The sequence below is a fragment of the Triturus cristatus genome, chromosome 9 (genome assembly GCF_964204655.1).
Source record: "Triturus cristatus chromosome 9, aTriCri1.1, whole genome shotgun sequence".
In the NCBI taxonomy this organism is placed as follows: domain Eukaryota; kingdom Metazoa; phylum Chordata; class Amphibia; order Caudata; family Salamandridae; genus Triturus; species Triturus cristatus.
Genome location: NC_140592.1, coordinates 398,817,295 through 398,961,473, shown reverse-complemented (window position 1 = coordinate 398,961,473; position 144,179 = coordinate 398,817,295). Strand labels below are relative to the sequence as shown.

At 45.0% G+C, this 144,179-nt stretch overlaps 1 protein-coding gene across 2 annotated transcripts; it reads left to right on the top strand.

Annotated features, from left to right (window-relative positions):
- Nucleotides 1-45,078: 45,078 nt before the first annotated feature.
- PSMD8 (proteasome 26S subunit, non-ATPase 8) lies at nt 45,079-118,082 on the top strand. 2 transcript variants are annotated; one of them, XM_085625265.1, is made up of 7 exons: nt 45,079-45,274; nt 77,499-77,571; nt 85,147-85,249; nt 86,093-86,258; nt 95,036-95,136; nt 96,212-96,323; nt 117,868-118,082. In XM_085625265.1, the coding sequence occupies exons 1-7, from the start codon at nt 45,143-45,145 to the stop codon at nt 118,003-118,005; spliced, it is 825 nt and encodes a 274-aa protein (XP_085481391.1). In that variant the 5' UTR covers nt 45,079-45,142; the 3' UTR covers nt 118,006-118,082. The 2 variants fall into 2 exon arrangements, with proteins under 2 accessions (XP_085481391.1, XP_085481392.1); XM_085625266.1 differs by lacking the exon at nt 77,499-77,571 and having other exon boundaries at nt 45,112-45,274.
- The last annotated feature ends 26,097 nt before the right edge of the window (nt 118,083-144,179 follow it).

The window sequence follows — 144,179 nt, the reverse complement described above, 5'->3', positions numbered from 1 at the left end:
TCCTCCATGATGGATACACACTCCAGCCTATGCTACAGTAAGGAAAGTGTTAGATTTCAAATGGATTCAATTTACTATACCCCCTCCAATCCATGCAACAGTAGGGAATGCGTTGGACTTCAGAAGGGTAAGATTTACTATTTCCCCTCCCGTCTGTGCAAGAGAAGGGAAAGCATTTGACTTTGCAGGGTTTCAATTTAGTATTCCCACTCTAGTTTGTGCAACAGTAGGAAAGGCGTTGAACTTCAGAGTGGTAAGATTTACTATTCCCACTCCAGTGGGGAAAGTACTTCATTTAAAACACACTACATATTTGAATAACCCTATTAATTTGTTTAAAAAATATAAAACTGTTAATATAAACTGTATTAAATAACTTAAACATATTTTGAAAAATAACACATATTAAACAATTTACATAATTAATATACAATGTAATAATTAATTATCAATTAAAAAACAAATCACTTAATTAATTTCCCCACTCTATACCCCTACAAATCTCGCAGCTCACACCTAACATATAACTAAAATAAATACGTATAACACAATTTACATAATTAATAATCATTTAAATGATTAATTAATAATTATTTGTTAATTAATTATTTCTCAATACGCTTTCCACACTATACCCATACAAACACAGCAGCCCATGCCTGACTTATGACTAAAATATATAATTATTAATCAATTAAAATATGAATACAAAATAATATCTAATTATAATTCATTATTACTTAATTAACTTACCACTTTATAGCCCTGCAAACCTAGCAACCTGCATCTAAAATAAAACTAAAATAAATCAGTATTACATAATGTACATAATAAACTTCAATCACAAACGTACTTAAAAATTATTTATTAATAAATAATGAATAATTGCTTAATTAACTTCCCAACCCAAACCCCCTACAAACCCAACAACCTGCCAGAACACTCTAAATTACTATTAGCAATTAAATAAAAAGGCATAAATCACTTAAAATTCCAAACTATATATCAAACAATTAAAGAAACAGCGACACATTAAATTTGATATATACACTAAAACTAAAACATATTAAAATAATTAAAAAACAATAATTATTACAACTATATTATTGAAAATGATTTACCAACAATGAGATTCTAAACAACAATATTACTAATCTAAAAACACAATATTCTTGACAACGACATTCTTTCATTACAATATTTTATATCGAAATATTTGTTTCCGATATTCTGTCTCCCGATATAAAAAACTCTATATTTTGCCCAAACACCAATTTATTCCAATGAATTTGAGGGTCTGAATATTTACCAACATTTGGTAATATGTCTAGCAAGTTATTAATTGTGTTGTCAAGATCTACTACATTTAGCAGGGTATCATATACAAATAAGGATATGCGATAATCGCTGTTTGCACTCTAGTTTATTCCCTTCTACAAGAGCATCCAACCTTAGGTTCTAGGCCAAACCCTCATGGAAAGTGCAAATAAGAGTCTTTGTGTGTAAACTCTGCCTCTTCTAGTGTGAGTGTCGGCAATGCAAACTCCTCTAGGAATGCATTAACGGTTTCTTCTTATCTTCAAGTAGGATTTCAGGAAGGAATCTATTAATATTTGGCGATCACCTGTATAACTCAGTGCAAGTTGCTGCCAGCTCACTCCCCAAACATCTTATCTTATGCAGCAGCGGCCTTCGAATAATGTCGTGCTCAGTCTTGCAATAGACTTTGCGACCTTGTAACCTACTTCTGATAGTTGTCTTCAAATGGCAGTGTACTGGGTTTTTGCTTCATTATTAACCAAGGGCCATATGTGTATAGCTTTTTTTATGTCACAAAGGGACGATTTGTGATTTACTATATGTAAAGGCCCATTTTGCGATTTGGTAACCTAATACTGAATCGCAAACTGGGTTAGCGATTCGGTATTAGGAAAGGGGCATGTTAAAAAGGCATCCCTTCCTAATAGTGACTTGCAGTGGTATGTAAGAATGTTTGGAGACCGAAATGTGGTTGCAAAACATTTGCATTTTACTACCAACTTGAAGTTGGTGGTAACCCTTTTGCAAATGGGAAGGGATCCCCAAACATCATTAGTTGCTTATCCTGTGACCAACTAGGACACCTACGGAACAATTGTCCAAATGTGTTGTATAATCCCAATGCTTTACTAGATCAGTCATTACAAGAACACCTGTCCAGATGTGGGACAGAAAGGAGTGCAATGGGACAGGCAATGAGGAGGAACAACTGAGATGGCCACACCCCAGCACAAGTGAGATACCCATATTCCTCACTCATAGAACAGATTGTGTTTAAACAACATGCACGAGGGAAAGAAGGGGGACGCGAATATTACGGTATTCAGACAAAATATCGAGAAATTAAATATCGTCATACAGAAATATCGTGTACAAGTTTATCGTTGTCAAGAAGATCGATTTTAAGTGAAGTAATATGTAACATTATTGAAATCATTAATATAGTTTACAAAAATATCGTTGTTAATAATATCATTATTTAACCCTTTCACCGCGGCGGGAATTCCGCCGCGGTGCTGGGGGGTGCGGGGGGGCAGCGCGGTGGCGCTGTGCTCATGACGGAGCCGCTCCGTCATGAGCCACGGTTGAGCTGTGCTCATGACGGAACGGTTCCGTCATGACTCCGCCCATTTGCGTTGTCCCCCCGCACAGGCGGGGAAACAGCGCCGCGTAGGCGGAGCGGCCGCCAACGGCCGTAACATGACGGAACCGTTCCGTCATGAGCACACGGCAACCGTGGCTCATGACGGAGCGGCTCCGTCATGAGCAGGGAAGGGGTTAATAATTTTTATGTATTTTAGTACGCATTTTAATTGTTTATGTTATAAATTGTTTGTATAATTATTGATAATATTTTTTAATATAGTTTTTTAATTTTTTGTATTTTGAAAGTTTGGCCCTCATTATGATGTCGGGCAGACCACCACCGTCAGGCCGTTGGTGGCGGTGCGCCCAACATAGGGCGCATCGGTCCGACCACTGCCTTACGATGCAGGCGGTCGGAGCGATAATGTCGGCGGGAAAGACAGCCACCTCCAACAGGATCCAAGATCCTGTCGGGCAAGGTTTAGACTCCTATCCCAATAAATTGAGCAGGCACAACCAAAGGGATTAGGATGTCCTTTTCTGACTGCCTTTTCATGGCAGTCCAACCTCAATGAAAAGGCTGACGGAAACTGACTTTGGGGGCCCCAAGCAGGCCCCTGTTGCCCGTGGTCCACTGCAAACCCGCACTTTTACAGGTAGAGGTTATGAGTTGTTTATCGACTTTATCTTTGTCGCCTCACTTTTTTCCCTTATAATTCTGAATTTGCAATCACTTTGAGCCCCTTTAGTGATCACAACCCCAGTGTGTGTCACAACCTTATCTTCAGAAAACTACCCAGGAATTGGCTCTTCACCACCATACACAAACAGATAGAAATATATAGCATATCTCTCTGTAGATGAGCATTTATTTGTACTATAGATATGTACATATATATGTGTATTGCTTTGTATAAACGTGTAGAATACTTGTTTAAAAAAATTATTACATATAGATATTCATTAGCTTTGTTTAACAAATTTACTGATAGTTAAATAATTAAGTTTTTAACATGTATATAAGTGACTGCATAAATAAGTAAATCTTTGTATCATAACTATTTATCTACAATTGCTTCACTATTGATGTAAAAACATTTATAAATATATATATATTTTAAACTAATTTAAAGTACAACACTTGAAAGCCAAAGTTTAATTAGTACGTCTTTAATCTGCATATACTACCTTCCTTTATGCATCTATATACCTTCCAGGTACTTTTGGATCTATATCTTTATTACTTTTCGATCTATATATTTATTACTTTTACTTACTGTTTAGTTTTCTTCAAATTCAGCACATCCAATGCACTACTCGATTTTTCACCCAATACCGCTCTCAATTTATCCTCTATAAATTACCCTCATTGCACCAGGGTCGAAACGTCGACACTTTCCTCCAGTGGACTTGTACCTGACGTTATCCCAGCCTGCCTTTTCACAGATGAATGTTCTCTGTGCATCATCAGAAAATCATGAAATTAATATTTGTAAATCCATAAGGGACTGGCCTATCTGTAAAACTGGTGCCACTATGAATCACGACCAGTTTTACTAAGGATACCAGAATGTGTAATTGATTGGTTATTGAATTTGCCTTTGGGATTCCCCTCCTTTATATCTGTCCTACTTCATGAGCACTTTCCTTTTTCACACTCCCCTTGAAGCAACCTCTTTCTCTATTTGGAGCAATGAATGTGGTGATTGTTGGACTCGGCCCTTTTTGCAGGGTCATCCCTGAACTTTTTGCCTCCCTCCTATATTTTCTCTGACCTGTTTTTGTTGGTTTTATGACTCTGGGCACTTTACCACTGCTGATCTGTGCTAAAGTGCATATGATCTCCCTATTGTAAATTGATGTATGGATTAGTAACTCCATGATTGGGCTGTTTGACTTACTTGTCAGACCCTAGTACAGTGCACCATGTGTGCCCAGGGCTTGTAAATCAAATGCTGCTGGTGGACTTGCAGCACTGGTTGTGCCACCCACAGAAGCAGCTTGTAAAGTGTGTCTCAGGCCTGCCATTGCAGAACCTGTATGCAGTCTCTGACTGCCATGTTGACTGGCCAAGTGCACCCACTTGCCAGTCCCTAAACCTTCCATTTCTTCATATCAGACACCCCTAAGGTAGGCCCAAGGGCAGGGTGCATTGTAAGTATAAGGTAGGACATGCCCTGTTGTGTGTGGCATGTCCGAATAGTGAATTACAGCCATTTTCATTTTTTCACTATTGCAAGGCTTCATGTTCCCCATAGGCCAGAATGGGCAGATTGATTATTACATTTTATAATCCTAACTGACTCAGGGAACATGGTAGAAATTCGAGTTTAGTATGCCTGAACTCAGAATGATAAAATACATCTTTTAGTAAAGTTGGTTTTAACATTCTGTGTTTGAAAATACCACTTTTAGAAAGTAGGTATTTTCTTGCTTAACTGTCCAAGCCTGCCTCTGCTAGGTTGTGTATTGTGTGTCTGGTTCTGTGAGTGACAGGGGCTGGGGGATTCCAGGAGAGAGGGTGAGTCAGCACAGGGCTGAATAGGAAGATCTGCATGTAGATGGGTGGGAGGAGTTGCACCTGGGACCTGAATAGGGATGTGCCTTCCCTCCACAATGCTGGCTCCACCTCCTGTGGTGCGTCTGATGTCTCTGCTCTGCACTCTGAAAGGAAAGAAGCAGCCTGGTAAACAAAGTGCTCCAGGACTGAGCAGAACTGGTTCTGGCTGGGTTCAGTGACTTGTGACTCTCTAGAACAAAGACTTTTGGGGTTTAAATATCTGTGCTGAAACCCCTACAATTTGTATTGCTCCTGGACAACAAGGAGAACCTCTGTCCGTGTAACTGAAGGAATCTACAGGAGAAGGACTGTCCTTGTGCTTGTGTGCTGTTTCTTGGACTGGCCTGCAGTGGTTACTACTGGACTTGGAAGAAGAGGAAAAGGACTTTGAAGGTACTTTTTTTTTGCTACAGCAATCACCCAAGGGCTAGAAGAGAGCTAGCCTCCTGCAGGGGTCTCAGGCACACCAGACTCCACCACCAACCTCCTGGAAAGAAGGAGTCTTGTCAACAAAGTGCTCCAGGACTGACCAGAACTGGTTTGGACTAGGCAAAGGCCTCTCTGCCTTCAGAGAACAAAGAGAAGAGTAGTATAAATATGGGGACCCAGACCCCAAGACTTTAGATCACTTCTGGAACAACAAGAAGAAACCTCTGCCAAGGAAAAGAACCAAAGGAAGCTGTTGGAGTGGACTGCCCCCCCTGCCAGTGTGCTGTGTTGCTGGGTTGGCCTACAGTGGTGTCTTCAGTGCCAAGGAGAGGAGAAGGAACTTTAGTGTGTACTTCATCATCTTGCAGAATATTTCTCCAAGAGCTTGAAGTTGTGCTTGCCTCCTGCTGAAGTCTCAGGGACAACAGACTTCACCACCAGCTCCCCCCTGAATTTCCTTGATGGGAATTCTATCTGCAGAAGCCTGCTTGTCGCTGGGAGCTTGAAGCGCGACGCAACAAGAAGAAGCGTGTCGCCGCCGCAGCTGCAGTAATCGCATCGCCGGAGAAGCGCGCCACCGCCGCATCTCCTAGAAGCGTGCCTTTGTCGCAGCTATCTGTTGTCGCATCACCGGAGAAGCACGTCGCAACCGTGAGGGTCACCATCGCATCACTGGAGAAGCGTGTCGCAGGGCTTGGCGCGGCTCCAAAGTACAGAGTCACTGCAAGGCTGCCAGGGCGTGCCCGCATCGTCTCAACATCGTCGCATCAAGGGCGCCATCTTATCGCATCGCACCGGATTGTCATAGTGCATCGAGGCGCCATCTTGCCGCATCGCAACCGGGCTGCAGCACGAGAATCTACGCATCACCTCCTCTCCGGTAAGGATCAAGACGCATCCCCTACTCTGCGCAAGCATTGAGGCGCAACGCATCGTCTCCCCCGAAGCAAGGAACCGACACATCTCCAACGCTGCGAGCCTTTTGTTTATTTTGCGTTACGCATCCAGGTACTTTTGTGAGAACTTTGTGGCATTTACCATCAACTTGAACTAAGTTAATTATACCATCTTTAAGTCAATTTTGAGTACAGTATTGTAGTTTTTTGCAGTTTGTGGTCTTGTGTTAAGTCTATATAAAGAATACTTATTTTTTAAAAACCTGTGTGGTGTCCATCTGTAGTGTTTTCTCTGTATTACTGAATGTGTTCACAAATGCTTAACACACTGCCTCTGAGATGAGCCTGTCTGCTCGTGCCAAGCTACCAAAGGGGGTGAGCAGGGGTTATCCAGTAGTGTAATCCCCTTTCTCTGACTTAGAAGCAAGGGTCCCAATTTGGACAAAGGTACATCCCTCTGCCAACTAGAGACCCCCAGTTCTAACAGTGATCTGTTATAAAAGTAACTAAATAATAAACAGATACAGAAAATGGACAACCCAATATACCCTTGAGGGCTTGGGTAAAATTAGATGGACTGGTAAAAAGATGCCTTCAAGGGATTAGTTTAGATACTCAATTGTATAGTTCTCAATTGTTAGATCTAGGATAGTTATATACCTATAGAACTGAATTCATTCAGCATTCATGTATTATAGATTATATCTTATGCATTAGTCATATAAATGCGAATCAAATCAGCATAAATAAAGAAAACAAAATACACAGAGAATCAATCCAGAAGAAGCAACGGGTGTGTAAAAAACAGCAAGTTTATATCAGTCAATAATGTCAAGGGTACTAAAAATAGGCAGTTATACAAATATTGGAAGGAAGTGGTATAGTCAATTGTTCCTTCACGTAAACTAAATCAAACACTTTTTCATAATAATAGTCAATAGTTATGTAGAAAACAGTGTGACAGTCGACGTTTCGGTCTTTTAGATATCCATTCATAAGACCATCTTCAGGACAAGTCGATTAAAAATTGACCCCTTATACTAAGGAACTTTGGTGAGTAGAGAAGTCACCAATTGTGTAGTTCAGGAAACGAAGCGGTGTATAAATCACGCTTACAGATGTATATATCCTATTTTTAGTACCCTTGACATTATTGACTGATATAAACTTGCTGTTTTTTACACACCCGTTGCTTCTTCTGGATTGATTCTCTGTGTATTTTGTTTTCTTTATTTATGCTGATTTGATTCGCATTTATATGACTAATGCATAAGATATAATCTATAATACATGAATGCTGAATGAATTCAGTTCTATAGGTATATAACTATCCTAGATCTAACAATTGAGAACTATACAATTGAGTATCTAAACTAATCCCTTAAATAATAAACAGTCACTCTTGGAGCGATATTTTGTGCCTTTGTGTCTTTTGGGGATATACTTGTTTGCATTGTAAAGAAAATGGTGGTACATTAATGATACAATGCTAATTTTATATGTACCGGATGCCCTTTGACTAATGAATGCTTTTCATAACTGAATTGAAGCTTTAAAGAAGTCTCAGACCGTTGTTTCCTATACCAATCGTTACCCAGGTCCGTGGACAATGGTGGGTTACCCCATTATATCATAATGGATGCTCACCATTGCACCACGGATGCCTGGATTATGCCAGTAATGCCTACCATTATAATAGGGCCACAGTTGTGCCAAGGATGGAAACCAGAAGGATCAGGGATAAGACCACATATCAGTCATTACCATTAATATGCCAGGAATAGGTACATATAGGCCAGTCATGCTCAGAGTAGGTCTATGATGGCTGCCAGCATACCACAACTAGACCAAAAATACTACAATTGTCAAGGATGACCATAATTATGCCATTGGCACTATTATGCCAGGAATGGACACAATTATACCAAATATAACACTCTTATGATGAGGCTAGCTGATAGCATATATATTTGGCGGTTCTTGGCACCAGGCATAATTTCAGGAAGCAATAGTGTTTATTATGGGCACACACATAAATGTTGATGAATCTCTTAATTTTCTCTGGTCTGGATCATTCCCTGTTCTCCTCAGGTCTTGAGCTGATCATGCATCTAACTGACACACTTCACTCTGACTCCTGCAGTCCCGCACTTTGGTGGGTCAGCACTGATTTGGCTCAGGCTACTGCTGCCATACTTTTTTGATGGTGCACTGTTGACACACATGTTGTGACTGATAAAGGAGGGACTGCAACATGGTCAATCTCCTTGTGGCTTAATTATATTGAGATTGGATACAGACTGTCATGTAGCATGTCCTATAAGCTGGCACAGTGTGTGTTTGAGTGTTAGTATGAGTTACTGTGATAAGTTTGGCTAGATGTCACTCTTAGGTTCTTGAGATGATCAGTGCTGCCTTCTTTAATAGGCACCTACTCTGAAATTGATACTGGACTTGACTTCACCTCCGAGAGCTACTTTGAAGGTATGGGCGAGCTACCAGTAGCTCCCGAGCTACTCGTTGGAGGCCCTTGCTCTAGGCACAGGGTCAAGACTGATTTGCATATGGCCAGGTCTAAACTGGGATGGCATGGTGAGCAAAAGAATGATGGATTTAACCCAGATCTCTTGACTGGGGGTGAATGTTTTGATTTGTTCTGCATTCCGTCCATCAATTGTGTGTCTTTTGCTTTCTAGCTCAACTCTCGGACTCATTTCAAACCTCTTGCTAATTATCTCTTTCCAATGCACTAACCTATTTCTCACCCTATACCTCTATCATTATATCCTCTACCCCACTCTCTCATTGATCCCAAACCCCAAAGCCCTACTATGATCCCCAAAATAATCCTTTTAAGACTCCTCCCTACTCCACTCCTCCTTGCATCATCTCATACCTCTTTTTACTATTTCGATCCTCCAAAACAAGCCTCCCTCTGACTCCTCCCCTTCCACCTCCCTTTTACTCATCCCCCTCCAAACAAACAAAACCGAAATTCAAAATCCTTCCATTCTCAACCCTCCACTATCTAATTCCATCCAAATAACAGACTAACATGTCCACCACTCAAACAAATGTAATATTTCACTATACTAATTCACCACTAATCCTTTATGGGTTCCGGAGTAGCGTGCTATTCGCTGAAAAAGCACTTTTAAATGCAAACCTTTTTACCTCTTCTACCCTTTCGCTATCCTTCTCAATACAAATAACTGACTAACATATCCACCACTCAAATTACTTTCATATTTCACTATACTAATTCACCACTAACACTGTATCGGTTCCAGAGTAGCGTGCTACTCGCCAAAAAAGCACTTCAACACCCCATCAAGGGTCGCAAGCACTATATAAATGCAACCCCTTTTCCATTCTCTATCCCTTCACTATCCTTCTCAATCCAAAAACAGACTAACCTATCCACCACTCAAATTACTTTCATACTTTCACTATACTAATGCTCTATTAATCCTTTCTGGGTTCCGATGTAGCGTGCTACTCGCCAAAAAAGCGCTTCAACACCCCATCAAGGGTAGCAAGCACTATATAACTGTAAAGCTTTTTCCAACTTCTATCCCTGTACTAACCTGCTCAATCCAACTAGCTGACTAACATCCACCACTCACATCGCCAAAAAAACACTTCAACCCCCCCCCATCGAGTGTAGCAAGCGCTCTATAAATGCAAAGCTCTTTTTCCTGACTCTATCCTCCACTATCCTTCTCAATCCAAATAATCTGACTAACATATCCACCACTCAAATTACTTTCATATTTTCACTATACTAATTCACTACTAAACCTTTATGGTTTCCGAGGTAGCGTGCTACACACCGAAAATGCACTTCAACACCCCATCAAGGGTAGCAAGCGCTATATGAATGCAAACCTTTTCCCTTCTCTATCCCTCCACTATCCTCCGCAATCCAAATAACTGACTAACCTATCCACCAATCAAATTAATTTCATACTTTCACAATACTAATTCTCCCCTAATCCCTTCTGGGTTCCGATGTAGTGTGCTACTCGTCGAAAAAGCGTTTCAACACCCCATCCAGGGTAGCAAGCGCTATATAAATGCAAACCTTTTTCCCACTTCTATCCCTCTACTATCCTGCTCAATTCAAATAACTGACTACATCCACCGCTGAAATTACTTTCATGTTTTCACTATACTAATTCACCACTAATCCTTTATTGGTTCCAGAGACCAGGAAGACCGTCACCAAGGCCCTCGTCACCAGCCGGCTGGACTACGGTAACGCCCTCTACGCCGGTATCACCGCCAAGCTCCAGAAGAGACTCCAGAGGATCCAGAACGCCTCAGCCAGACTCATCCTCGACATCCCACGATCCAGCCACATCTCCGGACATCTGAGAGACCTTCACTGGCTCCCCGTCAACAAGAGAATCACCTTCTGCCTCCTCACCCACGCACACAAAGCCCTACACGACCAAGGCCCGAGCTACCTCAACAGCCGAGTCAACTTCTACGCTCCCAAACGCCACCTCCGATCAGCCAACCACGCCCTCGCCGCCGTCCCCCGCATCCGAAGAGCGACTACAGGAGGAAGGTCCTTCTCCTACCTGGCCGCCAAGACCTGGAACTCCCTCCCGACCGACCTGCGCCTGACCCAAGACCACCTCTCCTTCAGGAAGAAGCTGAAGACCTGGCTGTTCGAGCAGTAGCGGCACCCCCCCCCCCCCCCCAGCGCCTTGAGACCCTACGGGTATGTAGCGCGCTTTATAAGTGATTGATTGATTGATTGAGAGTAGCGTGCTACTCGACGAAAAAGCACTTTGACACCTCGTCAGGGGTAGTAAGGGCTATATAAATCCAATTATAATACAATACAATGTAGTGCCTCTCCAAACATCCATGAACAGTGTGCCAGGCACCACTTAGTGTCTGGCACACGGTGCATGGATGTTTTCAAAGTGCCTTTTTCTACTGCGGTTTGTGCTGCGGCCCTTTTCCTGGGTTGCAGCACAAGCCGCAGTTGAAAAAGGCACTTTCCGCCTGACAGCACGGCGGACCCATCCTAATTTGGTGGATGGGACTGCCAAACCATTGTCGGGCTGACTCCTGCCTGAAGCGATGGTGGTGGTGGTCCGGCCATCATAATAAGGGTCTAAATGTTACAATTTTTTGCTATTTTTAATTAATGTTTAATTAATATTAATTATTTAATTAATAATTATTTATGGTAATTGTATAATTATTTTATTTTTAAATTAAGTTTCAGATGTAAGTTGTGTGTTTTGCAGGGTATATGGTGAGAAGTAAATTAATTATAATTAATTAATAATGTATTTTAATTAATATTAATAATTCATTTTATAATTAATTATGTAAACTGTGTTATACATTTCTTTTTGGGTTGTGCGCTGTTTTTATGGGTAAAGGTGTATAAGAAATACAATATAATAATGTATAAATAATATTAATTTATAAAACTTATTGAAATGATAATTAATTATGTAAAAGATGTCCTTAAGATATTGTTTAAATTATATTTTAGGTGTGAGTTGTTGCATTTGTGGGAGTAAAGGGTGGGAAGTTAATTAAATATAATTAATTTATTATTAGTCAACTATTAATAATAATAATTGTTTAATTGACAGTTAACAATGAAAATGATGCTAATAATTTTTTCTAAGTTATATATTAGGTGTGGATGTTTGTTTTGTATGGATAAAGGGTGGGAATGTAATTAAATATAACTATTTTACTACTAGTTAATTATTAATAATATTTTAATAATTATTTAATTATGTAAAATGTGTAAATAATATAATTTTAACAGTTAAGTTTTTATATGTGTTGTGTAGTTTGTCAAAGTACAGGGTAGAAAGCTATTTAAGTAATAACACATTTAAAAATAGTAAATTATCTTTTTTAGAATAATGTTATTTATTATTGTATGTGTTAATCCCTTCTATGCTCATGACGGAATGGTTCCGTCATGAGCATAAGTGCCAGTTTGCTCATGACTGAACCATTCTGTGATGAGCACACTTTTAAAAAATCCCTCTGCTGTAAACAGCAAAGGGATTTCCCTTTTTTTTGCTTTGGGAGGTGGGGAGCTTCCCCAACCTCCCAAAGTATGGTTTGTGTTTTCATTGTAATGATGATTGTGCGCGTGGAAGAGGTATAATTGGAAAGGAAAGAATCTACCCTTCCCTAGTGGATCCCTGCTTGGGGATCGCCCCAGGAGGGCGATCCCCAAGCAGGGATCCACCAACTAGCCATCAGGGACGGGGGAACGTCATCCTTGGGCAAGGGCCTTTTCTCCCCCCTATAAAATGATGCCATAGAACCTTTCTGCCCTCCTGAGGGGCAGAAGGGGGCAGAAAGCACCCTCGGTGCCAGGAATTTGTTTTTATATGCCAGGGGTGGGGGCTGCCCAGAATGGGCATGCCAATGCCCCCACCCTACCCCGCCAAAGAAGGCATAAGACTTTCTGCCCCTGACAGGAGGCAGATGGGGCAATAGCCCCTTATCTGCCCCCTGGGAGGAGCAGAAAGCCCACACGGCCTCAGGGTTGTTTTTATTTTACATATACTTAGGGGTGGGGCCTGCCCAGAATGTGCATGCCAATGCCCCCACCCAAAAAAACATGCTACCCAAAACAAATGCTACAGTCTTTTTGCCCCCCCGGGAGGCAGATGGGGCACTAGACCCTTATCTGCCCCCCATGGAGGCAGAAAGCCTCCTAAGCACCAGGAATTTAATTCCGTCAAAGTTCGGGCTGGGGGCTGCCCCCGTTTTTGAAAACTATAAACCATGGGAAATACAGGGTGGGGTGACTTGTCTTGCTCCCACCAGGTGACCCCCTTGCAAAACCAGGTTGTTTTGTGATAGGTCATTTTGATGTCTCCTCAATACGTTTTGGGCCCTTGCCTGCCGCGGGTACTTGATCTACCCACAGGAGTGAGGTATCATTTTTATCGGGAGACCTGGGGGAATGCGGAGTGAGTGGAATTCTGTGGATTCACGCAGATTCCAGAACTTTCCACCATAGAAATTTGAGAAAAAGGGGATTTTTTCAGCTAAATTTGAGGTTTTCAGGGAATTCTGGGTAGGAAAACATTGGGGGAGCCACGTAAATCATACCTCATTGGACTCCCCCGGGTGTCTAGTTTTCTGAAATGTGTGGGTTTGGTAGGTTTCCCAAGATGGCCACCGACCTTGTGGCCAAAAACCCAGGTGACCCCCCCTTGCACAACCAGGTTGTTTTGTGACAGGTAATTTTGATGTCTCCTCAATATGTTTTGGGCACTTGCCTGTCACGGGTACTTGACCCACCCACGCGAGTGAGGTACCATTTCTCTTGGAAGACTTTGGGGAATGCGGAGTGAGTGGAATTCTGTGGATTCACGCAGATTCCAGAACTTTCCACCATAGAAATGTGAGGAAAATTTGGGGTTTTTGACAAACTTTGAGGTTTGCAAGGGATTTTGGTTAACAGAACCTGGTGAGAACCAGACAAGTCACCCCATCAAAATCTACAGCTAGGCACTTTGCAAAAAAAGGGTCCGTTTTCACGGTTAAAACGTGGTGTGTCCAACATGTGTTTTGGGCCGTTTCCTGTCACAGGAACTAGGTCTACTCACACAAGTGACGTACCATTTTTCTCGGAAGACTTTGAGGAATGCTGGGTGTGTGGAATTATGTGGATCCACGCAGATTCCGGAACTTTCCACCACAGAAATTTGAGGAAAATGTGTTTTGTTTGACAAAGTTTGAGGTTGCAAGGGATTCTAGGTAACAGAACCCGATGAGAGCAGGACAAGTCACCCCATACTGGATTTCCCAGGGTGTCTAGTTTTCAAGAATGTATAGGTTTGCTAGGTTTCCCTAGGTGCCGGCAGAGCTAGGGTTCAAAATCTACAGCTAGGCACTTTGCAAAACAAGGGTCAGTTTTCACTGTGAAAACGTGGTGTGTCCATGTTGCGTTTTGGGCCGGTTCTTGTTGCGGGGACTAGTCCTACCCTTACAATTGAGGTACCATTTTTCCCAGAATACTTTGAGGAATGCAGGGTGAATTTTGTGGATCCACCCAGAATCCAGAACTTTCCACCACAGAAATGTGAGGAAAATGTGTTGGTTTTTAACAAAGTTTGAGGTTTGCAAGGGATTCTGGGTAACAGAACCTGGTGGGAGCCAGACAAGCCACCCTATCCTGGATTCATCTGGGTGTCCAGTTTTAAAAAATGTATAGGTTTGCTAGGTTTTCCTAGGTGCCAGCAGAGCTAGGGTTCAAACTCTACATCTAGGCACTTTGCAAAAAAAGGGGTCAGTTTTCATTGTGAAAATGTGGTTTGTCCATGTTGCATTTTGAGCCGTTTCCGGTCACAGGCACTAGGCCTACCCACACAAGTGATATACTATTTTTCTTGGAAGACTTAGGGGAATGTGGGGTGGGTGGAATTTTGTGGATCCACGCAGATTTGAGAACTTTCCACCACAGAAATGTGAAAAAAATGTGTTTGTTTTGGCAAAGTTTGAGGTTTGCAAGAGATTCTAGGTGACAGAACCTGGTGGGAGCCAGACAAGTCACCCATCGTGGATTCCTCTGGGTGTCTAGTTTTCAAAAATGTATAGGTTTGCTGGGTTTCCCTAGGTGCAGGCAGAGCTAGGGTTCAAAATCTACAGCTAAGCACTTTGCAAAAAAAGGGTCAGTGTTCACTGTAAAAATGAAGTGTGTCCACATTGCGTTTTGAGACGTTTTCTGCCACGGGCACTAGGCCTACCCACACAAGTGAGGTACCATTTTTATCGGGAGACTTAGGGTAACATAGAATTGTAGGGCAACTGTTATTACCTATTGACTTTCGATGCATTTCTGCCTTCCAAATAAAAGACAATAGTGTACGAAAGAAGTCACTTTGAAAAATGTCCTATAATCCTCAAGCTATTATGGGTACTCACAATTTTGGAAATGTGCAAATAGCTACTGTTTCTGAACTCTATATTTTGTTCCAATTCCAGAAATGCATAGGTGTCCTTCATTCTGATGTTTCACTATATATATTTTCCCAAATTAATTGCTATATACCCGGTACATAATAAACAAGCATTTGCAATGCAATAGGTCTCGCATTATTAAAGTTTGAGCTATTGGTGTTGCATTATTTAGCAATGCCAATAGCTCAAACTTTAATAATGCGAGACCTATTGCATTGCAAATACTTGTTCCTCGTAGTTGTGGCAGCAATCCGGCCCTATTGGTATCTTCTTCATTCTAACCGTCCAAGAGTCCTTCTATTTTTCTGCAGGTTTTAACGTGAAGTTATTGTCCTGCAATTCAAGATACATTCAATTATTCATTAATTTAGCTGAAACATATGTTAAGAGAGAGACGTCTGCATAGAAATTCACATGCCATTAGTCCATTAGTCAGGAAAAGGAAGGCATTGCGAAATCGGGAATAAATAAGTAAGTTGCTGGACTGATGTAAAGATTTTTGCCACTCTAGAAGAAAAGACTTTATGCAGGTCTCTCACCTGGAATCAACACGGTAACATTTCCTGCATTAGTTTGGTACCCTCAACTAGTGAAGAACAAGGGAGTTGCCTAGGGTTACCTTGTGGTATATCCAGGGCCATTGAAATGTTGTGGTTCTCTGGCTGCAGCAATTGCCCCATAATTATGGATTTCTCGCATTTCCCAGCCTGCTGCATAATATGCAGAGTTCAATTATAAAAAACATTTCTAGTGCGTGATGATGCAGAGAGGCAGATCCTTTGCAAAGGTTAACTGCTCACCACTTATTGCTATAGTCACATGATAATTGATAGGAAACTTTTTCCCAGACAGTATTAATGCTAATTAAAATGATGACACAGTGAAATAATAATGCCACAGGTTATTCTGCATTATAATACATAAATTGCCTGTTCTTTCCACATGATTTAGTCAGCTCAGCCGCATAATTTGGTGCTCCTTTGAGCATAGTTCCAGTGGCCGTCTGTGTTACTGTCCAGGATGTTATGCAGGTTTGGTTAGGCAAAAGCAGTAGCAGAATCCTGAACGCCTTAGGCCAGATGAGGAAGTAATTCTAGTGTGAATGAGGCCCTATACATTGTGACCTATTGGTTAAAGCAGGCAGGGTAAGTAGGCATGCAAGAATGGCCCAAGTTTTTCCACTGTCGCTATCCACCTACCAACATGTTTAATGCACAGCTGAGGCGGTCTACAAAAGTAATAGTAGGCAAATAAAATGTATTTCTGCAAAACTTCCATAAATACGAAGTTCGATGACCAAAGTCCTGCAACCATATCGACTTGTCCTCCTTCAAGCTCGTATAACAACATGCCCTAAGTGGTCTTTACAAGGGGTGGCAAAAACATAATTACATTGGAGACGTGTGTGCCATGTTCTGCCTCCTAGCAGCCTTTCCAGGTGGAGGTCTTCTCAGTAGACCCCACACACATGCTGCGGCCCCATGTATAGCAATCTAAGGCTGTTTCTATGCTTTGAAGGCTCATTTGTGTCTCTGTGATGGTCTCAAATTAAATTATCTCCATGACCCTAATCCTCTTAAACTTCAATTAGAACTTAAAACTGTTAAGGATTTGTGTCTGATTTACTCTTCTTTACCGCCACTACCACTCAGCTTGTTTTCTTACATCGGCAAGCGCATGGTTAAAAAAAAAAAAAAGGAGTAATTATTTCATCATGCGTGGTGTTCTGTGCTCGGATTTTGTCGACTCATTGTTAAGCCGAAATGTAATTCTCCGGGGATAATGGACAGATTGCCAGAATGTTTACGATACTACAGAGTGTCTTCCATTCGAAATATAGAACGTACCTGCAGGTACGTCATACGCAGTGTGCTACTTCTTGCCAATAATATATTTAAAAAAAATAAACTTACTGTACACAAATCACTCTGCCACAGCAGTACGTCTGTATTCGCGATATCACCCTACAATAGTTAACCAGTTGTATGCTACAGTCTGTCACAGGGCTTTCTCTGCGCCAGTGCTCCAACCCTGCTGGCTGAATCTGGAGTGAAGGTATCACCGCCGCCGGCCCGATTCGGCGCGAAAACCGGAAGTCAGGCAGCGTCATGCCTGTCGTGGGGCGGGACTTCCGCCTTCCGCGGGAAGCCCGCGCGCACGGAGTGGCTGTCCGAGAGGAGAAGTGGTGACGCGGGGCTCCCATGCCTGAGGGAGAGCCCCGCGGTGGCGGCAGAAGTAATGAGAAGCCCTGGGTCAGAAGTGGCAGCAGAGGCCGCCGATGCAAGTGCGGGGCTCCCATGAGTGAGGGAAGCCCCGCGTGTTCCAGGTCATGTGAGGCGGAGATTAGACAAGGGGAGTCCTGAGACGGAGCCTGTAGCAGCCACAAAAGAGCCCGGTGAGTGGGGCTCAGTTGTAACGTGGGGGCTGGTGTGTGTGTTTGTTGTTCAGTGATCGAGTACGCGTGCACTGGCTGGGGGTGGCTGTTTGGTGGCGCAGTTACTGCATGCAGCTGGCTTGCGTGGACGGAAGGGGGACTGGAGATGTGCACACGTGCGAGTTGGTGTACGTGCGCGTACACCAACTCAAATCCGCCAAAGCCTGCGCGTGCCCATCTCCTGTCCCACTTCCGAGGCAAGTCAGCAACAATAGATCTCGCTGGCGATTGCAGCGCTTCGCGCTGCGTTCGCCAGGCGAGACCTAAAAAGCATTGCAAAGCATTGTAAAGAAACCTTGAAGGATCCACATAAATGCTCCCTTATTGAATTTAGAATTTTGTCTACTTTTCTAAAATGTATAGCTTTCCAGGATCCATTATTGCTTTCATACCCATTTCTACCATTAACTGGAAGAATGTTGAAAGCACACAAAAATAGCAAAATAGGCTATGTCCCAGTAAAATGCCAAAACTGTGCAAAAATGTTGGTTTTCTGACAAGAGTCTGTCAGTCCCTGAAAGCTGGGAAAATTGTGATTTCAGTCCCACAAACCGTTTGTTGCTACCATTCGCGGGGAAAAAACAGATGCTTTCATTTGCAGCAATTTATTCCCATTTTCCCCCCAAGAAACAATTTTTGCTTTATTGTGGCTAATTTCTGGGTCCCCTCCAGGGAAATCCACAAACCCTGGGTACCTTTAGAATCCCCATGATGTTGGAAGAAAAGGACGCAAATTTGGAGTGGATACCTTATGTGGTCAAGAAGTTACAGGGGCCGAAGCGCGAACTACCCCCAAAAAGCCAAAAAAGTTTAGCACGGGGGAGGCCTAGCAGCGAAGGGGTTAATGCGTTGTGCTTTTCAAATGTTAATAAGACTGTATTTATTGGGTGTTAATATTTCGAGAAAATGGTTTGGTATTTTATTTATAATAATATTTGTAGTAATTTATGATATGTATTAAACATTGTAATAAATATTTAATTTGTTTGTTTTTAACAAAAAATTATATTTAGAATTGTTATATTTAAATATTTATATATTTTGTTTTTTAGCATGTTTCTGAAATTATATTATTTTGTTGAAGTGAACTATACTGTTTCTAATGTTGCAGAGAGTGCAGTGGGAGTAGTAAATTTAACCCCTATGCAATCCAACATTTTCCCTACTCTTGCTCTGACTGGAGTCGGAATAGTAAAAGTTACCAATCTGCAATCCAACACTTTCCCTACTGTTACACTGACTGGCATGAAAATAGTCAATTTTACCCCTTCGCAATCCAACACTTTCCCTTCCATTGCACTGACTGGAGAAGGGAATAGTTCACTTTACTCCTGCGCAATCCAACACGTTCCCTACTGTTGTACTGACTGGAGTGGGAATAGTAAATTTTACCCCTCTGCAATCCAACACGCTCCCTAATGTTGCAGTGACTGGAAAAGGAATAGTAAATGTTATCCCTCCGCAAGCCACGCTTTCCCCACTGGTACACTGACTGGAGTTGGAATAGTAAATTTCATCCCTCCACAATCCAACACCTTCCCTACTATTGCACTAACTGGAGTGGGAATAGTAAATTTAACCCCTCCTGTGTCCAACACTTTGCCTACTGTTGCATAAATTGGAGTTGGAATAGTATATGTATGATTTGTAAAATTGTATAGTTTATTTTATATTGTTTACATTTATGGTTATTATGTTTTTGTGTATTTAAAAAATATATTTATATTATATTCTCTTAATATATATCATATATTTTGTGTAAATTGTAATTCTTTTATGTTGTTTACTTTTTTATTTGTGATTAAATTGGTTTGTTTTAAAATATATATATATGCAATTGGGTATATGTATATTTGTTATATTATTACGTAACAAGATTATCAAATTAATATATATATTTAAATTATTAATTTAATATTTGTAATTAGATATATGTTATTAAATATATAATAATATATGCATGTTTTTCAAAAATAAGTATAATTGTCATATTTATTTTAAAATCAATTAAACATTTAAATTTTTTATTATATTACTGATATTTTTAATATATTTAATGTTTGGTAATTAAATGTATATATATTTGAAAAAATGATATATTACACAACAATAGTGACAGAGATATTTATGTCACAATGTTTTTGTATGATGATATTTTCTGGGTCGCTATTTTGTTATTACTTCATGCCCCAGGAAAGTGGAGGAACAACCTGCATCTTTATTATAGATAGATCAAAAGGGTTCATTCAGTAAAGGGACCATAGAAGGGAAGGAAATAAAATTTCTCGTAGACACTGGTGTGATGCACTCCTACATTTTGAACAAACACTTATTTTATTTGCTTCTTCCGGGGAAAACTGTGACCACTGTGGGGATTACAAATGTACCTATTGTGTATTTACTAAATAAACCAATGTCCTATAATTTGGGGCTTGTTACTGACCAACATTTATTTTTGCTAACTGATAAGTGTGAAGTAAACTTGTTAGGATGTGATTTATTATACAAACCCAATTCTATAGTGAAGTGCACCCCAGAAAGATATTTTTAGAATGTGATGAAATATAAAATATTTTGAATAAGGTGGTAATGATATCAAATAATTCTGGAAAGTTGGATTATCTACCTCAAACAATATTGGATGATGTTAATTTTGAGGTTGGGGTGAGGGGTAAGAATGAAGTGGCACAAATATTGAACATATAATCTGTGCCAATAACCTTGAAACAAAATGTGCCCAATTCCATGTTATCGAAGTCCAAGATTTCAAACAAAAAGAGGATGGATTGAAAGAAGTGATAACAGATTTACTGAAGGGTGGAGAACTGAGTGAAACAAAGGGAAGTCTATATAAAACTCAGATACTTCCGGTCAAAAAAGGAGACAGGAGCCCAAACATATTGATCAATGTAGAATGGTACAGGATCTATGAGAAAAACTGCAACCACGTTTCCATGTTCTCTAATCCTGTTACTCTACCAATGTCCATCGTACCAAGAGCCAAATATTTCCCTGTGAGTGACCTATCAAATGCATGTTTCTCTATTCCCATCCATGAGGGCAGTCAATACCTATTTTCGTTTGTAGTCCAGAGAAAATGTTATTTCTAGGCACGACTTCCACAAGGGAAGACAGAATCTTCCTGCATACAAAAGGACCTAGATGGCCACCAAATGGAATCCGGGAGTGTATTGATACATTATGTGGATGAATTATTGAAATTGATCTAAAGGTAATATGGGAGGTACCCTTCTTTGGAAAAGGGATGGGTATATGGACTCAAAAAAACAAAAGTTCCCTTCTCCTGTTGATGTGATTAGGAAGAGATGATCTCCTCCTGGGCCTCTCTTTTCTCAATGTGAGAAAAAGGGACTAAGTGTGCGATAGAGTCTTATGCAGGTTACCAAATTTACAATAAAGTAATTCAATGCTTTGTGATTACATAGTCAAATAAAACAACTACACAGATGCAAAGGAATAAGATGTTTACCTATTTTATTAACCAGTACGTTCTTCATTATTCATCTATATCAGTTGAAAACACTTTTCCATGTTATTTATTTAAAAAAACATACAATACATAATAATAAAACAAAGATATTTTGAAAAAAGACTGTCGACACGGCGTTTCGGTGTTCTAAAATATTGTCACCTTCTTCAGGACAACAATTTCCAATTATAAAAACATCTAGACAAAAATATGAACATTGAATTATTGTAAAGAAAGAACTGGTATTCTTATGTTTATATTCCTTTGCTCGTTTTCAGAAAATATATGCAATAATCTAACAAACTTTTCTTTTGACATTGTATATTCATACAACAATCTATTTATCCCCACTTTATATTAAGAACGGCTCCTTAATTCATTTAGGGTCTCACCCCTTTCATTAGACCAAAGTTGTTCTACCACAGTTGTATAATTTACTTTATATTAAAACATCTCTATACCATGGTGAAGAACATCATCAACACTGTGGATATATATTTACAAATAATCATTATAATATTTGGTAACCTGTAGACAGTATCATGTCGATCACTCTCCTTGGGAGAGGATTTTTCTTTTAACTATTATTTCTATCCCTGAAAGACTATGGTGCCGATTCGGATCCTGGAAAAACCGGGTACGAACCGTCGGTCGGAGCGTTTTCTCCGTCCGACGCGTACCCGGTCAAAAAACTTTACAATATTGCAATTACGATTCGTATGGAAAAACTATTTCCGTACGAATCGTACAAAACACCGACCGACGAAAAAAACCATACAAATGTGATCCGGGAAAGCGCCGACGTGACGTCGGGACGCATTCAGGCAGCGTTTCACAAACCAGGAAGTACGATCCGCACCGACGTCACCCCGCATGGATTATAATTTCCGACAGCCAAAAACTGCCGGGAAATCAGGACGACGCGCACAAGGAGCACCTGTACGCGACGGACAGCCATGGACCCGAACCTACGTGTCATCCCAGCCCTCATAGCAGTCCACCTGCTCTACAGGAACCGACGCAGACGCCGCAGAAGGTCAGAACAACACCCAGGGGCAAAGGGGGGGGCAGGGGCAGGACACACGACCCCCACCCAAGTCACAAATCATACATGCCCTGGACATACCTGACCTTCAGGGCCTGGTCACTTCGAGGGGGTGGGGGCGTGTCCAGCAACGCATCCGTCCGCCACAACGGAAGTGGGTGATGACGCGAACCAGCAACACAACAAGTCCGGTACGTACCGTACCCACGCCTTAAGAGCGTGGGTACGGGTCGTAACACGCACACCCCTACGTCACCCCAACAATGGCGGTACGGCCCGTACCCACGTTCCAAAGGCCTGGGTACGGGCCGTACCAGCATTGTTGGGGTGACGTAGGGGTACGCGTGGTACGACTCGTACCCACGCTCTGAAGGCCTGGGTACGGCGCGTACCAACACCCCACCCGTGTATGTACGGCGCTTACCAACACCCCACCCGTGTATGGATGGCGCGTACCCCCACCCGCGTATGTACGGCGCATACCAACACCCCACCCGTGTATGTACGGCGTGTACCAACACCCCACCCGTGTATGTACGGCGCGTACCCCCACCCGCGTATGTACGGCACGTACCCCCACCCGCGTAAGTACGGTGCGTACCCTCACCCCCGTATGTACGGCGCATACCAACACCCCCGTATGTACGGCGCGTACCCCCACCCCCGTATGTACGGCGCGTACCCCACCCGCGTATGTGCGGCGCGTACCCCCACCCCCATATGTACGGCGCGTACCAACAACCCCGTATGTACGGCGCGTACCCCCACCCCCGCATGTACGGCGCGTACCCCCACCCCCGTATGTACGGCGCGTACCAACACCCCCGTATGTACGGCGCGTACCCCCACCCGTGCATGAATGGAGCGTACCCACACCCCACCAGTGTATGTACGGCGCGTACCCCCACCCGTGTATGAATGGAGCGTACCCACACCCCACCAGTGTATGTACGGCGCGTACCCCCACCCGTGTATGAATGGAGCATACCCACACCCCACCAGTGTATGTACGGCACATACCCCCACCAGTGCATGTACGGAGCGTACCCCCACCGGTGTGTGTCCCGAGCGTACATGGCCAGACACAGGAGGGGTGGGTGCCTATCACTCCCAGCAGTGCCCAGACACAGGAGGGGTGGGTGCAGAGTCCTCCCAGCAGTGCCCAGACACAGGAGGGGTGGGTGCAGAGTCCTCCCAGCAGTGCCCAGACATAGGAGGGGTGGGTGCCTATCACTCCCAGCAGTGCCCAGACACAGGAGGGGTGGGTGCAGAGTCCTCCCAGCAGTGCCCAGACACAGGAGGGGTGGGTGCCTATCACTCCCAGCAGTTCTCAGACATAGGAGGGGTGGGTGCAGAGTCCTCCCAGCAGTGCCCAGACACAGGAGGGGTGGGTGCCTATCACTCCCAGCAGTGCCCAGACACAGGAGGGGTGGGTGCAGAGTCCTCCCAGCAGTGCCCCGACACAGGAGGGGTGGGTGCAGAGTCCTCCCAGCAGTGCCCAGACATAGGAGGGGTGGGTGCCTATCACTCCCAGCAGTGCCCAGACACAGGAGGGGTGGGTGCAGAGTCCTCCCAGCAGTGCCCAGACATAGGAGGGGTGGGTGCCTATCACTCCCAGCAGTGCCCAGACATAGGAGGGGTGGGTGCAGAGTCCTCCCAGCAGTGCCCAGACATAGGAGGGGTGGGTGCAGAGTCCTCCCAGCAGTGCCCAGACACAGGAGGGGTGGGTGCAGAGTCCTCCCAGCAGTGCCCAGACACAGATGGGGTGGGTGCCTATCACTCCCAGCAGTGCCCAGACATAGGAGGGGTGGGTGCAGAGTCCTCCCAGCAGTGCCCAGACACACTTTAACTTTAACATGGAAGAGATACTATTTGTTTTATCTTGGTTTGTAAATAATTTGAACCGGGAGATGTATGGTAGGATTGTTTTGAATTCTTTTTGTAGACAAGTTGTGTGTGTGAACCTTTAGCAATTGGATCAAAATTTTAAAGCGCCGGCGTTTTCTGATTTCCTGAACCTCTTGTTTAAAAAACAAATGGTTTGAACTAAGCTGTTGACAAATTGAAGATGCTAGACACTACATTCATGGCACTCTTAACATTTTATTTTCTGTATAATAATGATAAGGAGCTGCAAGTGTGCATTTGTTTTGTGAGCAAACATTTGTTTGAGTTTGGTTTTAAAGGTACTGAAGGCTATAAATGATATCATATATGGAACAACTGTATTAACTTGCGGATTAACTTTGTTTAATTTGAGGTTAGTTTTCAAAGGATTGCAAGCCATAAATTCATGGTATTTGAAAAGAAACTGAATGAACTGAAAATCTTCTGAGGTTTATTTAGAGATGTTAATTGCTGGCTCTTAGCAGGTTCAGCATGAGGAGAGACTTATTTAACAGAGTTTGGGTTATGAACCTTTCTTTTCTCTTAAGAATTCTTTGCATAGAAGTGGTTGTAAATATATTATATTTTATCCCCACACAAGGGTATGGTTATTTTGCAGATTGCCACATTACATGAATTCAATAGAGAAAAGATAACTGAGAAAATAGATGTAAATCAGGAGCTGTAGCAATTTTTCCCAAATCCCCTTCCCCCGTGGAACTTATTTGTGCCAACAGTGAATTCCTTTTGGGAAATGGATTCATGAATGGCATGTTGGAAAGTACGGAAAAGAAAGGTATATCTGAAATTGTGACACCAGGAGGCTCCACCAGGGGTTAGAGACATGTAAGTCTACACATAGAGGTAAATCTGCACTCGGATATTGTGATAGTTCATCGGAGTATAGAATTATGCCTAGGCACATGCGAGTACATCTATAACTGTAAATTTATGTTTGGGAATTAATCCCTATGTGTTTATATCTTTTATAGTAATTAGCGATTCCTTAAAGGCTGTCAGGGTTCCGCTGGCAAACTGTTTGATAGCGCTGTGCAGAATCGAGTGTCTAATCACTATGCAATGGAATCATACTTGTATTCCTTTTTTTTTTTTTTTTAATTTTTTTTTTTTGAAAAACCTTTATTGACATTTCAATCAATAACAAGTATGGGCCTACAACCCCCCGGGGCCGGCCGCTAAGCAATCAGAGCAACAAAGATCAAATGTAAACACAGGCAGCACCTCGGGGAGCAGAATCTTCATGCTAATACAGTCCGGCCAGTGAACAGCGCAGGTAGGACACCAGGAGAAAAAAGGTTTTCATTTTATAATGGAACAAGACAGAAGGATCAGGTGCCAAACAATTTCCCAACAGCGATGAAAGGCAGGCAGAATAATAGACGTAAGCAATAAACAGCAATCTATTGGATCAATGGCGCAGACACAGGAAATTCAGGATGGGGAAGAATATCATAAACAGTTGCGCCTGCAGTCCCCCGCCCGAACGCCCAGAGAACACCCCGGAAATTGTGGCACACGTGAAAAGGCAACGAGTCACAACAAAGGAGGTGTATCACGCTGATCCCAGAAAAGAAAAAACAAGAAGAATCAGAGAAGAAAAAGGAGGCCATGGAAAAAGAAGTGAAAGACTAAAGAATCCCCTCCCCCAACCCCCCACCCTGCACCTCTGCAGATGAGTACGGCCCCCCCCCCAGCAGTGTGCCTGTCGCCCTGGAACCAGACCCGAAATATAGAAGAACAGGGAAAAAGAAGTAGGAAAAGGACCCCACCAGACGGGGGGGTAGAGAAAGTGTTAATAAACTGGAGGAGGGCCTCCAAAACATACCCCCGGCTTCTCCCTCCCGCACGGTAAGTTTTCCCCAAAGCAAACAATAAGCAGCACAAAATCGATCATATCAAAGAAAGATGGGGAGCATTATGCACCTATTATGCTAATAGCTATGCCATGAGAGCACGCAACCCCTGAGCCCGCCCGTCTACTAGATGACCACCCCTGAAGGATCAGCCTTATCCCTGACCACTCTTTGCAATTCTGCCCATGCCTACCCCTCGACCCAGCGCCATGTCCGATGTTCCAAGGTAGAGGAGTGTCCAAAAACGACCGGGAAGCGACGCACACAGGTGGAGTGGAAGGCTCTGAGTACCAACACAGTCCGCATCATGGAGGGACGGGCTTCCCAGTGCTGCCCCAGGATCTGCACTGCACTCGAGGTCCAGGAAGGCGGAAGCAGCCAAAGTAGACAATTGTTGCTTGAATTGTCCCTGGGTCGCCGGAGGCCGTGCACGGGACGAGGCCACCACCTCCCACTCAGGTCCAATACCTCCGGAACAGATCAGACCCTCAGCCAGCCGATCACAAGGTAGCATACTGTCCGGAGTGTCCAGCTGTGCACTAGTCTCAGGGGTGGCCGCGACATTGTCCTCCTGTGCGCAGTGTGGGAAGTCCCTGTGTACCTGAGGACAGGCGGGCCGCCACTGTCCCAACGCTGATGCCACACCGTCGAGCTTACTCCCCAAGACCCCGACGCCATGAACCAAGGAGGAATGAAGGGCACCAAGGGCCTCGAGGAGGTCGCCGTACCCCAGCACAGCTCTCTGCGATCGCTCCGCCACACTCCCAAAAGTCACACACTCCCAATTCTGCTGCGACCCAGCGGACAGGATGGTAGGCTTCATCGCAACAAGATGGCCGCCAAGTATGCCCGACCCGTATTGGGGGCCGGGACCCAGGGACAAGCGCCTCGAGGTCCACGTCGCTGGAGACAGGGTTCCGGGGGCAGGCAAAAAGTTATCCGTTGCGTGGTCACGGGCAACAGTCGTCCCCACCACGGACCAGCTCCCGCGAAAATCCGGGAGCGGCCCGCGAGGATCAGGGCGAGATACGGGCGGCGTCCGGGCAGCTCACCATCAAAGGCAGGGGCAATCACCGGAGGATCTGAGAATTGCACCCCCGGGCACGCACTCGGTCCGCTACGCTTAACAGTAGGAACGACCACGACGAAATGTAGGCCGAGTTTGGCCCCGCTCCGGTGGACCGACTCCACCCAGTCACCACAGGCCGCTGTCGTTGAACTGCCACCCGGCCAAGGCGTCCACTCGAGGTCCTGGCTCCAGGGCTGCACGGGCCGCAAAGTTCAAATGCACATTTCTCCGGCGATACCGCAGCCAGAAACCTCAGAGTCACACGATCAGGTGCCACTCTCATTCAGAAACACGATCGCATAGCACAGGCTGAGGATCTCGTGCAGGATATCCGTGCGGGATGCGGAGGTTCACGGAGCCGGGAGTCTACGCTGCCGTCCCGGTCGCCATCTTGGCTCCTCCTCCCTTGTATTCCTTTTTAATGTGTTGGAATAGTTTGATCCTTGTCTCAAAGAGGTTTGTCACCCTCGTTCATTAATTAGCCTTCCAGATTTGTAATGCTCCCTCATCAGCAGTTGTAGACAAGTCAGAGATACCAATAATTGGTTACGCTGGAATTGGAATGAGGAGAGGCAAGGCCTTGCTTCCACTTCATCCAAACTGTCAGTTTCACCTGGGTTATAAGGGATGAACAGAGTGCCCATGCTCTGTATTTCATTACTACCCATGGGACCATTCATATAAGTATCTAGGCCACTGTTTAGTCTAAAAAAACCAATTGTTTCTTGATCTCATTCCTCTTCATCAAAGACCATAAATGTGCTGCTGGTACTAATTTATAATGGCCGTGATGATCAGACCCATCCCTGGGAGGGAGTTGGATCATCCTCTAGCTTCTCCCAGCCCATGTGAGGTTGTCTATCAACTTCTTCAGTTTCTAGAGAAATGCACTTGGAAAACAAAAGAAATTTTGGCCAAGACAGACATTTTGACAGTCGCTTTTCTGCTCAATCATGACAGCCTGACAGGTGCCAGGACTGTAAATCTTGTTCTATCCCTCACAAAAGAAGGTTGTAATTTATTTGCAGTTTGGACCAGAGCGCAGACGACCTGAATGCCTAAGTATGATTTTGGGTCAGTGGACCATTCAAAAGGGAATAGAGATTACAGTTTCTTGGCCTGATGTTCATTATCTGCAATTTCCATACATTAATCTTGAATCCTCAAATTCTGCAGTACTCATCCATCTCTCACAGAAATCCCGGCATGCAATGAGTGGGATAGGGTCCGCAAACAGAGTGTATATATCCTTCTTACTTGAATTCAATGTACCGGTCTTCTCAGCCAGGTGGTCATATTAATGCAAATAGGCCTGGGGAAAACTGGGACTCCATGTTTTGTACCCCTTTGGATGGCCAGGAAAGCTTAGGCTCCCCCTTTAACAGATGCAAATCAGGCACTGTATCTACTTGGGATTCCCTTTTGGAGTCTAGACCCAGTCCCAAACTTCACAAGCGTTGTGCCCTGAAATTGAAAATGAACATGGTCTAATGCTTTCTCTCCGTCTAGGGACAGTGCATTCTTCTATGTGCTTTTGATGCTGTAATTAGATGTAGTATTTTCTTTATGTTGATTCAGCATTTCTTTCTGGAGAGAAAACCTGGTTGGTTTGAACTTCTGTTTGGCCATCCAGTTAGGGGACCACTTTGTCTTGTGAAGGAAGGTTGAGAGAAGCCTCTCCAAAATCCTAAACAGGATATTGTGGACTATGAACTAGGTCTACATTACAGGATGGTAGAGTACTTGGAAAGAGAATCCAAAAACCTTGAGGCCAGCCAAGAGCTCCAGGTGCTCTGGTATGACCAAAAGGCTGCACTGGTGGAGTTCCAACCAGGGCAGAATGTGTGGGTTTTGGAGCCTATGGCACCAAGGGCTCTCCAAGACAAATAGAGTGCTCCTTACCCTATCCTACAAGAGAAAAGTGAGGTCACCTACCTGGTAGACCTGGGCACTTGCAGGACACCCAAAAGGGTAATACATGTGAACCGCCTCAAACTTTTCAATGACACGGCTGATGTGACCATGCTGATGGTTATTAATGAAGATCAGGAGACAGCGAGTGAACCTCTCCCAGACCTCCTCTCCTACAGTCCAAAAGATGGGTCAGTTGATAGAGCTGTCTACTCAGACATCCTCTCTGCCCAACAACAGGCTGACTGCAGGCAAGTCCTGCAACAGTATGCCAAGCTCTTCTCCTTAACCCCTGGACAGACACACTGGTGTACCCATGATGTGGACACTGGGGATCGATTGCCTATGATCTATCGGATGTCTGACCAAGTTATGGACAGAATCAAAGCTGAAGTAAGCAAGAGCATTAAACCGTTTGAGAGTCCCTGGGCCAGCCCAGTGGTCTTAGTCCCAAAACCTCACCCACAATGTGGAAAGAGAGGAATGAGATTATGTGTGAAAAGGGAAAGAATACCTCTAATCTGACCTTTTTAATTTTAAACGACCCAATAGGGTTCTGAATTACCAAACAACAAGCTAGGTCACTCCCGTCAGAACGTTATGCCCTGACACAGGTAAGCTACTCGGTTTCGTAACTTGTATTCACACGTAAGGTCTTTTTGAATTTCAAAGCTGCATGTTGTTGGTTTCCTACGCATACACAACGCAGCCCAAATGCCGCTTAACTTACATGCGTATGCCTGCCGTTGTTTGCTGACTGTTGGAGGTCTGCACTGGGGCACTCTTAGCTAATAGTAATAGCGCCGCAACACTAAATGCAAGGCCTTTTAAATATTTAGCATTGCATCATGTCGCTTCTTCCTTACGTACATTAGGCAAACCAGATGCTGATTAGCCCAAACGCGTATATCTCCATTGCTTGTAGTTTGTTGGAGGGCTGAATTGGGGGGCGTATTTCGCTAATAGTAAAAGCGACGGGCCTCCCTTTAATAGTTGGCCCCTTATAGAACTCGCTCCATTACAATCTATATATTTTGACAAAGAACCTTATATTGCCTTACTGAAGAGACGCCACATAGTTTTAACTCGCACATTATTTGTAGTCTCAATATGTCATTTGTTTCAGTATCAGTAGATGTCTGGACCCCTAAAGAATGTAACAGAAAATCATCTTCCACTTGAAACAGAGGTTTGTCGCTGATAGACTCATCATCTTGGACCTATTCCCTGAATTGAGGCCTGGTCCTTATTAGAGGTAAACCAAGTGCTATATCTTAAATGCCTCAACCTTATTGATATAAGACACCTATGGTACCTTAGTAGGGTAATACTAGCTATCTATATTTGCAGCTCCATGCCAGAGATCTACAGTACTACAGCCTGCCAACTTCCCTAATTATATCGTTTTCGATTTAACACAGGAGGTACTACCCACAATATATATATAAAAGATCTCTTTTACTAAAAATACTTTAACGTGCTCGTTCTGGACTAGGCTATGCCTTACTTTGGATATTATCCCTTTTTTTCAGAAATTGACATCCCCTGGATGTAATATAGAACTTTTCTTTCAAGACAAGTGTGTACTTATATTTCTTGTAGTTTAGCGACATTATCGGTCTTAGAGGAACCCATTTGTATCAGCTATATCCTCTCACGGGTGGCCTTTCCATTTCCAGCGTTCAGCTTTCATATCACTGGGCCATCTTTATTCCTTCCATCCTGACTAGCCCTCTTAAGTACACGTGGCCATCTTTTCTGGTTCTTTCCAGTATACACTGCATGCATGAAACACCTAATCAGTTGGATCACTCACAGATATCTGAGCACCTATTGTAGCAAAGAGTAAAATATTAAGTAGTATCTATATATGAAACATTATTGATATACCATACCCTTCTGCTAGCTAATGTTCCTTCCCTTTTTTCACAGACATCCCGTGCATGTTTTTAATTGTATCATCAACAAATGTTGGTCCTGAAGAAGGTGGTTCCCCACTGAAACGCGCGTAGACCGCGAATTGTTTCCTGAAAAGTGGTTTTGGAGATCTGTATCTCCTATTTCAGACGGTGCTGTGAACTGAATGTATTAACCCGCCTGCTAACACCTTTGAGATCCATCTCAGGGTCCTATTTTTCATTTTAGACAGTATGTTTTGTTAAGGTGCTGTATGAATATAAGCATGTGTGAGTATGATAGCAGTTTTTGAATGATTGGTAATAGTTAGTATTTCTATTTATACTTATTTTTGATGTTTATGGGATGTCCTCAATTCAATGTCTTCAGCTCATTCTGGCAGGATCGCCTGGTCCACCTGGGGACGGTTTTACAGGCCCTGCAATCTGCAGGCCTAAATATCAAGGCATCCAAGTGCCAGATAAGGCAGGGTACTGTTGTATACTTGGGCTACCTTGCAGGTGGAGGCCAAGTGCAACCCTTACAACCCAAAATCCAAACAATTCTGAACTGGGAAGCTCCACCCGCCTAGGCCCAAGTCAGGGCATTCCTTGGCTTGACTGGGTACTACAGGAGGTTTGTGAAGGGGTATGGGCCCATAGTGACACCCCAAACAGAACTCTCCTCCAAGAAGATGCCCAAGAAAGTTAACTGGGCAGTTCGTTTTCAAAAAGCTTTTGATTCCATGAAAGAGGCAAAGTGCTCAGCACAAATTCTCAAAACTCCAGACTACTCTAAGTAGTTCATTGTGCAGACTGATGCCTCTGAGCTGGTGATCGGAGCAGCCCTATCCCATACCAATGATAATGGCCAAGACTAGCCTGTTGCTTTTATTAGCAGAAAGTTACTCCCCAGGGAACAGCATTGGAATGCCATTGAGAGGGAGGCCTTTGCTGTGGCTTGGTCCCTGAAGAAGGTGAGACTCTACCTGTTTGGTACTCACTTCCTTATTCAAACTGGCCACAGACCTCTCAGTTGGCTAATACAGATGAAAGGTGAGAACCCACAACTTTTGAGGTGGTCCGTCTCCCTACAAGGAATGGGCTTTACAGTGTAACACAGACCTGGGACTGCCCATGACAATGCAGAAGGACTTTCCAGGTTCTTCCACTTAGACAATGAAAACTCTCTTGGGAATGGTTAGTCTCATCCTCTTTTGTTTTGTGGGGCGAGTGGCTGTATAGGAAAGTGCCGCTTTTTGCATGGTTACCCCCACTTTTTGCCTGATATCTGATGCACTCTGACTGAGTGTGCACTGGGTCCCTGCCAATCAGGTTACCAGTGCCTGTGTTTTTTCCCCAAACTCTACCTTTGTTTTTACACTTGGCACAGCTCTGGCCCACATGTAAGTTCCTTGCAAAAGGTACCACCAGTACCAAGGTCCCTTTGACATGAGAGGGTCTCTAAGGGCTGCAGAATGTAGTGTGCCACTCTTAGAGACCCCTCACGAAAGACATGCCCACTGCTATTGCAGACTGTGTGTTTTGGTGCAGACAACACTTAAGAGTTGACATGGCACACAAATGGCACACATCCCTGTGTACAATGCCCACAAACCACTGATTGTGGCATAGGTAAGTCATTCCTCTAGCAGACCTCACAGCCCTAAGGCAGGGTGCACTGTACCACCGGTGAGGTCATAGCTGCATGAGCAATATGCCCCTACAGTGTCTGTGCCTATTCTCAGACATAAGTGCATTTGAGCCATATTGAGTAGATGAGCTGGGAGTTCTCATTATTTTGTATCAACCTCCTCAGCATAATAAACCCACACTGATGCTGGTGTAGGATTTATTACAAAGTGCACTCAGAGGGCATCTTAGAGATGCCCCCTGAAAAACGACCAACACTCTAGTGTGCACCTGACTGGTCTGCTCCAGCCTGCTGCACACAGACATGTTTCTGAACCCCTGAGGTGGGAGCCCTTGTGTTCTTGTGGGATAGGAACAAAGACTGCTTGGAGTGGAGGTGCTTCTCACCTACCCCCAAGCAGGAACAGCCTTCAGGGCGGTGAGCATCAAAGGCTTCCTGCCTTTTGTTATGCTGACCAGGCCCTCTTCAGCTAGTGAAGATGCCTGCCCCTCTGACCAAGCCCCACTTTTGGTGGCAAGGTTGGAGGGAAAATTAGTAGTCAGGAGAGGTGTGTCCCTCTCTACCAGGACCACCCCTAAGGTGCCCTGGATCGATGGAAACCCCTCCTTATGAAATCCTCCATCTTGAATGGAAGGATACTACCCAATCAGGTTAGGGGGTGCCCCGTCCCCAAAGGGAGGGGAACATACAAAGGGCGTAGTCACCCTAAAGGCAAGTAGCCCATTGGCTACCAGCTGCCACTACTTGTAACAACCCTAAATTCAGTATTTAGGGGCAGACCTAAACCTTGATCCTCAGATTCCCGTCACCTAAGAAAAGGACGAAAGAAGATGCTGTGCAGCCGAGCCTGGAAGACGACTACTGATTTGGCCCCACCCCCACAGGTCTATCTCCTGCTCAAAGACCCTGCAAAGAAGACAACGCCTGTCCTGTGGCCAGTGACTTCCAAGAACCCCAGGAAGACTGCCACCCTTCAACAAAGACCAGCTCTCCTGAGGACAGTGGCCCTGTCCAGAAAACCCCAACTTCAAGGACTCCGTATCCAAGTGGATCCGCGACCCCTGCCCACTCTGCACCCGACTCCCACGGCCCAAGTCTGAGTGGCTTACCTGTCCAGTGCCGTCTACTCAGTAATCCAGACCTCAATTCCATCGGTGGCTGACCTCTCCTGGACCCCACGAAGTCGCCTGCAGCCTCTACAAGAAGGGTCCCCCTGATCGTGACCGGCTCTGGCAAAGAAAATCTGACACCAAAAGATATCCCTGCCTTCTTAGCCCCCCGGCCTTGGGGAGCCCAACCAACGGTGTCCAGACCTCCCTCAACATTCCAACTTACCTGACCAGCCAGTGGTCACTTTCATCCCGCCTCCTGGTCCGAGCCTGTAGCCTCTTTGTGCGACCGAGATTCCCCATTGAAGAGCATTGGGGGCCCAAAGCTGATTTGCACCCTGCCGCCCCTGTGCCACTGGTTGTATAGCTTTGGTGCTGCATTGTGGCCCCCCCTGTGCTCACCTTAACCCCAGGTGCCTCTGCCCTGAAACCGCGAGTACCTATCTGCAAACAACACCTATTGTGGGTGCCCCCGGTCTCCATTGACTAACATTGGGCCCAGTGAACTCTGAACCCAGCTGCCTTAGTGCCGCTGGTGATGCAGTACCCACCTTAAACTGAACCTTGACAAGGGTTGGTCTAGACCCTCAAGACTGGAAGAGTAAGTTGTATACTTACCTGTTAATGCATATGATTATTTTCCTCCCATAGGATTGCATTGAATTTCTCCTATTACATTCAAAAGTCTAACATTTACAATTGCTAAGTTCTAATGTTTCTAATTGACAATACTAAAGTGTTCCTACTACTGTAAAGGATTCTTACTGCCTTGCAAAACAGTTCCTACTGCATCTTAAAAGGTATTATTGTTATTCTTAAAAATGTTACTTACCTGCAACTGTGTTCCTCTTGGTTCTAAAATAAAATAACAAAGTAATAACTGTTTATACAAAAACAATTGGTCTTGGATTCAGTCTTTGAGAGTGTATAACCATTTCTTGACTGAGTGTGTACACCAAATGCTTAACACAGGCCTCTGATAAGCCTAACTGCTTGACCACACTACCACAAATAGAGATTTTAGTATTATCTACTTGAGCCTCTGTAAACCTCTGGGGATCCACTGTACTCTGTGCACACTATACCTTACTTTGGTATAGTATATACAAAGCCAGCTTCCTACACAGGATCACTCTGATTCCTGATCCAAACCTGGAAATAAAATAAGACCTGTAATATCAAAATAACACAAACTACATACAGGTGGGCAAATCATCAAAAGAAGAACAATGAAATCAGGACAATCAATTAATGACTGATAATACTGGGCGGAGTAATCCTCGCCTCTGTGTCCTTAATAGAATTTAAAACTCTTGGTGTGAATGATTCTTGGTGTGAATGCTAGCAAATGTTTATTCTATTTCAGGACTGGAGGCTCTGATTATGCTAGTTTAGCGCTCAACGAAAACCACAGAATTAATATCGCCCACTGGTTTATAATAAAACTGTTTAAAAGTTGTTTCAGATGACCAGTCAGCTGATCTCATGATATCCTGAATGGTGTAACACAACATAAAAGATTTAGAGGCTATAGCCCCCTGAACAGAAAGAGCCCCAAAGACTTTAGTGTCAATACCAATTTCTGCCATGATTGATTTCTGCCATCCAATAATCGTGACAGATGATACCGGTTTAAACGGCTTCTGCAAAGCCATCAGCAATTGCATAAAACCATCAAGTCGTAAAGCACAAGTACATTCTTCATAAGCTTTCAAGAAGCGAACCACACACGTCATTATTAGGAAATGCATTATACTCAATACAGTGTGAAAAAGTTTTTGTTCTGCCAGTAATGGTAAAGGAAACCCCTTCCAGAGTAAATACTCTACCTGTCAAATCCAGAACCCGCACATCTGAAGTTCTTCTACAGGTGGACAAGCATAAGAGCATAGCCAATTTAGCTGGCAACTGCTTTCTAGAAAGATAAGCATTATGTGGCCATCCATCAAGAAGAGCCAGAACCAAAGATACATCCCAAAGGAAACAATTCTTTATTTTTTATGGGGGTTAGCCACCCTGATACCTTTAAGAAGTTTACAAATGACAGGGAGCATTGCTACCGGCTTACCATCAACCTGTGTATGCCCTGCTGAAATAGCAGAGTGAAAATTATTCACAGATCTGTAAGACAAACCACCTGAAGCTTTCTAAGACAGAACGTTTACAAGCTGGGGTAATTCTTCTGCAAAGGGATTCATGTGCCCTTCCAGGCACCAACCCAACCAGCATCGCCATGCTGAAGAGTACCTCTTCCTAGTGGAGGGGGCCCAGGCTTGTTTGATGAACTCTGAAGCCGCCTCCGAAATGCCTGGCAGATTCTACTGTGGCTGGAAAGCTTCCAAACCATCAGGGGAAACTATCTTGACGTTACCAACGGTGCAGTTCACTGAGAGGGCACTGGAGCAACGTCTGAGACCAAGGCGGAAGGAGAGGGCAATTGAAAAGAATCAGAAACCAAGGCTGTGCCTTCCAAAGAGGGGAGACAAGTACCACTTCTGCGATTTGGCTGGTCATCTGAGTCGCCACCATGGGTATCAGTGCAAACGGGGAAAAGGCATAATTCAGCAGCACTGAACAATCCTGAGAAAAGGCATCCGTCGCCTTCGCGAACGGGTCCGGCCTCCAGCTGAAGAAGGTCTGTAATTCAAAAAATCAAGTTCTGGGAGAATGGATCACTTGTCCTGTGCTATCAGGGTCTAAGATCTTAGGAGTCTGTGTAAGAAAACCCTCATATGAGTACACAGGTCGGTGGCGGTGTATCTTGGTTCTCCGCCTTAGTGTACTTTCACAGCATCTTCATTGGGTTTCTTTTTGTTAGTATGCTGTCCTCCACCTGGAGGTAGACCAACTGATATTACAGTAGCGTCCAGGTATCAAAAAAGGAGAGGGATGTGCAAAGTGCTCAAAAGTGGTGAGGTTAAAATTCCCTACTCAACTCTAAAAGCTGCAAAAGAATTTTAATGAGAACAAGAGTGGAGTGGGAAATTAAAATGAAGGTGACGTTGTTATAGACTGAGTTAATAGTCTATTACATCAGTGGCTAAGGTCTGTGAATAAGGTCGACATGTTTCAGCCTTCTCGTGTATTCTTGAGGCTTTCGTCAGGACCAAAAAGTAAAAAGGGGGGGCCCGTTCTGCCGCCTTTTGGTGTGTGATCAAGTAATCACACTTATGTTAATTCTTTCGTAGAGTTGTTGGCTCTTGCTCAATGTCTTGTATGAGCTTCCTCGGGACTTTAGAGATCAAGAAACCTGTTCCGGTTCTTCATCACGCACTGCTTCATCACGCACAAGCAGTGCGTGATGAAGAACCGGAACAGGTTTCTTGATCTCTAAAGTCCCGAGGAAGCTCATACAAGACATTGAGCAAGAGCCAACAACTCTACGAAAGAATTAACATAAGTGTGATTACTTGATCACACACCAAAAGGCGGCAGAACGGGCCCCCCCTTTTTACTTTTTGGTCCTGACGAAAGCCTCAAGAATACACGAGAAGGCTGAAACATGTCGACCTTATTCACAGACCTTAGCCACTGATGTAATAGACTATTAACTCAGTCTATAACAACGTCACCTTCATTTTAATTTCCCACTCCACTCTTGTTCTCATTAAAATTCTTTTGCAGCTTTTAGAGTTGAGTAGGGAATTTTAACCTCACCACTTTTGAGCACTTTGCACATCCCTCTCCTTTTTTGATACCTGGACGCTACTGTAATATCAGTTGGTCTACCTCCAGGTGGAGGACAGCATACTAACAAAAAGAAACCCAATGAAGATGCTGTGAAAGTACACTAAGGCGGAGAACCAAGATACACCGCCACCGACCTGTGTACTCATATGAGGGTTTTCTTACACAGACTCCTAAGATCTTAGACCCTGATAGCACAGGACAAGTGATCCATTCTCCCAGAACTTGATTTTGTGCATTACCATTGGAAGCCGGATGGATCACTGCTTCTCATTCCCTCCCCATTGATATTTACATACTTACAGAAGGTCTGTAATTACCAGTTCAGCCTGAAGACGAAATTATCTATCATGCAAGGACTCCAAATCGATTGTATCCACTGAAACAGACGTGAACGGAGCTGCCAATTGTTGTAATCTGTCAGATACCTGGAATTCCAATCAGCCACAGCGTTGGACTGTCCCAGAATGTGCTCCACTATTACCGATATTTGGTGACTCAGGCAATAAAGCCAAAAGTCCTTGGCTATCCCCACTAATAGGGACAACCTCGTACCTCCAATTCATTGATGCACCTCACTGCAGATACATTGTCCATCCTGAGAAGGATGCAACAAGATATTTTCTTGGGAGAGGGGGTTCTGATTGCAAAGGACCCTGGCAACAGTTACAAGCAGTTGATAAGAAGGGATAGTTCTTGGAGTGACCACCTGCCACCAGTGGGGATGTCTCCACAACATGCTCCTCAGCCCCAACGGGTGGCATCCGACTCTTATCATTACCTCTGTTGGGACACAAATATGGTTCTGCCATCCCAACCACCAACAGAGGTCTTCTCTCACTTCCTCTGTCAGGGAAATCTGGTCCGTGTAAGACAACCACTTGTGGAGGTGTTGAATTTCCAATCTCTGAAGTGCCCTGTAATGAAGGGGACCCGGGAAAATGGCCTGGATTGAGGATGCAAGCAGACCGACCAGGCGAGCAATCGCTCGCAGAGAAACTACCTGGCGGGAAAGGGCCGATTTCAGTTCCTTTTTCATGTCTGGCAATTTATTTTGGGGAGCTTCAGCTGCGCCAACTGAGAATCAATCACAAATCCCAGAAAGTCTATCGTCTAAGAGGGGCAGAGAACTGACTTGGTTCCGTTTATGACAAAGCCAAAATCCTGCAAAAGAGAAGTTGTCATCTGCAAGTGAAGTGTGGACAATGTTTGGGACTGAGCCATGATGAGACTGTCGTCCAGGTAAACTTTCATGCAGATTCCTTGTTCTCTGAGATGGGCCATCACTGACTTCATCACCTTGGTGAAACACAACGGCGCAGAAGAAAGCCCGAAAGGAAGGACCAAATATTCCAGCCACCTGTCCCTCCACCGGAATTTAAGAAATTGCCGGTGAGGAGGGAAGATGGGAATGGCCCGATATGTATCTTTGAGGTCAAGACAGACCATCCAATCTCCCTTTCGCAACAGATCTGCTAAAAGATGGATGACCTCCATATTGAAGTGTCTGTAAGTGATGCAATAGTTGAAATCTCGCAAATTCACAACCAACCTGTGTTCACCTCCTCATTGCTGTACCAATAAGACATTGTTGCAGAAGCCTGAGGCACTGTTGTTGCAATAAACCACGACTTTCTTCTGCAGCAGGTCTCCTATTTCAGCGTCTATAAATCAGACTCTTGTAGAGAAAAATGTAACTGTTGAGGGAGGAACATTTGTCAACGAGCTTTATAAAACTCTAGGTGAAAACTCTGAACGGTTTCCAACACCCATGCATCCCTTCAGTTGTGAAGAGAGAATTGAAAATGATCCCCCAATTTTATTAAGGTGGCATCAAGAATCCTTACCAGTAGAATTTTGAGATTAGAATCCCGCTCTGGGGCCGCCTATGTTGAAGCGTTAAACAACAATGGGGCGACCCTGTGTCCCTCAGAACCTGGGTGTGGATATATAAACAAAAACAATGGTTCTGTCGGATGTCTGAAAAATTTCTTATAGGAGGAACTATTACTTTAAATATTGTTATGCATACTTCATAATTACTATTTGCAAAGAAACAATGGAACACATAATAAGCAACACAGACACTGACTATGAAGTATTATGGCGTTTTATATAAATAAATGCATTTATATATATTCACTGGACTTTGAACAAGGCTGTCAACACAAGGTGAATTATAAGGTGAAGTGTACTAAAAGTGAGATTTGTGCTCAGTGGTTAGATATAGTGCATGTAATATGTACAAGGTGATTACAAATACAGTATATACAAGGAAAGGCGATGTTAGCGGCCAGACCAATATCACAGATACAATGACTCTGGAGCTTGTATAAATTAAATTGATCACTCATTTGCACCCAGAGACTTGATATATCTGGTCCAGAAGAGAGCGTCGACGTTTCAACCCAAACAATGCTTAGTTAAGAAGTCAAGGCGGGTCTTCATCAGGACAAAAGAGGGGTGGATGGGGGATGACAGCCTACGGATAAGGAAAGTATAAATCAGTGTGTGTTCCGTGTGCAAGTCAGTCAAGGCACAAAGGTCAATGCTGAGGCATAGGTGAAATCACTCACCCTAAGCAAATCAATCGTTGTAGGAAGGAAGTCAAGGAGCAACCAACCGGTAGGAACAATCTGTGGAGTGAACACAGAGGTTTAAATTAATTGTACCCCCTAGTCCTGCTTCTAGTGACTGGACCACATTTCTAATATCTGGGAAACCAGGTGAAGGTGTAGAGACTCACCCAGAGAAATTATCAAGTCAGACGGGCAAAAAGTCGGTCATCGGAATCCATTCAATTCACTGCATTCTGTGGGATGAACATAGGGATATTAGTGGAGTGCCCTCCCTAATCCCACCTATAGTTATTCATGTACATGTCAGGACAACTCGAATGAATGAGCAAGAAAGGCCAACTCACCAGCCGATATCTTGTTGCATGTGAAAAAGGGCGGATGATGAGATCATGCTATATTTGGGCAACAATCATTAATTGTCCCGTACAGGCTCATCAGCCGATATCCTGTTGTTGGTGTGTGCAATCTAAAAGAAGCGGAAAAAGAAGTCACGCCTTGTGTGGGCAAAAATAGCGAATTGTCGTATAGAGTCTCCCGCCGAGAACCACTTAGGGCTCCCGCCGATACCCACTTAAGGGCTTACCTCAAGAGATGCAGTGATTTCTTCAAAAAGCTCTGTCGTGACGGTGCGGACTGCAGAGCCAGGCAAGCGTCCTGGAGCCGCGCGCTAACTAATAACAAGCGCCGGCACGAGAGGCAGTCTACGGATAAAGGCAATGTTGCGCATGTGTGTCAAGCGTGTATGCCGTGAGTCAGCAGCATAGCTAGGTAACGTGGACACTCTCTTATGGACCACATATATCAAGTCTCTGAGTGCAAATGAGTGATCAATTAAATTTATACAAGCTCCAGAGTCATTGTATCTGTGATATTAGTCTGGCCGCTAACATCGCCTTTCCTTGTATATACTGTATTTTTAATCACCTTGTACATATTACATGCACTATCTCTAACCACTGAGCACAAATGTCACTTTTAGTACACATCACCTTATAATTCACCTTGTCTTGACAGCCTTGTTCTAAGTCCAGCGAGTATATATAAATGCATTAATTTATATAAAACGCCACAATACTCCATAATCAGTGTCTGTGTTGCTTATTATGTGTTCCATTGTTTCTTTGCAAATAGTAATTATGAAGTATGCATAACAATATTTAAAGTAATAGTTCCTCCTGTAGGAAATTTTTCAGACACCTGACAGAACCATAGTTTTTGTTAATATATGTTGAAGCGTTGTCAGGAGAACCGTAGTCTGGTTGGATAGAATGTGCCCCCCCTAGTGGAGTCTTACCAGTCTCCTGTACCATGATCATATGCACCTCTGGGAGGGCCTTGCTAATAGTAACAGCCTGGCGAGTTGCCCCTGCCTCACCCAGCTCTATTAAAAAGGCCAGCTTGATATACCCTCCTGATATTTGATTGTGCTTTATCCAGTGATGTTCAGGTATCGATGTAGTTAGAAACTTCTTTTACAAATTTATCACCAAAGAGGTGACCCTGAGCCAAGGAACCTGCTTCAGCCGAAGCGAGCTCAGTCAGATTTGAATCCGTGCGCATGAGGAGGGACTTGCGTCTTTTAGTTGACACAACACAGTTTGCGTTCCCCAACAAGCATTTAGCTTGCTGGGTCCAGCCAGCCAATATATTGGGATCACCAGAAGAGCCAGTTTCTTTGGCCACGAAGGCTATTTCTAGAATCTTCGCAAGGCGTCCTGCAAGGTCCAGCATCTTGTCTTGACATCGCACCAGGCGTCTTTGGCAAATTTCTTCAGAAAAGTCAACATGCTAGGATCGATCAGGCCTGGGGCCTAAACTTCCTTGTCAAAACCCTTGCGCAAATTTGTATGGAGCTAATAAGATACTGCGGGAGCCCAATCAGACGATCATGGGTGAACAATATCTTGGGGTTAAAAGTAAATGAATTTGAGGGAGTTACAGCAGAGGTACGTGGTTTGGCTGAGGCAGACTTTTTTGCCTTTTCGCGTTTGGGAGATTATTGTGATCTGAATGAGTGGAATCTGTATGCATAGAGTCTGGATCTTTATCATTGTTGCGCTTAGAATGTGCACTTTTGGAGGGTGAGGGGGCCAACTAGCCATGATCACTCAGGGGACCCTGTGGAAGATTGGCCAAAGCATCAGCATGAGGCCACTCAGATGACTTGACTTTTGCTTTAAAGGGGCACGTCTGAAGATCCGACCTTAGGATCTGGAGCCACAGAATAATGAAAACTATGTCGTTTAGCAAAGCTCTCTAGTTGAGGGGTAATGGACTTAAAAACAGCTGCTAGAGCCGGGTTAACTGTGATAGGAACAGCAGTCTCAATTGAACTATTGACTGACTGCTGAACAGAGGCATCCAGAGCGTCAAACAAATTGCCTTGCCAATAGGACCCCTGTGGATGATCCTCATAGTAGGACTCATATTCTTCCTACGCAAAGGGGACCCATTTTTCCATTATCAAATACAATAATACTGAGAACTTCACACTGTGTCAAGTCTATCCCAAGGGACCAATCAAGGGGAACCAACCCCGTTTGCACCAACACGAAAAAATCAGTATTATCACAGCCCCAGGGTATGCTGGACATCCAGATCCTAATGATTCTTTTGAGCGTGCACAACGTTCCTGAGGGCAGCTCGAGTTGTTTCAGCTGGAGCCGGCATCACCTCCATGCTGCGAGAATTCATTTGCAGAGTGGCAGTGAAGCTGAACGTTAAAAGAATGCTACAGCGAGGGGGGCTAAAAATAGAAACGGGACGACACATACCCCAAACAAGCCTGAACATGCAGCCCAATAGGGCTACGCGGATCGCCAGACTCAGCGAGACGTAGTTGGACACGATTAGGGCAGGCGCTGATACAGTAATAATGAAACACGGGTGATAGTCTGTGGGACGGCCCGCTCGAAGAGCATGACCAGGGATAATTATTACGCAGTCCCAGAATTCAGGAAGGGGCAATTAATAGTAGCTTGTTTTCTTGCAATGTGATGCGGACGGTGCAGCGATGGAGCGTAACACTATGCCTCTAAGAAGTAACAATCACTAACCATACATTATATCCTAAATAATGCATACACAATAAGCAATAAAAACAACTTATCTCTGCTGCAAGAAGCAAAGAAAGAGGCTCTTAAGCTGGTGGCAGCTACTCTTACATGGACTGCTGGAGCATGATTGGTGTAAAAAAAACAATGGGGTAACCCGGTGTCCCTCAGAACCTGGGTATGTATATAACAAGCGACAAGTGGTTCTGTCAGGTAAGATAATTGCTTTAAAGATCATAAAATCTTACTCATAGGAAATTAACTTAAATAAGTGCACTGAGTTTCTTTACACGTAGAATTTGGAACACAAAAGACAAACGATTTTTGCAGGGACGTCAGTTTTTTACTTTTTTTCTATAGATCATAAATTCATATATGGCTGTCAAAAAATTCAAAAGACATAAGTGGCATGAAGTCAAGTGAACAGAGTGACATAAGTGAATATTACACAGAAGTGACGTGACAATACATAAATTATGTACAAAATATACAAGGGGTAATGATGAGGTTCGACCAATTCCGTTATAGATCAAGTGTCTCAAGTCCAAGCAAGGAATGCTTAGTAAGTCTTAGGACCAGGAGACCTAATGGCCATGGTCCAATGTGTGCGTCGACGTTTCGACCCTGACGTATGTGCAGTTAGGTTAGCGTAATGGCAGGTCTTCTTCAGGACAATGGAACAGCGGGGGAGACAGCCACTTTTAATTGGAACAGCCAAATTGGGGCACTAGTCAGTTTCAAGGATATGGTGCTATCCAATGAGCCTCCAGTGGCGTAATTAATCAGCCCTGGGCTCGGAAATGATAGCGCAAGAACTTGCCATGCTAGTTTTTAAGGACAGGGCCACCTTGAGTCGTGTTCAAAGACCGGAGGCTATGGGCATCGGGTCGGAGGAGGTAGCTTTTCATTAATAACAGCCCTCCACGGATGCCCTGCAATCCGTGTGCTTCGTTAGGTTTCTTTCAATTACTTCAAGCGGCGAGCTTCTTACTTGCCTGGAGCATGATTGGTGGCTGTGAGCAGGGTATCACGTGAAATGTCGTTTATGTTAACGTTAAAATGTTTTTCATTGGGTGCTGTGTTTTACAGTAAAAGAAAGAGAAGCATAAGCGGAGCCTCCGGTCCTGAAATAGAATCAGGAAGTGAACAAATTTGCTTTCACCAGCGAAACAATGCGAGCAAATGCGAACTTGAGCATGCTAGTTCAACAATTATCGAAGAATGTGTTAAATGACCGAGTATTGGTTTTAAATACTGGCATTGCCCATTTGGCATTCCATTCTTCTGAATATTGCAAATTGTGTACCATAAATTGGGAAACAATAAAATGCATTACTTACAACATGGTAAGTGCTGTACAAAAGCATACATGTCAACATTTTAGAGCAGGATAGTGGGAGATGTTGCGGTTTTATATAGCACGAACTCGACCCGAAGGTATTGGAGCGCTTTACATGGGCTCAGGTTATGTTACACAAGGACGCATTCATTTTGAGGTGGGGGGGGGGGGGGTAGGCACGGGGAGATTAAGTAATTTGGCCAGAATCACGGGCTGTGGAGCCAACGTCAGGCTCGAACATGGTTCCCCAACGTCAAAGTAGGCAGCACTGGCCGTTATGCCACATCCTCTCCCATCTTCTATGTAAGCACAGGCAATTTCAGTAAGGGAACAGCTAAAATAAATCCTTCGCCATTCTGAGAGAAATAAGGAAAGATCTGCACAATCCTCGGCTACGGCCCTGACAAGGAATTGTTGACGACACGTAGAAACAGATCCACTTCGCGACTCGTATATTTCACAGGCACAGACTAGTTGATTTCCGTGCGCTTCGCATGCCACCCGGGTTACTGTGACGTCACGGCGTTGGCTGCTTGCTCTTGTCTTCCGTGTAGCCGTAAAACGACCACAGACAGTCGCAAAGTGTCGCACGTCAGTCGCCGTCAGTGCTTTGCCGATTCATTGTATGCCGGCTCCATGGCTGTTAACGGCGGGGAAGGCAATGTTGGTCTGCAGCAGGCTGGGCTCATGTATGAGCGGTTGCGGGCTGAGTGGAGCCGCCAGAGCCCAGACCTGCGGGAATGCGGGGAGAGTTTGGGGAAGCTGAAGGTATGTAATGAGACCGCGAGGGTGGCTTGAGGGGTCACTAAGAAGAAGCTTTTGGATGGAAGGTTGGGAGATTTGTTAGATCGGATGGTAGAAGTTCCTCGTCCATGCATTGTCTGTGGTTTATGAGCATAAAGGCTTAAGGGACAAGGGAAGGGGACTGGTGGAATAGTCATGATGATGGCATAATCCATACATTTAAACTTTTCAGCACATTAAGGTGAGCGGTGCTGGAGACACTTTCGGTAGCCCAGCGGGTAAGTGGTACAAAGGAGTTGTCTCCTGTGGGGAAACTACGGATTTCGGTTCATTTAAGAGTATGATCAACTAAAAACGTTAGTCAGAAATGTATACATTAGTGTTCACTACATAAGTGTGCTTGAGACATCTTCGCCAGTGGGGGCTCCTTAAAATGTAAGATGTATCTGCCCATAGAGTGACTGATTAATTCCTTATTACCACCACGTCTTTTGTTGTCTATTTTACAGGGAAAGGAAAGTGGAGTGAAAAGTGGCCTTGTAGGGATGTCATGGGCCCTATTTCAAGCAAGGACAAGCACCCTAGCCCTCTGCTTGGGTAGTAAAATATAGAGATACTTGGGTACTATGGGGCACTGACATTTGGGCACCGGTGGCAATGCATCCGGTGCACTAATGATAGCTAGGTCCTTGGAAGAACATGAGAAGCCAAGTAGCTGTATTACAGATCTCTGTCAGGACACCTGGTTTAAATTCCTGATGACTATTCAACCAAATTGTGTGTTCCTTGACGAATTGCCCTCACCTTGTGCGCCAGGTAACAACCCAGTTCGTTTGTAACTTAAGAGAACTCAATTTTAAAGCGGGTGTTTAATATCGGCCTATTTTCCGTCTAAAGCTGCCAGACAAGTACTTTTTACAGGAGCCCCCTCTTCAGCCTAGTGGATTGTAAACCGGCACTGCTGCTCTCCTGCGCAGTAGATAGAAGCCTGAAGGAGTGGGCACCGAGGCCATTCTGTCTCCGTAGCTTACAGTGATAGCCGACACTAGAAGTGGCCAAGCCAACAAATTAGCAGGAAGAGCCAAGCCAAAGGTCTATCTCAGTACTTGCAGCCTGTAAGTGAGTTGATCCCTGAAAGTTTTTGGTATGTAAATCTTACAACAAACAAAACGTACAAGAGCTCCAGTTACTTTATACAAAATCACGGTCATTGTAGTTACGGGAAATTAGTATATTTAGTCAGAATCGCAGGATGTTTAGCCAGTGCTGAGACTCGAACCTGGTTCTCTAGTTCCAAAGTCGGCAGCTCTGGCTGTAAGGCAGTCCTAGGTAAAGATATCATGGCAGGCAAAAGCTACTTGAAAGCTTAGCTTGTTCTGGTTTTGAGTTTACATGAGGATCTTGCGCTGAGCCAGTCTTCAGGCTCGAACCATCAGTGTCTTGCCCACCTTCAGCAGACGCAACATGATCATGTCACAGGTGCTTCTTGCTACCACTGATGATGTGAGCACAGCCCACGCGGTTAACCTGAAAGAGTACGAAGAAGACTGCAAACTGGATAGTAACCGATGAGGCATTAATGACCCTTGTTCCACCATAATTCATGCAGTCTACTACCACGTGATTCAAATAAGGGGGATATTACAGTTTCACCAAGCTGCCATTTTATTCCTTATCACATATGAGAGCACCTTCAAATATTCGAGCTCAGCATGTCTTCTGTCACAAAAACGTTTTTGTTAGATTTAATAGACCAAACTTGTTTCAAATATATACATTTATTTATTTTATTTTTCTTTAAGCAATTTGTAGAGTGCGCAAATACCCATGGGTGTCTCAGTGCTGCGGACTGTGTAGAAGATGGAGCCAGAGGTGGGGTGCCTATTGATTAAAAAGCCAAGTTTTTATCAGCTTCCTAAAGGCAAATAAAGTTAGGCAAGATTTGATATGCAGAGGAAGGGTGTTCCATAGTTTGGCAGTGGCGACAGTGAATCTTCTGTCACCCCAGGAGACTTTTTTTGTTCGAGGGATCGTCAGAAGGTTGGCCGTTGATGAGCGCAAGGTTCAATGAGGAGTATACCCACACAAGGCCTTCTTCAGGAAGTCTGGTCCAGTTTTGTGGATGGCCTAGAAGGCAATGCAAAGAGCTTTGAATTTAATTCAGCTTATTATAGGTAGCCAGTGAAGTTTTCGAACTACTGATGAGATTGGTCGATACTTGGGGGTGCCTGTTATCATTCTAGCGGCTGAGTTCTGCACCATCTTCAGTCGGTTGGTGACGTTTTTCTGAACGTTAATAAAAAGGCCATTGCAGTAATCGATTTTAGACATTACTAGAGTGCTGATAAGGGGTTTTCCAGCATTGGGTGGCAGAAAGGGTAGGAGTTCTTTTATCATCCTTAGGGTGTAGAAGGATGACGAGACGACTGCATTGGCATGTGATGTGAAAGCCAGTTTGTTGTCGAACATGACACCTAGATTTCTAACTTTCGATACCGAGAGAGGCGGTGGTCCCAGCATGTTGGGCCACCAGATGGAAGACCAGACAGGATAGAGCTTACCAAAATTTAACTTTAGGCAATTGTTGACCATCCAGGTACTGATGGCGAGCATTCCACTTTGGAATCTGGCCGCAATTGCTCCTCTGTCATTGTGGATTGCTAGCACCAATTGTGTGTCGTCGGCGTAGGAGGTAAGACCCATCCCGTGGGTTTTGATGACCCTGGCCAGGTCCGACACATGGATATTAAAAAGTGTCGGACTCCAGGATGAACCCTGTGGCACACCACACGGGAGGGGAGGACTTGTAATCGCCGAGACTCACTAGTTGTGTGCGGTTAGAAAGAAAGGAGGCCAGTAGTTCTTTGGCCTTCAGTTTGATGCCACTGTTTGAGACACGATCGATCAGGGTAGAGTGATCGACAGTGTCAAAGAGTGCTGACAAATCTAGCAGCACAAGCACAGCCGTACCACCTTGGTCTAAGATTGTTCTAATTTCATCTGCTGCTTTGATGAGTGCAGTTTCTGTGCCGTGACCTTTCCTAAAGCCGAATTGCGTCTCGTCCAGGAGGTTATTGTTTTCGATGTAGTGGGCCAATTGTGAGTTCATTAATTTCTCAAATATTTTGGCTGGGAAAGGAAGGCCTGCAATAGGTCTGTAATTGTTTGTTTCTGAAGGATCGAGGTGCCGCTTCTTCAGTAGCGTCTTGATGATAGCTTTTTTCCATGCTGCGGGGTAGGTACCTGTGTTAAACATGGCATTGCATATGTCTGTTAGGTTTGGGGCTAGTGTGTCAGGAATCTGTTTTAAAACAGCAGAAGGGCAAGGGTCAGTGGGGGATCCTGACTTGATGGATAAAATGAGGTCCTTGATCAGTTTTGGTGAGACTTGGCTAAAAGTTGAAAAAGAGGGGGTGTTTTCTTCGTTATCAGGAGTGACCGTCGAATAGTCAGATTTAGTTTGGGCCGCAAAGATGACGTATATATTACTGACTTTTTCTAGGAAGGAGTTAGCCAGGGCATTGCAAAGGTCTTGGGTGGGTGCTATTGGAGGATATATTGCAGACCCTGATAGTTTAGTGACTACTTGAAAAAGCTGCTTAGTGGTGTTTTGGGCCGACTCTATCTGATTGAGGTAGTATTTGCTTTTCTCCAAGATAATGAGATGCTTATATTTGGAGATTGCTTCCTTATAACGGGTTTTGTCGGTGATATTGTAGTCTCTGCGCAAATGTCTCTCGAGGTTCCTGCAGCATTGTTTTTCAAACTTGAAAGCCTCGGAGAACAAGGGGGCTGATGGGAGTGGTTCTATTTTTTTTAACGTTTTTCAATGGTACTCGGAGGTTGAAGGCATTATTAAGCCATTCTGAATAATTAGATGAGGCAAGTAAAGGGTTTGGTGTGGGATCGTAGTTGATGGATGACAGATGTGTTTTGAGGAGTTGCTGATCCAGGCAGATCCAAGCTTTAAATTGAGTAGGTGGGGTGGAGATAATGTGTGGAGGGCGTTTTTTTTTTTGCCTGAATATTGAACAGGACTGCCCAGTGGTCAGTCCATGTCGGGGGTATGGTTTTTATTAGCGATATTTGAATGTTGCTGGTGAAGAGCCCATCAAGCGTATGACCGGCTGAGTGAGTGGGGCTGGTCACCAACTGGAGTAGATCCACTGCCTCCAGTTCTGTAATGAGGGTTGAAGTGTCATTCTCCTCAAGGGTTTCTAGGTGGAAATTGAAATCACCCACGAAGGTAAAGTCAGGTTCTCCTGCTAAAGGTTCCAGTAAGCTCACTAAAGCAGAGAGGAACTCAGCTCGAGGGCCTGGGGGACGGTAAAGAAAGGTTCCTTTGAAGGTTTGTGAATAATTGAGAGTTATGGTAAATGTCACGGCTTCAGAGGTCTTGGTGGGGATTGTCTCTGTCCTGACTAGGTATTTATCTCGGTATATAATTGCTAGTCCTCCTCCTCTTTTTGTGGTTCTGTCCTGTCTAAATATGCAGTACCCTTCCGGGGTTGCGGTGCAAAAATCAGGACCAGATGATGGGTCTATAATATAAATCTAGCCACATATAGGATACACGTGACCCCTGACTTGCCTCTTAGTTCTTTAACACCATTGTCATCAGGGCAAGGTCTCGAATGTTCCTCAAATCATGTTTTAAAACTATCACTTTTAATAAATTCATAACTAAAGCATAAAGTAGTAGCACACTTATTTGCAATCAGCAGATTTTACATTGAAGTGGCCACAAAATGTCCTACTGACGTGGTTTTACTGCTAAAGTTATATAATGTGCAAACACATTTCTGAAAATCTGTTTCGTTTGCAGTTCACCAAGTAAAATGTTCTGAATTGTTTTGCTCCTATTTCAATCTTTGTTTGCATCACACTTCGTATTTACAAAAAAAAGTGCTATCATAATTCCATAAATATTTTAAAATAAGTGTACTATCAACTTAAAGGCTTATTTTAAATGTTATTTGTTAGATAAGAAAACTGACATCTACAGACAGCTCACTTGACAAAAACTCCTAACTAGTGTAAGGGAGAAAAATAAACACCATTTTCAAGCAGCAATTAGTAAAAAGACAAACTGACATTTGTACTCTCTTCTTGAACAGACTGCAAATGTGTCAAGATAAAAACAAGATTTAATGGCATCTTTATTGCTCCTTCACTTTCTGAATCAACAGAACACCTGTTCCTTTCAAGCTTAATTTCACTTGCCAGAGTGGACTAGTACCTTCTAAAAATAGCTTGACCTGATAAAATCTGACTCGACGTTGTGAGTGGGTGAGTAGATTTTTTAAGGCCTGATAGCATCATAGACACATAGAGGCGGGCAGAGCCTGTAGTCACACACTGGATATGGGGTATATGGATTAAAATCGGTGTTAAAATCGCGTGTCTCACACGTAGACCATAATCTATTTGAAAAAAATCCCACCCCCAGAGGCTTCTTTTTGTCAAGCCTTCACACCCGATACAGACCTGCTTGGTGTCATCTAATGTCTGCATGTTAACTGTTACATGCAGTTGAGGGATTAATAAGTGTCCTTCGGATGCGACGTGGGGCAGTCAGACGTGCAATACATGCATCATTGCGTCACAATGCCAATTCCATTTGGACGTCCTAGTGCTGTGGGCGTGGCTGCCGAACTTGAAACTGGAATGGGGGCTGAAGGGCCCAGGATTTAAAGTGTTCTGGGATGCTTCCAGAGTATCTGTATACATTTTATCAAAACATAAAGATGGGGAACGCACTACTGCTTTTGTAAGGAAAATCATACTTCTCATCCACACTCCATGATGTGTGGATCAAAAACGTACAGACAGAACGAGCATCAAAAAAGAACGTTAAAATTCCTCATTAATGGACGGAGAAAACATCAGGGTTGTAGATATTTGGCAAAGGATGTGCAGACTAACAGTGTTTAAATTGTTGTGTCTATTCTCTGGTGTAACACCTCCATTCTTTAACCATATAATTCATTGGATCTTTAATTCATGGGAAAAATCAGTTAACATTGGTGGTTTTCAAATCAGAGACCCCACTCTGCCATTGTATATTCATTTTAAATTGGAACCATATTCCAAGGGATATTATAATTAAGGCTCCCTGTTTTCCGTTTTTACGGATTTTTACAGATAAATACAGACAGAAAACAATGTGTTTTTGTCTGCATTTATTTTTAAAGGCGGATAAATACAGAAAATTGTGCTTCTTCAAGTGAACCTCCGTGCTGTCTTTCATGAATTATAGCCCAGCAGGTGAGCAGATGGACAGCATGGAAAATGAAAAAACAGGATGAAATTTCTTTAACCGTTGGCTTATGTCTACATGCATTTGTAATATAATGCTAATATTTACTAGTGGATGTATTGGTTTGTAATATTTTGTACCTTAAATAGCGATTACATGACAGACATCAAAGTATGAGTGCACGTCGAACATTTAAGTAAATATGGAAACATACAGTTTTACAACATACTCTTTACACAAACCAAAAAATAAATATGGATAAATACAGCCAAAATGGCCCAAAAATAAATATTGATAAATAAAGACGGAAATGGTAAAAAAATAAATACCATAAAACCGGGAGCCCTAATTATAATTTAGTCTAGTTTTGTGAGTGGACAGGCGATAAATCCATCACTGCACTTTTTCTAACTACCTTATCTGGATTCCGTGCACTACTCTCAAGTCATTCAGTGATCACCCACGTCATCTTATTTGTGGTGTGAACTGTGGACAGGAAATTTCTGTCCTATTGGTGCGGCTTCTCTTGCAATGGGTGTTGCTTCTGTGATCACAGATTTGAGTTTTTATTTTACTATGTAAATGTAAATGTCAAGGTACTTTTAGAGCGCACTGTCACCATACGGCCACCTTGCGGTGTCGCCTTTTGCGGTTTCCTGGCGCTGATACTCATACCGCTGTGGAACCCCTCCTGGCTTTCCCTGTGAAGTGTCCACTCCTGGGCACCCCCAGGGTGAAGCCAGGCATCCTTAGCGCTGTTGGGGCCGGTGTGGAGGCTAAGCAAGCTATTGCCCAGAGTTGCAGCGTGGGGCCCGTGATTAGAATAGGCACCGAGGCGAGAATAGACAGGTCCGAGGAAATTGAGCCCGAGCCCCGCCGAGGCGGGAATCGAACCCTGGTCCCTGGCCAGAACTCTGCTTCAGGGTCTGCCGCTCTAACCATTGAGCCACACTCCTCCACTATTGGTCATGACAATGTACCTTAACCCACAGTGACAAGTTATCATATAAATTACTTGTGTAGAATTGCATTTTGTGTGTTTTCAAATAGTCCACACAATTTCCAGTCCTATAGCCAGAGTATTTTTCTTGTGATTATGTGTCAGATACAATTCCCACAGGGATAGTGCCTTACCATGCCTGGGAGCCCCAGCAGTTTAGGACAGTGGTTCTAGTATCCCTGCATTTTCTTTAGAGCTAGTGGATACCAACATATCCTTCTGACTTCTTGCACACTTATAAGAAAACAGTCTTTTCCCATTTACGTGAACCTGTGTAAAGGGTTTGCCAATATTTGTTTATGTTTTTTTTGACCTGGTTGGAAACTATGTTAAAAGTGGTAGCACAGGTTAAAGGAATCTCTGCTGTATTGTATTGTGTGTGTGTGTGTGTGCTATGTTCTGAGAGGGCTTCTCTGTTCTCTGATTCTTTATATATATATATTTTTAATTATGGTCTGTGGATAATCACAAGTACGTAATTTGTCTGAAAGGACCTTGGCTTCTTGGTTAAAATCTACTACCTTGCTGCACTTCCGCCTGAGAGGAATTGGTCATAGGGCAGATTTTCTTTGACAGTGTGAAAAGTGTCAAACTTAAGGAGTATATACCTATCTGTAGGTTTTCAATACGTTTGTGTGTAGTTTGCTCTCATTTGTGAGTATAGTTACGTCAAGGAACGTCAATGATTTGTTGTCCACCGTGTGTATAAACTTTAAATTCATATCGCAATCAGACAACCAAGGAGAAACAAGCATTTGCAATGCAATAGGTCTCGCATTTGCAAGAGTTTGAGCTATTGGCATTGTAAATGATCATGCCTTTTATTTATGTTTTGAAAAGTTGCAAGCGGTGCGTGCAATGGCAATAGTTCAAACTCTTGCAAACGCGAGACCTATTGCATTGCAAATTCATGTTAAATACTAGGCACCCTGCCCTATGTGCCCATAGGGCATACCTTAGGGCACAGCATTCCAAACTTTTCATGTTGGTGACACTTTTTGGAGATGCATCATTTTGGGACACAGTAAGGCAGTGTAGCGAGCAAGCAAGCCCAAACCACTTCTCCCCCCCGGAAGAAAATTTTGAAATAAAAGTGGGCAAATGGTGCATTTTCAAGCAAATTTGAGACCATGAGGTTGACACAGGCCCCTGCAGCGGATGCCTTCGTCAACTGAGCCACCAGACCCGGCATAGTCTCTCTCTGTCTCCCCCCCTCCCTCTGTCTCCCCCCCCTCCCTCTGTCTCCCCCCCCTCCCTCTGTCTCCCCCCCCCTCCCTCTGTCTCCCCCCCCCTCCCTCTGTCTCCCCCCCCCTCCCTCTGTCTCCCCCCCCCCCTCCCTCTGTCTCCCCCCCCTCTGTCTCCCCCCCCTCTGTCTCCCCCCCCCTCTGTCTCCCCCCCCTCTGTCTCCCCCCCCCTCTGTCTCCCCCCCCCTCTGTCTCCCCCCCCCCCTCTGTCTCCCCCCCCCCTCTGTCTCCCCCCCCTCTGTCTCCCCCCCCCTCTGTCTCCCCCCCCCCTCTGTCTCCCCCCCCCTCTGTCTCCCCCCCCCTCTGTCTCCCCCCCCCCTGTCTCCCCCCTCCCTGTCTCCCCCCCCTCCCTCTGTCTCCCCCCTCCCTCTGTCTCCCCCCCCTCCCTCTGTCTCCCCCCCCTCCCTCTGTCTCCCCCCCTCCCTCTGTCTCCCCCCCTCCCTCTGTCTCCCCCCCTCCCTCTGTCTCCCCCCCTCCCTCTGTCTCCCCCCCTCCCTCTGTCTCCCCCCCTCCCTCTGTCTCCCCCCCCCCCTCTGTCTCCCCCCCCCCCCTCTGTCTCCCCCCCTCCCTCTGTCTCCCCCCCTCCCTCTGTCTCCCCCCCTCCCTCTGTCTCCCCCCTCCCTCTGTCTCCCCCCTCCCTCTGTCTCCCCCCTCCCTCTGTCTCCCCCCTCCCTCTGTCTCCCCCCTCCCTCTGTCTCCCCCCTCCCTCTGTCTCCCCCCTCCCTCTGTCTCCCCCCTCCCTCTGTCTCCCCCCTCCCTCTGTCTCCCCCCTCCCTCTGTCTCCCCCCTCCCTCTGTCTCCCCCCTCCCTCTGTCTCCCCCTCCCTCTGTCTCCCCCTCCCTCTGTCTCCCCCTCCCTCTGTCTCCCCCTCCCTCTGTCTCCCCCTCCCTCTGTCTCCCCCTCCCTCTGTCTCCCCCCCTCCCTCTGTCTCCCCCCCTCCCTCTGTCTTCCCCCCCTCCCTCTGTCTTCCCCCCCTCCCTCTGTCTTCCCCCCCTCCCTCTGTCTTCCCCCCCCTCCCTCTGTCTTCCCCCCCCTCCCTCTGTCTTCCCCCCCCTCCCTCTGTCTTCCCCCCCTCCCTCTGTCTTCCCCCCCTCCCTCTGTCTCCCCCCCCTCCCTCTGTCTCCCCCCCTCCCTCTGTCTCCCCCCTCCCTCTGTCTCCCCCCTCCCTCTGTCTCCCCCCTCCCTCTGTCTCCCCCCTCCCTCTGTCTCCCCCCTCCCTCTGTCTCCCCCCTCCCTCTGTCTCCCCCCTCCCTCTGTCTCCCCCCTCCCTCTGTCTCCCCCCTCCCTCTGTCTCCCCCCTCCCTCTGTCTCCCCCCCCTCCCTCTGTCTCCCCCCCCTCCCTCTGTCTCCCCCCCTCCCTCTGTCTCCCCCCCCTCCCTCTGTCTCCCCCCCCTCCCTCTGTCTCCCCCCCCTTCCTCTGTCTCCCCCCCTCCCTCTGTCTCCCCCCCTCCCTCTGTCTCCCCCCCTCCCTCTGTCTTCCCCCCCTCTGTCTTCCCCCCCCCCTCTGTCTCCCCCCCCCCCCGTCCCCCCCTCCCTCTGTCTCTCCCCCCCTCCCTCTGTCTCTCCCCCCCTCCCTCTGTCTCTCCCCCCTCCCTCTGTCTCCCCCCCTCCCTCTGTCTCCCCCCCTCCCTCTGTCTCCCCCCCTCCCTCTGTCTCCCCCCCTCCCTCTGTCTCCCCCCCTCCCTCTGTCTCCCCCCTCCCTCTGTCTCCCCCCTCCCTCTGTCTCCCCCCTCCCTCTGTCTCCCCCCCTCCCTCTGTCTCCCCCCCTCCCTCTGTCTCCCCCCCTCCCTCTGTCTCCCCCCCTCCCTCTGTCTCCCCCCCTCCCTCTGTCTCCCCCCCTCCCTCTGTCTCCCCCCCTCCCTCTGTCTCCCCCCTCCCTCTGTCTCCCCCCCTCCCTCTGTCTCCCCCCCTCCCTCTGTCTCCCCCCCCTCCCTCTGTCTCCCCCCCTCCCTCTGTCTCCCCCCCCTCCCTCTGTCTCCCCCCCTCCCTCTGTCTCCCCCCCCTCCCTCTGTCTCCCCCCCTCCCTCTGTCTCCCCCCCCTCCCTCTGTCTCCCCCCCCTCTGTCTCCCCCCCCCTCTGTCTCCCCCCCCCTCTGTCTCCCCCCCCCTCTGTCTCCCCCCCCCTCTGTCTCCCCCCCCTCCCTCTGTCTCCCCCCCTTCCCTCTGTCTCCCCCCCTTCCCTCTGTCTCCCCCCCTTCCCTCTGTCTCCCCCCCCTTCCCTCTGTCTCCCCCCCTTCCCTCTGTCTCCCCCCCCTTCCCTCTGTCTCCCCCCCTTCCCTCTGTCTCCCCCCCCTTCCCTCTGTCTCCCCCCCTTCCCTCTGTCTCCCCCCCCTTCCCTCTGTCTCCCCCCCCTTCCCTCTGTCTCCCCCCCCTTCCCTCTGTCTCCCCCCCCTTCCCTCTGTCTCCCCCCCCTTCCCTCTGTCTCCCCCCCCTTCCCTCTGTCTCCCCCCCCTTCCCTCTGTCTCCCCCCCCTTCCCTCTGTCTCCCCCCCTTCCCTCTGTCTCCCCCCCTTCCCTCTGTCTCCCCCCCTTCCCTCTGTCTCCCCCCCTTCCCTCTGTCTCCCCCCCTTCCCTCTGTCTCCCCCCCCCTTCCCTCTGTCTCCCCCCCTTCCCTCTGTCTCCCCCCCTTCCCTCTGTCTCCCCCCCTTCCCTCTGTCTCCCCCCCTTCCCTCTGTCTCCCCCCCCTTCCCTCTGTCTCCCCCCCCTTCCCTCTGTCTCCCCCCCCTTCCCTCTGTCTCCCCCCCCTTCCCTCTGTCTCCCCCCCTTCCCTCTGTCTCCCCCCCTTCCCTCTGTCTCCCCCCCTTCCCTCTGTCTCCCCCCCTTCCCTCTGTCTCCCCCCCCCTTCCCTCTGTCTCCCCCCCCCCCCTTCCCTCTGTCTCCCCCCCCTTCCCTCTGTCTCCCCCCCCTTCCCTCTGTCTCCCCCCCCCCTTCCCTCTGTCTCCCCCCCCCTTCCCTCTGTCTCCCCCCCTTCCCTCTGTCTCCCCCCCTTCCCTCTGTCTCCCCCCCCTCCCTCTGTCTCCCCCCCCTCCCTCTGTCTCCCCCCCTTCCCTCTGTCTCCCCCCCTTCCCTCTGTCTCCCCCCCCTTCCCTCTGTCTCCCCCCCCTTCCCTCTGTCTCCCCCCCTTCCCTCTGTCTCCCCCCCTTCCCTCTGTCTCCCCCCCTTCCCTCTGTCTCCCCCCCTTCCCTCTGTCTCCCCCCCTTCCCTCTGTCTCCCCCCCTTCCCTCTGTCTCCCCCCCTTCCCTCTGTCTCCCCCCCTTCCCTCTGTCTCCCCCCCTTCCCTCTGTCTCCCCCCCTTCCCTCTGTCTCCCCCCCTCGTCTCCCCCCTTCCCTCTGTCTCCCCCTCTGTCTCCCCCCCTTCCTCCCTCTGTCTCCCCCCCTTCCTCCCTCTGTCTCCCCCCCTTCCTCCCTCTGTCTCCCCCCCTCTGTCTCCCCCCCTTCCTCCCTCTCTCCCCCCCTTCCCTCCTCTCCCTCTCTCCCCCCCCCTTCCCTCCTCTCCCTCTCTCCCCCCCTTCCCTCCTCTCCCTCTCTCCCCCCCCCCTTCCCTCCTCTCCCTCTCTCCCCCCCCCCTTCCCTCCTCTCCCCCCCTTCCCTCCTCTCCCTCTCTCCCCCCCTTCCCTCCTCTCCCTCTCTCCCCCCCCCTTCCTCCCTCTCCCTCTCTCCCCCCCTTCCCCCTCCCTCTGTCTCATCCCCCCCCTCCCTCTGTCTCCCTCTCACCCTCTTGTCTGTCACCCTTTGTGACCTCGCCCCAGCTTCCCAGGCACACACACAGCCGCACCCGAGTACTTCGCAGGTCTTTAAAAGACCATTTACTGGGAGACGTTATGCAATAGATGAGGCATATTGAGAACAAGGCTTTCAAAGGAATGCCTCTTAATTAGCAGCAGTTATGTGTTACGTGCCTCTTAATACCAGTGTCATCCCGCGACACACCCACCATTTGCAGGCGACACAGTGCTGTGTCGGGACACAGTTTGGAAAGCTCTGCCTTAGGGTGACCAATAGGCATTAAAAAGTAATCGGTTTAGGGCTGGCAAAGGGTTTATTTTGCCAGGTTTAAAACTGCAGTAAAGGCTGCAGTACCAGGCATGAGTGATAGCTACTTTAGTGGGTTGCACAATGAGTACTGCAGGGCATGGGTAAAGGTGGTACCACTTTTCTAGGGACTTTAAAGTAATTAAATCTGCTAATCCGATGTAAGGCAATGTTACCATGTTTGAAGGAGCGAGCATAAGCACTTTGGTAGTGGTTACCACTGGTAAAGTGTGTGCAGTCCTAAAGCCAACAAAAAACGAATTCACCAAAACAGGCGGTATGAAGACAAAATATCTGTGGAAATTCCAGCCCACGGATGTTGCATCTAATTGCCTGTGCCGTTTAATGTCCCACTGTGCACCATGTGATCCATTGCAGGAATACGGACAGTTTCAGCACACTGCTTTTAAAGCTTTCCAGACAATAAAACGGAAATGTTTGATAGAATGCTAACATACGGAGTGTTGGTGTAAGGTTCAAGATGGCAAAATGTGTTCATACCTTCTGTCAGGAAATTTTAAACAGATTGTCTTGCCTCCACACCTAACCAACTTCAACATATGAAGGTAGAGGGACATAAAGATGCAATGCTTTTAGAATTATAATGTGAGTTGCAGAGCTGATGCAAACTGAAATGTATGTACGCACTGGTGACACTGTCACCCAACATCACCAGCCTGGATCAGAAAACCAGTTGATTCCAAATTGGGATCATGTAAAATGCTAAACAAGCAAGTGCTGTATTGCTTGCTAGCAAAACATGGTCGCATGCGAAATGTGTGTATGGTGTAAAACTAAAACAACTATTTGTGTCTCTTGATTTCTCCGTATAATATATATCCACATTTGCCCAGTTTCCTGCCACTTGTCTTCTCCAAGATCGATGGCAGGTAATTTACACGGCTACACTAAAAGGGAGTTTGTTAGTTTCTTCCTCGAATGTTTGAACTAACACCTACCCTGCAGTAACTCATTAGGAGCTGAAGACGAACGCAAGCACTGGTTTATTTTAAATAATTGCACAGCTTTATTATGACTCATCACTAACATTGACAGAATCTTGCGTTTGCAGCCATGAACATGAGAAAACGGAAAACCATAAGATGGATTGTTCTGCTTTATGTATCCTTAGCATGACCTTTTCAATCTGTGCCATTTGCATTTGTGGAGTTAAATTATGAGATCTAAACAACAAATTACAAGAAGCAAATAAAATGTCAGGCTTACTTTTGAATTTAAGCTCTGACATATCGAGACTGTTTTATTACAATCGAGGAGCGCAAAAATCTCTTAAGCGCAGGCAAGGGGCCACAGACCGCAAGTTTAAATTAACGGGAAAAGACATTTTACACTAAAGTGGGAGACTAAACCGAGGTATGCGGCTGATGTTTTTAAAGAAGTGTGCACCATTCAAAATATTTTAAGCAGTGGTGAGCTTCGTTTATCTCTAGCCAGCATACACGGAGGGAAACTCAATCCTTTAAACGCCGATGCCAGTCTCTGGCGATGCTGATGAGAACCTACAAATCGTTGGCATGTTGCAAATCACACATTTCTATTTACACGTTATGTATGCTACAAGACAGCTGTCAATGCTACCATATTTGTAAAGCCAGAATTCCCTGAGCACGAGTGGCAGCTGTTACTCAAAATAGAGCAGGATACCAAAGTGATGCAGCATGTATCGGGCCCACTCTGCAAACACGGAAATGCTGCGTTTGTGTGGAAGGGCGCATTGATGGTCTACAATAAATAAAATCAAAAATGAGTGCTGCAGGGGCTGTGTATGCTCGGAGGGTGGGGGGAGGGCTTATAATGAAGATATGAGGAATCAAAAGGGCCAGTGACAACCAAAAGCATAAACATACCGTCATCCAGGTGCGAGGCACTCGCACGAGAGAAACAAAGGCAAACTATCCGACCGTGTTTCTAAAGCCATAATTCCCAGAGCACGTAGTGGAAGCTGTTATTCAAAATAGAGCAGGATACCAAAGCAACATAGCATGTGTCGGGGTCTCTCTGCAAACAGGGAAATGCTGCGTTTGTGTGAAAGGGCACATCGACGGGCTAAAATAAAAAACAACTGCTGCAGAGGCTGTGTGCGCTCGTAGGGTGTGGGGAGTGCTTTAATGAAGCAGAAGGGGCATCGGCACTCACAGGGAAAGACCCGTTCAGAGGAGGAAACTCAGGCACACTATCAGGAGGAAACAAAGGACACCTAAGCGCATGCATGTGAGTGTATGAGTGAGCAGTAGCGAGGGAAAGTAAACATTTTGAACAAGCATTGGCCGCGCGTGCGCCTCGCGTTCAGTATAGAAAGGCGGGGGGGCTGAGAACAGCAAAGCGGCCGTGAAAGTGATCGTGCGCGGCAAGCGATGCGCTTAATGAGCATGACGAGGAAAGCCATATGGCGCCTCTGCTCGTAAGCGCGCGCACATGCACACAAGCTGTAGGCCGGCCATGGCAGCATTTTTTGAAGCCCTTACTTAAAGTCTCGCCAGACCAGCATATGCGCTGGGTCAGGCGAGACCTAAAAAAAGGCATGGTGGACAAAAGATTTCCTGTCCAGATGACCAGTACATCATCTACGTACCTTTTCCATAACACTATGTTCTTATGAAAAGGATTGTTGGAATGCAAATTGAATCTGCTTTTAAAGTTATGGATATATAACCCAGCCACACTTGGTGCAAAAGTACTCCCAATTGAAGTTCCATTTGTTTGCAAAAAGAGGGTACCGTCATACGCAAAAACATTTTTTGTTAGTGCTAGACAAACTCATTCTAGCGCGAAAAATATACACAACGCCAATACTCGTTCACTCTGTTCTAGGGTTTCATGTGTGACCTTAAGGGGTTGTTCTGTGGTAGACTTGTATAAAGGCTCTCAGTCTCTAAACTCATTAGTACATTCTGGTCAGGATCAAATGGTATCTCCTTCAATATGATGAGAAGATCTTTGGTATCTATCAAATGCATGGATGTCTTTTGTACACCAGGTTTAAGGGAAAAAGTTGCAGAAGCGGGATAAAGGTTCAAGCAGTAAACCAATCCAGAGACTATCGTGGAGAGTGGTCCTGTTCTTATGTATTTTTGGAAGAGTGTATTAATATGGTGTAACAGGATTACTTGTATACAGAAATTCTTGTCACCTTTTCAATATGATCTTATCACTTTCAGCTCTCTTTCATTTCTTTTATCTCCAACTTCATTTGTGGTGTAGGGTCCGTTTCAAGGTTCCCACAGGTATTCCAATCTTGGAAACATCGTCTACACATTATCGTAGTCGATGGTGCACTGTACAAATATACCTCCCCTTTATCCGCTTGTTTAATTACCATATCCGTATTGGATTTCAGTTCATTTAAGGATTTTGTCTCCTCTTTAGTCATGTTGTGAAACACCTACGTGTTTTTTACTTCTAAGGGCTTTACCTCATTAAAAACAACCTGTTCAAATGTCTAGACCTCGACTGGAACAGCCGTACCTGGGGGACAAAGATGGATTTGTTCTTAAGTTCTGTATCTCCTGTTCTTTTTCCTGTCACCTATTGTTTGTTTTCTCTAAAAAGGCACTTAGTTTCAGTTTCCTGAAAAACTAATCCAATTCACAATGAAGATGGAATTTATCAAGTCGGCCATTGGAAAAAATCCCAGTTCCTTGTTCAATACCTGTAGTTGTGTGTCTGTCAAATCCATAGTGGTCTAATTAGTCATTAAGTTGCATTCCTGCTGATCCCTGTTTGTGCTTCCCTGGAAATGCTCCTTGTGTGTACCCCTATCTCACTGTCTTCACGTTGGATTTGGGTATCTATTTTTTTCTTTCCACTGGCTCTCCCTCCCCTGTCTAAAAAAGGAAATCTCTGAATTGGGTGGAGGGTAGCGTGCTGTTAGGCCATGGTGGAATGGATTGCCCCATCCACAAAACTGTGGTGGTGAGAAAAAAGTGGTGGACTTGATTTTGATAGGGATTTAAACTCTGCCATTGAGGTGCCCAGGGCTTGTTTCTGCCTCTCTGTCTACCCTTATTTTCCTCTCCACTACTCCACCATCTGAATCTGATGATCCGCCACCATTTGAATTGGTAATTGTCCATTAGCTGGGGGTACATGATCTGGTGGTGAGTAGAGATATGTTTTCACAAAGAAGAAATGTTTTGGGTCTTTTTGAAATTTTTGTTTAAAAAAAATCTTTGTATTGCGTCATCTCCTTATTTTCATCAATCCTCTTCTTATGTTGTGATTGTAGCATTTAGTTGTTTTTCTGAAATCTGGATCTCCATCAGCATTGCTTCTGATAGGCGTTATGTTGTTTTTAATTATGACTATGACCATTTCTCTGGTACAATGCCATGCTATTAGTGTCCAATCTTTCCTAAGGAAGCATCTTCCAGAAAGATTTTAGGAGCAATCGTAACAAGTAGTCCTCTGTGGGCGGAGTTAGATCTAAAGTACTCTGTCATTTTGACCCCATGGAGTATTGTGCTGATTCCGTTATGTTTTTGTTCAGTAAGCGTTTCCCAATTCTTTGTTTGAGCATTTAATGTAGGTCAATTGGCCTGCTTTTTGTAAGTTTGGTTGCAAAAAATGCATGTACTACAACGCTAATGATAAATACTACGGTCACTGGGATGCTGTAATTTCCCCCTTCTTTGAATCACATGGTAGTAGATTGCATGAACTGTGTGCGGTTATTACTGTACACTAGGGTTTGATAAGAAGAATATAAAAGGGATCTTTTGGTCTCAAAGAAAGCCATTTGACCTTTTTTAGGCATATATCAACATGGCTGAAACATGTAGACAGATGTGAGACCATAACGGTTTTCCATTTACATCTACAGTTTTTTTTATCCTTACCCAAGGTTTCCATAGTTAAATATTCCTTTTTGGTAGGGTATCCTTGAAGAAATTTTAGTAACCTTGATCCCTGGAAAAACAACCTGCTCCGCTGTAGCACAGGTTCCGTAGCACACCCAGATGCACTAGGCCCCTTGGGTGGGAACCCTATGATGAGGCATGAGGGCTTTTATGAAAACTAATTAGAAGTCATCGGTATACTGATTAAGGGTTATTTAGGACACAGCGGGCTCTCGCTTGTTGTTTAGTTAATAAAGATAGGGAAGTGGAGGAAGCCCCTACACTTCTCACTTTCCTTGTGATAGTAATGGTGGCTTAGAATACTCGAGAGTGGAGTCTTGAAATGTCCAGATTGGGGCAAAGAAAGTTGTGATAGAGGAGCAAGCCACATGGGTATTTGAAATGTACTTGTAGCCTAAATTCTGTTGAGCATGAGTAAAGTGACTAATGTAAGCAGTATGCCCACTCAGCATCAGTGCAGGTATTGCTATGTTTGCAGTCTTATTGGACAAAGGATCCAGATGACGCTCTTGTTGAATAATCCTATTGGATCCCAAGGTCCGAGCAAGCTACCAATCTGTATCCTCCAAAATATTGGATTGTTTGATTTCCTTTCTATTTCAATGTTATCTTTCCAGTCACTCTACGCTGCATCCCACTCAGTATTTTTAACAACTTCATTTCATGATTATAGGCTGTGGCCTGACTCTCCACATTGGCCATTAAATTGGTCCTGACTCCCCGATCAGTCCTTAAACTGATAGACTTAAAATTGACGGTACGGTTGATAGTTTCAAAGTCTGTTTTCTGCTTTTATTGTGGCGGCTATCTGGAGTCCCTTAATGTGCCAATCTCCGTAGTATTTTTAATTCACCTACAGCCTATGAGACCTCATTTCTTGTGGGCTGGTTTTCACACCTCCGTAGACAGTGCCCAGCTGAATGCTGGTCGTCTGAATAATGCCTTTTTGCACCTAAAACACATTTCTCCAACACAACGTTACCCAGCCTTTTTTGAATGACAACTTGCTTTTAGTTAACATTGCACAAACAAAGTTTTGCACACTTGGCTGCCCTACCTCTTGTATCTCAATCATACAAGCTTCCTGCTTCATTCCTGTGTTTTTGACAATAGCCTTTGCCACAAAATAGGCCAACTGTCTAGAAATTGCACTGCCCCCACCACCCCTCTTTCTCCTGCTCTGGTCTGCCTTGAAGCGCACAATAGCATTATTGCCTTTGGCAACTTTACCCCATGTCTGATTTAGAGATTGACATCTTCTATAAACCTAGCCATGAGAAACATTTACTCTGGCCTTGATTTTGCCAATCTGTTATTTTCCATCTCGCTCCTTGAACCTATTAGTGTCTGTTCTCTTAAGATGTTGTAGGTCCTGTAAACGTAGCTACTAGGCTTATCGGCTTTTTTGGCTATCAGAATTAGATCCAACAAAGCCTCAAAGCTCTCCATTGGTGACCAGTTGAAGAAATATGCAGATTTTAATATTCTACTCCTTGGCCACAAAGCACTACATACCTCCAAATAAGTTTCAGATCTCATCCGGCCGACCTCACTGCATGACCACTCTATTCTTCCAACAGGAAGTCTTTAGATCCTCCATCCTTCAGGTCTGTAGTCGTGGAAGATAAAAGATTCTCAATTGAATGGGCTTATATTTGGTACTCTCGTCCTCAAAGTTTGATTCACTAAAGTTCTCCTTACATTTCATAGAAATCTGAAGACCTTGCTCTTCTTGAAACTTTCAGTTAACTATGTTTTCATCCGTGTTTACACTGTTACTTGTCTTATTCATCCATCTTGATCAGAACGGTTTCAGTGATATGTTGTGCCTTTCATGAACCCCTAAAAATAGAACTATACTCTGCTGTGAGAGAGAATAATTGTCAGCAAAACGTCAGTATCCTAGTGTGGGGCTATCTGTATGGCACTGGCTACACAATATTTAGACCTATAAACGTGTCGTTGTCTGTTTTCACATTAACGGCAAAATGAGCCAGATGTTTCTTGATATTTATTTTTTTAAGTGGAACAACAAAAGAGATTAGATTTCTGTTTTCACAGTGTGTTCTGTTTTCACAGTGTGTTAATGTAAGTAGTGTCGGCAAAATGTGAAATAACCTTGGTGAGTCATTGGGTTCAAGTACATTTTTACCTATTATTATTTAATCTCACAGGTACAAATCCGAGTAATTCGGTTTTTATATGTGCCTCAATATAGGGACAGGCTCTTCAAAGATACAGCAAGACTTCTTTAAGGCACGCTCTGGTTATAAAAACAACCATGTGTTAGCGTGTGCATGATGGTTTATCATCTGGTTTGGGTCCTAATTGGAATAACCATGCGTCCCAAACCATGGTTATTGTCTTTTTGCCAGCTTTTTTGGCGACATGATCTGTTTACCTTATCCTCCGCGCTTGCCTACTTGAGAAGGTAAGACATACGTACACTGCGCTGAGTTAATGTAGCTATCTGCAATTCATTGCTAATGGTCTTTTAGCAAGCAACATTGCCATATATATGAATTTAAACACGATTTTGGGTTTACTTAAATTCTGTGTGTTGATCTATTTGGCTACTTGATTTAGATAATTTTATTCCCCAAAAACATTGGATTGAAGGACATGCCCATATCTGTGGTAGTTATGAGAAGCCCTAAGATACATTTTACACAGCCCTCCTGATGTTAGGTAGGTGAAATATATAGATTTAAAATGCTTTGAGTTTTGCTTTTCTTGATACATTGACAACACCTATTTAGGCTACTAAAAGTTACCTGATCAGTTAGTTCCTCACCTAGATCGTTGTCCCACTTCTCCTTGAATTCCTCTGCGTCACAGATGGTGGTTGTGTGTTTGAGGAATCTATCCAAAAGTACCAGCTTTTCGGAATCCCCGGGTTCAGTGGTGCTTGCAATAATTACTTTTCCTTTGGTTCTGTTTATCCACGTTCCCACCTCAATATAGCCACTTTGATCAAAGATGCTTGTTTCAAGCCGGTACACTGAAATCCTGTCTGTATCCGGTATCCAGCCCATCAGTATTTAGCTGTACGTAGTAAGAGAGGGTAAGAGGAGTCCAGCTTTTGGCCTCCAAACAAAATGTCTGGAATTAGCCTAATGCATTGTGAACATACTTTTTAGGTTGAGCCTAGCGTAAGACTGCGCACATGCGCATTTGAGCCGTCCCACTTGGACTGGCTCACTTGACTTACTGTTGTTGCAATACTTTATCTTTATGGGGCCATGTGTTTCAAACACATTGCCCCATAAAGACAAGAAAGCTTTCACGAGGGACGTAAGTGACAGCGGACCGTGCTTGGGTTTGCCGTTGGGATTCACAGTTCGAGTCCCCTTAAAACAAACCGTATTCTCACTCCGCAGCCGGGGGTCTCATGGGGGGGGGGTCACGCTCGGTGTATTTGCCTCCTTGCCTCAACCGACTTTAAGCAGGTGGACGGAGGGAGGGTCCCCTTAATTTCGATCAGCCCGCTCTCTGCAGGAAACCCCCCCCTTTTCTCCCATTGTCCGGGTCCTGAATGGGGTTATCAGCAGGGTCCGGCCGCTTTTAGGAAGACACGTCTTCTGTACGGCCCTCTGGTTCCGCAGCCATGGACATGGCATCCTGGCTGGTGATGGCGTCCCGCATCTTCTGCTGCGGGATGTCATAGCACGAGATGTCTGGTGAGACCGATGTGCATCTACGTTTGGGGCTGGAGTTGCGGGAAGGTGAGGAAAGGTGGGCATGGGGACAGGAAGTGATTCGGAGAAAATGTAGTGGTGGGGATGTGGCCTAGTGGCTGGGGCAGTCGCTCTCGGGACTGTGAGGTCGGTTTCGGGTCACGGAAACGACGTGGGGCATCCAGTGTTTCTGGGCAAATCACTTTATCTCTATGCCTGGCGGAAGTGAGTGTCTCCTGCAGTAACGCAGGTGGTTCTCATTCGGAGCGCTCTGATGCCCCGATGCCTTTCGGAGCAATTTCACCCACTCCCCTCCCATGAGCCATTAGTGTGATGCTTAACAGTGGGAAAATAACGTCGGGTTTCTCATGCATGTGACCCAGCGCGAGACCGGGGAACGGGGAGCAACTTCTACCGATATCCTCCCTGCGTCACAGACACATCGTCACGCACCCTCATTCATACATGCATTCATTGGTGGGGCCCATAACACCAACTCACACACGTCAACATTGACGAGTCTTACGCACACGGGAGGGATGAGTAATTCAAGCGCTGGACATGTGGGGGAACACCTTATAACCTATAGGGAGAAAAGAATCAATTTATGAAATATACATCAATTTTTGTCACCTACAGATCCCTATTCTCAAACCTCAAGGCACTCCACCCACTTGGTCGACGGACCAATTAGTTGGATTGGTTGATGGTGATTTAGAACCAGCTAAAACACATTTTAAGAATTAGAATCCTTGCTTTCTAAATAAAATCACAAAACTCATATTTCTTGTTAATCAATTTTGTTTATATTTTCATAATGATTTAAATATGCATTTGTCTCGTCAGAAGTTTTAGAGTTTAGATCAATTTGAATACGTCGCAGAACATCCTATTTACCTAATTTAGCTATCTCTACATAACCGAATTTTGTCGTAAATTGTCCGAATAAGCAGGCCAAGACTCGAAATCCAAAGTTCTCTGTTCAGCACACTACAGTCCCAGATTACAAAGGACCAGAAGTCGTGCAAGCATCTATCATAGCCCGTAGATTTGGAAAGAGTTCGCAGTCATCAAACGCTCTGGCAGCATCCGGACCATTAAGGAAAGTGTCACGAACTTCACCCACACCTCTCCTTCGCACTTCCGTAGCTTCCGTGCGTAGCTCAACATTTCTTCTAACCCACTCCCTCCTTTTTATAATAAAAGCCAGGTTAACATGATACAAATTTTAGGCAAAGAACGGTGGTGATTGGCTGGTTGCGATCGTCCGATTCTTATTCCCAGATTTTCAGTACAGTTCGAGGGGTGATGTCACTGGTTAGCCAAAGTGTCGGCTTGTTCCGGTTTACTGTAAGGTTGATTGTTCCCCAATCTTGGCGAAACTCCAATTTGACATCCTTGACCAGGGACACGATGAGCAATGGTCGCCAAGAGGTCCAGGATACATGTTTGCGCGTGCGCAGTTGATTCCGCGCCTCACGAGACAGTGGCCACTTCTGCACGCGGTGTCAGCCGCCATCTTGGATTAGGCCAAGATGTTAACTTAAGCGAAACAAATGCAAAAGAATAATTAATACATAGAAATGGTGATTCTAATGTTAACCCCTTGCTAATCCCTTTGTGCTTGTATTTATCTAGCGTATAGCGACATTTAAAGCAATTATATTCACCTTTTTCGATCCTCCTTGAGGGTGCAACATCACAAAGCAACATATATCATGCAGTATTATATTACTACATATACTATGGTTAATATACGTACAGATTTTATTTATAAAAGTTATTTAGCCATGCAAATAGCAAACCCCATGTGTAGTTTAAATTTTTAATAATGTTGATTTAGTATACATGCAATACTCGTTTAATAATATTATAATTAATAGATTATATAATTAGTATTTTCATGCAGGAATAGAGGAGGTATACAAAATTTTGCACTACCTGTTCCATCACATGCACGCATCTGATCTCTGGTTGCAGATCCGCGGTAATCTCGCGGCACATCTGGGTCAAGAAGTACAACACATCCGGGTCAAGAAAAACACATAGGAATCGTTTATAATACGGCAGGACTGAATCGGGTTGTAACACGACCTGACCTGATGCACTGTGCCTCGCGCACAAGTCTTTAATCCGTTTTCAGATGTGTTCACTTTAGAGCTTTAACCTCATGTGCTATCGCGGGCAGCTACCATTCTTATGCAAATTTTGAGTTTATCTGTGTCGTATCTGTTACATAATCCATGTCCTCTGAAGTCCTTATGTAATGAAACTGGTTATAATGTAAAGCGCTCTGACACCTTAGGGTAAAGTTTGCGCTGTATAAAAACGGATAAAAGTATATAACAAAGGAGGGAGAGAGATTCAGTCGAAAAAGATTCAATCGAAAAGAAGGGGGAGAGCTAGAGAAAGGAATAATTCAGGGCAAAAGAATTTCCTATTTGGAAAAAGACCCATCACTCACCAACCTGGTTGGTGACATGCTTCAACATCTGGGTCCCACCCTGACCGCCGAATGCCGTCAGGGTGTGCTTCGACGCCTGGAATTCCAGCGGAGCGGGTTTTCGTGTGTGTAGGTGAGTGAAAACGTGAATGATGAAAAATAAAAGTGATATTTAAAAGTGTCAGCGGTGTGCTTCCTAATAATTTAATATGAAGCCACTTATTTTGTGAGGGTGATAAGGGTTCTGCAATAAAGAGGTGTTTATGTGCAGATGTTTGCTGAGTCATAGGGCTCAGCATAAAATTCAGTGTTCCGTGTAAATAATAAGGGCTCTGCAGTAAAGAGGTATATTGCAGAGAGTAGGTAACATTGGATTCTGTTTGAAACCTTGGTGAGTGTTATAACAATAATCTGAGAAGAAGAGATAACAGGGACCAAATTCATCTACTAAGTACCGAGTTCCATGGTATATTGTCGTTCAGCCCTGTTATGTGGGTTGACAGACGGTACACCCATCTTTGTTCCTTTTCAAAGAGTGTATTCTGACTTTCGACAGATTCAATAACAGTCCAAGTCATGTCATTTGGAGTGTGGTTATTGCTGATAAAATGTTCAGTCAATTTAGTAGTCGCTTTTGCATCGGATAGTACTACGATGCTCTGTTATGCGTTGTTTAACTTTACAAGTGGTCATGCCTACATAACGTAGATTACAGGGGCATGTTATGAGGTAGACTACATTGCAACTGTTGCAATTGGTATGGTTTTTTTGTGTCCAGATCTTGTTGTTTTCCAGTGTCAGTGTTTTGGTGTGTAGTGAGGTGACATACTAAGCAGGTCCCACAGGGATGGTGACCTGTAACTTTCGGTAGTCCCCAAAAGCTCAGGACTGTGGCTGTATCAACTGCAGTGATTTTCTTCGGTCGAGTGTTAACCAGTGAGTCCTTTAGACTTCTGGCTCGTTTGTGTGAGAATAAAGGCTTCTCCCATTGCAGATTGCCAGTGTTTAGGATTGACCATCTTTTTCTGATGGTGTTCGTCACCTGATTCGACATAGTATTATAGGTTGTCACACAGGTGAGGGGTGGTTTCTGTATCGGTCTACTGGTTTCAACCCATACATTCTTTATTAATCGCAGGAAGTAGTAGAAACAGCCCGTAGCTCGAGAAACATCAAAGCTGTCCCAGGTCTTCTTGCTTTCTTCCTAGAGGGAAGCCCGGCACCCGCTCACTAGCGCCTACCTGTGGATTCCCGCCTGCGCAGAACGCTGCTTCCATTTACTCACACTGACCGAAAGTTCATGCAAGTAGCATGGAAATATATCGATTTTAGCGCTGCATTACTCCAGCTGACGGGGGAAGCTCGGGCCGGTTTGGCAATTTGCCGTTACCTATTTCGATGCATGCAAGCTATTTTTGCATTAAATGTATTAGACTTCTAGGCGCTATACAGGGTGCCTCTTTTCTTTTTTTAAAAAAAACAGTCCCCATACTGCCTACCCCCCATTGCTTTCACCAGACGTCAACGCTGGACCCTCGGGGCGATCACTGGCGCTGGAGGCCACTCTACGCTAACCTTATTCTGGGGTCTCACTTCCGGCTCGTGGGGTAGACTGTCTGTGCAGCCCCCTCATTAACCCCCGTGACACTACCGGTTCTCGGGGGGGGGAGGGGGCGAGCTGTGGAGGCCTCTCATTACCCCTCGTGACACTTCCAGCTCTTGGGGTGTGAGGGAACGATTTGTGCGGCCCCCTCATTAACTTTCGTAACATGGCTCTTGGGTAGGGGGAGGGGTACGAGCTGTGCAGCCCCCTTCATTACGCCTCACTAGGTGGGGAGGGGACTTCAGTGTATTTAAGATCACGTGTAAGAAGTTTTGTTTCTAGGTTCTCACTCGTAGGGCATATTTCAAGACTAGCGCCTAGAATCGTTTTAAGCATTTGTGCGCTGTACACATACTCTTATCACACGTAATAAGACACGTAGAGGTTGCACGTGTCTGGCTGCAATGGTAACACTACAAGTCAGTGCACAGGTCAGACTCTGCAGATTCCACACAGGGCTGAGGTGATCCCGGGACCGCCCTCTTCTCTTCGTCCACGACCGGGTCACACTGTAGCAAGGCTTGTTATCTTAGTGCTAAAACCACTCAATAAATAAAGATAGATTTTTAAATTTCTCCAGTCCTGTTTAAAATGAGTGCTCCGTCCCTGTTTGTTACACACAAACAACATTCTCTTCACGTCGTACCTTTTCTGTATCAAAATGTAAGGTTTTTGTTTTTGGTAACATTTTAACGTGAATAATGTATTTTTAGGAGATCCTCGCCCTGCGTCGATACTACATCTAATCTGTGAGACCAGTGTTCGGTACAGCGCAGCAAAGGGTTGCCCAAGATCAGTGTGGAGTCCAAAACGGATTTAGTAGAGCATTGTGTATTCTGACTTGAGATTATAATTGTGCTGCTGCCAGTGTCCTCGTGTTTTAAAGGTGACGATGCTGAACTGTCAATTTCACTGTCCTACATCTGAATGTACAGCCAACTCGTAAACACATTGTCGCAGGAACAATGTACCGTGATTTCAAACAGCTTTATGGTGGCTTAAGACATGAGGGAAATATAACATAAATACAGACCCAAATGCGTGATATGTCCAAGCAAAGGACGCGTTCCTTTTACCTTTTGGGCCCGTGATTGTGCTTCACGTATGTTCAAAGCGCCTTGATACACTAACTTTCAGCCAATAAAAGATATACCCGATTCCATTTCATGTTTGGGTGGGACTGCCTGTCTCTGACACACTGTTCATTCTGTACACCGCATGCCCTGGTGAACACGAGACACACTTCATGCTAGCCTTACCGTCCCTCTGTGACGGACTTCTCGTGACACTGAGACCTCTCGATTTCCACTCTCAGAAAATGTTATCAAAGAAAGGTTTTAGGGAGGCAGAAACCACAATAAAATGTGCCCGAGAGAAGAGGCCAAAAGGAACTGATCTGGGAGCTAAATAACTGCATCCTCCGGAATGAAAGGCACAGGGAAGACGGTAAAAGTGGATTAGGGTGGCAGTTAAGGAAGCTGTTAAGTTTTATATGGGCACTGGGCGTTGTGCATGGCTGAGGAGAGGAAGGGGCACCCTGTGGTGCAAGAATCCCCTTGTCGCTATCTGACTGCCTATCTATTTATGCATATCTGTGTCTCTAGTTATCCATGTATTTATCAAGCTCTCTACCTCCTACGCTCCACCTTTCACACCCCTTACTGGCTACACTCATTTCTGAACCTCCACTCTCTTCCTAGCTCTGTTTGTGACTGTACCTCAAATTCCATCTGTTTCTGTGTGCCACCCACTCATAATATAAGTATACAAGTCTGGATGTTATTGGTGCCTTTCAGTCTTATAAATGTGGGTTTATGTATCCCCACCTTTACCACTCAACTTCTGTGGTACCCATATCTGTCTGTGTGTCTATCTATCGCCATGCCTGCCTCTATTGATCTGTCTATCTAGCCCTCTTCCTTGTTTTACCTCTATCACTTTAACTATCGATCTGCCACAATCTGGCCCTGAGTAGTGCTTACGCCTGCACGCCCTGCTCTTCATGCCTCCTCTGCCTGCCGTACACATACAGTCTTTGAACACTGGGCTGTGCTCGGCTGAGGCAGCGAGTGGGAGGATGGGTGCACCACTTCCAGCCCCCCCCCCCCCCGTCAGTGGTAATCAATTGGGCACCCTGCAGCTTAGCTGCCATGTACTGGGCAGTCTGCGGGCATCAAACAACGTGCAGCATTAGCACATCTGTGCCATAGAGGCTATGTAACTCGCATTGTAATGGGCATGGCCATATGAAGGCCACCCATGCCATTCATTGCAAATGCCAAAACTGTAAACGGGCGTTAGTGACTGATAGAAAACGTATATTTTACCTTAAACTGGGGATTCTAGTCAGTTTGGGGTCTTTAATTACTTTAATAAATGTCAGGAGACCAGTGCCATAGACTACACATGCCAACACTGTCAAAGGACTTTAATTAATGGCTGAAAGTAATAGGGCCAGTATATCATGAATAATTTACCATAAACTTTGATGTCAGGTGACTGTGCTGCTTGGCTGAACACTTATAAAGTCCCAAGGGCAAGACCTATTAGCTATGGAAATCGGACCATAGTACATCATGTAAATATAATTCATGTAAATTCTGAAGTACAGTGAATTTACTCTGTTCCCGTGTTACATTGAATTTACATTCTCAACCTCATTCAAAATAAATATCTTTAAACGCCCCAGCAATCTGCCGCTCCCGCCCCGCTCCGTTATCTATATATACATCCCCTCTGCTCCTTGTTATGGTACTCTGCTTCCATACAGATGCTCCTGCTGTAACAAAATGTTCTCTGGCAACACTCAGGGAACTAAGTTGAGCTACATCAGCTGCCCAAAACAAGCATTGAAAATGCAATAGGTATCACCTTTGATTAAGTTAAAGCCATTTGCTTTGCTTTAACTTAATTAAAGGCGAGACCTATTGTATTTTTAATGCTTGTTTATAATGTGTTTTATTTTGTTTCAAAATTAAACAAAGTGTAGCTCACGTAAATCACACAGTACTCCTATGGGTTGGTCTGTAGACATTAGGTTGTTAAGCGTACCAAAGAACCATTAAACAAGTGTGAGTGACCTATAGCGCTGCATAACTTTAGATATGCCCTCAATAACACATCAGCAAGTTGAGCGAGAAATGTGTATTACATTGTAATGGTTATTGAATCAGAGACATGTTTTAAATACAATGTGCATTCTTATGCTAATGTTGAGGATAATGGGGGAAAAACATCCCAGGATGGTTTGTTGTCGGATTTTTTGTTTTTGTAGGTTGATCTGGAGTAGGTTAGTGTCCCAATCCGTCAGCTCCACTGGTTTCCTCTGGCAGAAACGCGATATACGGATAGTAGCATCCTCGACCTGTGGTCACTTGAAAAGTTCTGTCCTGCATGTATATGTTTCAGGATCTTGAGATGTCTCCAGTTAATTGCTATAGCCTGGTTTGTACCAGCAGCACTAAATCTAGAAATTAATTTGATTGCGCACTGGCCATGACATAAAACCCAGAAGGCAGGCCTTCGCATCTAATAATGGCTGTTTACTCGTCCAGGTTGAAAGTAGGTCTGTAATTTTAATCCAGTAATCCTCAATAGCTGTACATGACCATACCATATATGTAAATGTGGCATCTGGGTTTGCACATCTGGGACACACATTAGGAACTACGGGGAATATTTTGTACATCCTGGCTTGGGACAAATTCTTGCGGTGAAGGTAATTAAGTTGTAGAAACTTCATGCAGGCTGAGAGGGTTAATCCCATATCGTTTCTCAGCAAACGCTAAGAACAGACAATCCCACTGAGTAAGCGGCTCGGAGAAACAAAGACGAGTCACCATGTGCCGGTCACGGTCCATGGTCAGAAGTCTGTAGTGTGTGATCATCCTCTGGATCCTCCTTGGAAGGACCCTAGATGGATCTAATAATGTGTTAGAAAAAACATTCTATGTGGCTGTCTGGTGGCTCCTTGGCCGTTGCAAATAGGGGCAACAAGGTTGATCTAGTGTCGCACAGACCTCCCATTTTAGCAAGCTTAATCTATGCAATGTAATAATCTTTGAATCCTATCTTCCCTAGAACATATAAGGGGTACTCCCGGGTGATGTAGTCGAAGGCTTTCTCCATGCCAATGGAGACTACTGACCATTCCGTGGCTGTCTCAAGTGCATTATCAAGGAAGTGGAAAAGCCTTCATAAGTGTGAAAAGGTGTTCCTACTCGGTGCAAACCTGTTTTGCTACAGTTGTACTTGCTTAGGCAACACCACCTGCAGTCTTGATGCCAAGATTTCCCCCAAGATTTTTCAATCCAAGTTGCGCATCGGTACAAGTATGGTAAGATGAGCTGTCCACTCTGGTTTCTATTAGTCTTTGAAAGTACCACGTTTTCATTTTGTTATTGCTTTTGTTATTAGTGGTCTGTTTTAGTCAGATGTGACTCATCAAACTGTTGGTGCGCCTAGCAGGATTTTGGAACACTGTCTTTGCTGGTCTTCATTTCTGTTTTGATATAAACCTGTCTGTTGGTGTGAATTTTTAGGACGATGGGTAAAACCTTTTAACCTGTCCCTTTTCCAGGTCGTTATATACGCAAGTGGAGGTTCGAAATGTCCTGCCTCTGGCTTCAGTTATTGTTGGTGAGCCACAGTCCAGAAAGACTGTGCTAGCAAGAATGGCTGAAACTGAGAGAATATGTCTTTGAATATCATACTGCACTCTGTATTTGATCTCACCGCTTTAGATTAAGGTATGTCTGGGTGAGTCCTCTCAACCAAGGAGCCTACAATCGGCGTTTCTTATTTTTTTTTTTTTTTTTTTACTTTTAAAGAAATAGATTGTCTAGGGATGCACTTCGTTACAAGAACTGTGCGTTTTGATTTGTATTGTAAAAGCTATTTGGAGCTTTATTTTGCAGAGCTTCTGCACCAGTTATGGTGGACATTCAATGTAATTGTTGGGTAACTCTGTCCTTATGAGGTTGTGCCAGGGTTGTACTAGCAATAGAAGTAACTCCATGCATTAAAGTTGACGTTGACCCAGCTTTGTGATTGTTATTCTTTTTTTGAGGCTCTGATGTGATGAAATGTAAATAATAGTTGAAGTGAGTCAGGAAGATGATGATGGCATCTACTTTGCTTAACTGATAAAGTAAGGTGTCATATGGCATGCATTTCTGTTCCACTGGACTTCTACCTTTTAGCAATTCATGCAGACTTGCAACAGATTTTTTGTAATGGTTTAGCTAAATTAATTCCATATTGTTTTCACAATCTCACAAATTTCCCTGTTTTGAGGGTGCTGAATCGGGTCCCGAAAGATAAGCTCCTGCATTTGCAGGGTAAAACACTACATTTTCAGGTTTACCTTAATCGGTGCCATTTGTGATACTGTTTCTCGTTTAAACAATTTGATTACTTCCCTGTGCCAAATCTGTTAAAACCTTAGGCTTATGAAGCTGCTGGCCATAGGAAAACAGATACGGGTGAGCTGGATTGAACCTATTTAGTGTTTGCTTTACTGTGCTAAGAAGGAATGTGATCACACAGTCACGGAAACAGAATAAAAGTGCAGTTCAAATTGTTTATTTCTGTTTAAGTTTAATAATCCATGTGTTCGCTTCAACAATAGTTGCCACGAACGAGACCTTCACCTGTGCATGCTTTGTCTGACTCCATCACATCTACTGCTGTGCATGGATGGCGCCCGTACTCTCCCCGGTTTTGTTATAGATTAATATCTCACGAAGTCTGTATTGCAACTATGTATAGTATGGGCCCTTGGCTGGATGGGCAGCAAGGCTCCTCAGACAAAACTGATGTCACTGCGGTTAAGTAAAGGAATTAGTTCTTGAGCATCACTTTCAGCCCACCTAGCTCTCCACTATTGCAGTCCCTTAACCTCCTGGGAATATTTTGATTAAACTTTGTGTACAATATTCCGTTTTCTGCACTAGCTTTTTCTTGCTGGGTTCAACTGAGCCTTCTTGAAAATATTCTTTTTCTACTACTCCCATTTTGTTCATCCTCAAGCTATTATTGTTTTAGTGGAGTTATATATGATATTTTAAATCAGTTAGCCTTTCCTAACTGCAACATTGCTACCTTTTTATGTAATGCAAAATTCTCCAACTCTCCTGGCTATGGATGCTGAAAGTTGAACTCTGTTGACAAGCATTCACTGGCTTGCTATCTGATCAAAAGCTTAATCCAGAATCCATCAAGCCAAACACTATTGGATCTGAGAATCCTCTTTTTCTTGTGATGTTCTCATTGTCTGCAAACAGCTCAATGATGGCTGTTTTTTTTTTTTGCCTGGTCTTTCTGGAACAGCCAACCGACTTTGTATTAGGCTTGGGCGAAGCACTACGCTACGCTCGCGTAGTTTGCGAAGTTCGCGCTACTTCGCACTACGCGAACTGCACGTAGCACAGTGCGAACACGCGTAGCGTAGTGTTGCGTAGTGCTGCGGTCATTTTTTCCTTGCTCGCGGTCCTCAACGTCAAGTTGGCGACCGCGAGCAAGCAAAATGACATCCCGGCGAGACTTTTTCCTTGTTCGCGATCAGCAACTGCAAGTTGGCGATCGCGAGCATGGAAAATAAACCTCCCGGCGAGATTCCCAACGCGAGGAGGTCAGGTTTCTCATTGCGAGTGGTCGTGTATGCTCGCGACCGCTCGCGATGAGAAACTACCAGTTCGCGTTGAGAAAGCTGAAGCTCGAGTAAAAATCTACTCGAGCAGCAGAAAACTACAGCTCGCACTGTGCAAGATGCCATTTTCAATGATTGCACAGTGCCGGTTGCTTGTCCGCACTGTGCAATCATTGAAAACAATATCTTGCACAGTGCGAACATGTTACTACGCAGTTCGCGAAGTGCTACGCGTAGCTCGCGTAGTGCGAACTTCACTTTGCGTAGCTTCGCGAAGTGCTACTTCGCGAACTACGCCCACCCTTACTTTGTATGCTTAACACCCTAGTATTCATATGTTGTGTTTTATGAATACAGAACATAATCTAACATTGTGCAGTAATGTTTTGAGTATGCTTGCCTCCGACGTAGTAAATAAATATTGAAAGTAAAATGTTATTCCCGTTTTCTTGTTTTGCTATTTTAGTTGGCCCTGTTGGAGCTCAACTTTCTACCGACCACTGGGACCAAGTTGACAAAACAGCAGCTCATTTTAGCTAGTAAGTGTTTCTAAGCCCGAATTTGTGAGCTCTGTTTGAGTTTTAAACCTATCATAATTTTCTAATATGTTTCTTAAAACAAAATGGAACGCCTTGCAAAAGAAAGTTTTGGTGGACTTTTAGCCAGTCCTTTGGTGGGGTATGTATTGTTATAATATTAAATGCAGCTCTTCTAGCTCTCCAAGAGAAAGTCAAGTATTTGATAGCATCTTCGTGTGTGCAGGGGCAGAACTTCATGGGGGGTGTGGGGGTTCGACTCGCTCTTAAGCCCCCTTTGTGTTCTGCTTCTCAATATGCCTGCGTGATTATTGCCAAATCTGAAGCTTACACCCCCCCCCCCCCCCCCCTGCATTCTTACTGACCAAGCTTTGCCCATGCGTGTGCGCTCCCAACTGTTAATATGATCAGCAAGGAGCAGTTGGCAACTTCAGCATATTATTCCTGTGGGAATAAGGAGTTGAGGAACAAGGAGTTGTTAAAGTTAAGGTTGGGTAATGAGTTTCTTTTGTAACGCTATCTACCAGTGACATTCTTTACATTGATTCCTTTGACTTTCAACTATGAAAAGAGTTGCTATTAGCTGCTTACAATTGTTATAAAACTTAACCCACTTCCTTACTATTATCTTTAATATTTTATTTCAAGTTCACTGTCACTGTCTTAGTTAAATGCGTTAATTTGCTCCATCGGTTTAATTGTATTTTCATTTTTAATTTAATGTATTCAATTTTATTTTTAGTCCAGTTTTCAGTGTGCTTCTATTTACATAATGTACATGCTAATGTGTTACAGTTTAGACTGTATTATATTTTCTTGCAGTATAATATTTTGCTGTGTACCAAATTTCAAATATAGATGCCTTCTCATTCTTTATCCAAAAAGGGCAACCCAGTGGGTCTGTTTTGATGCAGACATGGCAGGTTTTGCATATTGAACATGCGCTTCAACCCACAGTTTGTTTTCCTTTAAAACCTACTGTGCTTCCTACGAAATGTAACCAATATTAAAAGCAACATTTGAAACAAATGCTAACTAACCTAAAATGGCCCCTGTTCTTTTAAAAGGTCTACATTTGTTAGAATCTAAACTCATTTGTCCTCCTTGGTTTCTTTCTTAAATGGAGTGGAGCACTGGAGGGGAAAAGAGCAAACAATCTGAACTTTATTTCAAGGGAATGGCCTCATCAATCTTTCCCAAAGTCAATTACAACCTAAAAAAGTTGCAACATTTGTATGTATTTTGTTCTACACAAACCCCTGCATAGAATAATTATCCACTTTTCCCTATTTTGCTTGGAAGATATTTAGGAAACAGAGGCTTTGATTAGATTAATGTTGCTCATTCATATTTGAGTGACCATATTTTATTTGCATTTAATAAAATTCCTTCTGCAAACGCAGTCTAGTACATCTCAACATCCATTCATTTGTTGTGAAACCAATATTAAAAGAAACAAAAGCAACAGTTACAATGTTGCTCATTTAAAGGCAGCTACACAATATTTAACATTAAATTGGGGATAAGCCTAAGGCAGGGTACGACCATTATATGCACCGAAATCAGAGCATGGCGGTATTTTAGTTTTTACTAGTAATTATTAAAATTGAGAATAGTTAAAACCGCTATGAAAACGTTATGGGAAATGATTGATAAGACCTTGCCACAGAAAATGAAAGTTAATCACCAAAACGCCTCTAGTCGAGCCAACTTACAAGGCAGCTCTTTATACTACATCACTCATAGGTCAGTAGCTCACAGCCCTACATTATGACTCCTTTTAAGATGTTAACCTCCCCTGTGATAAATTTATAAAATTATCACATATTTTTCTTTAAGCCCCTGCCAAAGAGAGTGGACCGGTTTCCTGACTTGTACAAACCTTGTGTCTGGAAAGTGAAGAGCAGGTATCTCTGGCTTAGCTCTGTTAGGTCTGGGAAGAAGGTAATATGTGGGAGACATTTTCATAGCCCATGGGGTTCAAGCAACAGCAGTTCCTGATAGACCTGCTCTTAACCACATCTGGAAGTTTCAATCGATTGAATGTAAGTTCAAAAGGGCTTGGAATTATGCCAGAGGTCTAGTAATGTTGTGAGGACTGTGACAGAAAAAGGGTCTGTTAATGATTCTCCAGGTTTCTTTTCAACAAAAATGAATTTTCTGTCATGCTGGTCAATGTAATCGTGATACTGTTGTTCAAGTTAAAATCTGACTAGGAGGTTATGCAACTATTCTACCTATCTAGCACTTCACATTTTCAACTAGATCAATGAGAAAAGTACTTGGTGTATTCATTCTCAGCTGTGATTCCTTCCAAACTATTCCTGATGATGCACTTCAGATGCCTTAGTTTGAGAACAAGGCAATATTAGCCCAAGCTCTACTAGTTTTTAAATCTTGAAACGTCCACATATAATAAATGCTGAAAGGTAGCTGTTGTAAGTAATAGTGTTATCAGATTATATTCTAGCTTATCATATTTCCAGCTTCCGGTCATTCTAAATGCCGGTGTGCAATAAAGCAGAGAGAGGACCACCTTACTAGAAAACACCCACCCCCAGAGGGTTGTAAGTGCCTCCTCTTTAGATATACTTAAAATGATGGAGCTCTACAATGATGAAGTTCTTTTGTTACAACTCATTCACATAACTAATGTTTTCTTAAGGATGACAATATATCTGTCAATAGGTGTATTCATTTAGCATGTTTGATGATTTTTTTTTTTTTAACATACCATGTATGATTTGTTTTTGCTCTCCCCAAAAATATAATATCCATTTTGGTGTCATTCATAATTAAATGATTTGTATTGTCATGTGCCATAAAATTCAACAATCTCTGAAGTCCCACAAATGTCTAAAATATTATTAATCAATAGTATGTATAAATTACAATATATACTCCCCTGTACCACACTCCCATTCACCACTGTGTTTTGGGGCATCATATAAATGGGCTGTCATGAGGAGTATGCATTAAACAAGGTAGGGTCAAGGATGTATTATTTGCTTTAGTCTGCCTTAAAGTATCAGCAAACCCCTTAGTACTAGTTTGGATCCCAATCCACATGTTTTCATAAAGATCTCCGGCACAGTACTACAGGTCTTCAATTCTTTGAGTTGGCAGTTGGTGTGTGAAGAAGCAGCTACTCAAGCCTAGCGTAATACAGACGATTTATCATTGTACATCTGTACATAAGAAACATCCCATCCGCAACAGCTGCCTGAATGTAACTTTGCTAGCATCATTCTACCTCATCCCTATATTCTAACTACACAATCTAGGTTTTGCAGTTCTACAGTCTCTATCTTACAATGGCAGGATACCACTCCCCCCCCCCCCCCCCCCCCCAATTAAACTCAATAATAAAATAAGAGTGTTACAACTGATAATAAAATAAAAGCATATTGCACGCTTATTTTACATTGCTAAATTCTGTAAGGTAAGATTGAAAAATGAGTACATCAATGAAGTTTCAAGCGAAGTCTTTGAGTGCTCACCAACAGAGGAATGCTTCAAACAGTCTTTTAGATGTTTGGGATGAAACATTGCATGCCCACTTCTTAATTCAGAGGAGACATGCTTCACACCTCCTATACCATCAGGACTTTTAGCACCGTTGAGGACAACCGTCACTCTGCCCAAATGCTAGTTACGATTATCACTTTAATATGGCAGCATTGTGAAATAATTTGACCACTTTGAAAGGTGTGGAAAATTTTGAAGATCTCTTTTTTTGGGGGAAGCCTCACTCATCATGTGCCCTACCTTTATCTTTGTTGGAGAGACAGTAAGTCTCGCATCAAGATGGAGTTTGTTTACTACGTTCTTATCTTGAACCGCTACCCACTCATTTGAGGTCAGAAGTTTGCCTACATCTTTGCGATTCATCCACCTGTGACAGATCATAGTGATAGGTTTTTGACCCCTGAACAATTCAAAAGGCGTCTTGATAGTGATTGAATGGGGAGTGAGTCGGTACAGGTTCACTCTTTCAACAAATTCTAACTCCAGTCCCCGTTCTGAGATTTTCATGTTTGTATTGACTCCTTCAGAACCCCATTAAACCTCTCCACCATCCCATTAGTCGCAAGATGGTAGAGAGAACACTTTTTGTACCGCTTTCAGACAAAAACCTTTCCAATTTCCTTGGAAACCAATTGAACACCAATTTTTGTGTCACAATACATTGAGATAATCCTTCCCTACTAAACCATTCATTAAGGAATTCAATGACTTTTCGTGTTTCTATACTTTGAGTGATGTAAATCGCCAGCCACTTTGAATAAATGTCAATTTAGTCTAGAACATAATACTGTCCAGTTTTACTGGTAATTAAATATCCAGAGCCCGCTCCTGCCTTTACTCTTTTTTCTCTCATAGGCATAGGTTGAACCCTAGTCTTACACACCTTGTCACAAGAGACGCCCTCTAAACCATCCTGCACAGCTCTCCCAACTTGTATGTCAATCCCAGGCCACCAGAAGTACAACCTGATTCTCTCCTTTTTTGGGGGGAAATTTCTTGGTGTCTCAGCTGGATGATTTTATCCTGAACCTGTCTGGGAGGCACCAATCTCATGCCCCTTCAGAGAAGATCGTCCTTGACAGAAAGTTTATCATGCACATTCCAGTGTTTCTGGACCTCATCACTCACAATATTCTTACAGGGCCAACCACTAGAAATCTGCTTAATGAATTTTTGTAACACTATGTCTTCCGCTAATAATCCTTCCAAACCTCTCCGCTAATCATCCTTTCAGTGATTTCACAAACACTAAAATCCTTCTAGTCCCATAGGATTTCTGAATCACCATCACCCTCAGTCTGTGTCAAACAAGTCGCAACCAACAGTCAGCTACCTTGTTCCTAGTCTCAGGAATATACTCCACCCTGAAGTCGTACCCCTGTAATGCGACCACCCACTTACAGATGCGAGAGGAAATAGCATCAAACCACTTTTTAGAGAAGACTTCCTTCAGAGGCTTTTGATCAGACCTGACCACAAAGGTTTCACCGCAGAGGAACTACTTGAGCTTATTTATAGTTCAGTATCTGCTAAGGGCCTCCTTCTAAGTCACAGAGTAGTGGTTTTTAGGCCCCACTAAGGCACTGGACTCCATAAGCAAGGACTTTTGTCTTTTAGTGTGAGGACAGTATTCTTACATTTTTCAGGTGGATTTTGGATGTGAACCGCACTCCGGGCGTTTGTATGTTTATAGCCTTGGGAGTGACATTCGCACACTGGTGTTCTGATAGTTGGGTCCTGAGCTTGAGTTCTGGTATCTAATTACTGTTTTCCTTGCACAACATGCAGAATGTTACACCTCTGGCCTTCTTTTTGTCTAATCGAGGAGAGCCAGCCATTAGGTGGTCTTAAGTGGAAAAAGGTCTTCATGCATTACGCTTGTGGGTGTGTGTAGTATCTCACTAAGTGCAGAGAGGAAGATCTCCTTGTTGCTGATTTGCTTAGGACCTGAAGGCCAAGAGGTCTTCAAACATTTACCTGACTTAAGTGGAAGTGATATTGACAATCCTAATAAGTTTGGGATATACTTGGCTAAATTAGATAAGCACTGTCTACCTAAAGTAAGTACGATCTTGGAGAACTACCATTTCAGTAGATGTATGCAAAGGGCACAGGAATCGGTTGAGTCTTATGTCACTGACATACATAAGTTGGGTGCTACTTGCAAGTTTGAAGGCTTGTTGGAATAGCGTATATGCGACCAGTTTATGCTGGGGTGCCAATCCCAAATTAGATGAGGGTACTGCTTGTGGCCAAGAGTGTTGAACACTCTCTTGCCTGTGCCGAGGTGCTAAAAAAGGATAACCGCATTGATTGCTCTGAGACGGTGCAAAGTATAGCTTGGACTTGTGCAAAAAAAATTAGGCAATTCTGCTCCCGACGACAACAGGAAAAAGGTTAGAGGAAAGTGCTTTTGATGTGGAAGCAGTAAACTCCTTGTAAATATTAAATCCTGTCCTGCGTGCCGCAGTTGTAGCAAGACAAGACACTTTGCTGAATACTGCAAATCATTCCATAAAACTAGGTGTGAAGGAGGTGGGGTTTGATAAGTGTAGTGACCGTGACTGTGAGTATGATGAGTTGCACTGTGGCGAGGTAGTGCTTCAAATAGACCATCATAAAAAAGGCGCTATTGATCGTGTTGGTCAATGGCCATTCTGTCAGGATGTTATTTGATTCCAGTGCCAAGATCTTGCTTGTCCCGAAGAAATTTCATCTAGAGAAATTCAGAGAGAGAGAGTCCCGTTATTAAGGCCTGATATTAAACCCCTGGCTTATAGCAGTCAACCAATAAAACTGTTAGGATAATCTTGGGGCGATCTGGATTATAAAGGCAGTATTATTGCGGGCAAGGCTTACCTCTCATGTAAAAGAGAGAGTATCATAAGTTGGGTCCACCAAGGTGATCTGGAGTTTTTGCTAGATCCAAGTGGTAAACCCAGCATTATTTTGAAGGAAATGCCTCTCGGTGGGAAGATAGCGCAGAGGATGAAGCCTGATGTGGGTGTTAACATGGTATGGAGAGACAATGATGTCATTAATCCGTGTTTGCGCAGAAATTGAAGATTTTTTTTAGTGACAAATTGGGTTGCCTCAGTGACAACACTCATAAGATCATACTCTAAGATGGGGCTGTAACAGTGTCCTGCAAAATTTTGGGTGCGCCTCTAACTCTGCGTGACTCCATGCTGTCTGAGCTTAACCAGTTTAAGAGCGAGGGCATCATTGTTGAGACAGAGGCGACTGAGGGGCTGCACCTGTCGTCTTCACGTGCAAGGCTTCTGGCGATATGTGTGGTTGCAGTACCTGCTCACCAACATTGCGGAAATGCTAACACTACTTAATAGGGCTATAGTTTTTCAAAACACTAGACCTCAGAATGGCGCATCATCAAATTAAATTATATAATGCCTCTATGAATCTGACCTCCTTTATTACTCCTTTTGGTATGTTCAAATTCATGAGGTTACTCTTTGGGTTAAACTCTGCTACATCTATGTTTCAGAGGGCCACGGAAGAAGTCTTAGGTGGTGTTTCTGGGGTTAAGATTTACCAAGACGACGTTTTAGTGCAAAGTTTCGACACAGGGAGGTAATCTTTCCTTGTAACGGATGTCAGTGCCAAGGGATTGGGTGTGGTCTTGAAGCAATTGTGCTTTGCACACGTGGGTTCGAATTTCACCCCTCGCCAATGTGAAGAAGCAGGTACTAGAGTGTATTGTAAAATAGACTGTTTATTGAGGTACATCTGTACATAAGAAATGTCCCATCCACAACAGCTGCTTGAATGGAACTGACTATCATCATTCTGCCTCATCCTTACAGTCTAACCACACAATCTAAGTTCTACAGTTCTACAGTTCTACATTCTGTCTCTACCTTACAATGAATGGCATGATACCACATGGTGCCATATGGTTAGTTGTCATCCATGTTCCATGTGCTGATCTAGAGTGATAAGTACATGCAATATTTTTATTGTCTGTGTCCTGATTTAGTTGAGCCCTTTAATAACTGCTGAGGATTAACTGCATTTGTTTACTTTCCCTAGGAGATATTCTAGAGATTGGTGCCCAATGGAGTATCTTAAAGAAAGACATTCCATCGTTTGAGCGATATATGGCGCAACTAAAGTGCTATTATTTTGACTACAAGTAAGTGATGATGTTGCTTTGTTCTATTTCTTAATTTGATCTTCATCTGTTTCAACCTTTTAACCTTGCTGTTCTTATGTGCGCGTTTCCTGCACTGCACACTGGGCACGGAGTATAATGTTAAGTAATAAGTGCTATTTTGTTTAGGAGATATTTGTGTATTATGTACACTTCAATAAAATACCAAGTCTAACAAAAAGCATGGCCAGGAAGGACTGATTTAGGGCAAGGGCAATGCTGGAGTGTCCGTGAAGACTACAGGAGATATGATCAATAGGATGTGAAGTTGTAGATTTTACAAACTATATTATACATAACTCAAATCACCTTTTCAGCATACTAATTTTAGTATTTTCCACTCGGTTGGCAAAAAATAGTTCACAGGGAGCTACTATTCACCCTGAGTGGACTTTTTTGCTATCGAGAACTCCTTACAGTGAGAATAAAGGTCCTTATAGGATTAGTCACTTGACATTCCCACCTTTCACAGTTTAGTAAGCTTACAATCTGCTTACAATCTGAAAATGTTTGTGAATCCCAAAAAGTTGTAAATCCTCACCCATGTATTGATGTAAATCTGCACGTGCAGGTGTATTATTTGTTTTTACTAAATCAAACCGCATTTTTGACAGTCAAGTACATTTCCTTCATTTGCCCGAAAGCTGTTTGACTGACCATTTTGGTTAATAAATCATTTGGAGGGCAGATGTACATATGATGGGAGTGAATTGACCTGGGGAAATACTTTAGATTGCAGAACGTGGTAGAAAGAGAACTTCTTTAGCTCTGAGAAGAACCATGTTGCATTGTTGTTTTTAAATGTTTGATTTCTTTTTCCCACAGGGAAGAGTTGCCAGAATCCGCCTACAAACACCAGCTTCTGGGGTTGAACTTGCTCTTTCTGCTTTCCCAGAACAGAGTTGCTGAGTTCCACACAGAACTGGAGCGACTTCCAGCCAAGGACATTCAGACTAATGTCTACATTAAGCACCCCGTCTCCCTTGAACAGGTATAGTGACGGTGGTGATTGTATACTATGTGTGTATGAACACAGCCTGTCCTATCAGTTACTACATATTTAGCATATCAGTAATAATGGCCATGGCTTTTGTAGATACATACATTCTACCAAACACACGTATTGCAGTTGTCCTTTAAAAGGTAAAAAGTGAACTAGTTAAGTTTTCTGGAAAGTCACCAGATGGAGAAGGAGGGACATGTCAAGCACTTCTTAATGTGGAATTAACAATCATCTGGGAATACAGCTGGGAAAATCCTAATGGGCAGTATGGTGGCGTTTTCATTTGATTTCTTCACGCATACTTCCTTATACTAGTACCACTGAGAGCTGAATGCAATGTCCTTGACCCAATCTCACTGTTGGAGGCAATATAAGGAATGCCGTTTCCAAAAAACACATGAACTGTCTATGGATATACTGTATGGCACATACTGGCCCTCAAGAAATATGGTTCAGAACAAAGCTCCAAGGAAGTAAAAGTCCAGGGTTTCCTAATATTGATTCTACCTGAGGGGAGGTGGGAACTTTCCATCCCATATTGTGCAGAGTAAGCTTCTGCCTGCGGTGATGAAACACCACCCCTTTCTCTCTTTCTGGCAGTCTCCCGCCAGCTTCCACATTCTGCTGCACTTCCTTTGAAGGCAGTCCTAAACTACACTGTCAAAAAGCGGATTATTAATTTGGCAGGAGAGTGCATCTACCAACTTATTGAACACACACTGGTTTGGTCACAATGCAGCTGTAAGAGAATCTGTAATTAGTCCACGTTAGCTATGGCACAAGCCGGAGGCAGTTCCCTAGAGAAATATGTTAAGTTCATCAGTACCGAACAGCAGTGAAGTTAAGAACACAGCACAGTAAAATTCCCAAATGAATTTAGAAAAATGGAGAACAATTTTAAGCAAAAAACACAAAACTGGATAAGCAGAAGAAAATAGGAGAATTTTTAAAACAAGAAGCCACATGGAAAAAAACGGGCCCCAATTGAAAGTCAAAGTTCTCGAGTGATCAACTTGAAACTGATTGTAATGGAGTGGCAATCAGGAAGGCCAAGCAATTCATACAGTTGAAATGTTCTGCGATGTAACGTAGAAGTTTTGCTGGTTTTCAAAGTCCTGGGGGGGTGTGTCAAACACAACAAACGATGGATTAAACCCAGACTGAGGGTCAGTGTTTGATTCATTCAGCATCCCGTCTTTCATTTGTTCTTTTTGCTTTTGTCCCCCTAAGTGGGAAGGATATGTCCAGACGTGGGTCCCGTGCTCACTGTACCACTGGATTCAAGCTAGCCTTGCTGATGAGGGATGATACCCCGAAACTGGCCTCATGATGCTTGTTTCCGGTCCAGGGAGGACCTGGCCTGACAGTTTTGGTGGACTGTTCCCATGGGGAGCAGGGTCAAGGCTGATTTGCATATGGCTGGGTCCAAACAAGGGTGGCGCCGTTATCAAAATCCGATAAATCAAACAAAGATTTGTGACTGAGGGAGGGTGTTTTATTTATTTAGCATTACGTCCATTTGTTCTTTTTGCTGTTTTTAAAGTCCTGCAGTGGGGCAAGGCAGGATGCTGAGGTTGGAAAGGAGCTCTCTAAGTCTAATGCATTGTTGTTGAGCTCTTGCTGAAGCCTTTAGTCTTTGCATCAAAAGTTAAGAGTCGGACAAAGCAGGATTCCAGAGCTGCAGAAGTCACTTCGCCACTGGAGTGGATTTGCAGCCTTGCACCAGTCTGAGGTTTTATCTTCAATCTTTGTCACATTTTTTGTTCTTCAAAACCTCCATTGGGGCATAACTGGATGTGTAATCCCAGAACGTTTTTGTAACTTTGAAAAGTGCCTCCTGGTCTCTCCTGTAGCCATCAGGGCCATAGGGTAAACATCCTATCACCTGGCCTATATCAGCCAGGTATTTTTCCTGCGTCCAGTCCAATGTAGTCAACTGGGCCTCCTTTAAAATAGGAAGCCATTTTGCCTTTTGAGTTCCAATAGTAGTAACAGGAAGCCAACTTTTTGACTCTTGGAGTGCAGTTCCAATTCTTGTATGTGCCTGCACGAGTCGGTAGTCCTTGGGGTGTCTTTTCTCCACCAACCAGGCAGTGTTGTTCTTTGTTGTTTCATCCCAGGTCATTAAAGTTCTAGGGATGTGGTGGTGAGGTGGCTTTCTCATGTTATGCACTAGCCAGTGATTATGGAATTTCCAACTCCTGATCTGATAACTTTCGCACCAAAACCCAACCTCCTTTCTCTATACGTCTTCTACATTTCAGACCTTCTCAGACTTCTTCGGCCAAGATGGCCCTAGCCTTTATTTGTAGAATGCCACTTGGGATCTCCTTGTCAAAAAGAATAGCATTTAAGGCAGCTTTTTGTGTTGACATCTGTTCCTGTGTTCCTCCAAACCGACCCATTCCTGGTCACTACTAACACCACTTTGCCTGCTTTCACCCAGACTTAAGCTGATTGTCACCAAGAGGCCAATCTTTAAATTCCAGCCTGTGAAGAGTATTTCATTCTCTGGGGCAGGCTACTTGGGCAAACTGGTTCTCAACCAGTTTGCTCTCAAACAGCGCACAGTACAGTTTTAAAAGCTACTCCACAAAACTAAAAACTGCACTGACCATTGAATTAGATTTTTTAATACAAAGTGGAAAATAATTGTAAATGAAAGCTTTATGATTTTCTTAAGCAAAGTTACAGAAAATACATGTTTCATTGGTAGGACCTGCTTATGGAAAATTTAGCCTTATGTATACAGTGGGAAACTGCTTTTGAAAACTGTTCATTACAGGAACATACTTTTTCACCCTAGTGTGTCCCACTTTGTTAATATAATGAAGCAACCCGAGCTGCGGTTGTAAAATGCTAAATTAGCTTCACCTTTCTAATATATAAATAGTATGTTTTCCTGTAGGGCAAAGCACTTTACATTGCCATGTGTCACTGTAGTGGTTTAAAACTGTAGGCCCAGTCACATTGTTGCCTCTGGAGATATACAGTTTGTCCTATAGTTCAGTGGGCTAAATATACATTAATGCCTTTTGCAGTCAGTTGAACCTTAAGCTCAATGTTCTAGTGGGAATTGGTGGAGCTGTCTGGTCTTTTGGGAACAGCCACCACCAGAAAATTACATCCATTAACATAGTTCTATTTTTTTCTTAAAATAAAGAAATAAACCTGGTTATTTCCAACATAGAAAAGACAGTCCAAGTAGTGACAGAATATCCATATAACTCAATTTCAGTCTGGGTGGTGTGTACATGGCAGCCAGACAACATATTTGAGACTTACATTAGTCAATCAAGTACATGGGTATAATATTAGGTACATTTCATGCATAGAGAATTGTGTTTCATGGAGGTAGCTTCATGTGGCTACAGCATTTCTGTTGTATCTCATTTATCCACATTTTCACCCGGTTTTGGCATCTTTTCTGGTTTTGAAATAGTATACTACTTCTCCTACTGTTTGCTCTAATAACCAGAGGTTTTCAAGATGCGGTCTAACGGAGCTGAATAGCTATCACATTTAGCCATGTATAAAGACTAAGCCTGGACCTGAAGTGTGTCCTGTCAAGAAACCAATAACCAGATGCCTGAGTGTCACCATTGACTGCATTATGGAGTCTCCTGTTTGGGTTTTTTAGGTTGGGGGACATTTTACTGTTTGTGACTGGAAACTCTGCAACTGGGGCTTCCGCCCACTTTGTTGTTTAGTCCTGCACTAAGAGCCAACATCATTGAAAAGGCTGAACATATGAAAGTAAGGTTACTATGTGGTACAACGTTTAATTTTGTTTGGCATTCATATTCCTTTGAACGAAGCTTGATGAGCCTCTTCATAAACATCACAGTAAAGGACATGACCCATGCAACGCCTAGTAAGATAATAGTCTTAGGAAAAACGTTACAAAAAATCTAACATGTAATTGTTGTAGAAGTCTTTTGAGGTAGAGCTCAGCCCTAGAAGATTACAGTTATCTGTTTTTCTTTAATCCTATTACAAAACACTGTGTACCTCGTACTACCCTATGTTCCAACAACAGGGTTTGGTGAAGAGTGTAGGGAGGAAAGAGGGTAAGACTAAACCAGTTATGTAAAGCCACAGGCAAGCTACTGAAAGGTTTATAGTGCCATGGTGTATAATTTATGAAACATTTCTTTGAGACATTGAAGATAACTTGCATTGGAACATTTGAATGTGGAGAGCTCCACTGAACAAAATGGAGTGGCTCAGGGCCAATAATGGCAGGTATAGGCCAGTGGCTCCTAAATTGCAGTGTTTGCCTGTACTCAGCATTTTAATTTAGAATGCTCTATCCTCCTTGGTTGGAATGCGATAATAGCCTAATGCTTAGGACTAAACTTGTTGTAAAAGGCCCTCACCTGTATACACATTATCAAAGCATTGTGATTTATCACACTGTCCTTTAGAGATAAAACAATTCCCATTGAAATGACCACTAGATTTGCACAGACATACAATTTTACTGATAAAAATAATATAGCTTGCAAATGATATTGTGGGAAATCTGGTTTCAGTGAATATTTATCTGTGCATCACCAAGTAAAAGTGTTGTGATTTGTTTTGATCCAATTAAAATCTTTGTTTCATCACACTTTATAATCAAGAATTATAAAAACAAGCATTTACAATGCAATGGTCTCGGCATTGTTAAAGTTAGAGCTATTGGCACTGCTCATGACATTAATTTTGTTTATGTTTTTATTTTTAAAACATTTAAAGAAACGCCATTGTTATTTACAGTGTCAATAGCTTAATCTATCTCAAATGCGAGACCTATTGCATTTGCACCCACACACAGAGCCAAACACACAAAGCCACCGACAAACACAGAGTGCATGTAAACAGTTCCAATTGCATTATTAGGGATTTTTAGGACTCACGGTGCTTCGGTGCAGCCCTATATACTAATAGGAACAGTCTGCGGATGTTTAGTGGAGAGTCTTTGGCTGAGTTGTTTATTGTGTCGTGTACTTCAGGAGTATTCCCTGCCCAGTGACAGGTCAAAAAGGTGGTCTAACGATCTCTGTTTCATCATAAAGCGCTCGAACCTTTGGGTAATGTCTATATGACTAAATAAATGTTGCCGCACGTTACATTTTTCTTTAATTGGGCTATGAATGGGTGAATTAATTCGTTTTAGTAAACGCCTCAGGTCGGTGACGCCGAATGCGATCCTTAGCACGTGTTCAATAATGGTGTGCGGTGTTTAACCCACCTCCCCGCCCCTTGCTGGCCTGCCTCGCGCGCGTGTGTCCACAGCTCACATACCAGACCAAGCGCCATGAAGGGTCCTGCCCTCCCCGAAGCCTCCTGTGTCCCATTAGTTGAAAGTACACCGGGTGGGAGGGGCACGGCTCTGAAAAGCAACCCCCCAACTAAGCAGGCAGTCAGAGCCGACAGCTTGCCAAGGGGTTCCTGACTGCCTCCGGCTGCAGGAGGTGAGTACAGTCGGTATATTTTTTCGTTGCATAAAGTTAATGTTACATGCATTTTTAGAAGGGGTTAGCCAGCCGCCTAAACAATTTGGCGAGGCTTCGAGGTGGAAGAAAGGGGCCATAATGGGGTGACCCTGTTCAATATGCCTGCCGCCCTCTTGGTGTGGGGAAATAGATCCTGGTGCGCCTATGGAATGTGCACCCCTGGTGTTGTTACTAGAGAATCCCATGTCACCGGGACACCTTGTTTCCTCTTCGGGCCATAATTTGAGCAGATCGGTGCATTATGGGAGTTGTCGTTTATTTTCCGCCCAATTAAAGACATTTGAATAGTACAGCCAAAGGCAACAATTTGCATAAGGAACGCGCAGGACTCGAAAAGCAATGCCCCGTAGGACAGAGTCATCCAGTAACCCTAAAAAGCACAGGGACTTCCTGTGTTTTACTCGGATGTGCCCCTGTTCTTCACTGTGCGCATCCTGAGTCATGTGTCTGCTCTGTCTACGTGTGGAGCCATTATCCTGTTTACCATTACACAGTACTGTTTGGTGGATGTCATATGCAGCTAGGCCCCTGTTTCTTCTGCACGTGTTGTAGGGTGAGCGGTTCTGAGGTGTGTAATATCAATACCCATAAGTGATCGCTTCCACACCAGGGATCCGTGTCATATGTAGTCATGTTCATCACGTCAGAGGTACTTGAGTGCGTGTGTAAAACACACGCATGTCCCGGTTCATGCCTGCGCCTGTATGTTCGGTATGATCTGTACAATATGCAGCCATGCTCTTGTTTTTCGTGGTTTCAGCTCACTCTGCCTGACACTCAGACGGCGGGGTTGGTGACATATATACAGCAGACGCTTTGCTTTGGCTGAAGTTTGTGCTTCAATGAAATAATTTAATGATTTTTTTAAACACCACACGCACTTGGGAGGCAGAACCCCTAGAAGGAAGTGAGACTCCAGCTCGATATATATTGTTTGGGACGGGAACTTCAAACGTGCGAATTCTGTTTGTGTTTGGGCCAAAGACGCAACAACGCTGTAATGTCTTCAGTATGGCGCGGGGCTGGAGGGGGCTTGTCTGCACGTAGCTTGAAATGGTTTCCATTTCAGGGTGCTGGCCAATTCGTAGAAAGCAGTCCGTGGCGTGCGCTTCACTTACCTGGGCAAAATGAACCTCCTCGGAGTTGCAAGCGCGCGTTTGAGTGCAGGTAAGATTTGCGTAATTAATCTATTTTCATGTGTGGAGCCAACAGCAGGGGGAGAGGACGCCAGGAACACCGCCGCCTTTCTCCGAGGCAGAGCAAATATGCCTCGGAGAAACGCAGCGTCCTTTTCGGATTCGGGGGCGTGTTTGTCTTTTCTCTCCTCCAGCCATTGGCTGGAGGAGAGAATGAGACTTTCTTTAAAAAACACGCCCCCCGATCCGAAAAGGACGGGGCATGATTGGAGTGACGGGACCTCTTCTCCAATGGCTGGCCAGCATTTACTAGGCCAGCCAATGGAGAACAGGGGAGAAGAGGGGCGGGTGCAAGCCCCTCTTCTCAGAGTCATTAAATCTCGGAGCGAGACTGCGCAAGCGCAGCCTTCGCAGCCGAGACCTAAAAATGGGCTTCATTTTTGCTTTACTAATTGCTGGCATTATTCTGAAATGTGTACAGTTAATTTACAAGTTTTTAAATCTCGTTGTGAATTACCAAAAATTACATCCTTCAGCCTTTCCTTTCACACCATCTGTACTCCAACAAGATTGTCGCATAGTTCACTTTAAAGCCTCCTGTCATTTTTCAGACTGAGAAAGAAAATTCAATGCCAATCTCCATATTAAAAAGCATGAGTGACAGTGTCTTTGAAGCACAACAAAAGAGACAAGATGAATAGAAAGTGTAAAGGCATCGATCTTTATTTACTGCTCTTTCGCAACCCACCATAAATCGACTAGCGACCCACCAGTGGGTTGCAACCTAGTTAAGGAAACTATGATATATGATCATTTATTTAGGTTTACGTTTTAAAATGCCATGTAGTTGCAGTAATTGGTTCATTGCAATGTTAAAGTTACGCTTGCTTGAATATATTCATGTTTATTTTCACATTTGCTTGAATTGGTTTTCTAGTTAATACTTTTCAATAATGAACTGGTCTTCATAGAAATTTATATCTTAATTTCTCCGTTATTTTGTAATATTAAGCCATGTTTCACCGAATATAAGAAGGTTAAAGGCTAGAGGGACTTAATTATTGTATATTCTGAAAATGTTAACCATGTTCAGCCAGAGTATATAAAATGGAACAAAGCCTTGTTAGATAAAGAGGGACTTCGATCCAGGGACTCCAGACTGAGGGTCATGAAGCTGTAAACACCTTTCCTTGTAGAAGGCTACTGGAAAGGCACATTTAGCCCTCAGTGAGGTTAACTGTCTGCTCAAGGACACCATAGTCTCTGAGGTGCAGAGACGAGAACAGCAGCTGTCTCGTTATTGAACACCGCGTCTGTGATTCAGAAACAGTATGCTGGTGTAGGCCATCTATAAAACTCGAACTTCCCCTTTGTTGTTAAGGTCAGCTTAGTTAGCTCAGGGAAAAGAGGAGTTTGGGTTATCAAGGTAGAGAAAGTTTAAAATACTGTCAATATGTTATATGAATATTTTCAGTTCTGCCGAGTGGCAAATATAATTTCCAGTATTTTGTTTATTTTCATAATAACTAATTGTGTGCACTAGCATAGTATTTTAATAAATCTAGAAAATATAACCGTTTTGCCTATTGGTCATGAGTGTGCCTATTAATGGTGAAAGACAGTTTGAATTCTACTAACTATTCCTGTAAATCTCACAATACTGATCTTTGCCTAATAAGCACCTTACTCAAGTAATGCTCAGTGGAGTGTGGGAGATTGCTGTCCAGCAGGTTCTCAGTCTCATAATGGCACACAGGCTACGTCTTTAATGCCAAAGGTTCTAGAAAACTCATTCATGGGCCATGTTATTGAAATACTGAAAGCATATTTGTTCCATTCTATGTAAATGACAGAAGAGGCTTGATTCTTCCCTGTTTGCTTGTCCTTGGTGCCTGTTACTTTTTTATGCATTCAAACTATATATATTTTTTTTAATTAACTTAAGTTCAGAGAAGGCATACACATTGTTGCGCATACAATAGTAAAATATTTTGCACTGAATAATCAAAGCAATAATAGAATCCTCTGTTACTACAAAAACCATATTTCAACCACCAGCTGGTCTTTTGTGCTTGAAAGTAATTCATTTGGCACCTTGTTAAGGCTTTGTACATTTTCTTTCTTTCAGTATTTGATGGAGGGCAGTTACAACAAAGTCTTCTTGGCAAAAGGAAACATCCCGGCGGAAAGCTATACATTCTTTATTGATATTCTTTTAGACACCATTAGGTGAGTTTCCAAGCTTCCCAGTAGACTCGTGCATTCTTTGCTATTGATTTCTTTGGTCATGGAACACGTGAAGCCCAGTTTCCTTTGGTACGACATGGAGCCAGTGTGAAAGATTTGGGGTGAGTAAAGTGATTTGGCTAATAAAAGGCTGATGGCTAAATTCAACTCAGATAGCAGGTACAAGTTCTGGTATGGGTGTAGAGATTACTGAAAAAGCAGGCACAAATTATATTTTGGGATGCTAGAGATTTCGTGGTGACCTCACAATTCTGCATTCCTTAAAGAACACAGCCTGACAGGTTGTGTATTTGACCCTCAATAGCTGGCTTTAAACAACGTTGATCTGTTTAAGAATACAACATCTTCAAGACTGTGTCTGGGACACATTGATAATGAGAGCTGAAAGCAAGGGTCCCCAACCTTTTATGTTATTAGACGTACTTATGTTCAAAGATAATTATCCAGAGCTCCTCATATTATTAGTGTTGTACCAGTGACCACATCAGAGTATTATTGGCCACCATATGTAAGATTACTAGCAGTGATCACCTCAGTGCATCAGGTAGGGTAGCTAGCAGTGATGTAAAAAAATAAAATGTCAATTTGGAATGCTTCTACATGGGTAATATAAAACAGCGACCGCTGCAATGCGACTGGTACAAAAATAAGAATATTAATAATGTCTCTCCGCATTATTTCTCACTCAAAACTCAACTTCAAATAGATTTTGGAAATTCAGCAATTTTTCTCCGGGCATCCGCTTATGCGTTCTGAAAATACACTAATTTCTTAAATACACAGTTTTGGCATAAATGCATTAATTCAACCAAGAAAAAAGAAAGGTTCTAAATTAGTAGGCTGGGACGCACCTAGGAGAGGTACGTACAGGTAGCTGGAGAGCTACCAGTAGATCACAAGCTACTGGTTGGAGAAGCCTGGCTTAAATTTTATTGCTTCTTTTAATCTACCAGTCAGCCCTTGAATCGATCTCTCGATTATTGTTTAATTCCAAACCTTCCTAGGTTTGTTGACATTACATTTGTTTTCTACCATGTTTGTTTCTATTTTAATTCAGGGATGAAATTGCTGGCTGCATCGAGAAGGCCTATGAGAAAATCCTCTTCAATGAAGCCACCAGAGTATTGTTCTTCGATACTCCCAAGAAGATGACTGAATATGCTAAAAAGGTACGTGTCTGTTTTTTCTATACTGATTGTGAGGGAGGCAAGTTTATTTATCCAAGAGAGATCCATGATTGTGTGAAAATATTCTTGAAAAGGTTCGTTTTAATGCATTACAAGGGCCCCCCTAAAAGCACCATATTTCAATATTAATCTTAGAAGCTGCTTCACATATACACCAAATCTCCACTGTGTTGTGTCTTTTAAAGGAACATCGTAAGTGTTTTGTGTATTGGTTAATTACTCTGTGGTTCGTGTTAGTGCTGCATGTTCTTTAAGGTACCCAATCTGTGTTTTATTGTTAATAAAGATTTAAAATTAAAAGAAAAAGTACTCCATCTCAGTATTGAATAATTTTCCCTTGTGCGCTACACTTTTTTGAATTTAGCCTTAGTGATTTTTCATTTACAACATGTACATTGGTGGAGACATGGTCTTTCAACCATTTCCCAATGGAGTGACGGATCGCTTTCATTCTGATCATGACATTTCTCTGCTCAAAGAAGGCTTTTGATTTCCTCCCATTCTCTGCTTACAGCTTCCATTTGACTCTTCTCAAGTGCCCGAAATAAGGTCTCTTTTCTGCCACATATTTCAATTTCCTTTTCTGTCGCAAACCTGCCAGCGCTTCCTGGGCAATACATTGTTTCCTAACCTTGTTGAGTCGTACGTTCCTCGCAGACTCCTGGTTCATAACAGATGAATACATTCTCTGAATATTGTATTACATTGTCATTTGTCTATTTCTCTGAGAGGAACCTTTATATGTAATACAGATGCATTACCCTAAAGATGAGTTATCCTTCAATCAATCAATCAATCAAGGACATTTATAGAGCGCACTACTTACCCGTTGGGTCTCAAGGCGCTTAGGGGGGGGGGGTGCCGTTACTGCTCGAACAGCCAGGTCTTGAGCTTCTTCCTGAAGGAGAGGTGGTCTTGGGTCAGGCGCAGGTCGGCCGGGAGGGAGTTCCAGGTCTTGGCGGCCAGGTAGGAGAAGGACCTTCCTCCTGTTGTCGCTCTACGGATGCGTGGGACGGTGGCGAGGGCGCGGCTGGCTGAACGGAGGTGGCGTTTGGGGGCGTAGAAGTTGATTCGGCTGTTGAGGTAGCTCGGGCCTTGGTCATGTAGGGCTTTGTGTGCGTGGGTGAGGAGACGGAAGGTGATTCTTTTGTTGACGGGGAGCCAATGCAGTTCTCTCAGGTGTCCGGAGATGTGGCTGTTTCGTGGGATGTTGAGGCGTTCTGGATCCGCTGGAGTCTCTTCTGGAGCTTGGCGGTGGTTCCGGCGTAGAGGGCGTTGCCGAAGTCCAGTCGGCTGGTGACGAGGGCCTGGGTGACGGTCTTCCTGGTCTCCGTGGGGATCCACCAGAAGATCTTCCATAGCATGCGCAGGATGTTGAAGCACGCCGAGGAGACGGCGTTGACTTGTCTGGTCATGGAGAGGGAGGAGTCCAGGATGAAGCCCAGGTTGCGTGCGTGGTTTGTCAGTTTGGGTGCGGTGCCCAGGGCGGGGGGCCACCAGGAGTCGTCCCAGGCGGTGGGTGTGGAGCCCAGGATGAGGACCTCCGTCTTGTCTGAGTTCAGTTTCAGGCGGCTGGTCGTCATCCACTCGGCTACCTCCTTCATCCCTTCGTGCAGGTTGGCTCTGGCGGCGGTGGGGTCGTTGGTCAGGGAGAGGATCAGCTGGGTGTCGTCGGCGTAGGAGATTATGTTGAGGTTGTGTTGGTGTGCGATGGCCGCGAGGGGGCTCATGTAGACGTTGAAGAGGGTAGGGCTCAGCGAGGATCCTTGAGGGACGCCGCAGATGACTTCGGTGGCCTCTGACTTGTACGGTGGCAGGCGGACTCTCTGTGTTCTTCCGTCGAGGAAGGAGACGATCCATTCCAGTGCCTTCTCCTGGACTCCGACGTTGCTGAGGCGTTGCACTAGGGTGCGGTGGCAGACAGTGTCGAAGGCCGCGGAGAGGTCTAGGAGGATGAGGGCCGCTGTTTCTCCGTTGTCCATCAGGGCTCGGATGTCGTCGGTGGCTGCGATGAGGGCGGTCTCGGTGCTGTGGTTGGCTCGGAAGCCGGACTGCGAGGGGTCGAGGGATCCGTTCGTCTCGAGGAAGGCGGCCAGCTGTTTGTTGACTGTCTTCTCGATGACTTTGGCTGGAAACGGGAGTAGCGAGATGGGGCGGTAGTTCTTGAGTTCGGTGGGGTCTGCTGTAGGTTTCTTGAGTAGAGCGCTGAGTTCGGCATGCTTCCAGCTCTCGGGGAAGGTGGCGGTGTCGAAGGAGGTGTTGATAATGTCCCGCAGGTGGGGTGCGATGACAGCGTCGGCCTTGTTGAAGACGTGGTGAGGGCAGGGGTCAGTCGGAGATCCGGAGTGGACGGAGTTCATCATGCGGACGGTGTCTTCGGTGCTGATCGGAGTCCAGGCGCGGAGGGTGGTGGTGGGGGGCGTAGGTGCGGTCGTGACGTGCGTCGGATGGGTGCTGAAGCTGTTGTGTATGTCCGCGATCTTGTTGTGGAAGTAGGAGGCGAGGGAGTTGCAGAGGTCTTGCGAAGGGGTGATGTCGTTGTTTCCGGCGTTGGGGTTGGAGAGCTCTTTCACGATGTTGAAGAGTTCCTTGCAGTTGTGTGCGTTGTTGTCCAGCCGGTCCTTGAATGCAATTTTCTTGGCGGCGCGGATCAGTTGGTGGTGCTTCCGGGTGGCGAGTTTGAGGGCGGTCATGTTGTCTGGTGTAGGTTCCTTTCTCCAGACTTTCTCGAGGGCTCGGCAGTTCTTCTTGGAGCTCTTGAGTTCGTCGGTGAACCATGGGGCTTTCTTGCTGCCGGGTCTGCTGGGCGGGGTCCTCAGAGGGGCGAGTTCGTCCGCGCAGTTGCTGATCCACTTCGTGAGGTTGTCGGCGGCCTGGCTGGGGTTCGCTGAGCTGGCAGGAGGGTGCTGGCTCAGGGAAGCGGCGAGCTGGTCGGCTGTGATCTTGTTCCAGTTTCTTCTAGCAGCCTGTTGCTGGTGGTGGTGGATCGTCGTTCTTCTGAAGGTGAAGTGGACGCAGCTGTGGTCCGTCCAGTGGAGTTCTGTGGCGTGGCTGAAGGCGATGTCTTTGCTGGATGAGAAGACGGCGTCGAGTGTGTGTCCGGCGAGGTGGGTGGGGGTGTTCACCAGTTGCTTGAGTCCAAGGTTGGCGAGGTTGTCGAGCAGGGTGCTGGTGTTGTGGTCGTTGTTGTTCTCCAGGTGGAAGTTGAGGTCCCCCAGGAGGATGTAGTCAGCGGAGGGGAGGGCATGCGGGCCGACGAAGTCGGCGATGTCCTCGCTGAATTGAGTGCGTGGTCCCGGGGGTCGGTAGATTAGGGTGCCTCTGAGGGTGGTCTTCGGGTCGGTGTGGATCTGGAAGTGCAGGTGTTCGGCGGTTGTGAGGGTGTTGTCGGTGCTAGTCGTGATTCGGATGGTATTCTTGTGGATGATGGCGATGCCTCCTCCCATCTGGTTGGCGGTGCGGTCCCTCCGGGTGATCTTGTAGCCCTCTGGGATGGCGATGGCGATGTCGGGCGCTGAAGAGGCGTTCATCCAGGTCTCCGTGATGAAGGCAACGTCAGGGGATGTGGCGTCTAGGAGGTTCCAGAGTTCGATGGCGTGTCTGTGGACGGAGCGGGTGTTGAGCAGGATGCACTTGAGGTGGTTGCTGCTGGTGTTCGGCTTGGCAGGTGCTGGTGCCGGGCAGGTCCGGATGCAGGAGAACTTGCAGGCGTGGCAGCTGAAGGGTCCGTGGGTGTGCTTCGGAGTGGCTCGGTAGCATCCCTGGGTCCCGCCGGTGTTGAGTGCGATGAGTGTTGCGGCGTCGTAGGACTGTCGGGTCGTCTTCCGTCGGTGGGGTCCTGGGGTCCTGGCACTGGGCGCGGTCCAGGCGCGGACGGGCGTAGACGGGCTTGCCTTTGGCGCGCCCGCTGCGCGTGACCGCTGCGCGTTCGCACGGTCGCCATATATGGCGAAGTGCGCGGGGGGGGCGGAGCAGCTGGGAGGCGGGAGCGGGGAGGGTACAGAAGGCAAAAAGGGGCGGGGTTAGCGGCGGTGGCGGGAAGCGGGGAGGGAGGACGAACGGCAGCAAATAAACCGGCAAAACAGGAAGGAAATTACAATAACTAGAAAACAGGCAATACAAAAAGACAAAAACAATTTAAACACAGCAAAAACAACAGGGGCAGGACAGGCGAGCACGGACCACGCCGCTCGGGGGCAGGGGGCGTGGTCACGCGGCGGCAGCGAGGCAGTCAGGCAGGGAAGGCGCATGCAGCAGCTGGTGGCCGTGCGGCGCGGGGGTGTCCTAGAACTAGGTCACACTCCCCTGCGTCGCACGGTCGCCATATATGGCCAAGTGCGCGGGGGGGCGGAGCAGCTGGGAGGCGGGAGCGGGGAGGGTACAGAAGGCAAAAAGGGGCGGGGTTAGCGGCAGTGGCGGGAAGCGGGGAGGGAGGACGAACGGCAGCAAATAAACCGGCAAAACAGGAAGGAAATTACAATAACTAGAAAACAGGCAATACAAAAAGACAAAAACAATTTAAACACAGCAAAAACAACAGGGGCAGGACAGGCGAGCACGGACCACGCCGCTCGGGGGCAGGGGGCGTGGTCACGCGGCGGCAGCGAGGCAGTCAGGCAGGGAAGGCGCACGCAGCAGCTGGTGGCCGTGCGGCGCGGGGGTGTCCTAGAACTAGGTCACACTCACCTGCGTCGCACGGTCGCCATATATGGCCAAGTGCGCGGGGGGCGGAGCAGCTGGGAGGCGGGAGCGGGGAGGGTACAGAAGGCAAAAAGGGGCGGGGTTAGCGGCGGTGGCGGAAAGCGGGGAGGGAGGACGAACGGCAGCAAATAAACCGGCAAAACAGGAAGGAAATTACAATAACTAGAAAACAGGCAATACAAAAAGACAAAAACAATTTAAACACAGCAAAAACAACAGGGGCAGGACAGGCGAGCACGGACCATGCCGCTCGGGGGCAGGGGGCGTGGTCACGCGGCGGCAGCGAGGCAGTCAGGCAGGGAAGGCGCACGCAGCAGCTGGTGGCCGTGCGGCGCGGGGGTGTCCTAGAACTAGGTCACACTCACCTGCGTCGCACGGTCGCCATATATGGCCAAGTGCGCGGGGGGGCGGAGCAGCTGGGAGGCGGGAGCGGGGAGGGTACAGAAGGCAAAAAGGGGCGGGGTTAGCGGCGGTGGCGGGAAGCGGGGAGGGAGGACGAACGGCAGCAAATAAACCGGCAAAACAGGAAGGAAATTACAATAACTAGAAAACAGGCAATACAAAAAGACAAAAACAATTTAAACACAGCAAAAACAACAGGGGCAGGACAGGCGAGCACGGACCACGCCGCTCGGGGGCAGGGGGCGTGGTCACGCGGCGGCAGCGAGGCAGTCAGGCAGGGAAGGCGCACGCAGCAGCTGGTGGCCGTGCGGCGCGGGGGTGTCCTAGAACTAGGTCACCTACATCCTTCTGTACTAAAAGCCTCTTACTTTTTTTATTTTTACATTTTATTTATAATGTACGCTCCTTTCCACATACTCTTTATATTACCATTCTCAGCCATTGGGCTGGATCCACTTTTTTGGTTTGAAACAGTACTTCATGTGCACCTGCAGCCACTCTCGTCGCCGCTCTCAGGGCTACAAGGCTCCATAGATGCTGACATTCTATATCTTATGAGATTGTGTCACATGCACCATTTCCTACCTGAGCAAAACCAAAGGGGATGATGGACGGAGTGTTGAACATTGCAAGCACTCACCCCCAGTCAACTGATCTGGGTTTAATCCATCATCATTCTTTAGCTCACTCCACCACCCCATTTCCTACCTGAGGGAGATGTGCAGTTATCCTTTATTCCTGTCCAATTTTGGTGCATTATCTTACTTTTGTGACCTAATTTCTCCATCTAATTCGTCATGGTTTAAACCTTGTTTATAATGTCATCAGCATATGTCGTTGATGAATCCGGTCGGTGAGTGCCTGGGGCCCTGACAATAAAGTACTGCAATATGTGCTTCATTGCATCCTAAAAGCATTGTAGAGCATGATGTGAGATTTCTGTTGGTGTTGCCAAATCAATCTGCAGCTTGTCTTCTGGTTGGAAGTCTCTGGAAAGAAAGCACAGAAATCGCAAGAGTTAATGTTCCCCCTCCTGAACAGCTGCGAAAATAATTGAGAAGGGAGACTGTCGGGAAAGATAGCAACCTGTCTTAAGCAGAAACATTGCTGGTTTGGGGGAAATTGTTAACAAAGCAAAAATGATTTTTACGGCAGGTGCAAGACTTCTAGCAAGAAGTGCTAGCAAATATTTCTAAGCATTATACATCTTGTACATCCCTTGGACCTGCCAAGGTGAATACTATGAAGTCAGTCAGATTTGAAACAGTATCTCCAGCTTGGTAATGACCTCAAGGACCTTCCCATTGAAAAACTTTCTGCTCCAGTGGATTCAAGGTGTATGAGAGGCTAGGTGCAGCACCGTTTATGATGCTGCAGCAGCATCTTACTCTTTTTTTTTATTTTTTATTTCAACACATCAAATCAACTCCTGAGTTGTTTGTTTCAAAACCATCCTTGACAAAGTTACACACTATAGGTTTCCCGTTTTACCTCCTAACGTAGAGTCAAGAAAGGTATTTGGAAAGGAATATTTTTGCCCTAGTGTTTCACTGTAATGCAGTCTGTCTAGGTATTCTTATGCATTTTAGAAATTGGCTTTTATGGCTGTGACAAATCTGCTTGAGCCTTTTTGTTCCCTTCAGGGAGCTTAGGGTGACACTAGGAAACCTACTCAACAAAGTATGGAAACTGGCTTCGAAACGGCTGATGTGGCTTGCTCGAAAAGGGTCTAGATTGATAGTGATGAGGCATGCCTGAATGTGTTCTTAACTGAGGTACTCCGACGGGGGAAAACATCTTCTGAACCCCTTCTCACATTTAACGAGGTACTAGCAGATACCTTATCGGGGGCTTTGGCCGAACCTTGTTCTGGCCCCCCGGTCAATCGATAAATTGCCAGGTGCCATCACCCTGCTCCTGATGACCCTGCTTTTCTTTTGCAAAACCCCTCACCGGAAAGCTTAGTGGTGCAGGCTTCTACCAGTCGCTCTAATCCTAACACAATTCCCACCACCCCCTCTGATAGGAAATCTAATTCCGCAAATGTATTTTCTTTTACCAGCTTGGCCCTCTGATTTCTTAAATTAACTCTTTCTGGGGTGCTACTTACTTGCCCTTTGGGATTTGGTGGCACAAGTCTCCTTGGTGTACCCAAAGACATTCACCCTGTGCCATCTCTGTCAAGTTCACAATTCGTTGTGGCTTGTACACCTCTGATTCCATTGGGCAGGCCATAGGCACCAACATTGGCATTCACCACCATTATTGTCTGGTTTCTCTGAGATGTTAGTCCTTCCTGATGGATATGCTATTTGATTAGACTTGCCTGTTTGGGGCATAAGTGAATTTCTCTCTCAAGAATTTTAAGGAGTGCAGGGCTTTCCTCTGCAACTGCATCAGTTCCATCGGTCCTTTTGCGACTTTGACCGATGCCTCCCTTACCGCTAACCGGTCCAGCCTCCACAGGGAACTTGACAGTTTTGCGTTGGAGGCGTGGCACCCACTGTCCCAGTGGCCAAGATCTGCGTGCCGCCCAGCCCACCAACCCCCACAGCCCCACCTTCTAAACGTAACTATTGTAGACCTGCGCCATCTCAATGCCTTTCTCTAGAAGGAGAAATTAAAAATGCTTACTCTAGCCCAGGTCTTGTCTATCCTCTACCCTTGAGACTGAATGGGGGCGTTGGACCTGTAGGACACCCAATTCCATGTACCTGCCCTACCGGCCCATCTGTGCTACCTACGGTTCATCATGGGACAGGAGCATTTTCACTTCAAAGTGCCCATCTTTTTCTCCATAGTGCCCCTCAGATGTTCATCAAAGTGATGGCAGCATACACTTGAAGGTCAGGGGTGCCAGTCTTCGGACGACTGGCTGTTGAAGGCGAGTTTGTCCCAGACAGTTGTCCACCTTCTCCAGACACAATGTACCTCCTCCTCTTTGGTGTTCACTGTGAATGTGCCGAATTCACACCAGACTCCTTCTCAGATGCTCCCCTTCATCGGAGCCATTCTGAATATATTTGTGCCTTCCCCCGGGGAGTAGAGTCCAGGACACACAGGCTATGATCCTGATCTTTTAGCCTCGGTGGATTTTAGTGAGAGTCACTTTGAGGCTGGGACATATGGCTTCCTGAATGCAGCTGGTCGTGCACTGCAGGTGTCGTATGCATGCTCAAGTCCCATTGGACCTCGTATCAAGGGAACTCTGACCACAAAGATTTGCAGTGGAGGTTGCTGGATCGCGATCGGATTAGCAACGGACCCCTTTCTCTGACTGACTCATGACGTCTGGGTTGAGGCGGCCATCTGGCATAGGTGGAGTTCAAAGCCTTTGGTCTTTGGCAGTGTTCCGGCTCCAAATCAACATTCTGGAGCTGAGGGCCATCCGCTTGGTGATGAAAGCCTTCTGTCCGTCAAGGGAAGGCTGGTAAAGGTGCTCATGGACAACTCCACAGCCTTTTGGTACCACACCACACAGGGCAGGGTGTGGTCATGGACTGTTTGCCAGGAAGCCTTTCCCCTCTGAAAATGGCTGGACTGTCGAGGGATTTTCCTGGTGGTTATCCACTTGGAAGGGTCCTTAAATACCAGGGTGGACAAGCTCAGCTGTTGGTGCCTAGTGGACCACAAATGTCAGTTACGCCTAGAGGTGGCGCAAGGTCTCCTCTACCAAAGGGGAGAACCTTGGCTTGATCTATTGGTAACCGCTCAGATGGTAACCGCTCAGATCTCTAAATTTGAGCACTTCTGTACTTTGGAGTATCCATGGCATCTCTCGCTTGCAATCCCGCTCTGCTGATACCACTCCAGCCCAGAGTTCTTCAAAAGATCAGGGACAACAGGGTCCAAATCATCCTAGTCGCTCCAGATTGGGAATGAAGACTATGGTACCCAGAATTTCTTCACTTGAACACATGTCCTCCAATCAGGTTCCCAGTTTCCTCACCACCACCACCCCACAGGAGGAATTGTTGTCGTAACAGCAATCTCCACCTTCATGCTTGGAGATTGAGTGGTGACAGCTGAACACCTTTGACCTTCCTCAGGAGATGGTTGATATTATCTTGGTACTTGGTAGCGAGGCATCCCTCGACTAAAATTGTAGACCCCTTTTGTTGGGACAAATTTGTTGCTTGGGGCAGCACACACCAGATTGACCCCCTCCAGGCCAATTTATCTGATGTGCTGTCATTTCTCCTGTCTCTTGTGCTGCAAGTCTTGGCTTTGGAGACAGTTCAGGGTTATCTTTCAGCCCTTTCAGGCTTCCAACGATTGTCAGGTCAGCCCTCATTTCTTAAGTCACCAATTATGATGTGATTTTTAAAAAGGGCGTAAACATATGTTTCCCCCTTTGTTATATCCCAATAGTCCTGATTTACGCTCCATTTAAGCTGCTTCACAGCTGTCCTTTACGGTTCCTTACTATGAAGACTGTTCCTCACTGCCATCATCTCAATTTGGCATGTGAGTGCACCTCCGGCGTTGTGTCCATACACTTACTTACGTCCCAGACAAACTGGTTCTTCATACTTGGGTATCCTTCCTATAAAAAGTTGTGATGCTGTTCCATGTCAGTCAAACCATCACCATGCCTGTTTGATGCCCAGCCTCACCCCTCTAATGAGGAGGAGATACTCCATCCCTTATACCCCAAAAGAGCTCTGAGCTTCTAAATGGATCGTACCAAAAACAACTGGGTGGACGATCAGTCCTCTGTGGGGTTCTCTGAAGGGAAAAAAGGCAAGCAGTTCGAAAGACAACTATTGCCGCTGGATTTTGCTCTGCATTATGATATGCTAGGCATAAAGTAGCCTCCGTAAGGACTGCATGCTCCTTCCACCAGGGCCAAAGTTGCTACAACTGCATCGGCAAGCGTAGTCTGTGTCCTGAATATCTGTCAAGTGACTATGTGGCTTCCCTCCATAAGTTCATGAAGCACTATTGCGTGAACAGTGGTACGCTGAGAGGGGCATTTTGCCTGACCGTCCTGCAGGACTTTCTGGTTTGGGTCCATTTATAGGCCCACCTCCAAATAGGTACTGCTTTGGTATGTGTTCATAAAGTGGGTCACAAGCAGCTAGAAGTCTTTGTCAGTAGAACAAGTTACTTACCTTGCTAACGCGTTTCTTGTAGAGACTCTATGTAGCTGCAGATTTCTCACCGAACCTTCCATCCTCCCTGGTCTGTAATTCAACTCTAGACATTAATAAGAGCCCAAGTCTCTCAATCTGCCCACTGTCTCCCAATTTGCTTCAGGGACCATGCCTTTGGGGACGCAGACAATCTCAAAAGCAGCTGACAGCGCACAGGAGTGACGCCTTTAAAGACGCCTCGTGTCATTTCTGGAGCAAAACGGCCACACTGTGGAACCGCATGCTGCCACCTTCCTGTGTGCAGAGGTACTAATGAATAGTTTTTGATCCAGTCTGATGCCTGGAGAATTTTCAAAAGGCGAGGTATCTCTAGCTAGATAGTCTCTACCAGAAAGAGCATTACCAAAGTAAGTAACTTCCGATAAATTCTTCTAAGCACAGAATAGAATAGAATAGATACCTAAAAAGTACCTTTAAAGGAGGTGGCCCTGTGTAATTGCTCAGATCAAATTGCCCTGCAAGTTTGTGTGGATGTAGTGCCGTACCCTTTTGACCTGGCTGTCAAGACAGTAGTGCTTCGTAAACCTGTGCACTGATGCCCATTTCGCGACCTGACAGATAATCAAGATTAGGCACTCCTTGTGCCAATACAGTGGTAGCAGCCTTGGTTCTAGTGGAATGGGTCTTCGGTCCTTCTGGAGGCTGCTTCTTGGCCACTGCTTAGCAGATCTTATTGCAGTGGACTATCCATGACAGATTACATTTCTGCACTACACTGCCTTTCTTTGCCCCAGAGGCCCTCATAAAAAGCTCATCGTCCACCTCATGATCTTTAGTGCAATCAGTTTCAAAGCTTAAGTCTCTCTTTGAGTCCAGCCAATGGAGCCTCCTCTCTTTTGAAGAGTTCAGCAGTGTAAAGAATGGTGTTAGAGTGCTGGATTGCCCAATGTGAAAAGAAGTCCCGACCTTTGGCAAAAAGGCCTCCATGGTCCCCCTCACCACTTTATGTGGAAAAAAGCTGCTGTAAGGCGGCTGCACCAAGAGAGTTTGAAGTTCACTCACTCAACTAGCTGAAGTTATCGTCATCAGGAATATAGTTTTGAGAATCAGGAGACCTAGTCAAACTGTGTATTGGTTTGAATGGTGTGCACGGGGAAAAGTGAGAACCAAATTGAGATCCCACTGTGGCATCACAAAAGGTTTAGGAGGAAATGTATGTGCCAAACCCTTAATAGACCTCTTAGCAATAGGTGATTTGAACATGGGTGGCTGATCCAGCAAACGCAAAAAAGCCGGAAAGGCCAACCTATAACCTTTTAATGGTGCCAACTGCAAGTCCTTGCTGGGCCAGACATCAAACAAATAAGATATCTGACAGTTTGGTTTGTAACTGGCTCATATGGCAGGTGTCATACTAGGACTCAAAATTATCCCAGAACCAGGCATAGACTGACTTTTAGAGGGATGCATCTCGGAGAGGATGACCTCCACAACTTTGGAAGGAAGATTGAATGCAGTCAACAGCCACCATTCTGTCTTTATGCCTGGAGGGGTAGATTGTGCAGGTTTGGGTGCAGGACCCTTTTCTGCTGCTGCGACAAAAGAACCTCCCAACATGGTAGCCTGATTGTTGGGCAGATGCTCATGCTCAGAAGTACTAGATACCACACTCGCCTTACCCAGTCCGGAGCCACTAGGATGACCCTGACCCAGTCGTTTCGTATTTTCTTCAGGACTCTGGGCAAGAGAGGTAGTGGTGGAAAAGTGGACATAAGTCCATTGCTTCACTCTCTTTGGAGTGTGTCCCCGATGGAGAGGTTTCTTGAACACTGCAGCACGCAAACATTTTGACACTGCACATTCTCGACTGTGGTGAAAGGTTCTTGCCAGGGTAGTCCTCATTGTTGGAAGATGCCCTGTGCATTACTCAAGATGTAACTGCCATTCGTGATCTGCCAGACACTGTTGTCTGGGTTAATCCAAACGTGGCATACAATGGTCCCACCAAGTGGTTCACGTCCCAGAAAACACACTTGACGCGCCCGCTGTCTCCAGAGACAAAGTTCCTGTTGGTACAAGTACCCACCCTATCCTGCTTGTTACATTTCCACATGACTGTGGTATTGTCCATAATAACCTGAACAAGACCTCCCTTTGGATGGAAGAAAGGCTTTCAGTGCATGACAAATGGCCTACAACTCAAGTAAGTGGCTATTGAGACTGGTCTCTACTGGAGACCTGAGTCCTCTGATCTCCACCACCCCGAGATGACTTCTGCATCCCAGCAATGGTTTATCTGTCGCCTGACATTGTCGATGGGCAGAATGCAGAGGCCTATTGGCCAAGAAGTATCAGGGCCACTCTCACCAAGGCCTAGGACCAAGGCTGAAAATCATGATCATAGCCCGAATGTCCATCGACACATTTTGGTAGAGAGAATGCCCAAAACAGCACTGTAGCAGTAGTGGCCCCAATGTAAGCAAGCCTTTGGAAAGGTGTAACTTCAGCACATTGATTGTGAACCCTAATGAAGTCAGGAGCTTCATCATCTGTAATTAGTCCACAACTGACTGTGGCGAGTCTGCCTTCAGCAGTCCGTCATCGAGGCAGGAGAAAACTGGAATCCCGAACCTCTGAAGGTGTGGTGCCTCTGCCATCACTTTCATGAACAGGCGAGGGGCACTGGGAGAACCAAAGTGGAGCACCAGAAATTGAAAACACTCCTGGCCTACCTTAAACTGCTAGTAGTGTCTGAGGGACTACAGGACAGGAACATGATAGTCATCATCTTGCATTTCCAAAGACACAATTCAGCTGCCAGGATCCAGGGCAGACAGAACCTGGTAGAACTTGAGCATCTTGCAGTTGTCCTTTCTCAAAAAGGCGTTCAGGGCGTGGACATTTAAAAAAGGATGAAGGCCACCCTCCCTTCTTCGGCTTTAGGAAATAGTGGGAGTAACAGCCAGTCCCTATTTCTGGGGCAGGAACCCTCTCGGTGGCACCTTTGGTCAAAAGAAGCTGCTCCTCTTGGAGCAAGAGGGAGGGATACTCCTCTGAAAGCAGCTCTGATGTGGGCGGAAAGAAGATGCAGTGGGTCGAAATGGAATAGCAGAACATAGCCCAGATGACCGATATGAAGTAGCTACCTTCCTGATGATATGTTACCACCCTTGGAGAAAATGCCTGATCCTGCTTTCCACAGGGTGTTCCTGTGCCACTAAGGACAAACTGTGTGGCTTGGAAGCTGGTGCCAAAAGGGCAGAGGACAGGGAAATTAGCTGTCCCTTGTGAACTGAACTTATCTGCTTGATTAACTACTCCAACAGGGTTGGGTTGCCTGTTGTGGTGGTGGTGAACCATGGTGTTGCCGGTATGCCAAACATTGGGAGTAGCCTGAAAAGGGGCAAAATAGCTAAAGGCAGTGTCTAGCCAGAGCAGAAGGGCTTAAGGAACACGCTATGGCCCTGCTCTCTTTGAAGTGTTCCAGCATGGAATCTGCCTTTTCGCCAAACAGGTGAGATCCACAGAATGGCACATCCATCAATGTGGCTTGCACGTCACCAGTAGGGGCTGTGGATCAGATCCAAGAGTGACGCCAAAGCACTACCCTATTGGCAACTGCTTTCACCAAGCAGTCTGTCGTATCAAGTTTAGAATAGTTCATATATTTGGCTGCATCCCGACCATCCTTGATTGATTGAGCCAGGTTCATCCGAAATTCCTATGGGACTGGGGTAAACAATTTCACTAGCTGTGTGCAATAAAGTGTAGGGATATCTCCTCAGAAATCAGCTGGCATTGATGTGCCTGTGAAAACATCCATGTCCTTGATGCTTCAGTTCTCTTTAACTCTCCGTCTGGGGGTGGGGTGGGGGTGCGTAGGGTATGAAATGGGATTCACCCTGCTGGTGGAAGCCTGAACCACCAGACTTTACTGGTGTAATGTGCTGCATCAAGAAGTAAAGAGTTTCCCGGTTAAGGCCTGTGGTGACTGACTACCTGCCTGTTCACTGGTGGACAGGAACAAGGCTTAGACCAGGTGCCCATTAAGACGTCAGGCATGGCTTTAATGAAGGGTAGTAAAGGCTCACAGAAAGTCTGCTCAGTTTGCAAAACATTTGTTAACACGTTATTCTTAAATTTCACAAATGACAGCTGTAAGTCTAATACCCCAGCTGCGTGTCTTGTTACCTCAGCAAAGAAAAAACTGTCTTCCATTGTAACCCGAGTAAAGGCCTCTCTGGATCCTTGAGACCCAAAGGCGTGCAAAAGGCAGCTGGAAGCATGCCATAAATTTGCAACGTACCCTCTAAATTCCTCCATATGTTGTGATGTAGCTGATCACCTCAGAATCAATGGGTACATCAGGACCTGTTGTGGGATTTGCGTCTTGGTTGCCGCCCGGGGGCGAGCCCGAGAGGCGTCCTGATGTTCATGGGACTTTTCAGGCTGTGAGTGGCAGGGTTGGAATGAATACTGCTTGGTCTTCTTGTGATTCCAGTGTGACTTACCGGATGACTTGATCCGTGATGAGGACCTGTCTCTGGAACGGTCGGACCCAAGAGCGGTACTAGGTCTGCATCCTCTTCTTCGAGCAGGACTTCTGTAACTTTCTTTGGTGTTCAGCAATGCATGGCTGTACTTCATGTTCCTGGATCGCTTTCAGATTCATAAGGGCACACTGCTTGCAGGACTTGAGTTGTGCCCCAAACTCAACCACTAGAGGCATACCTCATAGGGATCTTTCACAGACATTTGTTTGCATAAGGCTCTACATGGTTTAAACCCTGTAGTTTTAGGAGGGAACATGTTCCCTTGCACACTGGGGGGAAAAGAATTGTGAAAAGACGAGTCACCTTGCTAAAGGAAATTCTATTGATGCACATGAATGGTGCTTATGTGAGGTTCCTTTGTCAGTTCGGGGTTGAACTATGACTTTGTGGAGCTGTATGGTTCCACCTACAGGGGCGCTGGAGCAATGTTGTTGTTCCAGACCTAGCCTGGCACCTGTGGATATTCTAAAAGTGAGGAATCTGCGGTTAGAGGCATGCATCAGAATTACAAATTTGGCATTTGCAGCTTGTTGACCACACAATCTACCTCTTGGTGCCATTCGGGAAGTATACCACTTGCTGATATGGTTTTCTGGTCTTGTTTCTGTATTCGCTATCCCCTTCTTGTGGGATTGATGTCATAATATATGGTTCGAGGCATATGAGCTGCAGATTGTACACTTAGCATAGATCGCCATCTGGTGTTGGGCCCGGATGTTTGCAGTTTGTTTTTGTTCTTTGGACAGTCTTTGGAAGTCACGAGTTCGGTGACTCCTCCTTCGGTCCGTACTGCGCATGGGCTTCGGCTCCATCCTCAGATTGTTTTTTTCCGCCATCGGGCTCGGATGTGATACTTCGTGCTCCGGCTTCGAACTTCTACGGTTCCAGCCTCGACGGAAAATCCTCGTTTCTTCGAGTTTCTTCATCATCTTCATCTCTCGAAGCGGCACTTTTCTCCATCCCGTACATCGGCACCGGCCTTCGGGCCCTCCTCGACTCCGGTCCCGGCCGATGGAAAGGACTCCGTTCAAAAAGTGCCCAAAATGTGGGTCTAAATTTCCCCACACCGCCCTCCATCAGGTGTGTAACCTTTGCCTCTCTCCAGAACACGAGGCTAGAGACTGCCCCGCCTGTAAGTCTTTTCGATCAAAGAAGACCATCCGGGATCGAAGAGCTCGACGCACCATGGCGCACTCATCGTCCGCAGCTCCACCGGACATCTTAGGAGACGGCGCCGAAGCTTCGGGGCAACTACACACCGAGGAACAGGACGACGTCGTCAGCGCTTCCGAGGCCGACGACTCCGACGTGGAGGACATCACACCGGCGCAGCGGGTCGTGAGTACTGTACCCCCTCCCACCCCCGCGCCCAAAACCAAAGAGACTCAGGTTACACCCTCGCCTGCAGGCCTGGGTAAAACCAAGCACAAAGCTTCTATCACCCCACCTTCGGGCCCGGTGTCGAAGCCTCAAAAGTCTCACGGCAGCTCGGGCTCGAGCCAGCCGACGCCTGGTGCCGAAAAACAGCATCCGGCACCGAAGAAAGTAATACCCAGCTCGACTCCGAAGCCACCGGTGCCGAAGCCTGGACTCTCGGTGCCGACCAAACACAAACAAAAATCTGTCGGCACCGACGCTCCGGCGCCGAAAAATCCTTCGACGCCGAAAAAACCGGAGGCCCCAAAAAAGCATGGCGCACAGAAACCATCGAAGTCCTCGGCTCCGAAATCATCGGCGCCAGCGGACGATTCGGCGCCACTACCTCTGTTTACACCAGACCCTTTGCAAAAGACTCTATCTAAAGATCCAAAGACTGGGCTATTGACTCTAATTATCAAGAAGAGACGCCTGGACACTCCGGCTCCTCCTCCACCACCCAAACGGAAGGACTCTGCTACTTCTCCCCTCAGAGTGCCCTCCCCACTACCTCCTCCTCTGCCTCCTCCACCTACTCCACCCCCTCCCAGGTCTCCGCCACCTTTACCTCATTACTCCCCGACCCCGTCCCCAGATCCGGATGACGGGGACCCGGATTATGACCCAGCGGACGCCCCCATGGACCCCACTCCACCGGGGACCCCAGACCCGTGGGAAGACTACCACAACCCTGACATACCTGATATGCCTCAGGACGACCTATACCCATCCAGGCCGTCTCCCCCAGAGGACTCCTTAGGTTTCCATCACTTAGTGCAGAGAGCAGCACACTACCATGGGGTGGACATGCACAGCGAACCAGTGGAAGACGACTTCCTACTGGACACATTTGACATTCAAGACAAATCCACGTCTATTTTGCCCATGCTTAAGGGTGTCACCAAGCATGCCGCAGAGGTGTTCAAGGACCCTGTCAGGGCCAGGGTACTGAACCCTAGAATAGAGAAAAAGTACAAGGCGGCACCCACAGACCCTGCATACATTAAGGGCCCTGCTCCCTTAGATTCCCTAGTTGTCTCTACAGCTAGAAAGCGGGCTAACTCCCAGTCCTCAGGAGAAGCCCCACCGCCAGACAAGGAATCGAAACTTTTAGACGCGTCTGGCAAACGCACTGCTTCCCAAGCTGCCAACATGTGGCGCATTGCAAATACACAAGCACTACTTGCGCGCTATGACAGAGCACACTACGACTAACTTGAGGCTCTTATGCAGCACCTTCCAGAAAAACACAAGCGCAAGGCTCATGACCTGATACAGGAGGGTAAACTAATTACAAACACCTCCATTAAGTGTGCCCTCGATGCAGCCGACACTGCTTCTAGAGCCATAAATACCAGTGTCCTGCTTCGTCGACATGCCTGGCTCAGGATCTCAGGGTTCAAGCCTGAAGTCCAGGCGTCCATACTCAATCACCCTTTTGACCAACAGACCCTCTTTGGGCCAAAGGTGGACGAAGCGTTGGAAAAGATGAAAAAGGACACAGACACAGCAAAGTCTATGGGAGCACTCCAAACACAAGCCTCTAAACGTTCCTTTCGACGCTCATCCTTTCGTGGCACAGGCAGAGGCTTCTCCACCGATAGCGCCTCTACCTCCTACAAGTCCCCTCCTCAAAATACCTTTTCAAAGGGCAATCAAAGGGGTGGTTACAGAGGCAACAACAATAAGGGCAGGGGCAAAACTAACACCACCCGTTCTGCCACCCCGCCCGCACAATGACTTCCCTCCGCTCCCCCCAGACCATCCCACTCCGGTCGGGGGCAGGCTACAAAACTTTATCCACGCATGGGAGTCCATAACATCGGACAAATGGGTGACCCAAATCATTCGGTCAGGGTACTGTCTCGAGCGAACATCTACCCCACCCAATATCCCACCAAGGCACCGTCCAATGTCTCAAGAACATTCCACACTGCTCAAACAAGAGGTGCTCTCCCTCCTCCAAAAACACGCTATAGAGCAGGTCCCCGTCAATCAGCAAAATCTAGGGGTCTACTCCCTGTATTTCCTAATACCAAAGAAAGACGGGACCCTGAGGCCCATTCTGGACCTCCGGCCTCTAAATGCATACATACATTCAGACCATTTCCACATGGTCACCCTACAACAAGTCCTCCCGCTCCTCTGTCAGGAAGACTTTCTCACTACCTTGGATCTGAAAGACGCATACTTTCACATTCCAATACACCCTTCTCACAGGAAGTACCTCAGGTTCGTGGTGGACGGTCAGCATTACCAATTCACGGTTCTCCCCTTCGGGGTCACCACCGCACCACGTGTGTTTACCAAATGCCTAGCGGTAGTAGCAGCACACCTCAGGCGTCAACATGTTCACGTCTTCCCTTACTTAGACGACTGGCTGATAAAAGCCGCGTCCTACCACCAATGTGTGCAACATACAAACAGCACCATCCAGCTGCTCCACCAACTAGGCTTCACGGTGAACTACCAAAAGTCCCACCTTGTACCATCTCACACAAAGCAATATCTCGGGGCCACTATAGACACCTCCAAAGGTATTGCCTATCCAAACTCGGCCAGAATCGCAAGCATACAAGCCTTGCTCAAAACATTCCTTCCTCAACACTCTCTTCCAGCAAGAGTGTTTATGAAGCTCATAGGAATGATGGCGTCTTGCATTTTCATAGTGCCCCATGCAAGACTCCACATGCGTCCACTTCAAGAGTACCTAGCACGACAGTGGAACCAGGCCCAGGGTCAGCTAACGGATCTGGTGTTGGTGGACGGCCGCACCCATCACTCTCTGCAGTGGTGGAACACCACAAACCTTTCCAAAGGACGGCCGTTCCTGGACCCGGTTCCTCAGGTGATTCTAACAGCGGACGCATCGCTCTCCGGCTGGGGAGCGCACCTCCCACACCTCACAATGCAAGGTCTATGGACGCCACAGCAAAAATCGCTCCACATCAACCATCTGGAGCTCTTGGCGATCTTTCTAGCCCTAAAATCTTTCCAAAAACAGATTTCGGGCAAAGCAGTCCTCATTCGCACAGACAACATGACTGCAATGTATTATATCCAAAAACAGGGGGGGACACACTCTCCCCAGCTCTCCCGCTTAGCCCAGAGCATATGGAGATGGGCAATTCCCCAAAACATCTTTCTCCTGGCACAGCACGTTCCAGGCGTACGAAACACCATGGCAGATCTGCTCAGCAGACAAACGCAACAACTACACGAATGAGAACTGCATCCACAAGTTCTTCACCCATTCTTCCAACAGTGGGGGCATCCTCAGATAGACCTCTTCGCCACCCACGAAAACAAAAAATGCCCAAGCTTCGCCGCCAGATACCCACACCCATTGTCCAAGGGCAATGCGATATGGATGAACTGGTCAGGCAGATTTGCATACGCCTTTCCACCTCTCCCACTAATTCCATTAGTGGTAAGGAAGCTACAACAGCACTCCCTCACGCTCATTCTAGTACCTCCAACGTGGGCCAGGCAGCCGTGGTACACCACACTACTACAACTATCAGTGGTGCCACACCAAAAACTGCACCTGTCCCCATGCCTCCTAACCCAGAACCATGGAGAAATCAGGCACCCGGACCCAGCTCAGCTCAACCTTGCGATCTGGCTCCTGAAATCTTAGAATTTGGATACCTTAATCTTCCCCCTGATTGCATGAACATCATCATGGAAGCTAGACGTCCTACCACTAGAGCATGCTATGCCGCAAAGTGGAAAAGATTTGTAATTTACTGCCGTAACAATACAATCAACCCTTTGGATGCATCCATACAGCACATCATATGCTATCTGCTCCATCTTCACAGGTGTAACCATGGCATATTCATCCATACGCCTACACCTGGCAGCGATCGCTGCTTATCTACAAAACAGACAGCATTTATCACTGTTCAGAGCGCCAGCTATTAAAGCCTTTATGGAAGGCCTTAAACGAGTAATTCCTCCCAGGGCACCGCCTTCCCCTGTATGGAATCTAAATGTGGTTCTTACACGGCTAATGGGTCCGCCCTTCGAACCAATGCATAAATGTGAACTACAGTTTCTCACTTGGAAAACAGCTTTCCTAGTAGCTATCACTTCCCTTAGAAGGGTTGGTGAAATACAAGCGTTCACTATACAGGAACCCTTCCTACAAATACATCACAGCAAGGTCATACTTCGTACAAATCCGAAGTTTCTGCCCAAGGTCATTTCCCCCTTCCATCTCAATCAATCGGTGGAATTACCTGTCTTCTTCTCGCAACCTCAATCTGTTGCAGAAAGAGCTTTACACACACTGGATGTCAAGAGGGCTTTGCTGTATTACATACAAAGAACGCAACCTTTCAGGAAGACTAAACAATTGTTCGCCTGCTTCTCTCCACCACATAAAGGCAACCCCATCTCTAAATCAGGGATAGCTAGGTAGATTGTAAAGTGCATACAAATTTGCTACCAAAAGGCAAAAAGAACATTATCTGTTCCACCTAAAGCCCACTCTTCTAGAAAGTTAGGGGCTTCTATGGCTTTTCTAGGGAACATACCCTTGGATGACATCTGCAAAGCAGCCACATGGTCAACACCGCACACCTTCACAAAACATTACTGTGTAGATGTGCATTCCAAGCAGCAAGCTAGTGTGGGCCAGGCTGTACTAAAGACACTTTTTCAAACCACTGCAACGGATACCGGTGGTCGCCGCTAAGGTTGGGTACTGCTATATAATCTATGCTAAGTGTACAATCTGCAGCTCATATGCCTCGAACGGAATATGCTACTTACCAGTATGCATCTGTTCTTGGCATGTAGAGCTGCAGAGTTGTACACGCCCACCCGCCTCCCCGGCTACCTGTATCCGTTCCAGTCCATCTTATTTAGATATAACACACATGGGTTTCTCACTGTTATTACTACGCTCCATCATTTCCCTGTTGGCGAAAAACAATCTGAGGATGGAGCCGAAGCCCATGCGCAGTACGGACCGAAGGAGGAGTCACCGAACTCGTGACTTCCAAAGACTGTCCAAAGAACAAAAACAAACTGCAAACATCCGGGCCCAACACCAGATGGCGATCTATGCTAAGTGTACAACTCTGCAGCTCTACATGCCAAGAACAGATGCATACTGGTAAGTAGCATATTCCTTCCTCTAAATGAAACTGGAAGTGGGGAAAGTGTAGTACTGTTTGTCCATCAATTATATCTCCTCACACTCTAGTGATGATGGTATAGTTTTTCATGGTCAGTTTATGTAAAACCTATTATAAATAGATGCACCCAAGTATTGCCTAACTGTCTAAAATGCTCATATAGTTTTTCTGAGCTTTTATCTTGTTTCATCCGATTCTATTTCTTTTCCAGCGTGGTTGGATTTTGGACGCAAACGGTTACTACAGCTTCACTACCCAACAGCAGAAACCGGAAGATGCCACTATCCCATCCACAGAGCTCGCCAAACAAGTTATTGAGTATGCAAGGCAGTTAGAGATGATTGTTTAGTAAACAGCGTGAACTTTGTGTATATTATTTCTTATATTCCCTTCATACATTTGGTATTATTAAAAATATTAAACCAATCCATCTTTCGGCCACCTCCCTGTTGTCGGTGCTGCTCCAGCTGGTTGTTTAATGCCCAGGTGTCTTTTGACACGTGGTTTTTGGTTAGGTATCTACCTGTTCCAAAAAGGAGACCATTCTGGCTCGTGAAACACGCCATGTCCGCACTGGAGGATCTTTGGTCAATTGGAAAAAGATATACAGCCCTTGGCTGCAGCACTGGTCTCGTATGGAGCATGGCTTCTACCAAGGAAGTGAGTGCCCTAGCAGTCTGTACACATTACTAGTAATTTACTTTGTACGACTTGCGTGAAAACTTTAATAGGTGAGTTTGGTGATTAAAATTAAATGGGTAAAGTAGAATCTGCTTTTAGGGCATTGATTAGTGTGTTAGATCTATGCCTCTCCTTAAACTGACGCCTTCGCATGAGGGTTCATCTAGTATTTTTTGTGAGTCTTTTTTTCTTGTATTTTCTTTTAGTTACAGTTGTTGAGCTATATGATAGTGCTCTGCGTCTCACATTGCTGCCATTGCTGGTGCTTCACCAGAGTTTCATAGTTGACTGACTGCCTTTCCACTTGTGCACGTATTTGGTGCTTTTATGTTTACCTTCTCAGAGAAAGGGAGAAGTGCATATTAGCCTTAGCTGCACAATCCTCAGTGGTGTAGTAGCTACCTGTGATGCAGCTGGTGCTGTGGCACTGGGACCAGAGATAAGTGGCCCCCAGCATGCTCTGAACCAGATGCATTGTATTTACGGCTGTATGTCTCCCCGATACTTCTCTAGAGGCTGGACGAAGACTTTCACAGAGAACGAGACCGGTCCAAACCCTTAAAAAAAGCCCATAGGAGGGCAACAGATGGCTAATTATGAGAAAGGCTTTTGAGGAGAAAGAATGAAGAAGTGACGAAAAAGTGACAAAAGCATTAGAGGAGGAAAAAACAAAGTATGGCCATGTAGGTAATCAAAACTCGTATAGCAGACGGGAAGAAATCAACAGATACAAAAGAAAAGATGTCAAGAAGCAATATAAAGAGGAGTTCTGCTAGACAAGTGATAGAGAAGCCAGGGGGCTAAACCTAAATGAGAGAACAAAAAGGAGGGAGGTGATATGGAGGGAGTGAAAATGGACCCGGAGAATACCAAGGAACGGCTGTATTGGAAAGAAGAGACTGGGCGAAAAATAGGACAAGGGAGGTAGGACATGTAGAACATGAAATATAAGGCATGAGGGAAAAAGAGAAAAACAGATTAGAAGAACCAAGGGAATAGAAAGCTGGAAAGGGACAGTGTAAGTGAAAACAGGAAAAAAGACCGTGAGGACAGGAAACATAGGAGATGTAAAGAGGGTGGGAGGAGATTTAGAGGAGAAAGAGCAAGGGAGCAGGGAGATTTGATTAGGTAGAGGAAAATGAAAGTCCTCAATTAAGTAGTTAGTGGGAAAATATTAACAAGAGAAAAGTAAAAACCATAATGACACGGTAAAGAAGAAATGGATGGAAAACAAAAGATAACAGAAATAAGGTTAAAAATATGGTGAAAGATGGGAGGGCAGAAGAGCAGAGGGCATAGATGTAAGGAGAAAAGTGTGATGGTAGGGGAATGAAAATAAAAAGGACAATAAAAAAAGAAGGTAAAACGAGAAAAGGAGACAAGATAGGAAAGATAGAAATAAGTGATAGAGAAAGATGCGAGGGGTTATAGCGAGAAGAAAATCTGGAGGAGACCGAGAGGGCAGATTTGAGTGCAGAAAAAAAAGATGGCAGAAATTGAGTGGATCTAAAGGACAACGAGCTATTGAGGTGAGAGATTGGATAAAAAATGGACAGGATAAAACTAAAATCAAGAAAAGGGGAAGGAAGGAGAGGCTGAAATGTAGCAAAGCGAGGATAAAGTGAGACAAATGTCAGAGATGGGAACGAGAGAAACATAGGAGCCAAAAAAGACCGGAAGAAGAAAAAGTTTGCAGAAATTGGAGAGAAAAGTCAAGTCTTGATATAAATGTAGAAGAAAGGAAAGAGGCAGATTAAAGGGATATTGAGGGAAAGATGTAGAAAGAAGAAGATGGAGGCCGTAGTCTGAGGAAAAGGATTGACCAGGCGAGGGCCAATGGGAGCAGAGTTAAGAGAAGGAAAAGGGAAGGAGGACCTAAGGATGAATAAGTGAGGTGGAAAAGAGTGGAAGCGGGTAAGGATGTGAGGAAGGAGTTGAGAGAGGGATAGATACTAGGAAGAGAAAGCAAAGACAGCATGAGGAACTCTCGGATCCGTAAACAGGTTATGGTTTTCTTTTATTGTCATCCAAGAAGCAGGGGGTGTATTTTCTCTCTTTGTGTTAACACCCATGGCACTCATGCTATGCCATCGCCCCCCCCACCCCCACCCTTCTTATAATATTTTTAGCGCAGTACTAGTAGAAAATGTTGTCCTAAAATCAGACTCTATTTTATGACTGGTCATTTTAAAATTTAGTTCATAGTACCGGGTTGCTTTTACAAATAGGAGAATCCTTCTTGAGGCAGAAAGAGGCTTAAATAAATCGAAAGTCATGTCTTAAGAGTTACACATTGTATAATGTTGTTCTAATTACACTTAGCAACACTATTCCAGGTATACAATTTTTATACTTGCACTTATTAGTACTATTCAACTCGGCTTGCAATAAACTAACCCCAAAGTATGGATTTATGAACTTTTACCACTTTTCCACCTAGCTCCAGGGTATGTTATACGTGAGGGCACTTTTTTGTGTTCTGGTTGTTTATTTCAATGTTTTCTATAGCCCTAACGTGAGCTGTATGGACATTCGAGCCCTCTATGTACCCAAATATGTTGGTGGAGTATTCGAGTATTAGGAGTGAACATTGACATCCGTGTACAGAAGTGGTAGGTATATAATTATGAACTCTTGTGGAGTGATCCATTAAGGCGATAGTTTCCTATTAACATTCAATATCCTGAAGAAGAGCGTGTATACATGATGAGCCGTGTGAAAATTGATCTATCAAGGCAATACATGTCTATTGGGAAGCATTATGCATTATCCAGAATTCAGTGTTTGGCATTATCTAGGAATATGTCAGATGGGCAGTGGAGACATGGTGTGCATAAGTTGAAAGGGCGACTGCCAACATTGGTAAAATGGGGGCAGCGAAGTGTCAATATAGTACAGCGGTATGGGTGACCATTAACAGCTAAGCGCAACAAGGCCAGAGATTCTGATCTCACAGAAATTACTCGAACAGTGTGCCAGTGCTCCTGTTGCTGAGGTTTATTAATCTCTTATGAATCCCATTATATGCAAAGGTAAGACCATATGTAGATCAAGTGCTGTGAAATTAGTAGGGAGATAATGCCAGAGAAACAATTTTGAGGAATCATCTGCTTGAAGTTAATGGAAAATAACTGGATGTCTGTTAAAACATATGCTCCCTGAAGAGAACTGATACAAAAATTAGTGCCGATACAAGGCAGGAAGGATGTGGTTGTAGGCAGCCTGAAAACGTGACTACTGATTTGACTGAAAGCATCTGGTGCAAGCCACCGTGCAGCTGCCAGGTGGAATGATAAAGGTTAAGAGGATCTGTGACAAAGGGGCTAGTGCAGTAACAAGAACAGCCTACAGAGGGGGTAGATGACGGGGCCAAACATCCCCCACCTTTTAAAACGAGCATTGGCAAAGCAAGTAGGTCTTGCCTTTGGGACCCACTTTCTTTGCCAGTGGTCTTTTGCCATACTGCAGAGCATTTCAGATGTTGTGCAGCATGGCTATAGAATAAAAAAAGAAAAACAAACAACTTTTGACATGGCTCCTTTTTTGTTTTTTGCTGATCTATGTTGGATCGGTAACTAAAAAGGTAAATCAAACTCCCAAGCGTTTAACCAGGGGGAAGCAACGCATGGGTTGGGCTACCACAACGGGGGTGAAAGCCGTGCGGGGGGGGGGGGGGCTAAAAGCGACAAGGGAGAGGCACAGGTGTGGGGCGGAAGCAAAGCTGGGATGTGGGTGGAGAAGAATCAATCCAGGGTGTGTTTCGGGGGGCAAACAGGTGAAAGAACATTGTGGAGCTGTTTGTGAGAAGCACATGGGCGAAAAAGCAACATTAGAGTATTGGAAAAGTACACGGGCGAGAGAGAAGAACACGGACTGTGGCGGAGGAGTGAAGTACACAAAGGAGACACCTGAAAAACCCAGGCACTCTTGTAGAGTGCTTAAACAAAAAGAAAAAAGTGGCGCTTGAAAACCATGCAGTGAAAGGTCATAAGTAATGCATTCATGCTTCATGGGAGGGGCAAATGCAAGAAGCAAGCAAATTAGTGGCAGTGAAGCTAACCAATAGTAAGCAATGAATGGGTTATGAGCCAACTGTAAGCTAACAATATATGTCGCTACAGAGCTCATGTGTAGTTTTGTAGGCGAGCCCTAAAAAGCAGGCAATTCAGCATGATATTACATCTAAACCATATCGAGTGCATTTGCAGCAAATGTTAGCGCCTAACATATTTGACAAATCTACTAAAAATTCTGGAAAAAAAAAAAATCCTCCACTGCGCTGATCCATCCAGCAAGGGCCAAGAAAAATGTGGGAGCTCAAAAGTGCGATTTCCTATTTTAATTGCCCTTTGATGCAGAAAACAATTGCTGGATGTAATTACACCAAATTTAGCAAAAGAAGTTTATTCAGAAAGTGTGCTATTTCTGAATTGGTGTAAATCGGTTCAGCTGTTTCAGAGAATATAGTATTTAAAGAGGTGTTCAGTATGGGCATGAAAGGGATAACTCAGAAAAAAATTAAAGTCTGGTGGCACCAAAATAATTTGAATAATATTTGAATCTGACCAGCAAATTTAGTAATGTGAGTCTTAGAAGAAGAAAAAAGCAGCACATGATGTGGGGGGAGGTTTGTGGTGAAGGGTAACTGGGTGAACACATCCTGAACCTCGGACCCATATTGGGATTGGCATAGGGACACCTCTTTTCTCCCCAGGTGTTGACAAAGACCTGGGAGCAGCCAGGTAGACCCAATACACTCCCATACGGGGCTGGGGGGGGGTGCCTGGAGGCAAGACCTACCTGCGGGGCAGGTCCTGTGGTCAATCCCTCTTTCGCCATGCACAGCGGTGGTTGGCAGGCTGCAGAGCGATTGTTGCTGGCCTGTTGGAAGGCTACACGGCCTTCTATGACCAAATATATGCTTCTGATTAAGACTGATTACTGCAGATTTCTCACCTTCTGATTTCCCTAATCCCACCCCCCTCCCTGCCTGGATCTGGAAACGGTTGCTAGCAGTGTCGTCATGTGTCGGCAATTGGCATTGTGTGGCTCCACGTGGGGTCCGTCCTGCCCGGATTTGCAGTTGGGGTCCTCATATTTGCGCCACCTCCATGCCCTCCGTTCCTTTCTTTCCGCACCTTCTAATGCAGATCCAGAGCTTCTTGAGTCTGTCATTGTCACAGAATTTTCCCTCTCATCAGTCTTCCCCCCCCCCCCCCCAACAACAAAACTGCAGGGTTGAAGCTGTGTGACGACTGTCATCAACAGATATCTGTGACCGACACCTGTGATGGTTGCCTTGGATCCAAAAACGACTCTGCTTCATGTGAGTGCTGGGTGAAGATGATTTGCTAAGCCATCGGCGACTGAAGCAAAGCTCATCATCACCTTACTTCACAAGAAGTCAAAGTAATGGGCCCGATTGACATGAGGATGTGTTCTCGTTCCTGTGAGCCATAGTTTGTCATGTAGTTCAGGTAGTACAAATAAGTCTAAGAACCACAGAAAGTCCAAGCACAGATCTTAGTCACCCTGCCACTCCTACCACTGAATCGTTTGAAGACTATGAAACCTCAAGGTTTAAGTTCCCCCCACTTTGGAACTGATTCCAGTGATAATCATGATGCACCTGAGCCATCAGCAATGCCATAACAACTCTGTGAGCTGAAACACCTATTTAGTCCCCTGGCAGGCCCTTTTGCAAACCCTCGGGCCCCAATAATCCAAGGTGGCCTCCAGGCTGGTTACCGCTGGCAGATCCTTCCCCCAACACCAGCTACACCACTCACTCAGTTTGAGGCTGGCACCCCTTAATAGGGCTGGCGCCACCCACTCCAGCCTTGGTGCGAGCCATGTCTTGGCAGTGATGTCACTGAGGCCATAACTGGAACCAATAGTTTTCTCGAACTCCGAAACACATCCACTGAGACCATACCAGTATGCCCCTTTGGACCCAGAAATACACACCCCTCATCATGATAAAGGTGATGATGTTGATGACAATAATGATGACATTGATCCTTACAACAAAGGGAATCTTAGAAACCCTCATGGAATGACCTTGGTATCGACCCAGACAATGGCCTTTCCTTCCCAAACCTGGTCATGGCAATGAAGAGTCTGCCTACTTCTTTGCAGTAATTAGGAGTGTAGGGAGGTGCTTGACCTCACTTTACCTACTACAAAAGTAAAAACGAGCGCCCTCACTGAGGTCCTCAACCCTGAACAAACCAGCCAAGAACATCTACTGCCTTTTTAATGAGGCCCTGACCAATCTACTGGTGGGCACCTGAGCGAAGCCAGAATCTAGTTTTCTCGGTTAGTAGGCAAGTGACAAGGCAGCATAAATCCCTTCCTGGGGATCCTAAATCTGTGCTCCATCGCCTAACTCTTGAGAGCCAAGTATGAAGGCATCCAAAAGATGCCAGAACCCAATGTATTCCCCACTCCTCCTACTGACCGAATCAAAAAGAATGGAGACATTCGCTACCAACCTTGTCCTCCAGTTCATCCACACTTTTTCCTACTGGGGAAATATTTGCATGCGTTGTGGAACATGGGTGGACATCTTGACAGCTGTCCCAGATGATATACTGCCAACCCTTCAGCACCTTATTACGGATGACCAAGGGTTAGATGAGTACTCCACCTGCTCAAGCTTTGCTGCCTCGACTGGATTTGCTTATTTGGATGAACAGTAGTCCTCAATGATGTTGCTCTTCGATGGCTTAAGACTAGCGAAGGCAGACTCTGCTTTGGAGAGATTTAAGGAGCGGAAAGCCACTGCTTCCTCTCTGGGCCCAGCTTCGTTTCGACAATTCCCCCACCACCTCAGCATTGCCCCTTCGAAGGCTTTGGTAGGAGATACCAGAGGAGGAACATCCATACCTAACTCAACAGCAACAGGCTTCTCAGGCCTTCTGTGGTAGAGGCCAGAGATCATACCGACAGTGTCTAGGCCCCCAGGGGCAATGTTCTACTCTGGCCCCTTTTGCAGCTGCAGCCCAACTGCTTCAGCTTATCCTCTACTGCTAATGATCGCCTGTGGATGACTGTATCACTTTAACCTCCCCCGGGATATGTTTTTTTCCCTAACTTAATTGATAACATGCCACCTGCATGATAACACCTCCTGGGGGATCACTTGTCAATGCTCTGTAGAGAAGTTCAAGCACTCTCGGCCAAGGGATCTATAAAGAGGATACCGGGATCATAGATCGGGACTGGCTGTTACTGCGGGTGCCGAAAAAATACAGAGGCCTACGCCCCATTCTCGATCTGCTGCCTCTGAATTTCTTCTTATGAAAGGACAAGTTCAAGATGCTCACCCATGCCAAGTTCTGTTTGCCCTGAATCCAGGATACTGGATGGCTGCGCTTAACTTGCATGACTCTTATGAACATTTACCCATCCTGCAGGCCAACCAACGCTATTTATGGTTTCAGGTAGGTCCAGAGCACTTTAAGGTCGCAGGACTCCCTTTGGCCTGATCAGCGCAGCTCCGGTGTTAATGAATGTGATGGTGTTGGTTGCAGCCCATTTGCTGAGGTTGGGAGTACCAATCTTCCCATATCTGGACTACTAGCTACTTGAAAGCTGGCTCGCCTTGAATAGTTTTAAGCTATCACGAGGCAATCACAGACCTGTTGACATTGTTGGACTTCTCTATCAATGTGCCAAAGTCATACTGAGCTCCTTCACAATGGCCCTTCATCGTAGCCATCCTTTATATGGTGCTCTCCCGAGACTTCCCTAAGTCTCAGTGAGTCCAGGACATTCGGGCAGTGATTCCAATGTTTCAACCTTTGACCTTGGTCTTAGTAAGATTGCCTCTGAGGCTTCTGGGCTCCTGCATCCTACTTGTGGACCATGCCTGGTGGCACATGTGGGCTCTGCAGTGAGACCTGAAGTCTCAGTGGGCTCTGCATCAAGGGGAACTATCAGAGTCCATCCAGGTGTTGAAGGGGCTGCAAATAACTAACTTGCAGTTGTGGCTGTTTGACTGCAATTAGACCAGAGACCTACTACACCTCTCCCTACCCCACACAGAGCTAACGATTGAGATAGATACATCAGTGCTGATTTAGGGAGGGGAGGTCATCTGCGAGAGACAGAGATTAGAGCAGATCTAGCAGAGACCACCTCCACATCAACTTGCTGGAGATGCGAATGACCTGCTTTGCACTGAAAGCGTTTCTCCTGACCATCAGGGGGAAAAGGGTACAGGTACTCACAGAGAACACTACTGCCATATGGTACTGCAACCATCAGGGTGGTGTGAGGTTGTGGGTTCTGTGCAATTAGTTTTTGCGCTTCTGCCTGAATGTTCAGGGGATCTTCCCGATTGCACAGCACCTGGTAGCATCTTAAACGTCATGTTGGACAAACTCACTTGTTGCCTTGTGGATCATGATTAGCAGCTATACTCAAGTGGCACAGGGCATCTTCCAGCAATGGTAAGAACCCTGGCTGGATCTGTTTGCTACTGCAGGGAATGTGCAGTGTCAAAGGTTTTGTGTGTTAGAGTTTCATAGGAAGATACCAAGATGTGATGTGGACTTGCCTTCACAGGTTTGCGAAGCACTATTGCCTGGACAGCTAGGCCCGGTGGAGTGGACTCTTTTCCAGATCTGTCCTGCAGGGTTTTTTGGTCTGAGTGAGTCCACAGACCCACCACCTGGAGAGATACTGCTTTGGTATCTATTCACAAGGTGAGGAATCTGCTGATAGAAATCTTTCAGAAGAACACATTATGTACATTTGGTAACTCTATTTTGGGTTGAGACTTTATATAACCAAAGATTTCTCACTGACCCACCCTTATTTTGGTCCCATACAGTCCGTTAATAGGATCCAAATCTGAAGCCATACTCTAATTTCAAGAGATTTGAATTTGATGGCATGGACAGGGATCAGAAATAAACTGACATCTGATCATGGATTGGTGCATATATAGGGCCCCGACATGTGAGGGGAAATTGCTTGAAATTGTTTCCGTATCCAGTCTGGCTCCTGGAAAAATTCACAGGTTGAGAAATCTGTGGTTAGATGGTCTATACCAGAAAAGGTGTTGCAGAAGGTAAGTAACTTGTTCTTCACAACAACACACACTGTTGCACTGTGGCTTGAGGGTATTTGCATTGATAAGTTGGAGTCAAAAGTAAACCAGAGGTGGGAGAGAGAACAGCAGCACTATATCTTACTAGTTTTTACCTGTGCCCTGGCTGAGTTTTTGTGGCACAACTTAATATGTACCAACTTTGCAGAGCCGCCTCCCCCCCCCCATCCCCGCCAGTCTCACTCTGGTATTAATAAGAACTGACAGACGATGAACTCTGTAGTGGTCCTGCATTTCTTTTCCACATCCCCAGGCTGTTCAAGTTCTGTTTGATTTCCTGTTGATGTCATTTTCCTCAAGACTTCCAGTTAAAAATATAGCATGCACAGGGCCTGTAGAACTCTAGTCATACTAAGACGGTGGGACCAAGGTCAAAATCACAAAGATAATGACTGGAGCCATTGAGATGTACTTGCACTGAACCATTTCTTTTGGTACTGCGACACATAAAAACAAAACTTTTAATAAAAGTGACACAGTCTCTTACGTATTTGGGTCTGCTGGGGAACCTCTGTTCTCAAATGTGAAAAAGAAACCTTTGTAGTAAACTTCACTTAAGATAAAATAAAAAACTTCAGCGTCCTGCAGTACGTTATATTCCGCAGGACCCGGAAAAGAATTAAAGCCCTTGCCGAAGTCACAATTCGGATCTTGTTGCGAAAGTACCAAGGTCCAGGGATCCCAGTTCCAGAGGGAATTGCCCAATTTGTATATAGTTTTTCTTCTCACGGAGGTTGACTCGAGACACTGGACCTCTATGGTCTCAAAAAGGAATAAATGGATTAGGTTATGAGTCAATTTTCTCCTTCTGAATTTGGCTTTTAAAATGAAAAAAATCAATATAGATCAATAAGTCCAAATTATTATTTGATTTTAATTTGTTCATACGAAAAAACTTCTCTTTCCGGAAATCCAATCATTCAGGATTGTATCTTATATTATTTCTTTCTTCATATTTCAAACAAGGCAAACAGTCCTATTTGAAACAAAAATGAATGAACAGCCGACACGTGTTTCGCCCAATGGCTCATATATCGGGCCAGGGCTTTTTCAAGGCTTAATGTTCAAGGATGCAACAGAGCATATTAGCTTCGCGTTTCACTGTTCAAAACAACTGCACAATACAATAGGTCAGATGGTTCTTACGAGAGTCATGGTCCCGGGATAAGTCCAAACGCTGTTCTTCCCACTGAAGTAGGATACAATTCGGATCTTGTCACTTTGGATCCTGCAGGAGCACTGTGGTACTTCTGGGAAGCCAATAAAATCAAACGTGCCATCTGATTGACCATTCTGAGACCACAACTCAAAAAATAAACCCGTGGGCTTTTAAAAAAGAAAAAAGGCAATTTCCTTAACAAATTGCTCTCTTGCAGCGGGAGACTGCTGTGTAGAGAATCCGAGCCCATTGGGGCCTCAGGAAATTCCAGAGCAGCAACCTCCTACCACACCAATCACCAGCCCGTCCAGAGGTGGAACACCACATGATAAATTCACATTTGCAGCAGCACAACCAACTAGGCCTGAAAAGGAATCTGTGGAATGCAAATTCTTTTCATTTCCAGCTGGGCAAAATAAAATAAATGCCTAAATGGTTACTTGCACCTTGTACAATCGGGTGCTCTGTAGCTACCAACATGGGCAGCATTCCATGCGTACAAGTGGCATGTGGAAACACCTGCCGACTAAGCACCTCAACCACTGAGCTTGTGCAGAGATGGAAAGAACATATCCTGGAGCAGTTGGGAGATGAAACTGTACCATTGGAATTACTGTGTCACAAAGAGGAAGAGGACGACTTTAATATGCAGCATTTTGCTACATACTGCAAATGCTGTCTGTAAGGTGGTAACTTCTGGTGAGACAAAAGTAACTTCTCGAGAGCAATTCAGGACCATCCGAAAGAAAAAGCACAAAAACTTGAACGGTTAAAAAAAAAAAAAAGATAGAAAACATGAAATAGTTCAACACTTAAAAAGGTTTACATAAATAAAAACAAGTTTCACTCTAAAAGGTTAAAAGAAAAAATACAAAATCAAATTGGCCTTGGGCAAAGCCCTGCATCCAGTCTCGTCTGCACATGAATATGACCCATTACAACGCGTACTAATACCACGCTTGTCATTACAACGCGGGTATTACTACGCGTTGTCATTTACCACGACCTACTATTACATCGCATACTTTTACCTCGAATATGCCTTTACCACGCATGCCATTACAACGCAAAGGCTTGTGTGGTAAAGGAATGCTCTTGGTAAAAGTATCTACGGTAAGTTACACTACCCTGCCCTAACCTAATTTAATATCCCTGCACGACCCTCCCCGACCCCCAGTTCTCTCCCTACACTAAAACACTACCCTGCACGACCCCACTGACACTACCCCAAAACACTACCTCCTGCACGACCCTCCCCCGACCCCCAGTCCTCTCCCTACTCTAAAACACTACCCTGCACGACCCCACTGACACTACCCTAAACCCTAAAACACTACCCCCTGCACGACCCTACCCCAACCCCCAGTCCTCTCCCTACTCTAAAACACTACCCTGCACGACCCCACTGACACTACCCTAAACCCTAAAACACTACCCCCTGCACGACCCTACCCCAACCCCCAGTCCTCTCCCTATCCTTAAACACTACCCTGCACGACCCGCCCGACCCTACCCTAAAACAGCACCCTGCATTACACACACCCCAACCCGACCCCCCCTTTTACCCTAAAAAAGTAACTCCCCACCCCAGGCCCAATTCCCCTTCCCTCTCTCTCCTTGTGGTTCCTCTCTCTCCTGGTTCCTGCTGCATGTCGAGTCTGAGGGGCGGTACACGTTGTTGTGAGGAAAAAGAATAACCACTGTTTCCTCACAACGAGGTGGATCGCCAATATCCTTTTACATCGCATGTGCTTTTACCACTCATGCCTTTACAACGAAAGTCGTTGTGAAGGCGTGCGTGATAAAAGCACATGCGAGGTAAAAAAATGCGTAGTAATGACTACGCGTTGTTACATCGCATGCGTGGTAACTCTTGCGCTGTAACGGTATGCGGGGAAACAAGCGCGTTGTATGGCTGTTTCCCCTGCACACAAGTAAACGTGTGCTGAAGGGGGGCTCAGGTTCGATGCTTGCAGAGGTTTGGTACAGGGCCTGCACCCAACATCCACTGTGCATGGCAGTCAGAAGGGATTGCATGTGAATATGATCAAAACCCACCAGATATGTTGTGCAAAACCCAAAGGTCAAAGGGACATTGTCCAGGATTCTTATGCATCTGTCAATTCCCAAACCCATTTTATTAATATTTTTTGCCTCCTCCCGCCTGTATCTTGGTTTCAACCAGCTATCGGCTACTGTTCACCTACCACTTTCCCACTGGATTGCTGTACCCGTCGACTGTTATTTAATTTCCTGTATTTCCATACTTTTTGAATGTGTGTTTTTCTCATGTTGTAATATGAACACAAAAAGACAAAATTAGTGACTGTATTCAAACCTAATTCAAAACATAGTCCTGGAACTTCGTATGGCGCTCTTTGATTTTGGTGGGCTTATTAAACTTCTAAAAGTTAGACTTTCCTGTTGCCATTTCATCTATTGTTTCTAGGCAATTTCCTACCTAGAAGCCAAACAATACCCATTCTCCCCACATTCGTTAATTCCCCAAACCACCAATTTTTATTTAGCCCCAATCTTTATTGTGCTGGTTCTGTCTTCAAGGGGCACCTAGAAATGCGTTCTGGTACACCTCATGTTCCCAATACAAATTGTCTGCCATATTCAATGTTAATTCATCTTTCTGTAACCTGTTCTTTGCAGGCTGACCGTACCATCATATACTTTGACTCTTTTCATCTCTTCATTGGGAAGAGGTGTGGCGCCGCGGCCAGGGCGACTGACTCCGGAATCTGGGGATCAAGGTTCGATCCCCGGCGCCAGTGGCAGATTAGCCCAGCACCATGTGACTCTGGGCAATAGCTTGCTTAATCTTCCCGACGGCCCCCAGTGCCTAGAGACCCTTATGGGTGATTGTTCCCGCTTTACAAATGTGGATTATTATTATATTAATATTATTATTCATACGTTCCTTTCCATGCAGCTGCTCTTTTTTAGGCAATCCCCCAACCATTATATGCTTAACATGGTTAACTATTGCTCAAACTCCTGAACCTTAATTTTTATAGATCATTTTAACAAACCACAATATTATTGTAAACATATTTCGTCTTGGAAACACATTTTTGCACTGTATACACCCAGTTGGTTATGTGGGCTTTGGTGTGAGTTTTTGCTCCACTGGTCGTGGATCTCTTGTAAAAGCTTTGTCACCTATATAGAAGAGAATATTTTTCCTCCATGCTTTGCAATGTTCTGGTTGCATTAGCACATATTCCAGTGGTCCTTCATCTGCATTAATGGAGCTCTTAACCAGCACATGTCTGTCTTTTTGGTAAACTGTTATAACGTGCATCAAAAGACTTCAGAATGGTGCTTCGACTATTTTATTCTTTTTTTCATTTACATTCATGAAGCACTCTGCTTTTATTTACGCTTCTTCAACAATCTACACAATGGCTGTCTCACATCAGGAAACTGAGATTTAAATTTGCCATAGTAGTCTAACAAATTTTGCCTTTTTCTCGCTTTATCAGGGCCACTGGAATTATGGGGCAAGAGAGGGCCAAATTATGCGGCAGGTTTTAGTCCATTATGCAGCATATTTTGTAATATTAGTATTACTTTGTTATTTTGTCATTTTTTAGAACTTGTTAACACTGTCTGGGCATTGGTTGCAGACAGGGCCGGCTTTTGCATTCGTGGCGCCCGGTGCGAAAGCCTTTGTTGGCGCCCCCAGAACCTCCTCCACAGATTCCCTCACTGCCACCAAACAACAGTGCCCCTCATCCTTCCATAACCTATCTTTCACATTTATTTTATTTATAGCACCACTCTCATCGTAATGTAGGTTGTCAGAGTGCTTAACATTACACAAATGCTATGCAGAGACACTGAATCATACAAGTGTTTAAATCAATGTATAGGAATTGTTACATTAGACAACAAGGGCTACAAGGTGTGCCACCCTGGTGCTGGGCAGTACATTTTAAGAGTGCTTCATCTGGAGAAACACAAACTCAGGATTTAAAACATAATTCAGTGGCTAGTGCTATCTATACTAATTAGAATGTTTATCTACCCAAAGGAACCCTTTCTAGCAAACCTAGAATAACAAAAATTGGAGGAAAAAAGTTCTAATCCTTTGCCTTGCAGTTTGCCTTTAGCTGTTAGAAGGGTTGTAATGCACGAACTGCAAGTAGCAAAAAGATATCCATGTCAAACGCAGTAACCTACTGAGCTTTCTGCATAGAATACACATTTATGACTTTTGTGTTACACGTTGCGCAGGGTTTCGTTGTGTGTCCCCCAGTGATGTTAAATTTGCCTGTCTGTCCCCAAAAATTCAAACATTCCTGCCCATCACTCATCCTCCCTAAATTCTGGGCCTAAAGGCTGTTCCATTCCGCAGCTTTCTTTTAACACGTGCATGCTGGAAATTGTAGTTTTAGTTCACTTCCACTGATCAAACTGGGCTAATGCACCATAAAACTCTAGTTTGGCGGAACATGGAGCGCGTTCCTGATAAACATGCTGAGGATCCGTGCCAGCCAATTATTGGTGGATGCTATGGTATTTTACAACCACCCATAACAATGGCGCAAATGGACAAAAAAACAATAATTTGTGAGGAAGATTTGACATAAAAACACACAAGAGCCTAGGGTAAAATGCTGGTTGGGGGAGCGGGAGATTACTTTTGTCGCACAACATGTAAATGCCATCGGTGCCAAGCAGGAGCCCGTGCTTACCTGCGAATTTTGAAGCTCCAACAGCAGTTCTACTCTTAAGCAACCTGGCAGAATGAAGTACATTTCATGTACGAAGGTAGCACGGAGCCGACCCACCAGTGACGAATAACATCCGAAAGCTCCTTGGATAGGAAAGCAGCAGGCCAGTTCTGCATGCTGCATCATTTCCCAGCACGCAGTATGCAAGTTAACTTAAGGAACTGGGGAATGTTGGGCGTCAGTGAACCGTGGCCAGGAATTATGGGAGAACTAAGCTTCCCACAATTCCCTTGTTAACTGCTTGCTTCGCATGCCCTTGCACCTCCAAGGACTGGCGGTTCACCTCCGCTGCAGCACCAGGCCAGCACTCACTGAATTTACAGTGGGCAGAGACGCCTCTGGGAGGGAGGGCAAGTATCAGCCCAAATTTGACAAACGAGCAGAGGAACATTTTCAATGTACAAATGGGAAAATGTGGCCCATTGGAGAGGGAATAAGCAAAGCCCAATCAGGCAACACTGTTCGTGCATGCACTCTGAACTTCCGGAGGAGCGTGCTTTTAAAGTGCATGCACAAACAGCGCCCCCAGATTGTGGCGCCCAGTGCGGTTGCACCGCTAGCACCGCCCTAGAGCCGGCCCTGGTTCCAGATCCTTACCGGTTTAAGCAACAGAAAGGCGACCAGTCCAGCTTTCCAGGTTGCTCAGTACATTTTAAGGAGATTGATGAGATTGCTTAGTAGAGAAGTTGTAAAGATGAGTGGTATCCTACTGAGATTGTATATATGTAAGGAACGCCCTCTTCCGGTTGTTAGACAATAGGAGAGCAGTCACATCTGGAACACCAAAAATGGAAAGTAATGGCATCTGGAATGCTGACTACAAAAAGTATAGCTCTAGCACAAGCAAACCTTTTGATTTTATTTGAAGGAGATGGAATGGATTCCCTGTAAGAATCAAGATGAGACTTAACTTGCTTCAAAGATTGAACCAACTACAAATTATGCTTGATGTAGTCTAAACTATTTCACAACTGTTGCTAGTAGCCCTGCCCCTCCTGGGGGCATCACATGGAAAATTTGCAATTTGTAACCCCGTTGTGGGTGATTATGGGCTGCTTCATGTTAACTTAAGTTAGGAATTAACGGCGTTGCCGTTTCAACAGACAGCTTGTTCAGCCTCATGCCACAATGTATTATTATTTCTAGGCACCCTGGTCCCACCAGGGCACCTACAGAATCATTTTTTTCGTTTGTCCATCTTTTGAGTGACATCAAGTGGATTCTCCTTCCAGCTGGGCATCCTTTTGCTGTCGTCAATCTCATGACCAGTGCCCCTGTCCCAACCCCCTGCACAGCATTCTGGGACATTCCATTTAGGCGCCTTCAAGTTGTCTGTGGACATAACCTCGCAAAGAGCTTTAGCTCTGTCCCTAGCTGACACAGCTGTTTAATTCCTTCTAACTAAAACTTCAAGGCAAGCCCTTGTGTTGGCTCCAGAGATCTGACCCTCTCCATTGTTGCTGTGGGCCTCGGTTGTCCCATCCCAGGTGAAGTTTGCCAAACTAATTAACAGATGCACAATTCTACCCCATCCGTTCCTTTCCCAGGAACTGGACCAGTCGCTGCAAATGGTTCTGTTGTGTGGGGGAAACCTTTGATCCTCCTGCCGGAGAATGGAGTCATTAACTTTGCCCAGTAGCAAGGGACAAAGGCCTGAAGTTCCACAAGATGTGAATGTGTCTTATTAAGAAATGCAAATTTAAGCTCGGCATTCATGTTTTACCCCAGTTTGATACCTCTTTGGACTTTGTAGGCCTAGGTAGAATGAAACTGTACATTAGTGCAGAATGTGTCTATAATGTGCGATACAGTTTAAACAGTACAGACCTACTCTACACTCACATTATACAGCCTTTCACAGGTCAGTACCAATACTTGAAGAGTCGCTTCTGCGCCAGGCTAGCTTTGTGCAGATACCAGACCGCGTTAGATGGTAGTGTCACATGTGCAGCCTGCACGTGTGTGCTCCTGTGTTCATGTGTATCCAACCCAGAGCCTATTACTGTGGCTGCGCGGTTAGAACCTTCAATCCATTTTCTGTTCATTTTCTAAGAGTGAGGCTCACTTACAGTAAAATGTTTAAAAAAATGAGTTGTCCGTGAAAAATCCAGAGGGATTAAGTGAGTTGAACCCAGTTTGCAGAAGGCATTGACTGCCTCTCATTGTGTGTCCTTTTAATTTGTCTTACATTGCTCATGTTATCATTTGATCATAAGTATGTGTCCACCTTCCTGGTCTTACTGTTAAGCCCCTCCAATGAATCCTTCTCCTGTCCAGCATTATAGTCTGTAACTGGTGCTGCAACAAAATAAGCCATTTTTATGAGTTCATTTGCTTCATCCCATGTCCTCTAATTTATAAAAAAAACAACAACAAAAATAGTATCATATGTGAGGGGGATCGTCAAACAAGGGCCCTGCATCCCAATACAGCCCCTCTATTCTGTGAGGAGAAGCGATTCAAGGGTGAGGCTGCAAGAAGGGGAGAGAGAAAGACAGCAGTTCCACTCCTGTGTCAGCATTTCATGCCACTGACGGCGAGTGTTCCTGTAAATAGTATTTGTGGTAACAGCAGTGTGTCTGCCACACCAGCATGGTGCATGTAACAGTTCTAGGAATGTGGGACCTTTGTATTTAGGAGGTTATCAGGGTAGCATTCTCGGTGAGTGTCTCAGGCCAGGTGCGATGTTCTCTGTCTATGTACAGGCCCTGAACTGGTTGAGCATCTAGGCACATAGTAGGCATGCATGAGTTCATTCAGAAATTCTTCTTTTGGAGAGTTTGATATACCTTCCGGGAGACCTAACGGATGTACGTTTTTAAGCCTCAACCGAATGATTCCTTGTGGTTTTTGAGAGTGGCAGTGTATGTTGTGATGTTAAATCTTCGGTGTCTGAGATTCCTGACATTCTGGGAGTCCTAAAAGGAGTAAATGGACACAAACATTCCGAAAAGAACATATGGAGTGCCTGTTTTTCACTAACATTTGAGAAGATTCTAAACCTTTACATTGGGCTTACCTAATTTCCAGACCAGAAATACTTCTTACAAATTAAAACACAATCTTACCTACCTTTTCTTTCTGTGAAGTCCTTATATGCTACAATTATTACGAATAAAGTTTCCTGCTTATTATAGGACACGGTGTAAGCCTTTCACATGTTCTACAAGGAAAGGAAACCTGCCTGCTGTCGTTTCATTCATTCCTACACCTTGGTGTCAGGTCCATGAATCAGCAGGGTGTCCAAGGACTATGTGAACACCGATGAGGCGCCGCGGGCCCCTCCAGGGCTGCTGCGTACCGGCCTATGGCAGCTGGGGCGCCGTGAATAGCTGCCTGGCCGGGGTCAACAGCGGGACGTCTGGGACGTGCCCGGCAGCGTCAGTGCGTAAACTTCAGGAAGAACCTAGGAAGGAAGCTGCCTGGCAGCTGCGTCGCACTGGCTCTTAACTGCCTCACGCGTGTGCATGTTTCCCACCCCTCACCTCTGTTGTCTCTTGTTACGGTTCCTAGACCTCCTTGCTGTTCTGCATGACCATGCTCTTTGGATTCTGGCGGACTACTGTGGCTTTTTCCATTACGACTCTTTGACCTTTTGGCTTGTTTACGCTGATTTTACTCTTCCGATTCTGATATCCGCAGGTGTTTTACTGGGGATTTACCTGTATGACTCTCTGGTCTTTTTTTCTGTTATACTGACCTTGCTATCCGTGTTGGCTTTGTTTTCTGGCTGCGTTTCTCTCTTTCCCTTCCCCTGGTCAGACATATTTCGAATCCTTGTCTGAGTCTGGTCTTACAGACTTCTCTTCCTCTTGTTTCAAGTTCACTATGATCTCCCTTTTGGAAGCCAGCGAATATACATGCATTTTTCTTGGGAACATGATGTATTTTTCATTAACACTGTATGATGTATTCAGATTGTATAGACTGGAATATATCAATGGGTACACCACACTGAAGAAGTCATGGGTTGTTGTCACTATCCTTTAAAGGGAGTGTTTATCCTTCTTACTATTTTGTGTACAGTATTTGTGGTCAGAATCCACAAATTCAATATGTCCAAAGAAACAAAAACGCTGCTTTATAAAATGGATCACAATTGTCAAGGTCAAAGGATATAAACATGAAATTAAATTCTCCTAATATATTAAATAAACCTATCAAAGGTATTGCAGGTCTCGAGGAGTTCCAAGACCCTATAGAGAAATGGGACTGGCGGCCAATTTCATTTATAAGGTTGTGTAATTACTAGGGGATTTACAATATGCTTTTAATGTACGGCAGAAGAAATTTTACTCCTTATAACACATAGTCATACTTTCACTGTTCCCGCAGACTGCTTAAAGCATTGGGGTCTTGCTCTCTCATGTTCATTTCAGCCATAAAGTTCAAAAGCAGAACATGTACTGCGAAATTTAACACACTTTAGTGATTTTGCCCAAAAATATTAGTATTAATTTCATGTAAGTCAGCTTGGAACACGGAGAGAGTATCTTTCGTGTAATGACCGATAGTGTGGAAAAAAATATATGTTGCCATAATATCTCGTTTCTGCGGAAAGCTTTTTAATTTTAGAAAAACATATCTCAAGATAGACAAACCATTTCGATTTTCCTTGTTTAAATTGTGGCTGCAATTAAGCTCTGTGGCCTGCCTTTCACTATTACTGCTGGCTCTGGCAGCAGGTATTGTGATGTCAGAACTCGACTGCAATAACTTATTACATTTGAGTGGCTCCGTCATTTCTTTATTACAGACAACTAGATCTGTCAGAAGTTGCCTTAATAAGGAAATTAGATATGGGCTTTTATATGGGGATTCGGTGATCCCGTGTTTCATACATTCATTACGAAAATAAAATAAGGAATACATAATTTCAATATATTAGTATTAGACTTATCCTTAATTAAAAATATAAACTATAGAAATGAAAGCATAATGTGAATACTAATAAGGTTGAGAATTGCATTTGAGTACTTTAAAAAACATCAGCTTACCTGTTTATCAAAAACCCTCCTCTCACTAAACAAAATCCTCCTTTATAAAAGTATTCTTTTTCTATATCTTCTAAAGTAGGCTCGGTTACAAGACATGCCCTTCTGTTCCTTCTAGTACTGCAGAATCGTGCTGACTGGAATTATCCAGGCGGCCCCTGTTCCTAAACTGATTGTTGTCCAAATGGGATAGTACGAGACAGGGTGAGAGACATTTCCCACTTATCATGCGTGGCGATTTATCAGCCATGTCCACACCTTTGAAAGGGCAACATTGTAGAGAGTAAGCAGATACACACTAACGATATTGAGACCCCAGTCCTCTAAAAGGGAACACACTTGACTAAATATTCAAGCACTTCCTCCCACCAGCGACTATTCCAACTGCTTTTGACCTAGTTTAACAGACGTTAGTGAGCGGATTCCATGTTTTTTGCTCATTTTGTTATTTTTGTGGAAAATTCTGTGTACTGGTTATTTGTTGAGAGCAAGTCCTTTGCTAGGACTACACAGGGCATCAAATCTGCATGTTACAATGGCAGCACAACCAATCAAAAGTAAAACAAGAAAATGACAACTAATTTGTTCAGTGTACACACCATCCCCAAGTGTAAGTATCAAGGTTTTTCTTAATTTTTTGATCCCTCTGGACCATGGAGACAAGCCGACTGTAGGAATAACTCCAATTCGAGAATCTGTTGGTTGTGATGAAATAAAGAGTACAACTTGGAGCTGCTCCACTTTGATATACCAAGTATTGACTTCAACCAGACTGGCTGATATGCATGAGATAAAACATCTACTGGATACACTCACCGAGCATGGTGAACTAGTCACATTTCATGTTGTGACGGTCTGGTCTGTGCCTGCTCCATGTGTATTATAAAAGCAACTAGAGCTTTGAAAAACAGTGTATCATGGACAACAGAAAAGGTATTCACAAAAATGATAGATTTCATTCTTCACCACATGAACTCTAAGAAAAGTGGAACTGCTGCAATATTGAGGTGGTCACATACCCAAGCGCCATTTTGCAGTCCGTATGCACTGTTCATGTGTACCATTTCTTTAGCTGTAGCCAGTGCAAATTTGTTTTTTTCCTCATCCCCAGTACAGTGGCGTAGCTAAACCTACTACCACCTGGGGCGACCCTAAGTTTGCCACACGGTGCAGATAAGAGCGGGTGGGATGGTTGGGGTTGACTTGTCCTGTTGTGGGGGGGAGGGGGCGGCCAATGACGACTCTTTCTCGGGGGCAGAGCGATGGTGGAAGTGAACAGACATAACTTGCTCTTCTCTGCTGCCCCCAAAAACAGTGCCACCCTCCCGCTAGCTACACCACAGCCCCAGTAAAGAAATAATCCTGATCCCGTGCCAATACTTGGAAGGCAAATATTGTCTTCCACTTTGACTTCAAAAAGCACTATTTTCCTATATTGAATAGTATGTGCATTTTCTAAACTGAAATGTGAATCTCTCATCATTTCCTGATTCCATCAGCTTTCTTTTTTGGTTATTGAGAAGTGAAAAAGAAAAATAGGTAGAAGGATACTTAGGGCACAATGTCTAGTGCCAGATGTACTATTTACTGCTTGTAAAATACTGGTAGCAAAGCTAATAATTTTCCAAAAACTGAACAATGTACAAATAGGTCAGTTTGGAAAATTCAGATTCGGAGCGGGTTGCAATCAGACCAGTCTCATTAATATTCATGAAGTAGGTCGCAAATGCAGTCTGACTGAGATTTGCAGCCATCACAGGAATAGTAGCCTGCTGTAGTAAACTTTTTATTTTTAACTGTAGTCAAGTTTCCCTAAATGGAACGTGGTATCATTAAAAAAATTTAAAAATCCCCTAAGGATATTGCAATTTTTCATTTAGCAAAAAAATCTTCAAAATCAAATCGTTTGTAGACCGCATGTGACTTTTACAAAACTGACGGCGAAAACTGCCATTTAATACATTTTGTTGCTCAGTCACCTTTTATTGGAGCTACACTACTCTGAGCCAATAAATGGAGGGTAAACAACAATCTTCCTGGCAGCAGAGGAGTTACATTTCTCTGTTGCCGGCCTGTTAGTTCCTTAGAAATGCACAGTGCCCTTCCCCTGCTCTCTGCTTACTTAGATGTCTTGTACGGCCCCCTTCTTCCCCACTGCCCTTGGTTTGGTCCCACCCATCACCCCCTGCCTCTTGACTCTTTATTTTCTTTTTTTGTGGAAATTTTATGTAGAGTTAACTTGACTAGTACTGGAGCGCTTTACATGAGCAGAAGGTCATATTTGTGTTTTTTAGGCACAAGTAGATTAACCCCTTGAGTGCCCGCCCCTTTCCCCGCCCTGTGCCGGCCGTTGCATTAGCGGGCGGGGTCTATGACGAGCTGGACTCGTCATGGGCACAGCGCCACCGCGGCCCATGACGAGTCCAGCTCGTCATGGGCACTCAAGGGGTTAAGTAATTTGTCTAGAATCACAAACGGTTGAGACAACGCAGGGACTCAAACCTGTTTCACCAGTCAGCAGCTCTGGCGAAGCCACATCCGCTCCTCTTCTTTACGCTCACCTCTTTCTGCACATCCTCTCTCTCGTTGCTGAAACACTCCTCCCCCAAGAACCCCAGGACCCGCATCACTCCGCTCTCCTTAACACATTGCCCCCCCCCCCCCACCACTCCTGGCTATCCTTTGTCCCTGGCACTCCATTTGCCCCCGCTGCCATTTGCACATTTTAAATATTGGTTGTTGGATGGCAGAAGAGCAGTTTTTTCAAATTTAGAAATGTGCTGTCTGGCATCAAACACTCTCTTGTTCTGAGGCTCAGTGCTGCTGGATACTCTATCAAAGTCTGCAGCAGTGGCCGACCAAGGACCCAGCTGTATTTTTGTGACAGTTACATGTTCTGCCTGCTGCAAAAATACCAAAGAGTTTGGGGTTTAGAATCACAAATGCAACTTTTTTTGCTGCAAGATTTGCCACCCCATTCCGCAAAATCCTGGGGGTCTAAAAACAAAATTTTTTGACAACTGGCAGTGATCCCTTGGACTACAGTTGTCTGGCAGAGGAAGAAAATGTTGTGGGGCAAAAATATCAATGCAGAAATATTGAGAAGCAAAATATTGAGAAGATAAGCACATAAAGGTGGGTATAGATTTGCTGTTCTTATCTCCACATCTACGTACCTTGGAGATATATCGTCAGTGCATGTATATGTGGAGTTAAGTATAATAAACCTATGCTATAACTTACCTTTACAATATTATGGTCCTCAAGGTTTTTGTCATGATATTTTGACACATTGATATTCTGTTGTTGATATTCTGGTGAAATACGCTGGACCACTGCCTCCTTCTCAACAAACTATTCTTTTACATTCACAAACGGGAAGGGGTAGCAAGGGGACCCTGTGCTTAATTTGTGAACAACCAACACAACTACTAACAGTCAGCCTCCTCCAAAAGTGTCAATTCAGGCTATTCCAGGCCCCAGAACTATAAGAATGGCTTGGGATGCAGGAATTAGTCTTCTTTAAGGTATATTGAATTAACAAACATCTTTTATTGTGCTTTTCTTTAAATTAGACAAACAGCACCACCATGTGGCAGACTAACATAAATGCCGGTGTTAACAATTAGTTGCCGGTGCCGAGCACCAGAAAGCACCAGCTCAAATTGAGCCCCGTGGGGCCTCCTTTCCTTTTGTTAATGGGTTACCACCCAAACTTGGGTGTTGCAAAAAAAATGTGTGTTTTACATCCACTATTTTACCCTTAAAACATTGATACATGTGTCTAGAGATCACTATTTGCCTACAACACGCCCCTTCCAAAAAGCAATTATTTGTCCATTTCTAAACCAATTTTAGGAGTGGAAAAAAATGGACCCCTAAAAAAGGGTTTAGTAAAAGAATGGTCAAAACTCTGAATATGAATCTCAATCTTTAGCAATTTATTTACTATTGCTCAAAGTGCTCCTAATTTGATCTGCTATTGAGCAGCAACAGAATTGTTAGAATGGCATGGCATGGCATGGCATGATGGATATTTTACTTGTGAAAATGCTTCTTTTTTTTTTACAAAGCAGTTAAACAATATTCGTTTGAGGGTAATGTGTTCTTGAGACGTAATTGGCTACATCTCATCGTTGAAGATGGAGTTTTAATTCTGGCTATAACTCCTGACCAAAATTCATGTCCATACAAGGAAATCACTACATCTCCCTGTGCTTCAAAGTGTAACATAATGTAAATAAGCCTAACTTGACCAGGCCACACTATGTGCATGTTGACTACCGGTAGTTTTAGAGTCAGGTCTCTATCCCCTTCAGTCCAATGCTGTGACCGGATAGGAAGGTGAAGTTGTCACCGGGGGCTCCATTACCCAAGCACTTACTAACACTTACTAACACTGACAACATATGGTACATTCTCTTAGCATATGCCAGCCGTGGTCCGTGCAGGTAACAGCGGTGGGGCCAGGTAAGGGGGGATTTCGAGGGACAATGCTGAGGAAAAATTAAATAAATAATTTTCCCTCGACATCCCCCCCTTACCCGGCCCCACTGCTGTTACGTGCACGGACCGCAGCTGGCATATGCACGTATTGTTTGCTTGACTGTTGTTAAGTCTGCCGGGGCAACTGTACATATTTACACTTTGATCGTCATTTTCAGACCTGAGAACGGTGATAGTTTATCTTCAGTGATTTGAAGAGTGTGTTTTTGTTCCTTAATTCCAGCATCAAATAACATAACACTTTCACAATTTAGAGAATGACTCGTTCCTTTAACATAATAATAATCAGTACTTTTTTTTATCAGCAGTTAATAGCTAATCTCCTCATTTCATGGACCTTTGAAGGAAAAGGAGTTTGAAATGTTAGGATATAAATATGAACTTGTTTCTGACCGTTCACAGACAGATCTCAGCGATGATTGTCAATGAAGTCAGTCTCATTAAAATGTGTATGCAGGATTTCAGAGCTACGAGAAGAGATACACTGAAAAAATAGTTCATGAAAAAATTAAACAATTCTGTAATGCTTCCTCTGTGACTATATTTAATGTTAAAATTTACAAAGATTAGGAAATATACCAATTGGCATTAAAATAAAGGAATTATACAGTTGAGAGGTCACTCTCTCTCGTTTCAGTGTACAGGGTGTATTCTAATTAGCCCCCTATTATTATATGATGGATAAAGTACTCCCTGCTGTACATTATACCGCCATTGCAAGTTACCGAGGAGTTTCATAACCATACAGAGGAACGAGGCCAAAGGCTGAGTTTGTTTACAAGATTATGGAACTCCAAGGTAACTTGCAATATCCTTATCATGTAGGGAGGGAGCACTTTATCCCATATAATACATGGTGTTGCAAAGTGAAAGTATTATGTAGTATGGCAGGGATGCCTTACCATACAATGCTAGCAAAATACACAAAGATGGACCTCTGGTACTTTCTCAATACACCTTCTCTTAGTTCTAGTAGAGTGGCAAAGAGTAGACAGGCTACTTAGAGGAACATGTTTTAAGCATTTCACATCACCAACATGGATGATAAGTAATTGAAACTACTCGAGAAAAATTCAACACTAATTTACAAAAGTAGCTGAGATTTTTATACATTTTAGACACCAAAATAAAATTATTACACACAGTATAACCGAATTTATAAATTTTCAAGAAATATATAAATCAATACTTTGCAATGTAAAAAACATTAATGTTGCAGTCAATGGAATAACACATGTATGCAATTGATACTTTAGAGGATGAGTTCAGAAGAACTCACGTAGAGTTAAGGTCTCGGGAGCCCTTAAGCCAGTACAC

Bases quoted from the DNA above. Each gene is read 5' to 3' on its own strand.
- PSMD8 (XM_085625265.1), top strand. From the start codon at position 45,143: ATGGCTGTTAACGGCGGGGAAGGCAATGTTGGTCTGCAGCAGGCTGGG. The intron at 45,275-77,498 runs GTATGTAATGAG...TTGCTATTTTAG, and splicing joins AGAGTTTGGGGAAGCTGAAG to TTGGCCCTGTTGGAGCTCAA. The intron at 85,250-86,092 runs GTAAGTGATGAT...TTTTTCCCACAG, and splicing joins TGCTATTATTTTGACTACAA to GGAAGAGTTGCCAGAATCCG.